Here is a 138,221-nt window from a genome sequence, read left to right on the forward strand (position 1 = left end):
CAATTTACTACCCAGCTGCTACCAATCCAGCACCATCTGCTTGCTAGTCAGATTAATGGTCACCTCTACAGATTGTGACTACCTTCAAAGACTCAACTGGTAACCTTCTTAAAGTATCATCACAACACAACAGATAAAGAGTGATGGCCAGCAGGTTCAGGGACAAACCTTTGAACACAACCTCTCCAGCACAGCCAGAACACGCTCAGTCGGAAAGAACCCTGCACAGACAGAAAGCCAGCATCGTCCAGCAGGTTTATTTAGAGTGCCAGCTAGGCTCTGGCCTACTATTAATGTTCCCGTCATCAGATAACAGCTGTGGGAAGGGGGCCTGTTGCTTGGGAGATAAGAGCGAGAGTGAGTGAGTGCGATTGAGCAGGAGAGAATGGTGGTGAAACCGTTTAATGGTGCCGATGTCCGAGTACCCAGCTGTCTCTCTCTATAGAGTGACTTCGACATCTCCTTTTACTAGAGTATATATATGGCCAACACAATTGTCATGCCTAAATTATGCTGTTTGGGATTCCATGAGGTCAAAGATTCCTGGGGTTTCGAGCATGACTCGGTTTGTAATACTTTTTTATTAAGAAAGGCAAACAGACAAGCCACAGAGACACGATCACTGATTAAGTTTATAAAGATTATTTGTACCCAGGATGTTCATGAGATTCATTTTCATCAATGAAGGAAATTAAAAAAAGAATACAGCACATTTACACCAGCGTTCAAACAAATCTCAAACCAAAATAAACCTGCACTTTCTCTCACACTTGCTCGGCATCAGCAACATGGAAATTTTTAAACTTGACTAAAAATATTTAAATAATCAGCTTGAGTTGAGATGGCAAGCTTCATAATACAATAAATAAAGTGATATTTGAGCAAGTGTTACAGCTGCTAACAACGAAACCCGAGGATTGCCCCAAAGAGATAATAAACTGTGCACTAAACTGCCAGCATGTCCCATCATCCAACACCCCACAATTCCAGGACTGCCTGAGTGACGGGGCCTTTCTAGATTGACAGACTCTTAGTCCTGCTGTATATCCGTCAGAGCCTTGTAAATTGTGTGACCACCTTCCCCCCATTCATTCTGTGAGAATTAATCCAGTGTCTTGGCAGTGTTTCATCACCATCACTTAGTGACAGACACCTTCCTAAATATAAACTGTGCTTTTACCTTCACACTCCCATATGGCTCTGTATGTCCCTACTACTGACATGCAGCTGAAACAAAGAAATGAAAGGTAACAAACAGAAAAAAGTCACTCAAAATGTGAAATCTAAAAATATATACCATTCTACAAAACAATAAAAATAAATACTAGCTACAATAAAAAGGTTTGACTTGAGCCGAAACCTGATCCAGGAAGTCATGGTGTTATGGTGGTACTGCCCTCTACTGTGCATGAAGTCACTTAATAGATATTAACCTAAAGCTGTGTCTGACTGAACAGGCACTGAGTACTTGATATGCAAATATGCATCCACACCATTGGAAATGAAGTGATCTTCTCTTGGGTTGATATGTAAATGTGACTACAATGGGGAAAAAAAAAAAAAAAAAATCACACAAAACATTGGTGTAAATGATTGCAGTGGAAGATCCGTCGTGATCTTGGGATTCATTTCTTGGGAAGATCCATTGCGAGTATTTTTGAAGGAATTCATGCAATATAAGCAGCTGTAAGGTACTTCAGGCGAGATAACGGAGCTAGAAACACACTGTAGATTTACATCCTGACAGTAATGATTATGGTATGGCTGTCTTTCACAGGCTGCAGTCTATTTCTGTGTTCAGAATGCAGACCGGCATAAACAACGCTAGTGTTGTGGTAATAGCAGAAGAGTTATAAGAGGGTCAGAGTATATTACATTCAGTTGATAAATCATCTGTTCACTTACAACTTAAGTACTGCATTTGATTATAGAACTGAAACTGTATCAACTCTCTCTCTCTCTCTCTCTCTCACACACACACACAGGTTTGAACTGACGCACAGTATAAATGTTTACATTTTATTTGCACTAATTCAACTGCTGCTACTGCATTTTTGCACAATTCACACGGTCATCCTGCTATATGTATGTATGTTCACAGACATACAGGTTATTAGACACCTGGTTTTACAGTTTCTTGAGTTTGCACATTCCATTTTGTTTTGTTGCACGTTTTTTTTTCTTTTTTCGGCACTGTGTCCCCTGTCTTGTGTTCTTTTTTGTACTTCCTGTTTCTGTCCTGTCTTATCTTTGTACTGTTTGCACCTGGTTGCATGTGTTGCACTTTATGTAGCCAGGGCAAACGTCTATCCCTAGTTGTCTAGCACCAGGGTAGCACCAGGGTCCTGGAGAAACGTTGTTTCATTTCACTGTGTACTGCATCAGCTATATATGGTTGAAGGTTGAAATGACAAAGCTTCTTGACATGACGGATATAAAGATTTTATATTGCACACGCTTTTCTTTTATATTATTGTTTTAGTATTTTCAATATAGTCTTGAGAGGGTGATAGTCTTGAGAGGTGTACACTGCAACAAGAGCAACAACAAAATACAAGGCGGAAATCACTATCAGACTACAGAGAAAAAGCCTGACTTTGATAAAGAGATCAAAAATAAGGGTTGAAAACTGGTAAAACCTTATTTAAACTGGTACTTGTAAAGTAGTATTTACTGCAGGTTCAAATCAAAGTGTGATTGTTCCCAGGGCCCAAGCAACATTAATCTGTTTTCATTTAAGGCAGTTAAGGCTGTTTTCATTTGGCAGAAACCTTTATCCAGAACAGCTTACATTTATCTCATTTATACAGCTAAACACATGAGGGTTAAGAACCTTGCTTAGCAACCCAGCAGATTGGTGGCCCTGGGATTTGAACACACAACCTTCTGATCAATAGTCCAACACCAGACCACCAAACTACTGACTCACTTGAATTCTAGTGCATTTATGAACATTATCACAAACACACATGTAGACTACAACACAATTTAGCATATATCTTGTATTATTTTGGTGCTGTTATACACTACCGCTCAAAAGTCTGGGATCACTTGCATATTTCAGCTTGATTTCAGCTACAGAGGAAGACTCCATCAGCCAAGCCATCTTGTGGGAGATGCTCCAGGAAGCATGGGGTGAAATCTCATCAGATTATCTTGAAAAATTGACAGCTAGAATGCCCAGGCTGTAATTTCTGCAAAAGGTGGGTTTTTTGATGAAGGCAAAGTTCATATGAAATGATGAAACATTCATCATTTCCATCAAAATCATTATTTCTAACTCTGACATGTCAGCATGTCTTGTTCTTTTGATATATTTTCTGTTCAGACTAATTTCGTGTGTTTCCTTGGAAAACAATACAATTTTTGATTGATCCCAAACTGAAAGAAATGTGATGTCACAGGGTCTTTATACATTTTAACCGAATACCCCTGATGGAAAAATTTCTATATTGAATTCATGTATTTCTGTAAGGCTACTTTATACAAATAAAAATTTAATTGAAATTATTATTGGGGGGAAAAAAAGAGTAAAACAGAGACATGATGTTCCTCTTCATTCAGTTTAATTTCACAAGGCTCTCCCACCTGTATTCCAATTTACACTATTCACATATAGCTGTACCCAGTAGTTACAATTCTCATCACATTAAATAACTAAACATTAAAAACAAACTAGCCGAAGCACTTTTCTTTTTAACTCATGATAAGAAATACAGCCATAAGTCACTTTTTTTTTCATGTTTTTGCTTGCTCTGGTGACCACGGAGACACATGGAACGGTCTGCCCTAAGGTGCGAGGTCAGACTGCTGAGTGGGCTTTTGATAGATAGTGACATAAAGCACCTTGGAGGGTGATGAGGGTTTGTGTAGTTAAGCTTGACAGCAGAGTGGCTTCTTGTAATCACACCCTTTTGCACAGGGCAGGTTCTAACCGTGATGATGCTCTGGACAATCTAAACAGCAGCCAGTGATTGGCTTGGCACAGGTCTGGTCAGGCTGTGCTTCATCACACAATACCCCTCCAGCAGAGAGCTGGGAGTCAGGCAGATGTCTGACATCACCTCCGCTTAACAGCCCTGATGCTCACAGCACTTCTGGAGGAGAAAGAAAAGGATAGCAGTGTGGTTAGTGGAGAAACTGTACTAGAGTATAAATAGCATTTTACAAGTACCAGAAAATACTCTGGACATAGCACTAAAAAAGTGACATAGCCAATTGGGCACACTCACTTCATTCCAAAACAGTGACACTAAATAAAGCATAAAGAAATACAAGAACTCTCATATTATAGTGAGATATGAGATCACTGCTTATGCTACAGCTTTTGGTGTGAAATTAATATCAAGCACCGCAGGCTTAACAAGAACTCATAAAAACCTATATAGCAGTGTACACACCACATATAAATGTTGATTGGTAATGTAGCTTGGAAATGAGCTGGTGTGACCTCTCCGTGTTTGCTTTGGGAATAATTTACGGTCTAGGCCTGTCTGCAGGGTAACAGGTGGAGTTGTGTGATGCAGGGGGCATAGTTATGGCTGTCACTATTGCTGACCATGCCAGTGAGAGGGGGCACACCAGGGGGTGAAGGGTGGGGGTCTTGGGGGTTATACTAAGAGTCAGGCTCCTGTTTCTAACCTCGCCTACAAGAAAGGAAACATTGGGCCTCTTCAGCACCCCTCAGGGAATGCAGCACATAGCTGCTCCTACAGTGAAAGCCTGCCAGGCACTTCACCCCCTCACTCAGGCAAAATGCCAAGCAAGAGAGGATTAAGCCAGCACACGTCCACCTGCTGTGTTAACCCAAGATAGGCAAAGAAACAGGGTGGAGCAAAAAGATGACCCTTCAAAAATGCAGCGCTAAGACAGAGCAAAAAGTGTGCGTGTCCCTGCCTGTGCCTCTACAGTCAGAAGTCAAAAGAGTAAAAAGATTGTCCTAATATGAAATAACTAGGTTATAGTTAATACATTATTTTGATGGGTGGGTTTGACACTTGTCAAAAACATACAGGGTGAAAAACAGCACATAGCAGACAGTTTGGGGAGAATAAGCTGTTAATAACATTTGTAGGAATTCTCTGCAATATATTAGAAGAGAGAGTCCAGATCATAAACTGTCACTATGCATACAGAATTGAGCTGTTGAAGAATCTTAAAGCTAATACATCAAGATTAGTCATCAAACTAAAGCTTTGTCTTTTGCATTAAAGTACACACAGATATTTCAGCATTTAGTTTTTGTTTCCTTTCTTTAGCTCAGTTGCAATACTTCCTCTGTGCTCACCTGCAACATGCTGAGGCTTCATGGGGCCAGCTTTTTTCAGAAAAGCGTTCCCACCATCAAAGGCCGTGATTGGCTCATTAGAGTTATCAGATTCTGACTTCTCCCGCCCACTGCCATTAGCACCTCCGTGATTGGACAGCTGTATGATCTCTTCAAAGCGTGACGCTTCACCACCTGATAATCCATTCTCATGCTTAGGAGCCTGAATACCATTGATCACAAGGACTGAAGAACTGAAAACATAACATAAAATATTGGTAGCATGAGTTTCACAGCTTCTTTATCCAAGCAGTGCTTCATCCTCCTGCATTTTTATTGCTGTTCTGCTCTATAAATGTGTGTGCCAGGAAAACAGGGGTTTATGTCAATACACTTGTCCTAATAGATAATAGTTTCAATAATACCAAATCATTAATAGGGTGGATGTGCCACAAAACCGAAGACTAAAATCTAAGATTAACAATAAACTAATTAAAAAGGTTTTAGTTAACAAAGAAAAATCATTGATTTGGTAAATTTGGTGATGGAGATATTTGTGTCCATACAACATTTAGTACGTTTGCTGCCACAAGACAAGTCTTCAGGATAAAGGAGTTTGCACTACACAGCAACATGAAAAGTTGCAATTTTTTGTTGCATCAAAAGACTGATGAAGTAACGACTGCTTCAACATTAATCATAACACAAAACTTGTGTTGCACACGTTACAGTATAATTAAATATGATTATAAGCTGAAATGTATGACTGCTCTAGTTGCTAAAAAAAAATCATTTGTAATCAATGGCAAACTTCTGTGCTTCAATAGAAATGCAACATGTCAGGACCTGCGGTTATTGGAAAATAATCTTCAGGGCTTACATAAGAAATTGTAAATGAAAAGGAAACCTGTGTTCAAAACATACATATGTTGCATATGTGCTAATTACAGAGATAAAGATCGTGTTCTTCTATGATTATAAGGGATTTAAGATTATTCAGTTCACTTAACATCTTAGGTTAGATTTAATTTGGAAAGTACATAAGTTTTAATCGAAATAATAGGCCGTTATAAACATTGTGCTAATAGTGTACATTAGAACCAGCCGGTGTCATTTGTAACTCTGTACGGAACATCTGAGCAGGGAATCTGAAGCATAACCCATGAGGATTTCATAAATAAGCTATTTGTACGGTTGTTTCACTTTGTCAGTCATGATGAAATCACTTTGCTGTGATGGTATAAAAACACTCGGCTGCAGTATCTTGTTCTATTACCTCACAAACATTTCAAGAAAAAATGTATTCACCTCTCTTTTCTTCCTTGGGACTGGCTATCCTGTTTCAGCTCTGTGCTTGGAATGTAGTCATCAGATGCTGTGAGAGAAAATACCGTATAATTACACTTCCAAAAGCGAACTGCAATACTGTGCCAGATTGTAAGAAGCATTTCCACCATCTGGAATCTTTTATGATATTCTGTGTTTGCTGTAGTTTCTGACTGATGACAGATATTAGTATACAACCGTAATTAGCTGGAACCATTCATTCGTTCTACTCCAAACACATGGATGCAGGTTAGACACAGATACTGGTGCTTGCTTGATAGGTAAAGTCTGTTCTGCTTTGTGGCATCACTCATGGGAAATGTTTGCATATGGATATAGACAAGCATAGAGACAAACTGGAATAAATATGAGCCTGTAATGTAGTATCCGATTCTGCACACATTAACAACTTGGTGACCCTAAACCCATGCTATAACTATAGACGGTGCGCAAAGCTAAAAGGCTCACGTCTAGGCATCTACATGGGTGTGCTAGATTGACAGATGGCAGGTTATTTTCCAAAGGGAAGTGCATCAGTTAATCTTTTTTTTTTTTGTTTGTTTGTTTTTCACCTGGCAGCCATAACCAGTAAACTCAGCTAAGCATGTGCAGGCATCCACACACAGTAGCCTTCACATCAGAAAACTGCTTAAAAATAGCGAAACATGACCATGCATGGTGTATACGTCCTGTCAAAATACTTCACCACACCACAAACAAATCTTAATGATATAAGTAACAGAAAATGAAAATAAAAGAACAGCCTTCATACCAGCATCTGGATTATATTTTTCTGTCCACGGCATTTTGACCAAAGGCTAAAGTAGGTTAGGATATGACTTCACTCCAGTATATGCTACAACTTTTATAAAATGCAGCTGGCATCACATCTGTACAAGGTAACGGTTTCCACCCTGCTGGTATGCCAGTCTGCACCCCTGCCCTGGCAGCGCTTCACAGAAGAAGTGCTAAAATCTTTGCTTTATACTTGCAACACAAGCCAGACAAATCTCTTGAGTAAGTGATACAGAGAAGCACAGTGGTGTGTATATTCTGTGTGTACACCAAGGCCTCTCAAACCAGGCATTAGAACCTCAAGATGGTCCAGATCCCAAGTTACACAATAGAGGCACAAAGCGAAACTGTGGATCATTTGGTGTCCATGAGGTCTGGTTTCTAATCAATTGGTGTATACTTCCAAACATTTGGAAGCAACTATTTGAAATAATCGTCTGACTCTTTTTATAATGGATATAGGATCCGATATACCAGTCACACCAATAACACCATTACACACCACTGGAAACTTTAGAAACTTATTAGGTTAAGCAAGAAGGCTAGAAACATGTGGTGCTGGTTGTTTGCTAATTAAAAATGTGCCTGGTGTGCTTTGCTAAAATGTGAGCTGTGTGCATCATCACACTGACTAAACAACCAATAAACAACTTCTACTGAAAAACATTCATGACTGCAGACACACTCAAAATCCAGCCTTCATGGCCATAGAGGATATGTTTAATGGAGGTTTGGCTTTTCATGGAACACACACCATATGGTCAGTTCCCTCACAATAGCAACTCTTGTTCACAGTAATTTTACGTTGTGTAACAAAGAAAAAAAAAATACTCTCACACACACAAGCCTGCCAAAGAATAGAAAACTGTGCTGAGAGAAAGACGCTTTTCAACTGTATTGAAGGAAAAAGCTTCTAACTTTTATTTTTTTTTATTTAAAAAAAAATATGAATGGCATTTTTGTTAAGCAAACACTTACCTTTATTGCTCTCTGATTCAGGTTTAGAACTTCCACCATTAACTTGGGGAGAAGGAGAAGATTTTATGTCCTTCTGTGTGAAGGGAAAAGGAAGTAGACAGTGAATCATATTTAGATTTTTGGGCTCCACGGTCATCTCGTGCAGAGAAACAGATTTGAATCAGATGTCTACCTTTTCTGGGGTGTCTGTTTTGCGTGTCCTTTTCATGATTTCCTCCAGGCGCTGAAAAGGGGGCGGGGGGGGGAACCACAATTCAACCAAAATCAATAAAAACTGTAATACATATGTTACATGAATTACATTGTTTTACAGGGCAGGGTCAAATTTCTAACAAGAATAATACGAAATCAATATAAATTAAATAAGAAAATCTTGACATGACTTATTACAAAAGTAACAATAATATTTGAGTTTTCTGCCAAATGGCCAAGGCTAGTGAAGAGCAGACACTTATTTAATCTCACCAAAGGCTAAGATGATACAAAAAACATGAGTAGATCTGATTACAGGATCTGTCATATGGTGTGCATTTCTAATGAGGATTAACAGCACTGGAGCCTGTGTGTGCGTGTGTGTGGTGTGGCACACTGGTCTCAAAGGCCTGCTCGTACCCAGCAATTAAGCAAAGCTATTTTTACAAAGGCATGTAAGTGCTTTGTGACCGGTCAGTAGTGGATAAATGTGTCATGAGGCTAAATCACATATTTAAACATTAGTTTATAGTCTAAACACTCTTTGAAATGAGTGGCCTGCCTCATCCTACCTTCTTCCTCTGCAGCCTCTCTTGCTCCTCCTTCTGGAAGTGTTTCTCTCTCTCCAGACGCTGCCTCTCTGCCTCCTCTCGGGCTTTGGCTTCGGCCTCCTCTTTCTGCAAAACACACAGCTGTGACTGATGGAGCAGATGTAAAGCTTCTGCTGACTCACCTCTAAACATATTGACTGTGTCAAGAATTCGTACTTCTGTAAATGGCTTCATGTAATGTCAAGTGTCTTAAGTAGTTAACACTTATTTTTGTTACAGTGTTGGACACAAGATGGTGCAGTGTTGGGGGGAAAAAAAAAAAAATACTGGCACATCTCAGACAATCTGACACAGCCCCACTCAGAGAATAAAGGCTAAAGGAATGCCTTAGTCAGGGGTTTTCTGTGTGCGCGAGTGTGCCTGTGTGTGGTCCTCATGCTACTAAAACTAAAAGGTAGCATGACAAGCCAAACCGAAGATTATGTGAAGTACCAGTGTTTTGACTGAGCAGTTAACAACTATTTAATTCTAGTATGTGGGTGTAACACAGAGAGAGAGAGAGAGAGAGAGAGAGAGAGAGAGAGAGAGAGAGAGAAAAAAAAAGCAACTGTGAATGAATGTTTGATGAGAAAGAAATGAAAGAAATGAATAAATCAGAATAAATATCCATTCATTCATTCATTCAACAGCCATTCATTTCCATTTACTTTGTACACAACACAGATCTGTGATTTGAGCAACCGCAAACATTAAGCCATTTTTAAGGCTTTGAGGCTTCAGCTGCTTGAGTCACAGAGATGAGATGACTAGCCTGTTTTTGGAGACGCTCGTTCTCTTCTTGCTCAGCTCTGGCTTTCTCCTGGGCCTCTTTCTCCTGCTGCAGACGCTCAGCTTCCTCTCTCAGCTTCTGCTGTTCTGCCATGAGCCGTGCCTCCTCCTCCCTGCGCCTCCTTTCCTCTGCCTCCCGCTCCATCCTCTTCACCCTCTCCACCCTGCACATGCATTTGTATCATCAGTATGACCATACTCAGATCATAAGTGAATCTCCTTAAACTAAATCAGAAACTCAAGATAGAATCATACATAGACAAAAATCATTATCAGGTGAAATAACTAAAGGCACACAAGATGCCACTCAGCTGATGGATCTAAAATAACTGGGCAGTTATAAGTGTGCTAGCACTGGCCCTGACTGGCACCATCATTCCTGCCAAAGGTCTTCCTACCTTATAAACACCGTCACGCAGGACGCAGCTGCTTGCTTTTAATGTCGACAACTCCTCACCGAATTTAATTACATTCTAGACATAGAGATCGAGGACAACTTATTTAGCTGCATCGCTGTGTGTGACGTGTGTGTGTGTGTGTGTGCACATGCAGGCCTCTCATGAGTGCTGGAAATGCTACTACATGAAAGGAAACTTCTGATGCAAACCACTTGCAATTACTAAAAAACATTACAAATTTTGGAAGATGTAACTGTAAAAGCTTGACTTTTTTCTCTTATGTCTGTTTCTATCTAATCATTTTTACTTAAACTGTGAAGCTGACCTCTCTCTCTCCTCCTGCTCCCTCCGTTCCTGCTCCTCCCTCTCCCTCTGTTCTCGGGCCTGTCGTCTTTTCTCAGCCAGGATGCGGGCGGCTTCCTCTGGATCAGTTGTTCCAGCCATGGGTTTGGCAGGAGAGGGGGCTGGAGAAGCTAGTGGAATGCTGGAATTAGACGTGGACTGTTCAGGAACAGAGGCGGGACAGACCACTGTAGTTGGTGTACTTGTACGAGGAGGTGTGCTAGGGGTGGACAGCTCGGCAACTGAAGGGACGGGAGACGAGGCTAGTTGACGGACAGAAAAATAAAGACAGAAAGAGAAAACACAAGAAAGAGATGACCATTAATCTTCAAAAGCACAAACAACCAAATCTGATAGGCAGTAAAATCCTTACTGCCTGCTTCACTACTGCACGAATATAACATGAATAAAAAGTAGAAACTTAAATGTCATCATTAGAATGGTAATTGATGTTAAATATTATTATTTTATGTCTGGACCACACTACAAGGTTTATACTCTCCTAACCAAAGTTGAAATTGTTAGAGGCCCCTGATGAAGACTTCAATTTCTGCTTAGCAAACCACCAGGAATAAAACACTACACACCTTCAGATTATGTTCCAACATCTAAATATTGAACTCAACTGTTAGTGTTTAAGAGATAAGATATAATATAATAAGATATAATACTCAAAACTATTTGATTAGCCCAAAATTGGAACACATTCTGCAATCAAAATCAGCCTGATTATCCTTTAGTGTTGCCAAGGCACACTATTATCCCTTTTCTCTTTAGTCTTGGTGGCTGTAGCCTTGATCTTGATAAATGAGATAATAAATTAGGGAGGGTTGTGTGCTTGTAGTGTGTAGATAAATGACTAATTTTCACAAGAATATAATTTACTCATCATATATGATGAAAACAAAACCTGAAAGTCTATAAAGACAATACATTCTAAATAAAGTGTGAGATGTATTCATTAGATCATCTTTCTATCCATCTTCAACCATCTTCCAGCTTTTTACCTTATAGATCCCATCTTGCATGTGTTAAGTACAAAAAAGACTGACCTATTATATAATATTAAACTATTAAAGGGAAGAGAAGCTCTTTGCACAGTGCTGTTATGCTGCTGCTGGAAGCTGGAATGTAAGTAAATGGCGTTGTGGTTAATGTGCAGTGACTCAGTAATTGCCACAATTTCAAGTGGATCTGCAGAAAGCACAGTCATTAAGACTTCCCATATAATTAGCAACAACATAATCCGCTCTCCAGTTAAGCTACTGCAGTGTCTAAGCATTTGTGCACGATAATCTTTCTTCCTCTTTCTACACACTAAAAGAAATGAAGCTGAGAGACTGAATTCTGCAAATAAACGAATGAATGTGAAAATGATGACATTCAGTTCATCTATATGAAATACACACTAAAAGAACCCTGGTGAATTCAGGTGAAAGCAAGCTTTGACAACTAGATGTGGGTATGTCCAGCAATGCAAAAAAAAGTTTATGCAAATTGGATGAAAATGGTGCAGCGACTACCAGTGGGGTTAAACACGGTACAGCGCACACAATCTGTGGCAAAAAGCTCTCCTTCATTTTGTATGACATGATGTGTGTGTGTGTGTGTATGTATATATATATATATATATATATATATATATATATATATATATATATATATATATATATATATATATATATATATATATATATATAGGTGTTAGAAGCAGGAAAAATGGGCAAGCATAAGGATTTGAGCGAGTTTGACAAGGGCCAAACTGTCAAACTGACCACTGCAGACCGAGAACACCCCACAAGAGCTGCAGTTTTGGAGATACTCTGATCTAGTCTTTTAACCATAAAAATTTGGCCCTTGTCAAATCCTTACTCTTGCCCATTATTCCTGCTTCTAACACATCAACTTTGAGGACAAAATGTTCACTTGCTGCCTAATATATCCCACCCACTAACAGGTGCCATGATGAGGAAATAATCAGTGTTATTCACTTCACCTCCCACGATAGACAGATAGACAGATAGATAGATACTTTATTCATCCCAAAGGGAAATTCACAGCTTCCAGCAGTATCCACAAACACAGGTAATAGATAAAATAGGAAGGAAGGAATATAACAAAATACTAAAATACCCAAATTTAGGGGTAATACCCAAAAACATAAAAAATATAGCAGAAAAATATTAAATAGAGATTTAAGGAATAAATATAACAAGATAAGTAATGTGCAAACCAAGTATATATATATATATATATAAAAATAAAATATGTATTTTATATGTATTTTCCTGCTATATTTTTTGTTATGTTTTTGGGTATTACAGTATTTTGTTATATTCCTTCCTTCCTATTTTAAAGTAATTAAATATGTGTGTATATATATATATATATATATATATATATATATATATATATATATATATATATATATATATATATACACATACATATACACATATATATATACACATTATATATATATATATATATATATATATATATATATATATATATATATATATATATATATATATATATATATATATACACACATATATATATATACATATATATACACACACATACATATACACACATATATATATATACACACATATATACACACACACACATATACATACACACTACCCGTCAATAGTTTGGACACATCTTCTAATTCCATGGTCTTTCCTGATGTTTATTTCTTTCTACTGAATAGAAAGCTATAGAAAGAATAGAAATGCTGATGGCGGCCGAAATATACAATAATCTCGTTTGAACAGTTGATATTGAGATATGTCTGATACTGATGCTCTGTAAAGCCTTCATAATGGCTCTAATCTGAGGTGCAGTTAATTGGTGATTTCTGAGGCTGGTAACTCTAAATGAACTTCTCCTGCAGCAGAGGTCAATTTTGGTCTTGCTTTACTGGGATGGTCTTCATGTGAGCCAGTTTCATCATGGTGCTTGATGGGTTTTGCAAATGCACTTGACAATACTGTTCTTGCAAGAACTATTCCAGAACACCTGACCTTCGTGTCTTAAAATAACAACTGACTGTTTTTTGTTGTCATTACATATGGATTACTTAAGTCCATTATTTCATAGTTCTGAAATCTCCAGTATTGTTCTAGAATGTAGAAAATAAATCCCTAAACAAAAAACACTGAATTAAAAGGTGTGTCCAAACTTTTGACTGGTAGTGTATATGATGAATTTTATACACAAATACTCTCTGAAGAAAACGTTTCATTTTAAGAAAACTGATTTGCTGCATCACCCACTGAAAAACATTATAACTTTGGCAACCAGTTATAGGAACACCGGCTGACAACTTCATAGAACAATGACTGGTGACTTGTGATGATAAAATAGCTGCAAGTGTAAATGTAGCTTAACACTCACTGTGGTGCTCTCGAGCTTGTTGTACAGTAGTGGGTGTTTTGGTGTGCGCCTCTACACGAATTGGTGTTCGTGCCCTCTTAGGTCGAGATTTTGGGGTGTTGGAGCTAACAAGGGCTGATGGGGGTCTGGGCGAGGAAGCCCGCTGCTTCAGACTGAACACAAACAAACAAAGACAGAGACCTTGACATGTCAACATCCCATAATAATAGAGGCATTGTTCATCCGAGTTAGAAATCAGTAATGTAATGATCAGGTGTGCTTTACCTGGGCGCACATCTGGCTGGCATTGATGGTAATGACTGTCTCTTCTTCAGCACCTTCTCTTTGGTGATGGCGCTCTTCTCCTTTTCGTTCTCCCGCTCCTTGTCCTTCTTCGCTTTCTTATTTTTATCAATCTGTCAAGAAACCCCAGCAAGTTAAAGAAAAGAAATTAGTATAAAGAAACAGTGTAAACAGGGTATCAAAGAATAAGCTCAGACGTTGGTTTTGAAGCATACAGGAGTGGAGTCCCGTCTGCGTGAGCGCTGGGTGATGTCGGGGGTGCTGGTTGTGACCCTCCAGCGTTCAGAGCATCGATGAGGCCGGTGAGAGCACACTGCGAGTGGACTCGCCGAGGCTGACCGAGGGCACAGTGGTGACTCTGTGGGGTAAGTAGTTTGATGTTTAGTTTTATACAGATGCATATATTTAAACGTTGTGATAACTTTTAAACATGACATGACAGTAATTTTTGAATTATTTCTTCTGTTACTGCTTTTAATTTTATATCTTCAATCTAAATGCTATCAATCTAAAGCTTTAGGTAGGAATGTACTAGTTTCATCATTTTTAATAATTGTATGTTTGTTTGTATTTAAGTTTATTGCCATACCAATGGCTATTTCATGACAAATACAGATATTAATCAATCATGCAATTAAGCTCAGTGTCAGTCAAGGATCTCTGTAGAACATGACGACTAAATTTGTAAAAGCTTTCCTTGGTCCATCTTACAATAATAAACCTTCAAAGTTTGACCTGATAAAAGGCATTGTCTCATGATTATAAATTGAGCACACCAAAAATATATATTTTACATACAAGTATGCATTACATTATTGACCTATTGGTAGATCTTCCCCCTTCAATAAATACCCATGGGTCAGTCTGGTGTGTCATATATGGCACCTTGTGTACACAATTTGGTCATGCATGGATTTACTGTGGTAGATGCATGCTTTTCTTAATTAATTGCAAACCCTGTTTGAAAAGTTTTGCTCTGAACATACTGTCTGAGCAACTTCCAACGATACTTCTCCTTACCAGTGGAGGTCACCGCATCCTGACTGGTAAAGCAAGTACTTCAATCAGACCTATTCCTGTTCTCATCACGCAAATACACATTAAACCATTTGTATTATTGCAAAGCCTTGGAGACTACCTAGTTTTTTTTGTGTCATTTTGGGCAAGTAAACCATGTTGTACTAGAATGATCATGAAATTCTGTGTACTGATCATGTTAAATCTGTGGAAGCTTCTGTGAATAAACCTCACACAGATGGAGCCTATCTATCTCAGGTTTCTTAGAGTTACAAAACTGTTCTTTTTTTTGTTGTTTTTTTAGATCAAAAGGAATTCTCCTTGAAAATTCTAAAAATGTATTTAGAAATTTGTCAATCAACACTGAACACATTAAACTAGAAAAATGTTATATACAGATTTAAAGCTTTAGGGCAATATCACTGAACAGTCAGAAGGTAAACAGTTCATTACTCACGGGAATCTTTGCCACTGCTATGCACACTGACAGCACTGCGACTTCGTGCCAGGAAGGACAGGGTGGGTGTCATGAGCCGGTCCACAATGCTGCTCTCCCAAGGACTTAACTCCAATTTACGGGCTGCAGAAAAGCAGAAATTTATATACATATAGAAATTTATATAATTGAAAATGACAGGTCCTATGTGTTAAATAAAGTTCTCTAAAGAACAGTATAATAAAAAAATAAATTAAATGAATATTATGTGAGACCATCATGCACATTAAGACCACATCAGTTCTCTTGGGTACACTGTGACAGGAGAACTAGCTGATAAGTTTTTGCCCCCAAGAACCTGGAATCTTCTGAAGACTTTCTTTGTGTTTCTGCAGATAATCCCAGACAGCCTCCATTAAGATTTAATCTGAAAAGTGCTCTATTATATAACACTTTCACTTCTTAAACGACATTAAAACATTAATTTTTCATCTTTTTAAAGTAAAATAAATAAATAAATAAATAAATAAATAAATAAATGTTTGGACATTCTCAGAGTACAATTGCTTTCTACCTCCTAGTCAATGGATTTGAAATTAAAACTGTGTGAATGAGCATGCGAATGAAAACGTATCTTTACACTATAGACACCGTATTAGCATAGCATTAGAAAGAAAAAAAAGATATTTAATGCATCCATGCTGAGTACAATCTTAGAAAAAATAAGGTTTGTAAATCCTTAACAAAGAGGTTCTACTCTTGGAAAAGGGAAACTCTCGGTTCTAAAATACTGACAATTTTACAGGAAACTTTTTTTTTTCCCCTAAGAGTGAGATTCACAAAAATGAAGGAGTTCCTTTTCCAATGACCAGTTTATAAGAATGAACAGATTCCTATTCCTGTCATATTGTAAAGATTGACCCAGTAATGCAGGCAAACAAACCATTCTCTCAATAGCATCATTACTGGATGTGGAGCACAAGAACACTGACAGAGGCTCACTTATTAAATCTGGACCAATGATGCATAAAGGAAAGAAAAAGAGACAGAAGCAGCCACCACCAAAAAGGAACCATTAAGAAAATGAAAGCCCAATGTGACTTCCTTGGAAGGAACATGGAGGAACAGAACATGAAGAGTCAGGGTATCAAAATTCATACATTCTTATCGGTGTATGAATGCATGTCAGGATTTATGAAACTGAAAACCCAAATCATGTGCACAGGTTGAGCAGGGAGGATGATTCTGTGATTGCCAGGAAGAGGTAGATGATTGGACATCAAAAAAAAAAAATGAGGAAAATAGAAATCATAAAATGTGAGGGGAGCCAGAAACGATGAGGGGAAGAGACCAAATCCAGGCAGGCGGTTGTCTTACTTCTGCTGGGGGAGTTCCAGAGGGTGGCGGAGGATTTGGAGAGACGCTTGTTTAGAACAGTGTCCACGTGTTTGGGAAGGTTGACTGCAGAAACTGAGCATCGGCCTGTAAAACCCAGAGCATACCGAACACACACATTGATGGACACTGCAGAAGCTGGAAGTGCCGGACGTCAGCTACGGCGTGTCATGGAACAAACATTATCAACAATCATACTCAAATTATAGGAGGTTTAGAAAGTCTGTTACAAGACTTCTAAAAACTTCTCAAATACTGTGTATACACAAACAGAAATGGGAAATACACTACAGAAAGAAAAAATCTGATCTGAGAAAAAAAATAGGATTTGAACAATAAGCCAAATAATGTAAGGAGATTGGGAGGGGAAGTATGTTCAAATACTTTTATTAGTGAAAATTTCCATGGAGTAAACAGTGATGAAGGATATGAGGTGGTTCTGCAGCCTCAGTATGCAATACCAGCCTCAGTATGCAGTGAAGTACCATAATCCCTGATTACGCCGCAGGACATTATTACTGTTCAAACTGAGCAGAGACGACAGCAACTTAAAGCAGGTTCAAGAAAACAGTTTAAAGGAAAAATCTCTGAATGTCTTGCAAATTAACTGAGCATGATCCTCACTGGCTATTATATATAAACTGTCTAAGCTGTTGTAACAAGAATTTCCCTCATGGGATCAACTAACTAACTAACTGGCTATCTATCCATCCATCCATGTTATGAAGCTGAATCTTTTAGCTTTTTTGGTTTATCACCAGTTTGGTTATAGATTACAGAAGCATTACTCACAATTCTATTCAAGTACTCACTAATAGTGGTGTTCTCCTCATACATTCTGCTCAAACAGAAGGGTTTGGGGAGCCTGAAGTCCCAGGCACACTGGACGGGGTGCTAACACATCACATACATCACTCTCACACTACAGACAATTTACAGATGCCAATCAACCTACAACACGTGTTAATGAACTGGGGAAGGGAACAAAATACCCGGAGGAAACCTCCAAAGCATGGGGGCAACAGGCAAACTCCATATGTAGAGGCAAAGGCAGGAATCAAAGCCCCAACCATAGAGGTGTGAGGCAATTGTGCTAACCACTAAGTCAGAGTTCTCAGCACCCTTCTGCTTGAAAACCAAGTGCAACTGATTAAACAGGCAGTGACATGTGGAAACAAATCCAATTCCGTTCTATGTGGTTAAGACACTGCTATGGGGTCTAACCTAAAGAATTTTGATGGATCTTTGTGCTATGCTGGAAGAGTGACTCAGTGGTTAAGTTGCTTGTTAAAATCTAGCACTGCACAGATGACACTGTTGAGCTCGTTAGCAGGACCTTTAACCCTCTCAGCTCAACTGTAGCACTGTTCCTGATGGTCATCAACACTAAAAAAAATAAGTCATATGTGAATTCCCAACAATAGCAGTGTTGGGTATGTGTCCTTGTGGTCAGGCTTGAATCAAATTTATCATACTTTAAAAAAAACTGAGGTGGATTCAGTTTAAGAAACCAGTGTTGTCTAAAAATACAATTTAAGCAATAAGCTTAAATAAGCTTCTCAGACCATGTTTAGATGATGCAGCCCAATTACATAGTATGAGTCTCTGCCATAAAAGACGAAGTCATGAAACAGACCAAATAGCTAATTAAATCAGATGTTCTGGAGCTCATAGCTGTGCCTCAGTCAACATTATAAAAAATAAAACGTCTCCTCCAACAGAAAGGGTTTTACCCAACTGCACTTTTGATTTTTTATTTGTGTATTTTTATTTTTATCTTTCCCCAGGGCTTGATGAAACTCACTTTGACTCTGACTGGAGCTGGCACTCAGACCTCCAGCCCATGACCATCTCTGCTGGCGAATCTCAGCCCACGTCTTCTTTGTGGACCTTTGAATGGCAGCTTCGTAGCGCTCCTATGCACAAACACAAACATTTAAAAACTCACTCTCCTGGCACCTGTAAAATATTGCTGCCCTGGAGATAGATTCGTCAACAGTTATACGTCTGTAAATTATTATTAGTTTGTCTTATTTCTAGGTCCTAATCATCTAGTCCTGGAGATGTTTCAGGATTCCTACTGGATCACACCTTGTTCTTCTCCAACTTCTGTTTCTGTCTTTCCTCTAGAGCAGCTCTGCGCTTCTCAGCTTTCAGCCTCGATTCCTCCAGCTTTCTCCTGCGCTCCTGTAACTGCTGCTCCCGTAACTGCCTCGCTCGCTCCTCCTTCTCCAACCACTCCGACTTCTTAGCAGCTTCACAGGAAGACATGAAAAAGACACAGTGTTTGGCACAGTTAGAAAACACAGACAGTTCTGTTATTGGAAAACTATCTGGGTTTAAACTTTAAGCAGTCAGGGTTTCATGTATTTTATAATGTAATCTCTTCCTCACCATCTAAGCAATATCAAAATCTCTTAACCTAATGTGCTGCATTAGAACATCAGGAGGATCTGCTCATTTAGGTGCTTATTCACTCCCTTGTCATGTCCCAATTGGACAACGCAACTCGCTCCATGCAGGTCTTCCCCTCTATCATCTGATCACCGAATCCCATTGCTGCATTTCTTCCGCTGGCTTTCTGTGGCTGCCTGTGTCAGATTTAACACACTGATACATGGCTACAAACAACCTAGGACTCACCTACCTGAAAGCATTCATCATACCATGCTCCACACCAAGCTCCCTCCTTCTACAAGCCTCAAGGGTGGTTTGAGACTACAAGAAAAACCTGCATCAATGCTCTTCTTTGTCTTGGCAACTATGTGGTGGAATGAACTTCCCCTGGCTGTCTGAACATCTGAGTCACTGTGTTTTCAAATAAATACTAAAGACCTACCTCTTCGCTAAACATTCAAATCGCACCTCCTCTCTAAAAGCTCTCACTGTCCTGTGTCAGATGTAAATGCTGTACCTCTAAATGCAAGCATAAATCATTAGATAAACCAAATACAAATAAAGACCACTAAATACAGAAAATGGCCTAATAAATTAAGGCTAGCTTAATTTCTACAAAACTTTATGTATCAGGCTTTATAACACGTGTTAAACTCAATCCACATGGGACAAATACTTGTAAAAAAAACAATTCTGAAGCGACAGATACTGTGGCGAACCTGAACAGGGAGCAACCAAATGACAACAACAACATCAGACTCATAGCGTAGTGACTGTGGTCTGTACAGCCAGCATGGGCTCGTACCTCACAGCACTGAAACACTAAATCTCAAAGAGATCTACAAATCTACAGGGGAAAAAAAGAACAAAAGAACAAAATCTTTTTTACGGTTATACATTTTCAATATATAGTTTTTATAAACAGATATAGCCTATACTATTTATTTTTACTAGTCAACCAGTAGCATAATTAAAAGTCTAGTAACCCAGTTGTTTTTTCTATAGTTAAAGTAAAAAGAGGGGATTAAAATCCACTTCACATTTCATGCTAACAAAGTGAAAACATTTCATTAAAGTGTAATCTTACACAATGTGCAGACGTCTACAAATAATCTTTTAGTCTGAAATATATCATTTGCCGCTTTTTTAATTATGTGCCTCAATATCCTTACTATCTGCCATGCTAATACACAGAAGAGATCATAAAAAAAAATGGTACTGATGTCATGTGTATGGAATGAACAAGAAGTTATTTAATTTCGCTATTAAGGTAAAATAACCCAAACAAAAATGCAGACCTTTTCCTGCCAAGCCAGTCTGGATACGAGTCTTTTCCAAAACTAAGACTATTCAGTAAATTATAGTGGACTTCACTCTGATGTAATATCAAACCAAACCAAACCTCTTAAATATAATCACATATGCGATTATGTGGCAAAGAACCTAAATATGTTGCACTCATCTACCTCCTGGTTCTGTCCCTAAAATGTTCTTATACTATATATTTGTGTGTATATTTATATCTTTCTGTGTCTCGTACAAGAAGCTATTGGTCATCATCTTAGTTTTTATAAAAAAACACAACCCTCTGTCTTAGCTCAAACTGTTAAATGATATGATCATAAAAAAAAATGTAAGAAATCATAATACTTAAATAAAATAAACAATAAGTCAACTACAAAGAAAAGAAAAGTGTTTCCTTTTAATCCAGGTAAAGGTTGCTCTACCTAGAGATGAATTATTAGTAATGATGGTAAAAGATATTTCCCCACTTCTATTAAGATGAGCTGTAATTTTGGATTCTGCAGAAGAGAAAAGGAACAGAGAAAATGATTGAGTGCCTAGGGATTAAGAGAATGTTAGGCAGAGGACTACTTGAAAGAACCAAAAAAGGGAGAAAGGAGATCAGGCTCCTGATTGTGGACAAAACACTAATGACCACCACCACCACCACTATGGACACTTAGGTAAGTACTTACCTTGAAACTGGCCACGTTGCTCTGGAGAGTGAGAGAGAAGATAAGAGCACCTGTCAATCATGCAAAGCAGTGCAGTGCTGCCATATGAACAGCCATGGGCAACAGTGCAAACACACACACACTGATACATATACACACATACAAATGCAACCACACACACACATACAGTGGAGATCAAAATCAGAAAACAATTTATAAGCACTTGATTTTTCCTGAAAAATTGTTAATCTTTATGGAATATTAGCTGTAGGTATATCATCGCTTTACTAGCATGTTTTACAAAATAACCAAGTATTTCTAAATTGTTCTCTAGTTCTGATCTCCACTGTATACACACACACACAAACACAAACACACACACAGACTTGGATGGTTTCATATAAGAAAGGATTTTTTTGTTATGAAGGATTAGACATTTAAAAACAAAAGTGCATTGCTGATTCAGTCTTATATACTGAGAAAGTACAGTCATTGGGTTTTTTTCTGGACGTGCTGAGAGACACGAGCAAAACCAGCTGAATGTGATTGAGGGGGGACAAAAAAAAAAAGAAGATAAAATTCATTCCCATGACTTTTTAAATGTTGCAGGACTTGGTAGGGTCATCTAGCACAGCCAGCAGGGGGCACCATCCTCTTGAAAACCACAGTTCACTTACCAAGATATTTAGCCTTTTCTTCTCTCCTTTCCTTCGCCAGTTTCTGCCTGTCCTCCAGCTTCACTGCATCTAGAGAAGGCCAGAGAAAGAGACAGAGACAGAAAGGAAGTGAGAGAGCGATGAGAGGAGGTATTGTGCAGACGAGTCCAGATTCACATCTGCAGTGCTATAAAGCATTGAAAATCAGCACAGGAGTTGGCTGCAGAGACGGTCTGTGCTCTCAGGGCTGCGTCATTCACACCACGTTTTCACAGAGGAGCCCAACATAGCATAAGGAAGGAATAAAACACTATGGGGCGTGCTGTTATAGGAAAATAATCAACGACAGAGTGGAATGGTTCTGTTGAAGGCTAGAAGAGTACACGCAAATAGCACTAACTGTTTTTGTGTATTTAGTCCTTGAATGAGAACAGGACTGTGCTTATGATTATTAATTATTAGCAAAAATTCTTCCACACCTCATCCACATGTTAACACATGCTAAGAAAAATATACAACAGGATGGAGTGTGCTGTTAGCAAAAACATTCAACGACAGAGTGGAAAGATTTTGTTGCTCTTATACCTTAAAATTTTACCAATTAATGCTAGATAAAAACAGGACATTGTGGGGATTTGTTCAGTATTACAGCAATACAAGCTTAAAACCTTATAACAGCCATGGCATGAGCTATACAATACCCTTTACTTTCAGATTAAATAAGAATTTTAGGATTTTTCCTATTGAGATGTTTTGGAAGCCATCTAAATACATATTTGCTATGTAAAAGCACCATATAGAATTGTTAGACAGAGCTGGACAGTCCAGTGGTATACGCCATTCAGTCATGCTAGTTTTACAGGATTCACATGTTGGAGATTCTTCAGCATTGAGTAGGAATACATGCGTCAGTCTTGAGTGTCCAATACAGTATCTTGTTCACATGGTCTAAATTCCATGCTATGTGCAAAAAAATAAGAAAGAAGCATATTCTAGATGCCAGGCATGTCTTGATGGATTCGATTCGAGGTCAGAGAAAAATAAGATCCTTTTTGGCTGAAATATTCGTTGAACCACTAATCACTTTGTTTTCGTCTGATTTTGTTCTAGAGCAGTTAGATTAGGCTTGATGTGTCTAACAGAACAACTTGAGCTTGACCCACATACACACCTCATTCAGCTAATCAAAGGCTGGGAATGGTAGGTATTTAGGAGACGGGTCAGATACCTGTCATACTGATGACGTCACATGGAGAAACTTATTTTTGTTTACTCTCTTCAGAAAGAGAAAGACTAGACATTTGTAAAGACTTTTACAATACGACATGACTATAATCTTGTCAAATAGCGACGCTTTTAAAAGAAATCATGAAAGGAACATATTATTGCCTTTTGCTATAATAAATGATTAACACTAGACACTGCAGACAGGTTTCTTAGTGTCTTGCTGTGCTCCACTTTGGCTGTTATTTATAGCACACAAAAAGCTGAAGAGTCCCATGAGCTGCGAGAGTTGATGAGTAGACTGTGTTCATGATGAGTCACTCAGTCCAAGCCAGAATAAGAAGCAGACTGACCCAAAAAAGGCAAATATAAAAGAGCAGCAGAATCAACTGTATCAGCATTAAGGATCCTTTCAAATTGCTTCTGAATTTCTAATTACTCAAAATAGAAATTAATAAAATATTATTTAGACTATCGTTTTAGACTGTCCTGTATAGAATAAACACCACCACCACTATAGCACAACACACATTTTATCACACAAACCACAGAAAGCGAAATAAAGCCAAAGAAATTCCTGGATCTAATACTGAAGTGTCAGTTTTCATTGCTTTTTCAGGTTTCATCTTTTGCGACTTTGAGGTATAACAGAATGGAGATGCATTTGTGTTTTTAGTTACATCCCAAATGAAATGTAATTAGTTTTATGCAAGCTTTACAGAAATTTGGATATATCTTAATCCAAAATAAACAAACCACATGTGACAGTGGCAAAGAAAACCTCCCTGAGATGACATGAGGAAGAAGCCTTGAAGACAGGAAGCCAACTAAAAAAAAAAAAAAATGGACCCCGTTTTCTCGAGTGACACTGGATAGTGGGAGTGTAGAGGAGTTCAGAACACAGTACTAAAGTGTTATATTTAGTATGAGAATCTCTGAATGAGAACAGGGCAGATTTTTAGTTCATTAGTTAGGATTAGGAACAAATGTACAATATGTACATGAGATTATGTGCTTTTAGGCAAACTACAGTCAGTTTTTTAGTTTGTTAATCTTCTCAGCTACAGTATTTTTCTAGGGTTTGGTTCAACCCACTAAAATATTTTGTTTGGTGGCTACACATATGGACCACAACCTTTTCAATTCTACTTAACTAACCAGTTACATTTCCAAGCAGAAATAGATTAGAAATCCTGACAATTTTAGTAGACTTGCAAAGCACTCATTACATATCTGAAAGACCATGGCTCAAATATTAATTTCATTGTTGTTATTAATGTTATTATTTTTGTATTATGGAGTTTATTGTTGTTGCTGCTCTGTAAATAAATTCAATCAAATCCATTGTGTAAATGCCTCAGTTTCATGCCATTAATCATCCTACATTAATGTTCCACCTTAATGAACCTGTGCTGAGAATGGGCTTAAAATATCCCCATCACTTAAATATCACTCTAACACATACCGTGTGTAGTTAATATTTAAGATGAAATGAAAGATTAAGTGAAAAGTAAGTAAGCTTGAAACTACATGCCTTCATTCATACTCCCTTGTCTACGCCAATAAAAGCCAATTCGACTAAAACGACTGAAAGTAGAACACAGTACAGGATCTTAAATATTTTAATACTGTTGGTTTTGGAAGAAAAAATAAAACAGTACTTGAAGAGTGAAATCTGATTTGACAGCTCTGGTCCTTTCTGACTATTTCTCTTCCTCAGCTACAGAACCATATCAGCTCCAGTGAAAGGGCAGTGGTGGCTCAATGGCTAAGCATCTGGGTTTCTGATCAAAGCCTGTAGCATTGTCAAGCTGCCACTGTTGGGCCCTAGAACAAGGCCTTTAAATCTCTCTGCTCCAGGGGCATGCATCATGACTGACTCTGTGCTTGGAATCTTTATAACGTTCTAACAAGCTAGTATATGCAAAGAAAGGAAATTCACTGTGCTGTAACATAGCCTACATGTCACAAAGAAAGGCTTTATCATCCTCCCCTTGGCTGTGTTTCTCAGATCTGTCAGAAATCACTTGAATATTCTCGCTGCTTGCTGGTTTATTGTAGGTGAGATTGAGAAGAGATGACTTTCGGATGAAATAATAAATAACTAGCTGATGCATGGTGTGGTCTGTGTTAAAAATGTATGAGTGTTATCATTCAACACATTGTTCTCTCGCTGTGCTCATTATGTCAAGAAGTGTGTTTTTAACACCTGTGTAAATGCAGCTTTAATGAAGTCCCAGTCTGCCTGTTCATGCTGCCATAATCCTTCTTATTCGTACCTGAGAAAGAGAGTCTCTCTGCAAGGTAACTGTGCATGTGTTACATTAGAGAGGAGATTAGCACTCGCAGCAAATGATGCCAATTATGTGATTATGAATAATTATAGGGTACTTTCCTGAGCCGTCTGGTCGATACCATTAGTAGCGGACTGTTAAACCTGCAGGATGTAAATAACGAGACGAAATGGCAGCCAACGAAGGAACATGGCACTTTAAAAGGAGAAGAAATATTTAATCCATTAACACCGGTATATCCAGGCCACCTAGCACCGGCAAGGAGAACGTCTCCATAGCAACCAGCACTGGCTCCGTGTTGAAGTGAACTTGGCATTAGAGGAGCAGAGCTGCATGTTCTCACTGCTGCTGACTGGACAATCCATAAGGACATGCTGCACACTGTCAGGCATCATCTGCTCTAGCCTGAAGGTCACTCCGTAAACATGTTGCTGTTCTTTTTTCTTCACAAAGTACCCATATACAAACAAATTCAATTATAAATATTTTTTTTTTAAAAACACACCAGAAAATAAGAGAATAGATAATAAGGAAACATTTACTCAGCTATCATGTCACCAGTTTAAACAGATCTGTATGATGAAACTTCAGCTGTGTTCACAAACATGCACCATCGCTAGACCACCAGCATTCAACTAAAATTTGTAAAGTTGCAGATACATAAAACGGCTTACGTCTAAGAATTTACATTTTAGTTAACCACTGGTGATTAATGCGACACATCAAATGAAAAATGTTCCAGTGGCACAGTAGCACTCCTGACTGATGCTAAGCACAGAGGAGACGTATCTGTTTTGACCTTTATGTGAAGCATAAACGCACATTTCTCTGTCCTTTGAAAGTTCTGTTTTAACTTACTTTACAATTTAGACATGAGAGGGTAAATATATGAACGTCTGGGAAAACTCTCCTGCTCAGCGAGCTGTCTTCGGTTAACCAACTTAAAATAAATGCACGTGAAAGGATAAACTGCAATAGAGGAGCTGCTACTGAAGTAGAAATAAACTCTTTCTGTTTGTTAATCTTCTCTGCTGCAGTATTTTTCAAGTCTTTGCCACAACCCACTAAAATTTTTTGCTTGATGCCTACACATGTGGACCACATCTTTTTCAATTATACTTAACTATCCAATTACATTTCGATAAAAATATATTTGTAAATCCTGACAATCTTAGCAGACCTGCAAAGCACGTTTTACACATCTTTACATATTTTACATATCATTACATATCCGAAAGACCAGGTCTAAAATATTTTTTACCATTATTATTATTATTATTATTGTATTGTGGAGATTATTGCTGTTGCTGTGCTGTAAAAATATTCAATCAAATCCTTTTGTATCCTAAATTGTATAAACACCTAAGCTTTGTACAAGTACTGCTATTAATCTTATTTTTCATTCCTACTTTCATCTTAATGAACCTGAGCTCATCAATCAAGAGTGATTTATTTTTGTTCTTGAATAAAGTTAATTTACATGTAAACACTTTAATATCTGCTTAAGAGTACAACTGCAACTAGTTTCACCGAGCAATATTTTTGAAACTCTCATACTTTCACACTAGTATACTGTGTGTAAGAGGGGGTTTTTTTGGATTACTTCATACACATTGACTATAACGTTTTACTATATATGAATTTTAGGCATGAATTTTAACCAGAGTCTAGAATTTTAAGTTTGTTTAAAATTGGCTGCAATAATACTGCTTTATCAGGTATAGATATACATTACATATTTCATTACAGATTTATTACAGTAAATATTTTGATCATATCCGCTACCCTATAATGACTAAATTATTCAAATGTGTCAAAAGGTTTGATGGCCACATTTTTGCTACAGATTAAATTCACATTAGCGCTGATCGTGAAACCTGTCACAAAATCCAATTGCGCATATTCACTTATTTGGGCCCAGGTGCTCAAGCTGTTAGCTTTAATCGATGAATTTCAAGACAAAATGACAAAAGAAAAGAAACCAAGCCCATCATTAACAAGCTCTGAACAAACCAGGCTCTTGTATAAACATGGCAGAAGAACAGAGTTGAGGTAAATCCTTCCGGTTGGCATGGGATAATGAAATGTGAAGCCCAGTCAAGTTTCACTGCATGCCCTTTCCTAAAGACTGAGCTAGCTGGTGCCAGGCTAGGTCGATTAGCATTAGCCTGCCCCATTCACCTCAGTGAAGGGATCAAGTGTCAACATTAATGGAGCAATATCTGTGGAACTCAGTTCTGGCTGCATTTATAGCAGCTAGTGCATGGAAAACGTTTCTGTCTGAAAACCATCTCCTACTAGAAAGCATACTGGCTATCAGTTATAGGTTTAATTCAAATTTCCTTTTTCTTCCTTTGGGATGCTTAAATGGAAACTAAAGACGAAAACTAGTCTGTTAAGGAGAACGGATCTATACAAAGTCTAGACTTATCACACTTCATGTGGAGATGTGTCTTTAGTCATTCATTCACTGATTCATTCATCTTCTGCTTTAGGTTTAATCCAAGAACCAGGATGTTTATTGTATAGTGAGGTAACCGGAGAACCAGGAGGAAACCCATATTGATGTTGTACAGGAAAATGTGTAAAACTCCACACAGGCTCAGAAGAGCTTGGTATTCTGTCTGTGAGCTGCGAGACATCATTGTGTCAAGATATTTAATGTACAATGCACATTTACCTTTTTTATTTTGGGGACTGGGTGCTGCAGGTGACTTTGGAATGACGTCTGGTCTTGTAGAGACAGTCCGACGTTCGGTTTCCTTCTTTGAAAGGGTCTTTGCCTCCTCGCATTTAGCTATACTGGATTTCACGTCTTGAGACTTGAGGGAATCTGACAGAGAGAGAACAAAGAAGGTAAGAAGCTGCCGCAAAGAAGAAAAGCTCCAAAAATGATACAAGCAAAATAGAGCAGGACATGTGATGATCTCATCCTTGTAATGAAGGTGTTTAATCATTAGATGTTACAGGGGCAGACGGTCTGTCTAACACTGAAATAATGTCAGTAAACACACAACCCCTGCAAATATTTAGTCTATTGTTATGGGGACAAATTTGGATTCAAACAAAAATCTGTCTCTCCAGCACCAACATCAAAACATCAACTGAGAGAATATCTTTCATGTTCATCCTTTCATAAAAATTCACCCATTCAGTTTCAGAGATGTGTAGAAACCATGGCAAGACACAAGTGAAGATGTTCAGTATCTCACTATGGCCCAACACCTTACTAACACACTTCATGCTGGTTTTCCTTTTGTCACCTATCACCTTGCTGCACATATTTAATGCAGTGTGTCTTTTTCACTAGTAGTGGGTAAAAAGCAGCAGCTCCATCTTGTACCTGTAATCTATTTGCAAGCTTTTTAAGGTTCCTCTGTTTTCTTCTCCTTAGCTTGCACCAACTTCTTCAAAACGTTTGCACTTATTTTACATTAATCCTGTCAAAAATGTGTTACCCACATTCAGGAAACACCTGAGAGGGACAGCCAGGTATATTACCACCCATTAGTAGGGCTGCATTGAAGAGTCCAGTCCTAGTCCCAGACTAGCTGAGACCAAACCATGATCAGGTCCATACAACACCTCAACTATTTTAGAATAGTGAATTACTCAAATTTTGTATATTTTATATATATATATATATATATATATATATATATATATATATATATATATATATATATATATATATATATATATATATATATAAAAATTCTTTTCCAAGATTAGTTCAGAGAGAGAGAAAGAGAGACTAATTTGTCTTTTTAAATTGCTTCATTCCTGGTTCCTGAAATTTGGAGATAAGCTTTCTGATAGTGTTTAAATCTAGATACAGGTACTAGCAATTTAAAAAATACAGAAAATTAGGCTTGCTTCCACAGATTCTGAGGCAACACAAAGGTTTAGTGGCTGTAAGCTTCGTTTTTAGTTGACAAAATATGTGTAAATGATGTGGACTCTGTTCTGAGAAATTATGTATTAGTCACGATTTAGGCTGACAAGATATTTATGAAGATGAGGTTTTTTTTTTTAAAAAAAAAAAAAGGAAGAAAAGTTTGTGTGGGGGGGGGTATTTTAGAGAGACAGAGAGATGGAGAATATATATATATTATTTCATGATTATAGTGTTAACTATATTAGTACAATATGAGGTTAATGTGCTTGGGCATTAACATAGAAACCTCCTTTATTTTGTTACATTAACGCACACAATTTAGCTATACTGCACCTTCTTACCTTCCTACCTCAAACTGTGAGCATTTGCACTGGTCCACTAATGTAGAGTTAATATTTTCTCTGCACTGCATGTAACATTTGCAATTTAGTGATTGCATTGATCCACATTTGTACATCCTACACTATTTCTTTTTGTTTAAATGAGTGTTGATTCTCATAGTTTACATAGGCTCTTTATATTTATGCTACCTTGCTTCATATTACTACACACCAATGCATGTTGTTCATGTAGAATCCACAGCACTTGGCAATAAAGGTGATTCTGATGTCATTTGTCTCCTTTTCTCAATTAATCCTGCAAAACCTCGTCTCTCATATTCAGTCATCAAAGCCATTAGATCTCAGATATAAAGCACACCAAAGAAACTCCACAAAACCCTCCAACATAAACATGACCCATTTTAGAAAAGCTGTAGAGATATAAAAGCAGGCGATGTCATGTAAGTAAGTAATACTGCTTCACAATGTTTTCCATAAAATTACCCAATAAAACTGTCATTGCTCCTGCAGTGTGATTGTTGCAACCTTCTGTGGCAACGTTACAGTGAACCTTTCATAATAAGACCATGATGTGGTCTGTCCAGAGAGATTATATATCCTCTCTGCACAGTGACACAGTTTTCTTTGTTGAGTTTGAGGTGTGGTTGGAGAAACTGCTGAACACAAGCATGCAGAGAGTTTGACCTGAATGACCTGAAGAGGAGGTCATGATTTTGATTATGTTTCATGGTGGATCTCTTCTGAAACACCCATACACATACATCTTTCAGGTTCAGAGGGAACATCAGCTCATGTCTCAAATGAGATTAGAAAGTCAACTCTTCCACGTTCTCTCACTGAGACTGCAGTAAAACCTGGTGAATATACTCCTCTTGAAAGTGGTGCTACAGCCCCGATTTCAATATTATTGTCATTAAATCGTCAAACTTAACCTTAGTACACGCTTTATTATCTGCAATGAATTAAATCGTCTACTTGAAGTGGCTCTCAGAGACTCAACTATCCCATAATGTCCTGGCAACTGTTCCATTTAAATGAAGTGTAATAATCAGCTAATCCACCCATCAGCACCGTCAGATTAAAACTCTTTAGCCCTAAAATTAAATCAGAATAAACTCCCTTAGGCCAATTCACATGAAATCTCTATCTGATATCATCTATAAGCTGTAATAAGACCTTACTGTTTTTGCTAAGTTGGATGGTGGTGTGTTTGGTGTCTAGTTATTTATATAGACGAACACATTACTGCACAACCATGTGTTCATTCTGTTTGTGTTATAAATTAGAACAAAACAAAGTCGGTGTAAAATCTAAACCAATCCAAACACACAAATATGCATCCATCCATTTTCCGTACAGCTTATCCTACACAGGGTTGCAGCAAACCTGGAGCCTATCCCAGGGGACACAAGATGGGGGACATCCTGGACAGCACAATCACACACACAAACACACTCTCTCAAGCTACAACACATGTCCATGGATTGGGGTGGAAACCAAAGTACCCAGAGTGTACACCACCATGTCTACCTGTATCCATCTATTTCATGAAGAAAAGTAAGAAGGAGCTGAGTCAGAGAAAAGCCTCAGTTTAAGCAAGGAATCAATGGTGGAAAGAGTGCATAATGGGGATGAACTGTGAAATATGCATGTGTGTGTGTGTGTGTGTGTGTGTGTGTGTGTGTGTGTGAGTGAGAGAGAGAGAGAGAGAAAGAGAGAGAGAGAGAGGGAGGGATGGGGTAATTTAGACTAAGTGAAAACACTATCTTGCTGTGCTTCATGGCAAGGTCATAATTCTTGCTTTGTTCAGAGAGAAGTGAACTCATCCACAGGCAGTTCACACGCTCCAGGCTGAATTTTCCCTCTTCCAACTTGTTAAAAGGATGATAATGTAACCTATAATTAAAATCACAGCTCTCTACACAATCACACTAGCACATTTTAAAATCATATTATTTTTTTTATGTTCAATGATTACGTTCCTCATTCAGCCTCGTACATTTGAAGAATGATTGTTAATTAAGTAGAGGAGGACTGATCCACTGGGAAAAACTGCATGGCAAATAAACTGTTAGAATCTGATCAGACAGAGGCACAGAGGCATGAGGCACTTCTGTTTAGAGTGGTTATGTCCAGCCAAGTTAGTCCAAAAACAGGCCTTGCCAAAAATAAATAAATAAATAAGCAAGCCTGTCAAATTGAGATTTCAGAACAGCCCTGCCAAACCAGCCCTGATTCTAAACATCGCAGAGTCCAGTCATGCTCTTTTAAAATGGAAATTAGACAAATAGGGGGTCGGAAACGGTAGCGAGTGCTGTCAGTGAAATCAAAGATAGGAAGCACAGAGAGAGAGAGAGAATGCTGTGTATTAGCAGCACAATATGAGGGACAGTGAGTGATCTGTCTTGCCCTTGTGTTTCTTGTAACTGATATGATTGTCCTTTGTTGCTTTTTTTATTATATTATTATTCTGTAATTTGACTCATTTTGTCTCTCTTTTTTCACTTGTTCTGTATTGCATTTATATTGTATTGTATTGCATCTTTATATTGTCCTTAATTTATGTAAATAATTTATCACTACTTTTATCTATTTTATTTTATTTTCATTAGTTTTTGTCTTTTTAATTTATTTACCCCTGCCCTTCTTTTCACTTGCTTCGGCAATACAAATGTACAATTATTTGTCATGCCAAAAAGACGCAACTGAGAGAGAGAGAGAGAGAGAGAGAGGGATTAGAGAGAGGGAGAGAGAGTAGAGAAGCTGGAAAAGAATAGAGCTGCATCTCATTTAAACAGCACTGAGAGGCTAATGAATGACCTCATCCTCCTCCCCACACCCCTCTCTCTCCCTCACACCGGATGGGTGATGTAAGGAGGAAGGGTGCCCCTCATGCTAGTGTGGGGAAAGAAAAAGGGGGAGGGAGAGAGAGAGAGAGAGAGAGAGAGAGAGAGAGAGAGAGAGAACAGATTACTCTTAAACTTATTTTTACAATGAAAAAATACTGCAAAAATAAATAAAAACACACCAGTGTATGCCTTTGCAGAATTATATTTTAGTTACTCTTGGAAGGAGAGTGTTTAAGCAGCGAGGATGTGTGTGTATGTGTGTGTGTGAATTTAAGTGCACACTGTAAAGGGTGTGTGCGTCAAGAGCAGAGCTGAGCTCAGAGTGAGTGTCTGGCCATGTCATCCGCTTCATAGATGAAAACCATCAAGCTTCAGTACATCAGCTCAGAGCACCCGCTGTGTACACCGGAGGAAAACGCTCTCATCAACACCACTGCATTCCACAGCTCAACCCAGCATGGTTTAATAAGCTGTTAACAAAAGTGCAAAATATCCTAGTACATCTGTTCTGGTTTGTAATGCTGTGCTATTACAGTTCTTCTTCTTCTTGGGTTTAGTTCCTTGCCTTCTGAGTGTGTGGCCACTCTTCAGCTCTGCATGGCAGGGAGAGGAGCAATTCACTGCAAAAACTTTAGAGACATTTGAGATGCAAAACGACAGAGCTAGAGCAAAATTATGACACTTTACCAGAGGACTATGAGAAAGCTAATCTAATCATCCTAAGCACGCTGATTCAATTCCAAAAACTTGAAGTGAAAAATGTACCTGTGTTTGAACAAAGAATTATTATTTTTTATATATATTAATTATATTCAGCCACACTTCAGCTTTTTTCATCGTAGCCTAGAGTGCTATTCTATAGATCAGTCAATGACTCCATTCATTACTGAACGCACTTGTGCCTGGTTTTGTCCAGTGTTAAAGACTCAATTAGGTCAAGAACATGTTCATACACTACTTGTTCAGTGGGTCTGTCGTTCTGGGAGTGTGTAAGGCTGCCCTGAGGACTCAAGACATGAACAATGAGTCAGCCGAGAGAGACTGCTCTGATAATTCCAATCTGCTGCTATGAGCTATTCATCACTTATTTCTCGACTCAGGATATAAGTCATTGAGCAAAAGGAATGAGTGGTGACTGAAATCATCTCCTTCACATCACTAAAGTACATCAAAACTGAGCAAAAATCACCAACATCTAGGACAAACATTTCATTTGTACTGTCTGATAAATGTGTTGACAAATAGAGTCAACAATCTAAAAAAAAAAAAAACCTGCACCTTACTGACTTTAGTAAAGCAAGTTTTCATTTGATATGGAGCTATGTAGAAATATGTTGTTATATACACTATATTGCCAAAAGTATTCGCTCACCTGCCTTGACTCGCATATGAACTTAAGTGACATCCCATTCCTAATCCATAGGGTTCAATATGACGTCGGTCCACCCTTTGCAGCTATAACAGCTTCAACTCTTCTGGGAAGGCTGTCCACAAGGTTTAGGAGTGTGTTTATGGGAATTTTTGACCATTCTTCCAGAAGCGCATTTGTGAGGTCACACACTGATGTTGGACGAGAAGGCCTGGCTCTCAGTCTCCGCTCTAATTCATCCCAAAGGTGTTCTATCGGGTTGAGGTCAGGACTCTGTGCAGGCCAGTCAAGTTCATCCACACCAGACTCTGTCATCCATGTCTTTATGGACCTTGCTTTGTGCACTGGTGCACAGTCATGTTGGAAGAGGAAGGGGCCAGCTCCAAACTGTTCCCACAAAGTTGGGAGCATGGAATTGTCCAAAATGTCTTGGTATGCTGAAGCATTCAGAGTTCCTTTCACTGGAACTAAGGGGCCAAGCCCAGCTCCTGAAAAACAACCCCACACCATAATCCCCCCTCCACCAAACTTTACACTTGGCACAATGCAGTCAGACAAGTACTGTTCTCCTGGCAACCGCCAAACCCAGACTCGTCCATCAGATTGCCAGATGGAGAAGCGCGATTCGTCACTCCAGAGAACGCGTCTCCACTGCTCTAGAGTCCAGTGGCGGCGTGCTTTACACCACTGCATCCGACGCTTTGCATTGCACTTGGTGATGTATGGCTTGGATGCAGCTGCTCGGCCATGGAAACCCATTCCATGAAGCTCTCTGCGCACTGTTCTTGAGCTAATCTGAAGGCCACATGAAGTTTGGAGGTCTGTAGCGACTGACTCTGCAGAAAGTTGGCGACCTCTTCGCACTATGCACCTCAGCATCCGCTGACCCCGCTCCGTCAGTTTACGTGGCCTACCACTTCGTGGCTGAGTTGCTGTCATTCCCAAATACTTCCACGTTCTTATAATACAGCTGACAGTTGACTGTGGAATATTTAGGAGCGAGGAAATTTCACGACTGGATTTGTTGCACAGGTGGCATCCTATCACAGTTCCGTGCTTGATTTTATACACCTGTGGTCATGGAAGTGATTGGAACACCTGATTCTGATTATTTGGATGGGTGAGCGAATACTTTTGGCAATATAGTGTATCTGGGTAAAGGTGTAACGTACCTCTATACCAGCAGTTCTTAACCTTTTTGTGAGAGCGATCTATTTTTAATAAATGGCACTGTTCTGTAACTCCCCGACTCCAAATGTTAGACAATAGGTTAATAACAACTGACTCAGTGAGATGGTTAGGTTTAGATAAAGATGAGGTGGTTCAGTCTTGGCTGAGGAACCACTCATACACTTCTACACATCATACACTCCTACATCAAACTTTATACACTTGTTTAAAATAAAACGTTTTGCTGTGACCCCTCTCCTACTGCTTTGTGATGACTGGGTTAAGAACCGCTGCTCTATACTGTAACTATAACGAGCGCTGCTCAATCTTCTGCACTACACGCATCAGCTGCCGGGTACAATTAGTATTTCTTTTGTGGAAACACAAAAGAAACAAAAGCATAAAACAAAGCATAAAAGAGTCATATAACTCAAAAAGCAGTCTCGAAGCAGTTAAACAAATAGAGAGAAAATGAAGAGAGTAACCAGGTTCCAGACTTGCTTAAAAGTCTGTGACTACCTTGCCAAAAGTTATTACATCATGACGTATGTTATACGTAACCATTTTTAGCCTAGTCAAATCTATTTCCAGAAAAACATACTGCATTCACTTTTCCCATGAGCTACCTAATAAATCTGTCATTTGTACACCATTGATGAGGCATGTCTGCAAAAAAACAATGCATTTTAATGCAGTTTAAGTTAGTTTAGTGTGTAGTTTGAGAAGTGAAAGCAGATCTGTTCCATCCTGAATAACTGAAGCTCCAGGCGGAAACAAATAGAAGCTTGTCTTACCTCAATGGGATGAATGATGTATTTGACACTCTTGTATTCAGTGCTAGATGCCATTCAAGTTTTTCCCACAGAAACATAATGACTTGCAATCACAGGTGTATGAGGCTTTTTTTTGGGGGGGGGGGGGTAAAGCCCATTCCAACTCCTTTACATGAAACTCTGGATCCACTGGAACTCAGGATCCACTGTGAAGCATTAGGTAAGCGATGACAACAAGCATTACGTAAACACTTAACGTATAAATCACAGAGCTGTGCAGAGATTACTTACTTAAACACACTGCTGTGGGTTTGCAGCTCCACCCTGGTGTTGTGAGGGAGCCCCAGAACACAAGACCTAATTAAGGGCTGCAGAGGAACACACCCAACCGCAGAGCTACTTGACATCATCCGGCCTATTCAAGTCAATTCTAAACCAACGGGATCTAATGACTTGATCCTGACCCTCACCCTGAGAATATGAGATCAGAAATTGGATGAGAGAACAAGTTTATAAAGGTAGCTCTAATGAATTGTGGTTGCAGTCTGGCAGCCATTTTAGTACAAGTGATCAGATTTGGCACAATAAGAGGACTGTATGCTATCGATCATTATCAACAATAATCTTGGCCTTACAACATGCTCAGCTTACTACATGCAAAAAAATAGTTTATTAATATTAAAGACTACAGTCACAAGCGCCATATATAAGCCTCATATGTAATATTTTTCACTGAGAAACCTCCGTTTCTGTCTCCATCACTGTGAATAACTTGAGTTATGTACATGTATATTCATACTTATGCGTGTGTGCTTTCTGTACACTTTAAGTCTTGTTCTGCTCGTGTTAAGTCCTCATCCTGCTTCTTGCTCTTGTGTTGTGGCTGTTCAAATTTCCCCTTGGGGATTAATAAAGTGCTCTCTTCTCTCAACTCCACGCTTTCTATCCACTTTTTTGGCTACAACCTTCAGGATCTTTTAAGATGAGATCAAACTGTCTCCTTGAGGGAATCAAACTTTGCAGTAAACACCACAATTACACACAAACTTTTCAATGCAAGATAGTTGACTGGAAAGGTTAACACAGAGTGAGGTGAAAGAGTAAATGGGATGCTCCAGTGTGTTTGCCCCCAGGCTTCAGGAACAAGTCTATAAATTTCTCTTTCAGTGACAGTTCTTGGGCACACTGACAAATTACTGACAAAACGTGATATCCAGGTTTTGAGACTATATATGTATACACGTGTTTATAGACACATCAGTGACCTTTAGATGCACTGGAATGGTTCTAATATTAGGCGTCTGTCTGCTGACTGTCTAAAGTCTGTCTGCCTCGTGGTACTTATAAACCTCTCTTAAAATACACAGTTTGTGAATTCCCCTCTCTCTTTCTAGCCTCAGTATATACAGCCAAGTGTGAACTGAGATGGAGCTGCTCAAACCACACCACAGTCTTATATGCAGAGAGAATATCAGGATCTTAGCCGCTTGATATTTAGCTAAATAACACTTAGCTAGCTAATTAACTTACCAAATCTTATTACATTATGCTAGCTACCACTTTCTTAACTAGTCAGGTCAGTTAGTCTTAATGTCTTGGCTTTTTAGTGTCACTATCACAAATAGTGCCACAAAGCAAGTACAATTATTGCTCGAATTTTGCTTTTTGGTTCAAACCAAGCATAGCAATTCATAACAATTACTAACATGAATTAGAAACTGAAAGGATAAAGTGACTAAAACGGCTCTCCTTTGGACTTTTTTTCATTTGTTATTCCAACATAATTTTGGAGAATGAAGACAACTGTGTTTTAACATATTTTACTTAGATTTTGGTTTGATTCCCCACCAACCTGCATTTGCTTGCATGAAGTTTGCATGTTCTCCCCATGAGGGTTCTCACGGGTTTTATCCGGGTTCTCTGTCCAAACACATGCGTTGTAGTCTGATTAGCATCTATAAATTTTCCATAATGTGTGAATAAATGTGCAAGTGTGTGATTGTGCGCTGGGATGGGTTAGCACATCAATCAGGGTGTCCTCCAACTTGTGTCCCAAGTCCCCTGGTATAATCTACAGGTTCCCTGCCACCCTGTGTAGGATAAGTGCTACAGAAGATGGATGGATGGATAGATCAACATGTAAAAACTATATATTAAAAATGTATGTGTTTTAAATTTAGCCATGTTTTGGGCTTTTAAGTTTGTTCTTTCGGCTGCTCCCTGTTTGGGGTCAACACGGCGGGTCATTTGGTCCGCATGTTTTGATTTGGCACAGGTTCCTTCCTGTCGCATCCCTTCCATTTAAACCGGACTTGGGACCATCACTGAGAGTTAACTCTTCAGTGGCTGGGTTAGCACCCTGCCTGGGAATCGAAACCCGGGCCATGGCAATGAGAGTGAGGGATCCTGCTGCTGGACCACAGGGAGGCAAATAAATAAATAAAAAAGAAAGCCAGCACTATGATAATTCACAAATGCCCTGCTCTGTAAAATTAACAACAAATAACGAAATCCATTATCCGGTAAATGGCCATTATTCATTTTCTCTCTAATGGTATTTTTGTCACTGAGGCTACAAGCATATGATTGATCAAGTCTTCTTCATTTCTGTTAATTTTCTGAAGTCAACTGCAGCTTGAAATCCTAAACTGTAATAGAGAAATATTAAGCATCATGTTAAAAAAAAAAAAAAAAAGCAAAGCTTTGTCTTCTTTAAACTGGCAATGATAAGGGAGTGTCTGACATGTACAAATCACATTATACTCAAATAATCCAGCCTGGCTTCCATGAATGCAGCCCTGAGACCGAATAAAAGAATAAATAGGCATGTGATCAACCCCGAGACACCCCTTAACCGCTCTGCAGAGTCAAAACTATCATCATAGTAGAACAATTGAATTACTGGATACTGGGTGTGTTGTGTTTTGAAAGCCAATGCCTGTAATAGTGAGAGAAGCAAAGTCATAGTCTGGTGTGAGAGTGTGTGTGTGTGTGTGTGTGTGTGTGTGTGTGACAGCTCAGTGTCTGACGGCATGTGATTTAAACCACTTGGGTGCTAAATACTAGCAGCATACTGGTGGTGTGATCGTGTCTAAACACACACCCTAAACCTCTGCAGCTGTACCACTGCGATTGCAGTCCTGCACATACTGACCCTCTTCATCTCGATGAGATGGTTTATATTCTATATGATGATGACGACAGGGCAGGAAAAAAATATTTGCAGTTTCTGAACCAACAAACATGAAGCCAGATGTTCCAATCCTGTTAAAAACTGTTACGACTGGAATTCAGAGAGACGTGACTAATAAGGACTGCAATTTCTGGACTGTGATTGTTATCAGTAATATTTTTTTTTTTTTTTGCATACTGAAAAGAACAAGAATTTGTATCTCTACAAATAGGATCTTTCGAATCCTTTTCATAGTTTTCATGTGAAAAATAAAACAGTTTAATATGGCATGCTGCAAGTTATTTCTTGCAAAACTGGATAACAAACAGTGAAGCCGCTTCTTCCTTAAGCCATAAAAATTATATGACTGCATTTCGTGTGGTTAGAGATTACAGGATGATCAAGGCTTAAGGTTCCATCCAAGTAGCTCCAAGGCAAAATTCTGCCTCTCATTTATTTAAATCTTTATAAGAGATCAGTCTTTTTTTCCCACAGACCTGTAAATACTGGGTGAGCTTTGCTACCATCAACACGAGTCTCTTTCCGAAAGTGGGGTATATGCTGATAGAGGATATAATCCATAACAGGTGTGTGATGTGGCCAGATGTGAAGTAGATTGGATGTTCCCACCACAGTAACAGCAAGTGTATTCTTCCTCTCATAACATAACACCTCATAACACTGCAAAGTACAACTGATTAGGCTACACTTTTAAGACCTTGTACTGTTTATGGCATCATGGGAATTTTCAAGGATACCACTTCTTTTTTTATTTGTTAAGTCTTTGTATCCGATAATATGTTAGAACATGTATATTAATATAAACCTATCATTTGTCAGAGCTGCTGTTGTAGAAAATTCTTTCACACCATCTGACCAATCAGAACTGAGAGTTAGCCAGTGATATTCGACAAACAGTTTAAGCCAGAAAAGGAATGCTAAACAAACTGCACCGAAGTGAGTAAGGACTGCCATGTGTCGTTATTTTATAATAACTTCCACTTCACAAGGCCTGATGGTTGCCTTCATCCAAAAAAGGACTTTGCTGCATGTGTGCTGTTGGCTGAGTAAAGGCTCAGTGTGTTGTCGAGCTGAACCATGCATTTCCTCAAGAGTGACAGAAGGAAGGTGGTAGGAGGCACACAGCATGATACATAACACAACCTGATTCCCATCAGGCTGCATCCTCCACTCAGCATCTTACAATCAGTATGGCCAATCTCTCTCTCTCACAGATACACACACACACTCACACAGACACAGAGTGAGAGAGAGACGGAGAGAGAGACACAGATACGGAGACAGATACGGAGACAGACACGGAGACAGATACGGAGACAGACAGATAGAGACTGAAAGAGATAGAGACACACACACAGACATACACAGAGAGACACAGACAGAGAGAGACACTCATACACAAAGAGAGAGAGACACATACACAATCTGCAGTGAAACAGCATCTTGTACTAATAGTGATGCATCTTCTCAGGTAGAAACCCCTCACTTAATTAAACTGAAGTATCTACACATTTGTGAAGATTAATTGTGAAGTTTAGCTGAAAGCCATTAGGTTAACCCTTGTTAATTACCTCTAATCCAACAACATTAAGCAAAGAGGAATGCAAAGCTCCAGAGGAGAAACCAAAGAGAAATATTTTCAGCTAAAAGCATCCGGACCTGAATCTACAGGACACTCGACCTCCTGATAAAATGGAAATAAAGTTTAACGAGAAGCAAAACCTAAGGCAAATTGTACATCTTTAAAGATGAGCTGATCTAGCAGTAGCTTTTACTTTGTCAGACGTAATTTTGGGGATTTCAGCTCAATTTCAGCCATCAAACACTGTTGCTCCCTGAATGGCAGACCTAATGCCTGATATGCTGCATCCACATTGCAGTCAGAGACCCAGGGTAGCAAAAGTGTTTACAAAGAAAAGCTCCAAACATATGATGGGAGTGTGAGAGGAGCCCTTTCATGTTCCTGCCTAAAACCTAAGATTAGCCTCGAGTCATGATGCTGCAAAATCCCGACATGAAGATCTCCTTAGGGAGGAACACCATAACCTACAAACATGCTGCTGACTCTGGAAGAAAATGGCATGAAATTTCCTTCTCGTTTTACCACTACAGAAACTTTTAGATGAAAATAAAAACATAATGATCACCATATTGAATTTCAGGCAGAATTTGTAGCTAGGATTTAGCTCCAAAATATTCAGTTGTTTTAGCTAATGACATTTGTGAAGTTTAGCCGGATTTAGTCTTCCAAGCTCGATATGTACTGAGCATGAGATAATCACACAACATTCATCAGATGAATTATTTATTTTTATTTTTTTTTTTTATCCCTGGACGTCAGCTGCTTCTGTTGAGGCTAGTTTCACTAGCATGCTATATTTTTCCAGGCTAAACAACTAAAACGCTCGAATATCTTGCTTCACAACACCATCACAAACAAATATCAAACGTTCTCTCATGTCTTGTGTCTCGACAGCAAGACCCGGGTCAGGTCATGTCCTAAAATTTGATATCTGAATCAAGCACTAAAATATTTCAAAGCAACAACAGTGAATATTTTGAAACGGCAGCTCCTGCTGGTTTCTCAGGAATGTAGATATGGGAAGCTTACTTAAATGCAAAACACATAAAGGCCAGAGTGAGAACACTGCTCGAAGCTTTTTCGAGAATGTTGCTCATCATGTTTCAGGTATGTGGGACAAATCCACACTACAGCAGCTCACAGAGAGAAAACACTGGTCACCACTGTTAGACAAATTCACTCGAGGAGTGGGGACAGAGATTTCTTAAAGAGAGAGTTCCTTCTTGCTCCAAATGACCTGTTAAAACAGGAACTCAGCACTCGGTTGACAATCCCAAAGAGAAATCTTGTGGAAAATTTTCTTCCAGATATTTAATAAAAGAGAAAGCAAGAATGATTAGGGTTCATCTGTAGCTGGATTCACATCTCACTACTTAAAATGTGCAAGATATCAAATATTCAACAGCCGTTTAATATTCCACTGTGTTAAAGGATTTGATTTTGTAGTTTACAGAAAAAGCATTCATAACCTCAACTTGTAAACTTTGTAAGCTTGTAATGAGAGGAATTTGGAGACATTTCAAAAGCAAGTCTCGATGTCTAACAAGTATTTTTAGCTTAACAGTGGTGCTGTATGGGATTGTACAATAATGGCTTGGACCTAAAACAGACACAAATAACATTTTTGTGCATGTTTATTGCAAAACCCATTGGCATTTAGACAACAGCTTTATTATTGTCACATATACATTACAGCACAGTGAAATTCTTTCTTCACAAATCCCAACTTTGGGGGTTGGGGTCAGAGCAGCCATGATATAGCAAATCTGGAGCAGAGGGTGTTAAGGGCCTCACTCAGGGGCCAAACAGTGGCACCTTGGTGGCGCTGAGGCTTGAACCCTGATTTTCCGATCAACAACCCAGAGCCTTAACTACTTGAGCTACCACTGCCCCAAAATTACAAATTAAGAGCTACATGTAGCAGAATGGAAAAAGTGTGATCCCACTGACTTTTGACCATGATAAGACATTTCACAAACTCTGGATCTACTTGGTTTTAAAGCCACAGCATTCTCTAGAGCAGGGGTCTTCAGGCTTATCTGCAAAGGGCCAGTGAGGCTACAGACTTTCATTTGAACCAAATAGCAGGAACACTTGATGGTTGATTGCAGACCAAGATGAACAGATTAAACAAGCTGAATCAGGTGTGGCTCCTGTTTGACTGGAATGAAAGCTCTAGACTTTATACACTCTGGTGTGGAAAACATTTTGGGAAGCCTTTCTGTGGGCTGAAAAACCTTCTTGAGCATAGAGGTCAGAGAATGGGCAGATTACTTTGCACTAACAGGAAAGCTACAGTAACTGAAGAACTTTTTACAACTGTGGTGAGCTGAAAAGCAGCTCAGAATGCACACCATACAGATCCATGAGGCATAAAATCACATCAGGTTCCATTCCTGTCAGCCAAGAAAAAGAATCTGAGGCTACAGTGAGCACAGGTTCATGGAAATACATTGCTTGATCTTTTTCCAACATGCCATTTGATTTTATGTGAAGAGACCTAAAGCAGCTGACTTTGCAACTCTTTCTGGGTCTTCCATTGTACTTGATGGAATTGAAATCAGACACCACTGAAAAGAAAATTGATTCTAGGCCATGTTCCAAACCAGTAAATATGGTACAGTACTATGCAATTTATCTAGCTGTGGCATACTTTTTGACAATAACACTTAGTATAGTATTATGCGATTTAGGATACAGCTTTAGTGTTCTTTCAAAGCTGTAGTCGCCTGAATCCAATGTTGTGAACACTGATAAATTTTTCTAGCTCCAATAACCTAATATTTAGTGCTCACAGTACCAAGGCATGGACAAAATTCAGTACATGTATACAGTCAATTGGGGGATGGATTGTTTCCCACAATAATCAAGGGATTGCTGTTACTCTGACTCAAAGCCAAGAGCATCCACCCCACTCAGCATGAGGAAGGAAGCACAGTCTTTTGATATCACCAGAGAAAGCTCATATTTAGGGTGGAGTTTAATACATACCAGAGAGAAAGTACTTGTAAAAGTACTCCTAAAGTACCACTGCAACATATTAACTGACTAACATATTTAACTGACACTAATGTATCAGTTAGAAAACTGGTTAGTTCGTACAACACTGCTCTAACTTTTATTACTACATTGCTGTATTTGATTCTAATGGCTCTCTGTTTATAGATAATTTCATAGCCCTAACCTTCTTCTCTACAATCTTTTATACATCAGGAATCTCCCATTCAACCGTACATGTATTCATGTATTTTGTCAATAAGCACACACCTGCACTTTGTGCTAAAGGTCAACAGGATCAAATAATGGATCATTTCAATGCTATACACATGTAGAATAGTTACATGTAGAAGAGTTTGTCTCAGTCTAACAGCGACATATCCCTTTCAAAGATAAGAATATTGCTGCATGTAATCGCCTACTGAATCGGACTGTGCTGATTCCCCAAAGATGGATTGTGAAAACACACTCTGATCCTTGTGACATGGACAAAACGTCATACTGGTGGCAAGATGTGTAGCAATTCTAGATATTTGAGTTCAGCATATTCCATAAGTCCACTGATTTCCTACATGACTGTAACTGAGGTGTACTATACTCCGACCAAGCATAACATCATGACCACCTGCCGAATATTGTGTCGGTCCCCCTTTTGCTGCTGAAACACAACAAACTGCAATGCACTGTGTTTTCTGACATCTTTCCATCAGAACCAGCATTAACCTCTTCAGCAATTTGAGCAACAGTAGCTCGTCTGTTGGATCGGATCACACGGGCCAGCCTTCGCTCCCCACATGCATCACCACTTTTGATAGATACTGACCACTGCAGACTGGGAACACCCCACAAGAGCTGCAGTTTTGGAGATGCTCTGATCCAGTCATCTAGCCATCACAATTTGCCCTCATCAAACTCGCTCTAATCCTTACACTTGCCCGTTTTTCCTGCTTCTAACATCAACTTTGAGCACAAAATGTTGACTTGCTGCCTAATATATCCCACCCACTAACATGATGAGGAGATAATCAGTGCTATTCACGGCTCCTGTCAGTGGTCATAATGTTATGCCTGATCAATGTAAGTATAAGTAAATAACTTGTACCCAAGTATAAAGAAGTGTCTCAATGTGTGTATGGTGTGCTGCCATGGACCGGCATCACATTAGGTGTGTATTTCTGCCCCATGTTCCAACATGACCCTGACCGGAATAAAGTGGTTTCAGACAATGGGTGGAGGGATGAAAATATCAGTGTGTTTTATACAGATTTCTGCTTGCTGGATCGTATAAATGCCATGATTCATCGAAACACCCACAGACACACTCATCTGGAACATCTGTGGCTGAACACCAGAATGCTGACAACTCGAACAGAAGAACGTGGGCGCTTCTTCTGCACCACCCATAATGCCATAGCCAATATCGCGATAAGGATGGGGAAGCGATATATTTAACCAGCCTCCAGGTCGCGGTGTTGCTGCTGCAGTATACACTAACACATGCCGCATAGATCTTTTTATATGAACAGATCCAGGGCACAGACCACTGGTGTGTAATGAGGGATCGGTTTATCAAAGATCGACATTTGTGTGTGAATAGCAGAGAGTTAAAGACCAGACGAGCTCGACATACCTGTCCTGCTTTCAGTAAGGTTGTGTAATGGCAGTTGTCTATGATGTGTTGTAACGTGTCGCGCTTTAATCACATACTGATGACACATACACAGGACGAACCACAGAGCATACAACTTTGTTTTCTAAATAAGAGGGTAAAGTAACCAAGACCTCAGTAAAGAAATGATGTCTGAAGACGACACTAAGATTAGCACACAGATGCATTTAACGTGATTGCGCGCAGTTGAAACTCATGCATGAAGCTGTAGAGAACTTCCATGCAAATATGATTAACATTAGAGAAAAAATCGCCACGTGGTGAAGCTGAAATACACAATCACTCGGCCGCTTCTTCGGGTGATAACGCGAACTGACGGAAAGATGGATTTCTCGGATAAATACATTAAACTTACGTGTCTGTGTCTGCATTAGTCCACCAAGATCCTCACGATCCATGTTGCTCTGATGATCAGACGGATTGTCGCTAGTGTATTCCTCTGAACTGTACACTCATTCCTCCGAAATAGAAAAAAAGGAAAGAAATCCCAGTCGGCTCTCTCCGTCTATCCAGCCGGCCCCCTGTCCCCACAGCACAGAAAGAGAGGAACACAAAAATCTCAGCTGACGAGCAGGAAATCTGTCGAGATCGCTCTCGACTTCGATAGGTTTTAAAATGGAGTTGAGGACCAAACACACACCGCACGCGCTCACACAACAGCTGATAGTATGCTCGCGCAGAAAAAAGGTCGCCCCAGAGCCGTAGCCGAAATTTGGACTCTACCAATTGTTGTGCAGAGGGAAGCACACTTCGTCGTGTGGATTTCTTGATCTTGTGACACTTGTTTACATGCTACGTTTTACAATTCATACTACACAATGATGGCGTATTTTGTTTTCTGACATGAGGACGATGTTTAATCATGTCTCGACGCCTTGTCATTTTTAAGAAAGATATAACTGCGTTCCCCTTGCGGTGGATCCGACCCCGGAGCCACACTTTCAAACGGTGTGGGCGCTCAGCTGATTTCAACACTGCTGTGTCAGATAGCATCAAGTATTCTTTGTACAAGTTTGGGGTTATAACACTTTTTTTTGGCAGAATATATCATTAAATTAAATAAACATTTGAAATGGAAGCAATATTATTAAATACGAAGCTTTACAATGGAAATACATTTAATATGAAATGAAATGAAATCAGTCTCTGATTCTATGTATGTCAAACTTGTGCCCCCTCCTCCAAATAAATAAATAAAACAATGACTGTACAATTACTCCACATATTATTGTCCAAGACATGTAGGTTGCAATAAAACAAATATTTTCATGCACATATTATTAGTTCTCTTAAAGTAATAAGATCTTAAAAAAACCTAGTAATCAGCATCTCTGAGAGCATTAGTGAATGACTAGATGTAGCCAAGCAGGTCTTATACTTTTAGCTTCCTCTTTTTATGCAAATAGTATCTTTAACTTTTCACATCTCCACAGCCCAAGTTATGTGTTAATATGGAGATTGACTTGAAAACAGGACTTCATTGTTTATTTGCTAGGTGTATGTCCAGCAGCCCTGATACATCAAGGAATGCAATGATGTTCAAACTAATCAAACTGAACCACTCTTTTTCACCTGTAGACTACAACAGAAACAGACATGGATGCGATTTGATGAGGGGGAGGCAAATGGCACACATGAGAGGCGACACACCGTCCCGCCAAAGACCCAGTGGGGCTCCTTTGTGCAGCTGTTGGCCCGTGCTAACACACAAACCCCAAAAGCCACCTGTCACTTCAACTGGACACAGAAGAGGATGTATAAAGGGGGATGGGGACAAGGACACTCAGGACAAGAGAAAGTGGTGCAGCGGAGACATGTAGATAGAACACATTTTGGGTTGTTACTTGGGAATGAAATGAGCAATAAAAGAGTTGTAAGACTAAAGTCTGACTGATTAAATCTTCACAGTCAAATGCAGAGAGCAAGTTCATATAAGGACAGAATTTTTTTTATCTATCAGGGCATCTAACTTTCATTCCATGCATTTATAGTGGAACATAATTATCTAAAAGTCTAAATAATCTTAATCTAATATCTAAATTATGTGAATGCAATTTGCCATTAATGTGATTGCTGTCCAAATACATAAGCTTTGTTTTAATCATATCAGTTGTGCACAAGGATGCACCTGATAGCATATGATGGTATAATATATAAAGGGTGATATACAGTCACAGAATTGGATGTCACAGGATGACATAAAAGTTTAATGAAAAGGCAGCCATCCATTCATCCATTTTCTGTGCCACTTATCCTGCACAGGGTCAACAGAAGCTTGTCTATCCTAGGGGACTCGGACCACAAGACAGGGACACCCTGGACAGGGTGCCGACCCATGACAGGGCACACACACACAAACTTACACACCCATTTACACCCTGTAGACAATTTAGAGATGCCAATCACCCTACAACTTATGTCTTTGGACTGGTGTGGAAACCACCAAAGCATGAGGAGAACATACAAACAGGGGAAAATAAGCAATAAGTGATAATCTTAACTTAACTTAGTACAGACAATTAAATACATTTTATTTAAAGCACTGACTACAATAAGCAAGTAAAAAACAAAGATATAATATACAAAATTGTGAGGTTTGTACAGTTTACAGCAAAAATATAAACAGATTTGAATGTAACTGTAGTCGTTTCCCTGTATCAGTTTTATTTAGACAGATTCAATTGATGAATTCTTTGTAATAGACAGTAAATGTTTTAGTGAACTCCAGCATTCCCTGAACATTAAAACATGTTAAAAGGAATCAAACCAGACTCTCTAATGAGCTGTAAAGGTTAATCATTACTGTGTATTGAAACTCTACCATAATAACAAAATCTCAGAGTTCCATAATCAGATAATAGGTGAAATGAAATATTGTGTTGCTTTTATGATGATGCAAAAATAATACATTCCAGCTGCATCGCATGTTCAAAAAAATGCAGTTCTTTCTGAATTGGTTATCAGGATTAGATTTTCACTGTCACTAAGGTTTAGCTTGAAATTCTGTTAGATTAAAGAAACCTCACACTGATAAGCTTGAGCAAATACTATATGCTTTTCCACTTAGTGCTTCACACAAAAACTGTCATTGAAGGGAAGATCCTCAGCAAGTGGAAAAACTGCAGCACAGAGCTCTAAAGCTACGGATCTAAAGACAGGAGGGAGTTATTATGTTTCCAACCATACATGGGTGCACAGGGAAAGACTCCCCCTTTGTAGGGGCTCATTTGTAAGCAGCATATCTCTCACCATTTCTCTCTTTCTCTCATTCATGTACAGATATGCACACAGTAAACACATGTACATACACACACATGCAGGAAGTATGTGTCCATTCACAAACACAACCCAAATTGATTGTGGCTAATCAGAGTGAACACTGCAGACCTGAAGCTGAATACAGAGCGAGAGAACCGGGCTCGAGGTAAACAGCACACACAATGGAGCATGATGTAATCACATGAGCAGTAGAGCAGCCAGCAGAGATTCAGTGAACGACACACTGTACATAAAAGAGTATCTTGAAAACCTGAAAACACCCCTACTTTCTACTTTCACTGACCATTTTTCAAACAGTACTCAATGTGTCAACATTACACAAAACTAAGCTAGAACGTTTCATTGTAATGTAAATAAAATGAAAAAAGTAACAGAGACTTTGGCATGTCTTTAAAATGTGGAATTTTATCTCACATTCTTTAAAAAAGCTGTGATGGGATTCTTTCAAAGTAAAGATAACACCCAAAGATCAATGCAAAGCCATTGCAAAGTTAAGTACTTTAACAAAAACTGATTAGGGGTCATATGTGATATAAGGATAGCAATTTTAACAGTGAAATGCAGTAAAATAAAGTAGAGATTAAACAGTGATGTGCTAAAGCTCAGGTTTAGCATGGGTTTCGCTGAAGAATCCTACTTATTGTTTCACTGAGTCTAGGGGTCACTTTACTGAGTAACCAGGGTCATCTGTGGCCACTTAATCAAATCACAATGGCCAGGAAAAGTTTTTATTAGAAATGAACTTAGTAGTAAATTTGCAGTAGAGTTAAACAAAACCAAAATTCCTTTGGTCTAATCACATATACAAGAGAGAAGAGAATACTTTTGTGACTGACGTATTTGTTAAGAAGCAGTGTGACAACACAGTTAAACTCTGAGTCAGGCCAAAGTGTAATAATAAATATATATATAATTTTAGCTGTTGAATTGGCTCACACATGCTGAATAGCTACAATCTCTTCTGGATTTAAGTCCCCACATCTACATAGAGGCTTCACAATATTATATAGTAAATCATGCAAAAAGGGCAATAAACAGGTTTACTTATCATTTTGTTTTTGTCCTTCAGGAAATGTCACAATTCTACACATTAAAACTAAACCATTTTGTGCTTCAGTTACAATTCAGTTTCGTACTACTTTGAGGCACACACGCACACACACTTCTGATGTACCATACAAGTTGTATTTGAGGCCCAGCATAGTCCTGAGCACCTCCTTTTACTCCACTGTCGTGCGTACAGGCTCCTTCCCCCCTCCAGCTTACTATCCTCTATCCTCCCCTTCTATTCTCTTTCATTACCATGATAAATGGAGGGCTGAGTGGACAGAGAGGGAAAAGGACTAAATGAACCAGCAACTAACCCCCCCAGCAACCGGTGAATGCTTGCAAACATTCCCCAATCCCTATAAAATGTTCTATTTCAGTTTAGCATGAGGTCCGAGAGGAATTATGACAGCTCGATGAGAGATCAGACATGCTATTTGCAGCAGTTCCTCTTCAGGAATAGTTAAACAGCTTGAACATGAAATGAAGCCTTTCTGTAAAGGAACTTGACCACTTGTATGTGACACAGTCAGGCTGTAGGCTGAAGCTGCACGTGAATAGAGAGCCATGAAGGCCGGCTGTTATTTGACGTTAAATAGATGGATGAGTGGCAGCAGGACACACACAGAAGCTCAGTGGGTTAAGATCACACTGCGTGAAAAAAGGTCAGAGATCAGTTCTGCTTGGCTGCCTTCGAGCGCTCACTTTCTCTTTACTACGAGACAGACTGCTAGTCATGTATATATGCACTTAAAAGCTAGCTTTCTGTTGCATACACAGCAAAAAAAAAACAAAAAAACAATGTTGTGCCTCACACTACAATTCAGTAACATCCAAAATGTAATTGTACATTAGGCTAAATGTTCTACGCAAAACACACAAGCGAATGTGACAAAGCAGGCCAATGTGTGGAATGCTGACAGCAGCACACCACTGCTTGGAACACAGTTCCATTACACACAAATGCTGGGGTCCCACGTGGATGCTGTGAAGTGAAGCATGCTGAAATGTTGAATCTCTCAGGCAGTGACAGGATCTTTAGTTTCATCTCATCATATTCAATTGCCGAATGGCATTCATGTCATCAGATACTGCTTTCCAGAGTTAACGACCATTAATGAGCCATCATATGTCTCATCACTGGTGAAACCCTCACCTAACACTCACCACCAGTTCTATTAGTCACAATAATGAGTACTGACCAAGAAAACTTTCTCTCTCTTTCTCACTCATTCACACACACAGCACAAAATGAGTTATTAGGGTTTTAACTATAAACTACTCATCTACTCGGAGGTATACGCAAGTAAAACAAAATAAAAAAGGATCTTAATTAGTATTAATACAGTAGTAATCTCCACTGAACACTACTTTATTCTGGATAAACATGGAATTACCTAAAGCATCTGATTAGTCTATGAAATTAGAAGAGTAAATTTGCATGCCACAATTAATGTGTTCACAGCAAAAGTTCTAGCACCTCTTACCCACTGTGAATGGTCTTTTTCTTTCCATGCTACATTAGAAAAGGCCTAATCCTCAGGCCCCCAAAGGGAAAATCCTCTTCCTGCAGAACCCTTTTGAGTGAAATGCACACTATTCCTAAACTAAAGAGTTAGATACACCCCCAGCCAAAGCTAGCAAAGAGATGGCTTATAGCATAAGCTGGGTCCAAAGCAAGCAGTCAAAAATGGCACGAGAGAAACAATACTTGCTCAAATTTCCTCACAATATCCAAGCAGATCCATCATGGTAAGCAGAACCAATTAACAACAATTTCCATGCCAAGGCAAAACAAAAATGGGATTTGTACTGTACCACCTAAACCCTTTCAACTCTGCAAACAGTTTTAAATGATTTTTATTGTGGCTAAACTGTGATCTACTCATTTATAAATAGAAAAGATCAATAAAAGATTGTAAACTTCGTAATCAACAAGTCTTTAAGTCTTCATGTTTTACCAATCCAGCCTGTTCAGATAACAGTATTGACTCTCAGAGTTTCAATGCTTTCAACTGAATGCATTTTAATTTCAATGTTCAGTGCTCTCTTATATCAAGCAGAACAAAGCTGCTATCATTATAATGCCTGTTAGACCTGCCATGCCAAACAGACTGCCGGTAAGCAGAGAGCACTGACTCAGCTGCCAAGCCCAGACACCAACACATTCCTACAGGTACAGCTTCATTATGTCTCATCTCTATTCCATCATATGACACTCATAACCCAGCCCATATCATTGCTTCCTGGCATGTGGTAAAAGACCTCCTCATAGACAGTCAGCTGAGTCATAACACTGCTGGTTAAAGTCTAGAGCCAGCACTGAACAGACACTGAGACATAGTCCAAATACATGAAAGCCTTACACTTAAGCCTCTGTAACTGTGTGTGTGTGTGTGTGGAATTAACTCACTATAAACACAATGACAGGGGAAAATTAAGCTGGAACTTAACCATTGTTGAGGCCATATACTGTAAACCAGCAGAAGTCGACTGTGTTGCTTTGCTCCCTCACCTGGTGGATTCATGTAAGTGCAAAATAGAAAATGGTTTTAAGAATCCAGTTTAAAAAACATCAAAAGACAAAAAAGAACAACTTAAGAACACTATCTAATGTCCACAATTCAGACTTCTTCCTGGTGTCTCTCCTCAATTCTTTAGTAAACCAACAGGCATGTGCTCTGTCCCAACATGTCTCCCTTCATGTCGTAACAATACAGTGAGATGAATTAGTAATGGAAATTTCAGCTAGTATACTCCTGTTTAATCCTTACAAATGGATCTGCAGTAACACAAAACACAGGAGATACACACACACTAACACACACATACAGAGGAGGGGTGGTGGTGGCAGCTGGGAACACAGAAAAAAGACACAGCTGTTGCTACGGTGAAGTCAACAACGTGAAAACATGAAGGATGGTCAGAATGTTCAGAGCTGCATCACATCTACCACACAGGCCTGACTGATGTCAAGCTAGGAAATTATCTGAAATATTTGGCCCATCATCATATCACATTATATTTTCACACTGTGTTCAAAAATAAAATGACTTCATAAGCAAATTCATGGTTTTCTTTACCCTGTCTAGTCTACTGCACTGTTATTCTTAGAAATATTATAGTTGTATCAAGACCACAGTGTATCAAGGTCATGCAAAATTCAGTGTAGAAGCTCAACTGCTATCTCAGCTGTTTGTAGAGTTCTGTATAGTTTTATGATCTTATTTTCTGAAAAGGTGGCTTTTAAATGATTACAGATGTATGTTTGTGAACAGTGTTGGAAAGAGTACAAAACACTGACTTTATTTACTTTATCTGAAGTACAGATACTGTAATGTACTATGTACTCTAACGTAGTAGAGTTGTCTTCTGAAATATTGCTCATCATCCAGTAAAAAATCCATCCATCCATCCATCCATCCATCCATCTATCCAATAAAGAACTCTCTATGTGATGAATGCTTCTTTTGAGCAATTATGTTTATTACCCAAGTCAATTATTCTGGGGTGAGCACTTGTTAACAATAATTGTTAACAGTATATAAAGAAATGTAATGTTAGCTGGATAGCTAAATAACACACACACACACACACGAGTATCCTGAGTATTACTTTAATACTGAAGTCACCTGTCCATCACTACCATGTCTGACTTCTCCAAACTGCAGCCACAAAGCTCTAAGCACACAATTGTTTGGAATGAAGCGGTACAATTTCTCTTTGCTAGAACCAAGAGGCCCAAATGTGTTCAACCATGGCAACCTGTGCAAAAAGCAAAGTCCATGAGGGCAAAGTTTGCCATGGTTGGTGTGGAAGATCTTGAGTGTCATGCACAGAGCCCTGACCTCAATTGAACATTGAACACCTCTGGGATGAACTACAACATTGACTACATGCCCCACCTCATTAATGCTTTCGCGGCTGAATAACCAATTCTCTATAGTCACGCTCCACAAAGCCTTCCTGAAAGAGTGCAGGTGCTTATAACAGCAAAGGAGGACAAAATCTGTAATGAGATGCGTGATGGTTAGGTGCTCACAAACATTTGGCCATTTAGAGTATATTTAATATAACAGGCTAACAAAGCTGAACATACAAGTAACATTATTGATTATTCAGAGCTTTCATTGCTTAGCTAGCTAATGGCTTACCTGTATGTTTCCAAAGGTTGGAAATCTCCCTAGGTTTTCAGGTCAAATTACAAATTATTATTTAATCACAAATTTGAGGTTTACTGGAGGTCCAGCAGCAAGATCCAGTGCTCTCACTGCTGTAGCCTGGGTTAAATTCCCAGGCAGGGAACTGACCGAGCCACTGAAGGGTTAAATCACAGTGCTGGTACCAGGTTCAGATAAAATGGAAGGGTTGTGTCAGGAATTTTGGTGTCAACACCTATGTCAGATCAAAATGTGCAGCTGGGATGATCCACTGTAGTGACCCTGAACAGGGAGAAGTCAAAGGACAACAATATGTTTGCTCATACTCCGTTTTTTAAATTAGCTTACAGTATTCTGGCATCTTTTACACAAAATTAAATGTAATGAAGCTTAATCTTCAAAAATAAATAAATAAAACGACTATTATTCAAGAAGCCTCACAAAAGTACCATTACAGTGAGCCATGCATTTGAATACTACAACATAAGTAAATCTAGTTTGTTACTTTTCATCCCAGACTATGACATACAGTATCTTAAATCAAAGCAAATCAAATATAGGTGCTGCAATGGGTTGTGCTGCAGCCTCCCGGCTCCAGGGTCTGAACATGTGCTCAAGTTATAGTCTGTCTGCATTTCAGTGCATGTACTCAGGAAACCTGGAGTACTTTCACGTACGCCTACGAAAACACGTCAGTAGGCAGACGGCCTAAGATAAATTGCCCTAGTGATGTGTGGGTGGGTGTGTGTGTCAGTGTTATGCCAACATGGGTGTATCTGCAGCTCACGCCCAGTGTGCCCGGGAGAGTCTCTGAAAACACTGCAGCCCTGACCATGATAAAAGGATGACTTAAATGAGAGTAAAATCCAAATACACATAAATAATGAGTCGGGATTTGTTGAAACAGTCACAGTTTGTTTTAATGTCCATTATTCTGTAGTGATGCTGTTACTTACAGTTGCAGTAAAAAGTGAGTTAGGTGTAAAGTGGAAGCTTTAAACAAGCACCAGATATAGATGTTCAAGTTCTGACTAACTGAAAAATTCATGAAATAACTGGAGTACAGTTCAATAATTAAAAATAGACATGGTTAAAAAGAAAAAGAAAAATCACAGTATAAGTACACAAAGTTTCCAGAGAAACAGACCTTTTTAAACAGTTCACAATTTATCAGCTGTTTAAGACAAACAAATTGCTTATGAAGATGACGAGGTGAAAACACTTCACATTCAAAATAAATAAAATACCAGGTCCTGTGTATTCCCACAAACACACAGGTAACAAACGAAAGGAAAAACAGCAGCTGCTATGCTGTGGGGACATTTTGCTGAGATACTTGGAAACTACTAGCTAAGGTCACTGGTCTGTTGAGTCTGATGAGATTTATCCTATGATGAAGAATTTCTATATCCTGATAGAAGTCAGTCCAAAATGATAATATCCAGAGGCTGAGGGCACACTGAATGGTTTACTGAATAAGAAAATGATTTGCTATATCCTTCAGTCACTAGATCTCAACCGAACTAAAGAGTTATGGGAGGTTTCGGTACTGGATGTATAAACTGGTGCTCTCCACCATAATCATCAAAATGCAATATCTTTTGGAAGAATCTTGTTTATTCATCCAGAGCATCTCCAGAGACTTACACCAAGACACATTAAAACTGTTCTGGCACCGTGTTTTGTCCCGGCACCTTACTAAGACCAATATGTTGTTTTTTTCCCCTTCATTTGTCACCCTTGTGTACATCTAAATTCTTTTTAACTATATATAATATAGTTCCACATACACATGCTCTTATAAAAAAGGGTTTCTCTGAGTAGTTAAGCTCCCTAAAGGAATCAGGGCACATAGTAGGTTTCTGCATAGAATGTTAAAAGGTTCTCCTAAAGGGACAAACTAAAAACCCTGGCCTAGAATAAACCCCTTTCCCCATTATACATATGTACAAACCCGCTATGCACACATGAAAATACACACAGAAAAGAGAACACAGCGAATGAATAGATCATAATTTCAAAAAAAGGCAGCAATTTCATCATTGCTCATCTTCCCCAGTGAAACAGAATAAATAAATCAGGAACCCGCATGAAAGGCACATGTTGCCAGAGAGAAAAATGTTCAAAGCTCACTGAGCTCATATGATTTTCAAGCCCCAGAGTGGTAAGTTTCTTTAGAGTACGGTTTCTTCACTGTCTTCCATGACCACGCTCAGGTGACTATTCCTCTGTGTAGAAATGGCTCGCCAAAGACGACACACCATCCCACCCCTGTGATCACACACCCAAAGGCGATATCAGAATAAATTCAGTGCATCTTACAGAGCTTTAAGACCTCATACACACAGGGATGGACAAATCTATCCAAGTAGTTTGAAAAAGATTCTACTACTAGGATAGTAGTCGAAATAATTCCTATTTGCTTTCACAAAGCAACCAGTGTGTATAACCTTAGTGTATGCATGTATGCATGGTGTGACGCCTGAGGTTTGCTAGGTAAATCAGTTGACTGGGTATGTGGAAACACTGTTGAAACCAAGCAAAACAATGTCACCTTGTGGTTAAACATACTGAGAGAAAGTAAAGATGCTAGATTTTTTTAAACATGCTATGGCATATTGCATAGTTGAAAGGATGGAACATGTTGCTGACTTACTTGAGAGAGCACATTAGAAATGTAGTTAGTTAGGGCTACATTCAAAATTTAGTTTGTTGCTGCCAGGACTGGGCAGCACAGTAGAGCTTTCACTTGCCCTGTGGACTCTCTAACGAATTTATAAATTCACGATTTGTCCATCCCTTGCACAGTTAATGAAATATAATAATTTGAACAGATGCTTACTTGATGCCACAGTACTTGAGGTCATCTTTGCACGCCATATGGAGCAGGATGTCTAGCGTAAAGCAATGATTCACGAGCTGGACAAGAAAATCTCAGTATTATTCACAAAGTAATGATGGGATGTGTAAGATTCTCTGCATGTCAATTATGGTAAAGTGTAAGACAGACACACTCACTGTGTTTATTGTGTATTCATCCACTGGGACAGCCTTCAGCCAGCGCACCATGGCCAGGGTCTGAGAGCTATGGCAGACAGCCTTATTATCTGCACAGGATAACGACATGTCAGAACATGTTACAGAGACAATCATCTCTTTCACAAATGATTTATGCTGACAGACATTTAGAGAGAGAGAGAGAAAACAGAGAGTAGTGTATGAGAGAGAGAGTGTGTGTGTGTGTGTGTGTGAGGGGCAAGAGAGACAGGGGAGAGAGTAAGAGAGTGAGCAAGAGAGTGAGAGAAAGACAGACAGCGCTTGTCTCAGAAACCACCCACTGAATAGCCGCTGAATTCCAGCTTCCAACTATGGACTTGTGCTGCATTTATGCATTTGCTTTAGATAAATCAACATGCACTCATCGTCAATTTTATTAGGAACACCTGTACATTCGTGCAGTTATCTAATCAGCCAATCATGTAATCTAATAATCATGCAAATGCAGGTCAGGAGATTCAGTTAAATTCACAACAAACATCAGAATGAAGAAAAACTGATCTCGATGGCTGTGGCATGATTATTAGTACCAGATGGGCTAGTCATATAAATGCCGCACAACTTGATTGTTTTGTGAGAAAATTCCAAGAGAGAAGCAGTTTCTGAAATACTCAAAGCAGCCCATCTGGTACTAGCAACCATGTCATGATTAAAGTCACAGATCAGAATTTTTCCTGATTTTGATGTTTAATGTGAATGAAATGATTATTTGAGCTTATGCTCCCACATGATTGGATAACTTCATGAATTAATGTGTTTACAGGTGTTCCTAATAAAGTGACCAGTAAGTGTGTACACAATTTTTTTTTTAAGCCTAGAACACTGACTAAACAGTTCACTGTTCTGGGAAGTTGAATACACATCCCTCCCCATGTAGCTGGCTAGACTGATGCTAAGAAAAGACATGAAGGTATCCATGATAACGTCCCCACTCTGTGGCTCAAACACCAAAATCCAAGGTCTGATAATCTTCATGTTAGTTGACTTGAATGCAGCAGTAAAACCCTATAGAAATGTGTTAATACCTACACACACTGTATACTTTGTACATGGGTATAGTCACAAAGCATTTCTTGTCACATCAACAAATGTGATCTCAAAACCAGATCACTTCAAAGTGTGCCCTTACATTCAATACTACATTTCTAAAGAATCAAAACACATCAGAGATAATCGTACATGATTACTGCAACAGCTTGACAGTTATTTCACTGGCGTAACAAGTCCAAAATCATTATCAGGGTGTGGCTGATGACTAACGTAATATCCCACATTATCCATAGCTATACGTCAGGTTTGCAGACGTGTGTCAGCAAGTGAGCACAATCCAGCTGTGCAATTCTTTGTCACACCTTTCAGAAGGTTCGAACAAGAGCTTTTTGTTACATGCAGACAGACAATTACTTACTCATTGAACCTGAAAGATAGAAAGTAAACAAGTTAATACGCAAGTAAATATATTTACCACTGTTATCTATTGCATTCTTCATCTTTAGGGTGTCGATTGCTCCTTGGACATTCTGCAGCGAGTTTGTTATGAGTTCTTGGTACTCCTTCTCCTTCTCATTTAGTTGATTCAGCAACCTGGGAATTAAAAGTAATTCACAGATGTAAAGTAAAATAACTGTTACACAATAATTACTCAGCACCCTGTCTGGCATTTAGGAACTTGTTCTTGGTCTCTAGCTAAATGCTAATCAGGACAAAGTTGCCAGTTTATATTTATAAATACCATGAGTATATTAGTATATTAGAAGGGAAGAGAAGCTAGACATATCTGTGCAGCCCTCATGAGCGAGTGGTGTACGTGATGTACATCCAGGTAGCCTAAAATTGTATTATCATTTTAAATTTACATTATGGTGGTCAACTACAGTAATCATCGTTATCATATTTATTTCATCATTGTAGTTCTAGTCAAGCAGCCTACTCTCTTGAATTGAACTTTTTCACTGTGTCTCAGAAAATCAATGCACATTTCCAATCTCAACTAAAGGCTTTATTTATGGCAAGCTATCTAAAGACAAAGAAACAAATAAAACAAATGGTAATGGCTCTTGTTTATATATGTTAATTTAGAATACGTTATTGGTTCAATTAGAATAATGTAATGTGTAGTTCAAACCCTGATAGTAATCTTTTTCTCTATTAAAAATGAAATGTGTGACCTCAGATTAAGCAAACAAATCAGCAAGTTGGATACCTCCTGGTCTCCTGGCATAGCAAGATGAATTCCTGGGTGAGGGGGCTACAGCTGGTGGCGAGGCCGTTGGGCAGCCTGGCTCTGATGCTCTCTGCCATGCTTTGCTGAGGTTCCTGAGATGAGCCGTTAGTCTCATTGTGCGATTCTGCACTTGGTTCCTCCGTTTCAGGACAACCCTCCTCCACCTCGAACGATGACTGGAGCTGTAGCTTGAGCTCTGAAAAACATGCAGAACAGGTGTGTGAAAGTTGCTGGACATTATGGATAATGTAGTGATGACTTATAGCCTTTGTTAGGACTGTGAAATTTACCTGGCAGAAGCACAGTAATGGCATCTTGCACAGCCTGTCTGAGCAGGTTATCCAGAGCAAACATCCAGTGAGGTTTCACTTGCTGTTGCCGTAGCACCTTCTTCACCTATATGAAACATGACTGTGTATTTAGCAATACAACTTTTACATTTTGTACAAGTGTAAATAAACAGCTGCTGAGATGCCCACAACACCAATCACTGCATATTGACGGTCACGTACAGCGTCCTGGAAGCTGAAGAGTGCCGCCTGCAGGCTGCAGAGAGGCACTGCATCATCATGCAGGCTAGAGCGCAACTTCAGGAGTCGGTTGGTCAGCTGCTTCCTGTCTGGGGAGCGGATGTTTTCTCGCAGGCAACCGATCAGCTGCTCGATGTGCTCAGAGCTGATGCGTGGCTCTTCAGTCTGCAGAACAAAAGGCAGCAGTTAGAGTTTTCAAAGAAACCCTTCACTTCCCATTCATTTCATTTTGCACAATGGGAGACACCATGCATGCTAACAACAGCTGCACATGTACATATGTATACCTGTGGAAGTGATTCGTTTATATTGTGCAGGACTTGGCTGATATAGTCAGTAAGGACTCGGTGCAGAGTGCTTCTCCGCTCACTGTCTTTCCTGAGCAGGAAGAGACCGAGCTGCTCTCCTGACACAGCAGGACTCATCATGTCCCCCTGTTGTCCCTCTGGCGTCCTGTCTCACACACACACACACACACAACCACTCAGAAATACACACTTGTGCAAAGTCCTACTAAACCTCATTAGGTGATTAAAAAGATGTGGTGGTGCTCTAACTCACAGCAGGAAGTTGTTGGTGCAGGGAGGGCTCTCTGAAATGTCATTTTCCCCATTTTCTCTGAGGCAATGGATCATTTTACTCAGATTTAGAGAACTAGACAGGTCTGTCCTGTCACTGTCCACATCTTCCACATGCACAGCTATGGGTACAGACATGCTCCTCTGGTATTCTCCTGCTGGCAAAAAAGAAAAGCAGAATTTTATTTATTTATTTTATTGCCAAGATTTGATCTTAATCTGTTGTTTACAGGGCTTTGATTTAGATTTTTATAATGGCTATAGGCTTTACTTCCCTTTATTAAAAATTTTACTCAAAACAAATGTGCATATGCATATTGCACCTAACTGAAGTATAACTTTTCTGTCAATATGCAAAACCCTTCTGAAAATGAGACTCAAATTTAAATAGGGCTTCCCTGCTAAACATTAAACTCAAATGAAAAATAAAAAAATAGTATTTATAAAGTTTTTATAGTATTTGACAAACTGCAGTACTTTAACATCAACAGTCACATAAATAACAATCCTAACACTGGCAATACTACAGCAGTATAAATCCAAAAGATGAGATACTGTAAGACACAGGATTATTTATGTTGTGGTAAGAAGGCCTAGTTTATATTTCCTGTGCCACGTGTTTATAAGCACACAAGGTCATCTTGTGCAGGTGGACACAGTGGTGTCTACCATCATAAGCTGTATTTAACACAAACATGTCCTTTAAGGTGCAGGACTAGTGTGAATATCGTACAATGAAAGAAATGGGGTCATCAACCTCAAGTGCAGTCTCTTGTTAGACCTTAGAGAATTAAATTATTATTATTATTATTATTTATCATCCTCATTTCATATGGAATCATGTATGTAGTGCTATATGAAGTAGTGTGATATGCATGTTGTGACGGTTATAGATAGGATATTTGCGTTAAATGCCTACAAGCAGATTATTGCTGAAGGTTATAAGAGGTGGCCTGCATAACATGAGGAATGCACTTTAAAACAAACAATGCTGAAGAGCAAAAACAAAAAAACAATGTGTGGCTGCTTGTTTTTCCACTTCCAGGGTTGGCACTCCCATATTCAGCTCAACAGCTACGCCTGACATGTAGTGCTATAGCTACACACAATGCACTAATGAGATTTTGGAGTCGAAGGCATCAGCCCTTCCATGTGCTTCTGTTCACTATGCTTACCACAAACCTCTTTCTCTGCAACAGACATGGGGAAAACATGCCTCAAAGACGAAGTATGAATCGGTGTTAATGGTTCTAAAGTTGTGCTGGCTTACCAGGTGAGCTGGGCTCTGTCTCGGCTAAGCTGGGAGAAGGCTTGCTCCTCTTCTTAGCACTGCTCTTAAGGAAAGTATCCTTCAGCAGATCAGATGCTATAGCTCTCTTGTCAGGATTGGGTTCAAAGCAGCGCATGATGAAGGATTTAGCCTCCTCAGACATGCACTGTGGTACAGTGGGGTGGATCTTAAACATGCCGACCTGTAATAGAAGTTTGCTTTCGTCATCTGGATCTATTCATCACATCATAACTGTCTAACATAATGCATTTTCCAGAAAAAAAAACCAAGAAAACAAAAACAAGAATTTGTCTTCAGTTGTGGTTGCACCTTGAACATTGCGGCCTGTGGGCTGCCCAGCTCATGGAAAGGGGTTTTCCCAGTGGCCATCTCTATAATGGTACAGCCTAGAGACCAGATATCAGCTGGTTTCCCATAACCCCGTGGGCCCTGGTCTATAATCTCTGGGGCCATGTACTGCAGAGTACCTACACACAAGTTATAAAATAAATAAGGTTTTTAAGAGGTTTGTAATATACACAACACACACACAGTATAAAAAATGAATTAAAACAATCCAATCTGCATATGACGAGTTACTGCTCATAAACAAGCTGTCAAGAGCATGGCATGGGGGAGGGGGGTTGCGTGTGTGTGTGTGAGTGTGTGTGTGTGCGTGCATGCTGGCTCAAATTTAAATTGTCTGCATTAAAAATGATATTAAAGAAGAATAACATTTTTTTTTTTCAAGATGATGCGACTGTTTTCATACAACAAATTACCACCAATTACCCCCTCCTCCAACACACACCTAGACACACACAAAAAAGTGTGAGAAATGTGTGTTAATGCAAAGTCTCTAAAAGACAGGTCACCTGTAAAAGTTTCTGTACACGGGTTGATTCCTGCTAGTCTTTTAGATGTTCCAAAATCAGAGATCTTGAGTACGCCACTGTATGTGTTGATAAGAACATTATCACCCTGGTGGAAAGAGGAAAGCAAAGAAAACATGCTGAAATGTTTGATGTGTTATGTTGATAAAACACGCTCACTTTCAGCATTAAATTAAACGTACCTTGATATCTCTGTGAACTATCTGATTATCATGGAGGTATTTCAGTCCTTCCAGAATCTGCTTGGTGTAGAAGACGATGGTGGGCTCGTTGTCTTTAAGAGGACCCCACTTCGACCTTAGGAGCGAGGACAAACTTCCTGTAGGAAATAATAAAAAGTGTCTCGATTTTTGTGTGCGCTCATGCATGCATGTTGTGTTAATCTAAGACAAACAGTCACTGTATTCCAAAGGACAACATGCCAAAGGCACTTCCTCCCACACATAAAAAACAAACACAGATTCCGGCTCGCCATAAAAGTTTTGCACACGCAATGTTGGGTGACGTTGTTATTAGAGTGAACAGGGTGGAGCAGCTTTACCGCCTGGCACCTCCTCCATGAAAATCTTGATGAAGCCACCCTCACTGACGGAGCCCAGGTACTGCACGATGTTGCGATGCTTCAGTCTCTTGTGCAAGGCGATCTCTTCATGGAGAGGTTGAGAGTAACTGGGAATCAAAGACAGACATAAAAGCATGTGGTAAGAAAAAAAAAACATTATTCTAAGGGCATTTGTCATTTGAAAGTATTAACACATGGAAAAACCCTTAAAAAACTAACACAGGCTTCAACCCCTAATGCAGAAAATGGGAACAAGAGAAAATATTTTTCCAGTTAAACAGAAGTGAGGAAACACTGCTGAAAAAAAACAAACATGCACTGTATCTGGCAAGTTTAGTTTAGTAGGTGACAAAAACAAAACCGAGATCTCCATACGTGCTGTCTTTCTCTGGAATCTCCTTGATAGCGATGCGTACTTGATTGCTCAAGTCTCGTCCAGCATACACCACTCCGTAGGTTCCCTTCCCCAGCACCACTTTCTCTCCATTCTCTCCTTTCTCGTACATGTACTGGGAGAAATACAGCATCAGAGGTTAAATGCAAGCTGCTATTTTTGTCTACAGTCACATGGCATTGAGCAGAGAATGGAAATTTGTCATGTGTGCTGTGACTTGTCAGATAAACTTAATCTTTGGGAGCCTGTTATTTAATATAACAGAATAAATAAATGTTAGCCAACAATTACAGCCAATTATGTTGAATTCATTCATCAAGGGATAATACATGCCAACGACAACTGTTCATTTTAATTTATTAATGGAAGATACATTATGCTTTTTAATTTTTTATTTATTGTTAAATATAACTTTATAGAACATCAAGTTCGTTTCTGTTATTGCTTATGTTACACCAGCTATAAATATTCGTCCCCTGGCCGGCCTCCCTTTTTCCCCTCGTTCTCTCTTTCTTGAAGTTAATAAGACTATACAAGTAGATCTCATTTGCTTATGCTAGCAACAAGTCTTCTCCTGTGTGCTACTAATTTGCATACCTAAAATAGCCTTAAAATATGCTTCAAACAGCCGGGAAACTATTGAGGAAAACCTGCTGTAGACATCTGACCCTGCTGCGAGATCGACCTTGTTTGGATTATAACTAAAATCTGATCAGTCCATCTGCTGGTTACACTGCTTACTCCACATAATTCATACAAACATTAAACCATTTGTTTGTGAAAAAGTAATCGATAATTAGTCAAACTCCAAACATAAAATCTTGTGGAAAAAAAAAAAAGAGACTTCTCTATCCTCCATCCTGCAGACTTTCCTGTGTCAGGAAACTTACTCACTGTTATACAGCATGCACAACCGAGACTCTTCATAGAAACCCAACATCTATTCCTGGAAAACGTCTCCACATCAATAATACCTTTTTTTTTTTAAACAAATCATTTTATTAGTATTATGTACATCACTGACCATTCAAGTCTCTGTATATGAGCTGTTACTATAACAATAATGTATTAGAACGTGCATATTAACATAACCTCCGTAACAGCTAGAACTACAGTCACAATTTTCCAAGTCAGGAAAGTAACCATCTGCCCAATCGGAACTCAACTACACTGTGGCACCATAAGACAAAAACTGGATAATAAAACAGAAATTCAGGGAATCAGATATGCGTTTGTATAAACACACATTCATATTTGTATAAAACGATATATATTTATATATTGCATAATCTACAATAAACTATATTATGAGCTATATTTTTCAGTTGAAGGGAGATAATGAATGTTATGAAGGAAATACTGACCTCCAGCAGTCCCCCACTGTGCAAGGTGGAGTCATCCCCTGCACCTTCTGTCGAACAGATCAGAGAGTTGACCAGCTCACAGAACCTGAGGAAAGAAATGTGCATTTAAATGCTAACATGATATATCATAAAAGCAAGCTTTTCTTTAGCTCGACACAAGCTTGTCTGTTATTCTTTACTAACTAAATTTAACTGTAACTAAATTTTAGATTGTTTAATAGCCTCCCACCCGTATTTCTACACACACACACACACAAAAGGGGGGGGGCAAACAGTTCCACTGAGCTGCATGAGACACTAAAATGAAATGGGCCAAAGAACACTTTCTAAAAAGAAACTCTCTCATCGCTCAGCCAGTAAAGAACAATGCTGGGTGGAATTTTCCTGTTTAATATATTTAGCTCAATCTAAGAAATAAATCCCACTGCATAAGAGTTTGGCTTAAACATATGGGAACATAACAGTCCCACCCTAGAGCTTTCTTTGGCTCTCACCCTTTGCAGTGCAGATCGCTTGGGAAGCACAGCTGGAAGTCATCAGAGTTGTAGAGCACATACAGGAAGCAGCTCCGCTCATCAAATTTAGAGACACTAAAAGCAAGACATGGCAAAACATACAGTATGTGAGACACACTCATACACAGAGCCTGTTTTCCACGAGTTGCTGATCAGATCTGAACCATTATAACAAGCTGACAAACCCAGCAAGTGATTTATGTTGCAAACATGTAGCTGGAAAACAAGCCACCTGTCACTCTGGATGCTGGAATCAATTTGTACGTACACAATGCTTTTAACCTGCAGCCAAAATGACAGTCATGACTCGGTGACAAAAAAGGAAACTGCAGATATAGCAAAGAAAAGAAATCAGGAAATGAGCAGTAACCATCTGGAAGAACTGACATAGAAAGAGAGAGAGAGAGAGAGAGAGAGAGAGACCAAAAATAAGGTATAGAGTACAAGGAGGGGAAGGGGGAAGGCAAAAACAGACAGTGAAAGGGATACACAGAAAATGAGACTAGAGAGATAGACACAGACAGACAAAAAAAATTGAGATATAATTAGATTTAGTAAAAAAGGGAGATGGGGGGAGAGAGAGAGAGGACAAACACATGAGACTCATCTGCACATGAAAAAGTGAGTCAAAAAAGAGAGGCAGTGAGACCGAGTGAGGCAGAGAGAAACACCCGGGTGTCTATACCTCACTCCACGAATTGCTGATGCAGGAAATGTCCACTCATGTAGGCCTTTCTAAATGAGGCAAGACATAGTTGAACATGACTATTCAAGAATGAATGAACACACACAAACACACAAGTGCTTACACATGGTATCTAGTGAGTTAAGCAAAGTGTAAAACACATTCTACAATCAAATAACAAACAGAGGTGAGATGATACAGCTGGCTTATGATTGTTCCTGCATAAGCAACACCTACCAGCATTCAATATTCATGCTCAACAACCTATACACAGTGCCACTCCAGCCTCTTGGGTGTAAGCTTCACACTAATGGGTCACATTACCAACAGTATAACTAAGCCCCAGCTGTGGTAAACAGGTATGCTTTACACACTGAGCTGTAAAAGCCTTCCTCCTTTGATATCTTCAATTATTTAAATCCCCTTTTAATAATTTAGTTTTATCAGCAGGACCATTCAGCTGGAACCCACAAAGGGAAGTGTAGCAGAGCAGACAGGAGCAAACAGCATGGCGTGTACCTGTAGTGGTGTGACGTATCTCAGCTGCACAGTGCGGCTCTTGTCCTCCTCACACACGCTCAATATGCAGGGCTGGAATATTTTAGATGGCTCTAGGATCAGGACCTGCAATGACAGCCATACAGAACTCATTGTTTTTTTGCCCCCCTTAGTCCTGGGGTGAAGAAGAGATCGTGGCAAACTTCTGACACACTTCCAGCCTTACAACTTCGCCTGCTTCATCTCAAGACATGTGACTTACTTACGCAGTTTGTCGTCACACATAGATACACTGAAAAATTGCATTTCCGAAATAACCAAATCTCACCACTAATATAGCAGATAAATCTCTCCAGATACTGGAGACTTGTACCTGCTTCTGCACATGCTGATGTAATTATAAAGACTGTCCTGTGTTCATTCCAGGAGTCCTATTCATAATTTCATCTAGAACATCCTTTGAACACAATGTGGTGCCTCCCAGACGAGGACAGGTTCCCTTTTGATTCTGGTTCCTCTCACCATTTCATTGACTGATGGAGTTTTTGCTTCTAGCATGTTCATTTTAAATAAAAATCTACATCTGGATTTCTGTGTAGCTGCTTTGTAACAATGCCTATCAGTAAAAAGCACTAGACAAAAAAATCTGTAATTTAATGGAAGGGACTGCACTCGTACCGGGCATCGTGCTGTGGAAAGAGTAGGTTTACATGCTTGCACATGAAGCTCCATCCAGAAGTCCACAATTTCCTGTTTGGGGTGCGTCACCTCGGGGGGTTTGGCAAACTGCTTGTATAGAATGTATGTCTCCATGACTGAGCCAAGATACCTGCAATAAAATCCAGAAAGACACAAAATGACAATCCCTGCACAAATGAGTGACAAAGTGTTAAGAGGACATGAGTTGTGGTACTCACCACATTGGTGCTTTGAGGCGGTAGAGTTTCTCTGAGGCTTCTATTACTTTCTTGTGTTCGTTGGCCAGAATTCCAGCCCCAAGGTAGAAACCTACATCCCAGTAATCATGCATCTTCTCCAAACTGCCCTTCCTACCGAGCAAACTGCTGAGAGTGACGCCTTTTCCCCAGAACAAAGAAAAAACACACCATAGTACACAAAGAGAGAGAAATCAGACACCACTTACTCATCAAAACTGTTATAATGCTCAAACCCAATGCAGTTTAGAATGAAAAACAACCTTAAACAAGCTCTCAAACAAGGATCGCAACAACATTAATTCAACCCATTCAACTTATTTAGAGAATTTGTGATATGTTAGAAACATACCAATCTTTCTCAGCTCAACAGAGGAGTCAAATTCATGACCGGCAGCCATGAGAAGCACCACAGTGTTAATGCCCGAGTGCAGTGAGGGCTCCATTTGAAACGCTTTACTATACCTAACCATGTGGATACAGAGAAACAGACAAGACTCAGAACAGAGCAGAGCAAGATTAAGCTTCTAACTCATTATGTGCACCATTATTATCACCAAATAATGGTCATCAATACACAGAGGCTCTCTCTAAACACTTCTACACCTTATCTTGTGCTGTATGAAATATGCAAATAATTTTTACAAAGACAAAGAAAATAAAAGCAGACAAAAATAACTTGCATGCATGTGAACAGTGGCAGAGCCATATTACTGTGTTCATAAGCACACTTGGTAATGCTGTTTTTTACTTTCTATTTATCTGAACTGAAAATTTAATACTGTTTGCCGTCTTGCTTATACAGACGGAGGACTGGCAGACCAGATATGGACCAGAATATTTTGGAGGACTGAATAGCATCATGGAAACAACAACAACAAAAAAAAAAAAACTGTAGTAGAGCTGATAAACATATGAAAAGCTGACTATTATTTAGCACCGCTGGCTTTCTAGCCACCAACTGGCATGGCTTGTGCAGCAGATGCTTCTTTGCAGCCGATCACAGGCATCTATGGAAATTATTTAGCTGGAGGCAGCTCATGTGATCAGACAGTAGCTAAAGGATTAAGGATCAGAAAGGGGAGGCTTTCCATAGAGTTCACATTTTGTTTAATTTGAGCTCTCTGGGATGATCAGCAAAAAAAAAAAAAAAGAAAAAAGGGGACCACATGGCTTGTTTAAAAAGGTTAATGACAAAAACTTTATTTAAACATGAGTGGCCAGGGAAGTCTGTGTTTATTCTCAGTGTCAAATTCACAATAGACATGTCAAATGTCACTAATCAAGTGTTCAAATAAAGCATGATTACAAGTCAAAACATGACCACTTTCATTTGTTTTTATTCAGTCTTAATCCACTTATTAACATACATGCATTAAAAGCACTGTTCAGTCATATTGCTGGTCCAGACCTTTATACACTAAAAAGACCAAATTTTATTTAAAACATCCCTGATGTAGTGAGCAGATGCACAAAGCAGATTGTGTGTAGGATCAGGATGCACATTCTCACCAGTAGCTGGCTTGATCACGGCATTGTACGTCCTTTAAGCCAGAACTGAGGAACATGTCTTTATAAATGCGGCCGCAGAGACAGTAGACGTCTGAAGCCACTGGCTCTCCTGACTGCAGAATGGGCAGAATGACTGATAGGGCTTTCTCACGGTCACCTGGACGATTCCTCCTAGACGGATTAGTCAAAAGTGCACGGTTGATGTAAAAGTAGCCCAGATTAGCCATGATTGTGACTTCTTTGTGTAACGAGTAAATATGAAGGCTTACCTATTCAAAGCAAATATGTACTGAAACTTGATATTTGACTGTGCCACCACTGCACACATGGGCAGATCATTCAGGGTTTCCACCAGATTAATTATGGACTCGTAATCCTGTGAAGGAGTACAGCATTCAATTACAATCTATCAGTTACCCATTTTACAAGCGTCTGTCTCTGCAGTGTTCGGCAGCTAAGGAGCATAATACAATTGAATTTCTTTGCTACATCTCTTCATGCATCAGTGCTCTGAAACTTGGCTTTCAATGTAATAGAATTAATCCACAATAGAAAGCATGCTGACCTAAAGCTACAATGGCTGAAATGACATTTCAATCAGTTTGATGACATCTTATGTTGTGAATGCATGGTTTGTTCACTGACAACACTTGTCTTGCAACTAAACACAGGACTCAGATAATCTTAAAGCAGGCTGCCATTCACACATACTGGCAAAAGTTTGGCAGCAAAAACTGGTTGATACTCAGAACTCGGATATTGGTTTCAGATATTAAACAGGAACCAGTTCATGCAAGATACAGAAATAAAACTAGGAGTAATGCAAAGCAAAAATCAAAACATCACATAATATAACAAGAATGCAGAATTGAAGTGATATTCAGAAGTGAATATAGCAAAAAAGAAAATTAGCACTGGATCTCCACACACACACACACACATTTCATGCTTGCTCATATTGTAAAGCCTGACCTGGATATCACGATATGACAGCAGGAGGTTCATCACTATATCAGGGCTGAGAAGCTCCACAGTGTCCAGGCGTTTCTGGATTCGGTTCAGCTCCTGGCTCAGGGATTCTCCACTGAAACGCTCACGGGCCATCCGGATCTCCCGTCGGATCGATTCATGCACATACTCGCTAGGAAGCAGTTTAAGTGAGCAGCTCGTTGAATTTCCGCAGAATGAAAAGATTGAGAACATGAAAATAGACTGGCAACGTCCTATACTGTAGAGAGTACTATATGGCCTACAGTGTGTGGACATGTGACCTTCACCCCCAAATGTGGGTCTTTCCCAAACTGTTGTGACAAAGTTGGAAGCATATAATTGCATATAATATGCTACAGCATTAAAAGTTCCCTTCGTTAGAACTAAAAGGCCTAAACCTGCACAAGCATGACAATGATGCACAGCGAGGTTTTGCTGAAGTTGGAGTATAAGAACTCAGATGGTCCTGACTTCAGCCCCACTGTTGGGAATCAGACTGTGCCTTGTGTTTCCTCGTCTGACATCAGAGCTCAATGTGGCCGAACGAATCCCCAGAGGAACATTCCACAATCGTGTGCAAAGCCTTCTCAAAAGAGTGGAGGCTGTTATAGAAGCAAAACGGAACCCATATCATATTAAGGGCTATGGTTTTGAAATGGGATGTTCATCAAGCACATGTGGGTGTGAAAGTCAGGTGTCTACATACTTTTGGCCATGTACTATGTATATCCTCATCTACAGGATCCACAGCACCAATTCTACAGAGAATTACTAAGTTGAAGCATTTCAATATAGTGTGATGAGTAAATAGAAAATCCTGCCTTGCTTTGAACAACTGTTGAAGGCTATAACAGTGCTGTGCAGAAGGCATGTGCAATTAAATGCTGCAATGCATAGATGCAATCAAATACAATAAGATTGAACATTTTCAGCATAAGTAAAAAGCACTAAACTAAGTCAATTTGTCGTGACAACCCTTTCTTTAAAATTGCATGAGAAGTCTCAAGTAGATTCTGTGCAGTTCTGTGCATATTTTTTTTGTACTGTTTAACTTATACAGGGTCAGAAGGAAACTAAGTCTCTCTTATCAGACTCTGGGCACAAGATGGGGGTCACCCTGGACAGGGTGCCAGTCCATAACAGGGCACCATTACACACGCAATCTAGACACATTTGTCAGGGTTTTTCTTCTTTTTCTTAGAATCAGCCTTCATCGCATGTCTCTGGACAGGAAGAGGAAAGCATAGTACCCAGATGAAACCTCAAAGCACAGAGTGAACATGCAAACTCCTACACACAGGGCAGAGGCTTGAATCAAACCTACAACCCAGGAGGTGCATGACAAGCACAAGCTAACCACTAAGCCATCTTGACCCAGATTTTATACGGTTTATAAGGAAATTAAAATAGTAACTGAGTCTAAGCATCTTGAAGACTCCATCACAGTTCTTCCTAAAAACTTTGACTGTCACACAGCCAGCCAGTGTAATGTGTTACCTTCTTTACTAACATACAAACATTTATTCTGCAACTTAATTTTGTCTGGAAATATAATGCTTGCATCTAATTTTTTTACTGCTCCAATAATGCAGAGGTCATAAGAAACATCCAGAGCGGACTTTTGCACAGTACTGTACAGGAGTTATAATCGTTGCATTGTCAATTCAATTCAGTGTAACATTACATTCATTGCAATCGTAGTGGAAAATGCGATGTTGTCAGCAGAGCGCATCTCTGGAAGATGTGTTTATTTAGACATAATACATGCAGGAAACATACAGAGGTTTATCCTGAAAAATAATTCTGTGACTTCTAATTCAGTAGGAATTATCTCAAGGATGAAAACATCTACAATACTTGTGACATCACAACATCATTTTTGATTACTACCAACCTTGCGTGGATGTGCACATTCTCAAACAGCCTGACCAGCTGCTCCACTAAAGGGGTCAGAAGCGGCTCGATGGTAAAGCTAGGCTGCAGGATCTCTGTGATTCCCCGCATTAGAGTCGCATCACAGGCAAACACCTTGCCTTGAGGTGACACCATATAAGCAATGAAGGTGTAGCTCCCACATTGCTCCTGTTTAAAGACAGATTCAATCAATCATAATAGGGTTCATCCATATACTTTTTAGCTGGTTTCTAAAGGTCATTGAAATGTTTGTCAACTCAAAGACACTTCAAACTAATCTAATGCAAATGCTAAAACACTTAATATATGTAGGTCAATATATTTTCAATCACTGGGATTACCACATTGGGTATCTAGACTTAGGAGCACTGTTAATAGATTTATTATCGGTCAGCTCCTGTGAGCCCTGTCAATCACTGAAAAGAGACCATCAGTGGACAAGCAATGGCCAGACATTCTCACCACAGCCGTCACCAACCAAATAGTTTCTAAACAAAAATCTCCAGATGAAGGGCAAAAGGACAATTCACACTGATGTGTACATGGAAACACATAAGCTGTTGTTTGCCATTCACCTGCAAGATGACCGACATTGCAAGAGGTGCAGAATTTTTTTCATGACACGATCATATCACTGCTGTGCTAAGAATAATCGCCATCCAAATAATATCTGGCCAGCAGTAGCCTTATGCAGAGACCTTACCATTAAAACATTAATTTTAGGAATAACTTGATTCTGGTTAGGATCTGGTGCAAGATTTGTATGAACAGGAATACATAGCGGAATGAACATCAGTCCATCATGGGGCAGCATACAGTATACACACCCATTCACATACTCATTCACACCAAAGGACAAATTAACAGACAATTTACTTATCTGCATGTATTTGGGAAGTGGAGAGGAAAACCTAGAGGAAATGGGCAACAGACACGGGGAGAGCAAAGAAAACTCTACACACTGGAACAAACCTACATGCTTGGAGCTGTGAGACAGCTGCACAATTGTATCAACACCTTACTACTGATTGATAGAAAACACAACAAGAGTGGTTAACACACTGTGCAAAGACATGTTGTGCAAGCATCACATATTGACTGCAGCCACAATGATTCACTGTATACCTAAGAAAGTGGATCTACAGGGTCTGGACAACAACAAAGAAAATTGCGTCCTTAACTGAATGTGATTTTGCAATCACTTTTCTTGCAGTGGCAAAATTTCCAACTAAGCCCACCTTCAGAAGCTGGAGGTCACTCTCTTGCTTGTTGCAGTACAGTATGATGTTATTGGTCATGCTGAAGCTCTCTCTAACACCCAGGTGATAGAAGAGAGAGGGCTGACTGAGGGAATCATTCATCTCAACTATGGCTATATCTACAGAAAGAAGAAAAACAGTAGAAAGCAACGATTATAGTGAACTTTCTGAACAAGGTCAGTATAGTAAAGGAAACCATTAAACACGTGCAAATCAAAACCAATACAAAACTGTAATGTAAACAAATACAAACCACGTAAGCACACTACGTCATGGAAATCATTTCGTAATGGTTTAATTGGTTTGTAGTGGAAACCATTAGACTTTTTGAGATGGTTTCTATTTTTTTTTCCAGCTAAGCAGGTTGTGTATGTGTTAGAGAGCTTTGTAATAATAATTGCTGGACAGTTTAAAAGGAAGGTAGTGTTATACTTTACACCGATCACTGATCCGAGCACAGTTTAATGGATGCTTCTGGCTTTAGCGTGTCTGCACTTGCCTGCGTTGTAGAAAATATCCAGTGTGTTGGCTGTGGCATGCGCGATGGACTCAAACGGCACGGTTTGGAGCTCGGCTTGGGAATCCGCACAGGCTTCCTTAACACACCTGAGAGAGAGATTTTCCTCAGTTTGCGGCACTGTGGCGTCCTCCACCACAACATAGACCACAGATAAAGCGCGGCTGCGGCTGCGCGGAGAAGTCACGCTCTTGCTAGCGCTCAGCTCCAGTGCCAGAGAGTCCTGCCATAAACTCCCAGCCGAAACTCGAATGGAGTTTCTCCTTTTCACCTCGTGCAGGCTCATGCGCCTGCGCTCGCTCGTGTACATCTTGTGCCGCGGTCTTGCTACGTTAAAACCTCAATCCCATGATTTCCGACGACTTCCCAACTGCATACCTGAACTGCGCGAAACGACACTGTCGTGTAATAATTACGCAGGTGCTGCGGAGTGGGCGTGGTTATCTTCTTCTCAAACGCAGTCGAACACGTCTAGTCCCCGCCCACTTTATCTATCGCGTTCCTCCAGATGTGGGAGCGCCATCTGTAGTCAACATTTCACTGGAAGTGCATGCTGTTGCCAAAAGTACTCGACAACTCACTGGGTTTTGGCAATGTCGCCGCATAACAAGAAGGCACACGGCGGTGGTTGACGAGTTGAAATTGAATTCCAACCTATTGCGAAATGTGATTTGGGGAGAAGATTACATTTACAGCTGTTAACGGTTCTTCAATGGCCTTTCTCATTTATATTCAAATGATGGTTTTATCCAATAGAGAGAGAGAATACAACTGTGGGTTTCAGGTTTTTGCGCAATGACCCAGTTAGGCAATGTTAAGATATGAACTCATCCTTCCAGTTTAGTAGCCCGGATCCTTAACCACCGAGCCAACACTTCCTCGAGCTAACCGCATGGAACTCCGTTCAGGCCTACAATAGAGTATTTTTTTTTTCTGTGGACAAGGGACAAGCTAAAAACACTTACTGGTTTAGGGACTTGGACATTCTGTCAATGCTACTGGAGGAACGGTGACCAGATCCTGTTAACATGACCCTACATAAACTCACATAAACCAGGAGTCAACAATAAAAACACACCCATGGTTATACTGCAGGTTTTATTTTAATGAAAGTCTTATCGTCGACTATTTTAGGGCATTTATGAACATAGACAGACTATGAAATTGTATAATATGAAATAAATAAATGTTGTTATATGCAGTATTTTTCTTACATTCTTAAATACTGGTCAGTGCTATCTTTATGTATCTGTCTTGTAGTTTATTATATTATAGTCTGTTTGCACAAGGTTGCACACATGCACTTAGGTCAGTAGATTAATTCGTATTTTTTATTTATTTTTTTATTATTATTATTTTTTTTTACTCTTTAGCCATAGTTTTGTGTTGTTTAATGTAGCTCTGTGTTTGATGTAGCACAATAGAGGAAAGTTGTTTCACTTTTCACTTTGTACTGCATCAGCTTCACACCATACAGACATACATAACATTATGAGCACTGAGAGGTGAAGTGAATAACACTGATTATTTCCTCATCATGGCACCTTTTAGTGGGTGGGATATATTAGGCAGCAAGTGAGCATTTTGTCCTCAAAGTTGATGTGTTAGAAACAGGAAAAATGGGCAAGTGTAAGGATTTCAGCGAGTTTGACAAGGGCCTAATTGTGATGGCTAGACGACTGGATCAAACTTCAGCTCTTGTGGGGTGTTCCCGGTCTGCAGTGGTCAGTATCTATCAAAAGTGGTTTAGGGAAGGAACAGTGGTGAACCGGCATCAGGGTCATGGGCGGCCCATAGGCTCATTGATGCGAAGGCTGGCCCGTGTGATCCGATCCAACAGACGAGCTATTGTTGTTCAAATTCCTAAAAAAAAGTTAATGCTGGTTCTGATAAAGGTGTCAGAATACACAGGGCATTGCAGTTTGTTGTGTATGGGGCTGTATAGACCAATCAGGGTGCCCATGCTGACCCCTGTGCACTGCTACAAGCATGAACAATGGGTACATGAGCATCAGAACTGGACCATGCTGCAATGGATGAAGGTGATCTGATCTGATGAATCACATGAATGGCCGAGTGCATGTGCTTCGCTTACCAGGGGAACACATGGCACCAGGATGCACTATGGGAAGAAGGCAAGCCGGTGGAGGCAGTGTCATGCTTAGGGAAATGTTCTACTGGGAAGCCTTGTCAAGTCAAGTCAAAGTCAAGTCAAAGAAGCTTTATTGTCACTTCAACCATATATAGCAGATGCAGTACACAGTGAAGTGAAACAACGTTCCTCCTAGACCAGAGGTGCTACACATAACACAGACAAAGTACAGTGACGCAGACAAACGCTAAGCTAGTCAAGAGTAACAATGGAAGGAATGTGGAAGATTTAAAGGTCACAGCAGAGTGCCCTCTCAAGTACCAAAACATGCAATCGTTTAAAAATTGTGAAATCGTGCAGATCATGGACACACCAGAAAAACACATAGCCCGTGAGTCAGTGGAGAATCAAAGTTCACAGCCAGACACTAAAATCTCTTTATCTAATCATTTAACTGATTTCAACTACTGAACTCAGTCACAACAGACTTAAAACAATAAGCTAAGCCTGTTCTGTGCTGATAGTGGTGAGTCCATGATGTTTTTCCTTGAGAGATTCAGATTCACTCACACCTGCCTGCTGCCATTCCTGAGCAAGCTCTGCACTGGTGGTGCCCCGATCCCACAGCTGAATAAACCTTAGGAGACGGTCCTGGCACTTGATGGACTTTCTTGGGTGCTCTGAAGCCTTCTTCACAACAATTGAACCTCTCTCCTTGATGATCTGATAAATGGTAGATTTAGGTGCAATCTTACGAGCAGCAATATCCTTGCCTGTGAATCCCTTTTTGTGCAAACCAATGATGACTGCACATGTGTCCTTGCAGGTAGCCATAGTTAACAGAGGAAGAAGAATGATTTCAAGCACCACGCTCCTTTTAAAGCTTCCAGTCAGTTATACTAAGTCAATCAGCATGACAGAGTGATCTCCAGCCTTGTCCTTGTCAACATTCACATGAGTGTTAATGTGAGAATCACTGACATGATGTTAGCTGGTCCTTTAGTGGCAGGGCTGAAATGCAGTGGAAATGTTTTTTAAGAGATTAAGTTAATTTTCATGGCAAAGAGGGACTTTGCAATTAATTGCAATTCATCTGATCACTCTTCATAACATTCTGGAGTATATGCAAATTGCCATCATCAAAACTGAGGCAGAAGACTTTGTGAAAATTAATATATTTGCCGTAACTTTTGGCCACGGCTGTACAAACATAGAACTGAAGGAGGGGGTACTTTTTTCCCCATTATTGTATATATTTCCCTAAAGGTGAATGTTTCACTTTTGCATATATGTCAGTAAAGTAATATTTTAAAGTGCCAAAAGTTAAGAGGGAAAAACATTTCAGCAGTTCATTCCAACTCGACTGAAAGATGCCCTGCCACCTTTACATTTATATTTTTGCCTAATATACTGCTGAAAAAACATTTCTGGCAAACGTTAAGGAATTCTAACATGACAACGAGTTTGATCTCTGTTTATCCAAGGAAATTATCACTGATTTCTTATTATCAAGGCAGTTTTTGTATAAATATATCTAAGCCACACTAGGCTTAGTACACACTGTTTCCAGAGCTGGAAAATAAGGGACAGATGGCTGGAATTAATTAATTTCAGCCAGCAGAAATTTTCATTGATTTAAAAGATTTTATTTATTTAATCATTCAAGGCACGATCTGCTGTCAGCCAGTCCTGATATGTTCAAGACACTGATATCAAATACCTCTCTGACAGGTTTTACTGGAAACTGATTCAAATAAAATGCTAATAATGTTTGAAATTTCCAGTAAATCTTATTAAACCAGATCGAACTGTCTTTTTCTTCTATGGGAAACTTCCAGTATCTCACAGACTAAATATCCCTTAGCTCAGAGTGCAGCAACAAACAGAAACAGGCAAAATGCCCACTGCTAATTGTTTAATCCTGTTTCTCAGAATAGTTATAAACATCACTATTTTGCAGTTACTGCACAAAAAAATCTGTCATTTGATTACATTAACAGAAATGCCTTCACATCCTGCAGACTCATCTTCTCAGCTACCAGCAGTTCTTTCCACATTTATGACGTCAAATCAAGGTGGCTGTGAACTTCATGAACATTTATTTGTCTCATTTCAAAATCTGTTTGTTTGATATTGGGTTTTTGATCAGTTAATAATACAGACAGTACTTAAACATATACACAGGCTAAACATATAACCCTGACCATACCAGTCGCTGTTTTGAGAATGTAATGATTAACATTACGGATATCACTGTTGCTAGTTGGCTAGCATGTTTGCATGAATAATTAAGGTGCACTTCAGTACAACAGAACCAGCATCCACTCAGGCTGCAAACCGTAAAAGTAGTTTTTTTATCAGCTTTCAAAGCTCTTACAGGACAAACAAAAACAAACACTTTCATGGAGACATGTCTAAGATAGGGTGGGAAATGACATTATTTAACTTGCAAATTACCACTTACAAGGCACAAAGAACGCAGAGTATATTCTCTCCCTCGTTCTGCCACTGTGAATAACTTCTGTTTCTCTGGATTTTTTTGTACCATAACTATAATTAATAAATACTGCATACAAATATAAGAAATGTTTCCCATGTTTAGGATTTTTTTCTTATTTAGAATAGGCTCTGCATCCAATGTGGCCAGAATAAAGTGGCAACTGAAAATGCATGAACAGATGAAAGGATTAATAAATCCAAAAACCAGTAAACAGTGTTTATCTTTTTGAAATCTATATCCATCCATTTTCTGTACTGTTTATCCTACACAAGCTTGTGGGGAGCCTGGAGTCTATCCTAGGGGGACCAATCACAGGGCACAAACACACACACACATTCATGCACTACAGAAAATTTAGAGATGCCAATCAGCATAAAATACATGTTTACAGACCATGGGGAAGCATGGGGGGAAAAAATCAAACTCTAAACACAAGGCAAAGGCAGCAATCAAACAGCCAACTGTAGTGAGGTGAGATATCCCTATCTATCTACATATCCCTGACTAATTAATAATAAGAAATAATAGCAAATGAATCAAAGGAAATCCGACTTGTGCTCTGTGTGTGATTGTCTCTTGTGATGGGATGACACACTGTCCAGTGTCCCCTGCCTCGTGCCCTGAGTCCCATGGGGCAAGCTCCAGGTTCCCTGTGTACCTTGTGTAGGATAAACAGTACAGAAAATGACTGGATGTGAACATGGGAAGAGGTGGCCTCAGGTCATAAACTCTTTATAAGTGAACTTATGCACAGTTCAACCACAGAAAGTGATGCTTTCTCTTTTTTCTTTATTTCTTAATTCAGTGATGTGCAATGCAAAATAAAACAAACAAACAAACAGACAGACAGACAAAAACGCACCCATTTTGCTCTGATACGTTGTAGTGTGTTAAAGCGATCTTACTACAGCTACACGCACAGGGGTCTCTCTCTCTTTCTCTCTCCTCCAGGCGACCCCGCACTCCCCTCCCTTCGCTACAAACACACTGCACGCGCACTAGAAAACATGGCGGATTAACGTCACATTTGAGGTATTAGCCAAGTTCGAACGAGGTAACTTGCCACGTTTGTCTAAACACCTTCATAGCATCACATTATTTAAATTGTGTATCCAAAGCTTTACTACGTTTTCGAGGAAACCGAGTATATCTCTTGTTAACGAGTGGAGTAAGCTAGGGGTGCCGTTGCTTTGCTAAGCTATTGTTGTTAGCCTAGCTAGCCCATAATAGACATCTGTTATTAGCTAGGCTAGCCGATAGACATTGCCGTTGTTGTTAGCTTAGCTAGCCTGCCGTAGCTGGTGGACTTGGTTTTTGTTAGCCTAGCACCAGTGGTGTTAGCCTAGCCAATAGAGACCGCTGTTGTTCGCTTAGCTAGCTCGCTGACACGGCTGTTGTTGTTGTTAGCTTAGCTTTGCTATGCTATGCTATCTACCGAGAATGTCCTCGAGCGTGTGACGTACCAGCATATATTACTGATGCGCACAGATCACTCAACTGGATATTCCTGGGTCACTTAAGGATATTTTATAATCAGTGTCCCAGTGTAGAGAAAATAATATATAGTTAAGATGGAATTATTTAGTTTTTTTTTTAGCCCAGTAACGAGTTTTAAATTAAACTTATGAGACACGTGACGCTAATAACGTTAGCTGTTTATTTGGTGTGTTTGTGTAATTCCCTTGACTATTGCTATATCCACGTTAACGCATGATTTATTTTATTTATGCCTTTACAAATTGTAGGCAATTAATTTGTTAGCAATAATATAATAAAACAAATTCATTAAAAAAAAAAAACCTTTCTATACTAACAGAGCTCCTAGGTGCTCGCCCTTTATTGGTGCCAGTCCTGTTAGGTCGATTCCCAAATTGTTCCCTGCTCCCTATAAAAGTCCACTACCTATGGTATGAAATAATGCCCCCTGAATCCTATGTAGTGCACTGTGTGTTAAGTAGGTGTCGTTTATGATCCAGCCATAAGCTTGCCGCGTTCCAGGAAAATAACGTTGCTGTCTGTCATTTTCTTGGCGCGGACAGAGGCAGAGGGGCGGAAGGAGGGAGGATCTCTGGGCTCCTGCATTTGGACGCCATCCTCGAAAAAGGCGCCCTTCTTTTGAAAGGAAGAGAAAACGGAACTGAAGTGAAGGCACCGTGTTCCTACACACTAATGCAGAACTGAGGTATCGGTGTTCAAGATATAATTGTTTACTACAGGATAAGCACATGTTTCTGAAGGGGGTCTTATTAGCCATATGCGCTTATTAGTTCACGTTCACGGCTGTTTAGATCCTTCAGTATCCTTCACGTGTACTAGCTAGTTATTGCAATGACATCACAGTTGTGTTCATAACAACATATAATAACATAAGTGCGTATATGGTGCTATTAAGGCAATCACTGCACTGTCTGGTTACTTGGCCTTGGCCTGACCCTACGCCTTTTAGTTCGCTTAAATCTAATTCATTAAATGCTTTGTTGTTGTTGTTGTAGACTCACAAAGAACATAAACCTATAAGTAGTCTTGATTTTGCATGTGGTTGATGCAAGATTATTTCACATCTGCTATTGTGTTTTTCTCTGTGCTCATTTAGACAGGGCAGTCCAAATATTACAGAATCATGAAAAAACCAGTGCCAGCAAAAGGTAAGGTGTTATGCTTTTTTTTTTTGCAGAGATTCAGCAATCCCAACCATGGCAGCATACACAGATCAGGAATAACATTATGAGCACCTGCCTATTATTGTGTTGGTCCCCCTTTTGCTGCCAAAAAAGCCCTGACCCTTCATACACTGTGTATTCTGACACCTTTCTATCAGAACCAGCATTAACTTCTTCAGCAGTTTGAGCAACAGTTGGATTGGACCACACGTGTCAGCCTTCACTCCCCACGTGCATCACTGAGCCTTGGCCGCCCATGACCCTGTCGCCGGTTCACCACTGTTCCTTCCTTGGACCACTGTTGATAGATACTGACCACTGCAGACCGGGAACACCCCACAAGAGCTGCAGTTTTGGAGATGCTCTGATCCAGTTGTCTAGCCATCACAATCTGGCCTTTGTCAAACTCGCTCAAATCCTTACGCTTTTCCTGCTTTTCCTGCTTCTGACACATCAACATTGAGGACAAAATGTTCACTTGCTACCTAATATATTCCACCCACTAACAGGTGCCATGATGAGGAGATAATCAGTGTTCTTATGTCAAAGGTTATAATGTTATGGCTGATCGGTGTATGTCCATATTAGATGTCTGGTTTAACCCCATTTATATTTACCCCATGTCCACTCACTCGTGTATTTTTTATTGGTTCATGCTAAAATAATGTGCCACTGCATTTTGAAGTAGAAACAAATTAATAATTGAAACCACTGCAACCCAGAGCAGAATACATCAGTAACTCAAGATGAATGAATGAAACCTTCAACACCACATAAGCACAATATACACTGTCATGTTAATGAACACGGCCTTTCTTTGTCTCATAGTGAGACACCTGTTCTGCAGGAAAAACAAAATCAGCACCCATTCCTGTAACTTTTCTTGTCGGGTCCCACAGGATCTTAGTACCAATGCTTAAGATAATAGATCCTGACAGCATAAAATTTATAAATGGATTGGATTAGATACTGTTTAGAATCTGATCTGATGGAATTGACAAGATACTGATGCACTGTAATATAATCAGTACATCACTAGCCTTTTAGTGTACAGTTAAAGAAATGTTATAACTATGTGTGTTAGTGTTTCAGAGTGAAATAAATCTGATGGAGACTTTTAACTTTTTTCCTTAGTAATCGAGTGGAAAGATGGCAGACGGATCAAGCATTCCCGCAGCGGACGGCCCTCTCGAGTTCCTTCACAGTATCAAGGTATCTCAGTCCTCATAGACTTGCATTTGCATCATAGATTTTAATTTGCTTCAACTCCATGTCTCCATCAGCTTTATTTCTTTTCCATCCAAAATTCTTACTGATAGCTACATTATTGTTCTACCAATCCAAAAGACCAGCCGGCTTCAGAATTTAAGTTCTGCTCAAAAATGATGATTTACTCCCATTTGATTTTCAGTTTTAAATTTTACTACCCATGTCTCAGCAATGTAGATTACTTTCTGCACTTCCAGAGCCTCAGCTGAAAGGTATGAGACAGGACTCAATGCAGTAACATCAAAAACACAAAATTAGGCTTCTAAGGTTGAAATGTTTTCTTTATTGTTCCTCCCTAGGCCACTTTAGTTGGGATAAGTATTTGAAAGAGACAGGCACTATAGCTGCTCCTGCCCACTGTTTCAAACAGGTGAGTGTTTTTGCCTTATTCCCTAAACAGGCTGCAGTATAACAAGCCTAGCATTTTTGTTGATAATTATTTACTAATTATTATTGTGTGAAAGGATGAGGAGTAATGTTGTTGCAGAGAGATTAAGACATTAAGTGCATTAAGATTGTGTGCCATCTCCACAGAGCACTACACCCCCAGTCAATGAGTTCAAGGCAGGAATGAAGCTGGAAGCTCAGGACCCTAGGAACACCACTTCTACCTGCATCGCCACAGTGGTGGGGCTGACCGGCTCACGTCTCCGGCTGCGGCTCGATGGAAGTGACAACAAAAATGACTTCTGGCGTCTGGTGGACTCATCTGAGATCCAGCCCATTGGTAGCTGCGAGAAGAATGGAGGCATGCTGCAGCCACCCCTGGGTAAACAAGACCCCCATATTCTCATATGATTATTAATAGGAATTGAGTTCAGCATGTTCAATGCTTATTCCACCAGCCTGTATCCTGGGTCACTGATACAAATATAGTTCATCTGTTTATTAGTACAGAAGTAGAGATGTCATAAATTATGTGCATCCATTATAACAAATGAAGTGCATTTTAAACCATTGCTTGAAGTCAGAGAAATACCTTTTGACTTTTGGGGTAGAGATTATTATGCAACTCTGGCAAAGTTATTAAGCAGATGTCTCAAGCTCTTCTGCACCAACCCTTGCATGTCAGTGCATGTTCAGGAATAGCAACTGGGCAAGAGCAGGAGGGGAAAAAAAACATCTTACACCAAACCAAATTAGCAGTACATTGCTATTATGCCCCTAGGATATGCTTGTATGTACACAGAATAGAGCCACATTAAGTCTTGGCAGCTGTAGTCAGGTGATAGTTATATTAAGCATTTTGTTATGTGAAGTATTTACTGTCCTCTAGATGTCACTACTAACTAAGTATTAAGATTTTATATTGTTAACGCATGACAATTTGAAAAAAGTTAATCAAAATGTAATTGCTGGTACAGTGTTTACCACTAAGAATGATGTTTAGAGTTAGGAGCAAAAATATATGTCCATCTGTCTATACAGCATTTCCTTTTTTTTTTTCTTCATTAAAAAAATATTTTTATTTATTGGGTTTCAATATTTTAACAGCAACAGATAGAAATAAGACATCATTAGAGCACATTGTACACAATACCCGAAAGGAGCAAGAAAATACACACGTAATAATGCACATACACACACCCACAGAGACGGGGAGACAATAAATGTACAGCTCAGTATGCATCATGGCACTGTGAACTGTAAAATACAAACACTGGTTCTGTCTTTAAGATAGCCAAGTTCTTTTTTGTTCATTTAAACAATGGCATTTTGTTTGTGATTTTTTGTTCTCTTCAGGGTTTCGTCTGAACGCATCGTCCTGGCCCATGTTCTTACTGAAAACACTCAACGGTGCTGAGATGGCACCAGCACGCATCTTTCACAAGGTATCTGTCTGATCCCATACAACACACTTTTCTGCTGGTAGCAGAGCCTCAATCTCGTGCTAATAACAGATTGTAATCGTCTTCATAAACTTGTACTGTACACAAAACATGGAACAGCATTTGAGTCTGATGTGTCAATTGCACAACTGTTGCACTCAGTATAGGAAATGAAGAAAGACAGTTCTTCTTGTTACAAGGTTTGTACAGCTGCTGTAAAGTATTTAGGTTTTCACAAATTGTGTTTTTATAATTTAATTGTAAAATTCACCAAAGAAGCTAGTACTCCGGTTTCCTCCTCCAGTCCAAAGACACATTTTGTAGGCTGATCTCTAAATTATCAGTTATTATAATACAATTATATATAATTATTTGTAAACATCATTATAGTTATGTTTCTTATTATTGGCTAGTTAATTTATTATAAATATCTCACAGTGGCAGTTGCACTTAAACATAAGGATACAACTTACACAGCTTACTAAAGCACACACACTCCAGAGAACATGATGCCGAACCAGTTTGTTTAACATGGCTTAGATTCATTAGACAAGCAGCAGATTAAGCATTTTGGTCTGTTATTATACTGGAAAGCTTCTGATTGAATGTGATGAAACAAAGATCTGCTTTTCACTTCAGAACAGCTGTACAAATGCAGACTTAACTAATCTACATTTTCTTTTAACCCGCAAAATAAATTTCTGTCTCTGTTTCTCTGACCCTCTCAGCAGGAACCTCCTTCTCCAGAGCAGAATCATTTCCAGGTGGGGATGAAGCTGGAGGCAGTGGACAGGAAGAACCCTCATTTTATCTGTCCTGCCACAGTGGGGGCACTGCGAGGTGTGGAGGTGCTGGTCACCTTCGATGGCTGGAGGGGAGCTTTTGACTATTACTGTCGTTATGATTCCAGAGACATCTTTCCTGTAGGCTGGTGCACTCTCACTGGAGACAACCTTCAGCCGCCTGGCACTAAAGGTCTCTCTATTTTTTTTCTCCTATGTTTCTGTGTGAAAGCAGAGTGAGTTATGTTTGCTATGTGATGTTGCAGTCAGCATTTAGTCACAGTTTCTTATTGCTGAAATGGGAAATAGGTTGAAGTGTTAAATATTATGACTGGTGTGTGGGTTGAGCACTGCATGTTCCTGAACTGAACAGATTCATCTGTAATTGATGAATCTGTAGCGTATGTGTAATTACAACAAAGAAGAAATTCAAAATGTTTCCTTGCACACTAGCAACAACCAGAAGCCGTTGTTGCTTGAAAATTACTTTTCAATTGTGATCTAAGGCCAGTTGATGATGTAGTCAGAAACATGCTTATATAACGTGAATTTGAAACTACAGCCATTACACTCAAACATTGTCATAGAATTAGAGGAATGAGAGAATGTTCTTGCTGAAAAATTGTTCTTATGTAATTTATAACTTCTTAGTACAGAGGCAATAAAGAAGTTTGCTATCCAAACCGTTCTGCGGTGTCCATATGTGATCAGATCCACACAAATACAGATGTGCCAGCCTTCTCACTTGTGTGTAGAAGCTCTAAATTTTAACATCAAAGATAGTTATAGCATGTCAAAAATAGGCCAAAAGTTCAGTCACCTCCACTCCCAATCAAACATCCTCTCAGTACGAGCATTAGATGAGCAAGTCTGAAATGACTGAAAATTTAGTAGGTGGTATGAGCTCTGTGATATTAACTGACACCTCTGGAAGCTCCTCCATTCCTTCATTAGTAATCTTTTGGTGCTCTGGTCTCAACTCAGTTTTCCTGCTTGAGGAAGTTTTCCATGTGACACTCTCTTTTCCTGTCAAGGTAAAGGTTTGTTGCGAGAAAGTATAGAATTTTAGGTAGTAAATGTTCGGTTAGGTATGTACTGCAGAAGGAACTGACAGAGTTATGAAAGCTGAATGTAACATACAGGGGAAAAATCTACATATGGAAAGGCTGCAGGAGGTGAAACGTGTAACTGTTTTGCTACTGAACAAAATGACTGAAGCAGCCATGGAGAAGGGTTTTGCAGGCGTTATTGCATTACTAGCTCTTGGCACTTGCCCATCTGGCATTGAAGAACACTGCTTGGCACTCTGTGCCCAGCAGTGGGCCTCAGGTTGGTCCCAGAGCGAAGTGAAAAGAAAGTAGGGAAGAGTGAGAGGTTTACTGTTTCATGTGGGTGTAGTCTGCCTCGTCAAATATGGAAGGAAGAGCGGGAGTGGTCCAGCACTATGGGTGGGACTGTGCATAAGAGGGTGAAAGGCAGGACAGAGGGGGCACCAAGTTCTACCCAGGAGACAGAAACAGACTCATGACAAGCAGTGAAAAAAGGAGTTCAGCTAAATCTGGGACACTAGACCATTTTCTGGTAAGTTCATATGTTTTGTTGGGTGAGAGTGATAGTATATGACAGTGTTTCACTGCTTTTTTTTTTGCTTTTTTTCTTTCATAAAATTAATTTAAGCACCTTGGAATGTTGTGTATTTGTGTGTAATAGATAGACATACACACAGACATGTGCATTCAAAAAATCACATGCCAAGGCAAGCATGGGCCGCTCACAAGGTTATAAATCTGACTGGGATAAGTTTAGAATAAACACTGGTATATGTTGTGTGATCATTGGAAGTGTTTTTTAAATCCCTTTAAGCTTTCAGTCTCATGTAGGTGTGATCATAAAGGTATGAGAGTTGTGCACTTACTGTGGGTAACATATGCAAATGATGTTTTGTGTATATGTGTGAGAGGGAAGGGGCCCATGTTAGAGGTTAGATAGTTGAAAAAGACTGTGAGTGATTGAAAAATGCAGTATTTTGCCAGCATCAGCATGTACTCTGTCCCTGTGGTGGCACACGGTTGGCACATGTATGGTGTGTAAACAAGCGTCTCAGCACGCCTGGATTCCACCACTTGGAAGCTGGGCATCATGTTCTCCTTGCCTTGTTTGCAAGGGCTTTGTAAAGATATTGAAACTGAAGGGCAGGAAGGAAGTGTGGGGCCTGTAACACCCTAATCACACACACGCACACATTCGCACCTACACAGCAGACCATAGCACAGATAGTGTGTGTCTCTTTCAGTCTGGATTGTCTAGGCTGTGTGAGTGTTTGTGTGTGTGTGTGTGTGTGTGTGTGTGTATCTCACGAGTGCTCCTCGGCTTGGTGTGAACTGCAAAACTGGCTGCCTGCACAGGTGTGTACAAATCTAGTTCCATGGAAAATAAAGGATGTATGGGTTTATGTGTTGCATTATTGAGCTGCTGTTTTGCTTTTCAGCACTGGCTAAATTTGATGTGCTTATCATGTAGCATAAATCCTTATTACTTTTCAACCTATTAGTCCTAAGCTTTTCTTCACACTAGATGCTGTTGTCTCTGTTTTTCTATCTCTCTCCCTCTGTCTCTCTCTCTCTCTCTCTCTGTCACACACACACACACTGTTTAAAGGGCCATCAGTAACAGGACTGTATAAGGTAACTCATGTTTTTGTTCAGTGACATGAAGCAAAATGGGTCACCATGGCTCTGAAAACAAAAGGCTTGCCATGTGTGTATTGAACAATGTCTTTTGAACAGCTGCAGCAGTTATTCACTAGTTTTATTTACCAGGCATGCAGATGGTGTGCATGAACACATCTTTAGATTTTGGTCTGATCAGATCACCTAATTTTGATTTGTAGTTAGAAAATATTTCTCTGAACTTTTACTGATCAATCTACTGATACATTTTCTGATTTAAATGTATGTGATCGTGATTGACAGACAGATCTTTCACATGAAAACATGACACAACTTGAAACCTGCTGGTGTTGTGATTTAGTAACATGCAGCTCTGTCAGTATCAGGTTGATTACCCAGAGCTCTGCAGTCACTCCCTTATTGAAAATGGAAAATGTGGAACCCTAACAATTACATCATTTGTGCAGGATAACATCTAACTTTCTCGTTGGTGTTTGCAAAGAGATTTTACACATGCGTGGAACAGGAAATGGTCATAATCAACTGTCAGTTCCTGGAAATAGAGCAAATGCAATTTGTTTGCATTCATCTGAGTGGTTCACTGGAGCTGACTGTAAGGATGTGATTGAATATTAGCAAGTACTTTATATGTCAGATGCTTAAGTGGTATATTAAATGAGGATGTGTTGTGTTGTGTTTTAATTTTCTTCTTTTAAAAGAACTGTGCTTAAACTAATGAAATTCCTAGTTATAAGCACTGATTAAGATTAAATGAATTGTGCCTCTTCACTTGCTGACGCCACATAATTATTCTGGTTATGACATAGTTCTTCTCTTTTCCTCTTCTCTCAGTGGGTTTGCCAAGGCCTCTGGGTGCTTCAGGTGTGCTACCTGACAGCAGTGTGGAGGGCCCAGACATGCCCATGCCCCCAGCGCCCAGCAGGCCTCCTGCCCAGAAGCGCCGTAAGCCTGGACGCAAGAAAAGCAAGCCGTCCAGCTCGTGGGCTCAGAAGGATAGCACCTCTAATGAGGTGCCCCAGACAAATCAGCCTGGAAATGGACCGGAACCTGTGAAAATCCCGAAGAAGAGAGGGCCCAAGCCTGGGAGTAAGGTACACTAAGGAGCTTTTAGGATGGAGCTTTTAGTGCTTTACTGTAACATTTTTCAGTTGTAATGCTCAATATATTCAGGTTGATCTCTTGTGTGGTCATTTCCCAATCATGCCTTATAAATCTTTGTGTGTGTTATAGCTGGGTTGGGTTAAGCATGCTGCATGGTTGGAAGGGGCAATGGCAGGTCCTGGCAGACCCAGAGGCCGAATGTCAGCTAACTGGACTCAGAAACTTCATCAGCAGAATGAGATAGATACCATCAAGATCCCAAAGAAAAGAGGCCCCAAACCTGGCACCAAGGTTTCTGACTCACCACTTTCTTTAATGCAGCACTTTATCATGTTACTTTAGAGAAACTGTCGTATTTAGATGTCTTTGCTGCATGCAAGACAAACTGGAGTTGCAATGAGAACTTCTAAAGGAAAGATTTCTGTTTTCCCATCCCATCTGTAATAAATAATTTGTCAATATTTGGAATTAAAGGTTTTCAAAGGTATCATACAGGTCTATACAATTCATCTTTAATGGATGTTTTTGTTACCCTTTGTGTCTTGTGAGAATAAGGTCAATTTAAATCCGTCAGTAATTGTATTTTGGCGTCATTGTGATCATTTCCATAAACAGAGAAAACAGCGTGTGGCTTCTGACCCAGTTCCCACATCTCCCACCAGTAGCACTCCAGAGCCTGACACCAGCTCTGTACCACTGGATAACGCCACCATCCCCAGCGCTGCCATGCAGGCTCCAACAGGTACTGACTTTGTTTGATCGATGCGCTGTATTAATTTCCATGTTAAAATCAAAAGTGAAAATATTTCATAGATAAATGTTTGTCAGAATTCATTTAATTTCATATTATGCAACATACAGCATCAGGCCATTCAGCTTGTAGCACTACAGTAACAGTGTGCCCTCTGGTGTTGGTTAAAATTTAAACTTTGTGAAAGTTTTCATTTTCACAGAATGTAGGAGCGAAAATCTTCGATTCAGTTAATGAACTTGTCATATACAATGACCATGCATGCTTTTTTATTGATCTGATGGTTAGTACAGATATTTGCAAAGTACATTTACTAAACCAGGTCAACTGAAGCACAGAAATGAATGCTTCACTCCCCATCTATTTGATGTGGTAAGCCATACCTAGTATAAACTGAGAAGCATCACAGAGCAGTTGCTTTTGGTTTAAAATGATCTTTGTATTTAGCTGTATTTAGCACCACATGTGTTATTTGGAATTTTCTGTCTCATGACTCCTCCTCTCATTATGGCTTTGTATGTATGTGTTCCAGTGTGTGTGTATCTAAACAAGCAGGGGAAGGTGGGTCCTCACTTGGACGCACGTCGTATACAGTCTCTGCCAGACCACTTTGGGCCTGGTCGGGCATCTTCAGTGCTGCAGCAGTGTGTTCAGGCCTGTGTGGACTGCGCTCATAATCAGAGGGTTGTCTTCTCCTGTCTCAAACCAGGTCATGGAGGAGAGCTCATCTCAGGTCAGTACACACACAAAATTTGATAACTATCATGACTATTAATGGTCATCTTTTAGATCGTGAAGTTTATTTTATTAGACTTACACAGTCTAAACTTTTCACTGTGTCCTTTCACTCCACTTCTTTAGGTACTAATTAATAGTAACTTGCCTCTGCTCTTTTGCCCTGCAGCCCACTTTGACCAGAAGCAGCACACCCTTACACTGCCAGCAGTGAACAGTGTGACATATGTGCTGCGCTTCCTGGAGAAGCTCTGCCACAACCTGCGCTGTGAGCCACTGTTCGGCAGCCAGCCAGTGCCTCTGGGAGGAGGGCATTATGACAGCCACAACTTCACAGGTCTGCACTAGAGAGCTGAAAGAAAACGAAATTCTGTCTACCACCTGCTTCGTTCATAACAATAAACCCCACCCCACCCCTTCTCTCTTTCCCCAATGCATCCCTGCATAGCCCATCTCTACCCATGTCTCAACTTACATTCACATGCTCATCTGTCAGCTCACACACTGACTCCACAACAAAACTTCATTTCATAAGAGAATATTGTGTAGTGAATGTAACAGTTGCCTCTCTGTGTATTTATGTCTTTTTTTTCTTTTGTATGCAGAGAGGAGGAGCTTTTCAGAGTGTCTCAGTTCAGGACCAGGTCGAGGGACAAAGAGATTTCTGTCAGACTCCTGCAACAACAGTAACTCACTGCCACACAAAATTACTAAAAGCCACTGCATCTCATCTGAAGGTACTACCTTTATTAGGCTGCCTAATCAACTGCGCTAATATGCAAATCTCGATATATAGAGAGATAGCTGTGTATCATGAAAATAGTTATTGTGTAATTGATCGATATCAGTATCACAATAACTAAGTGAAGAATGAACAAAATGTGTGTGTATGTGCGTGTGCATGAATATGTGCAGAGTCTTTTCTGGTGGAGAATGGAGGCTCAGAACACTTGGAGAAAACTCGAATGTCCCCCAGTAAGGCTCTGAGTTTGCACCCTCACTCTCAGAGCACCATATCTCCTAGTCAACTGTGTCGCCTTGGCTCTGCAGGTACACACACACACACACACATTTTGTTCATCCAAAACACAAGTCTTATATAAGATCATAATAATTGTAAAAATGTAGACTTTAGAGTTTCTGATGATTCCCTATTGTGGCTTAAAACAACAGAATCGCTAAGTCACTTCACTGAACTTGTTTAGATGGACTCTTTTTATCTTAGTAATTTAACAAATAAGGCTAACTGATATATTTGTTTTTATGCGTACAGGTTCAGAGCGTTTCCTGAACTCTAGAGAAAGCCCCCGGCCCAGTGGACAGGATCCAAACCTGTGGACAGTGGAGGATGTCATGCACTTCATCAGAGAGCTGGACCCTCAGTTGGGCCCACATGCAGAGCTTTTCCGCAAACATGTATGTATGAAGTTTATGCACCAGTGTGCATGTACATCACTGTGGTTTGAATGTCCTGATTTCGAGTCTCTCTGTTGCCGTTGGCCTGTTTCAGGAGATTGACGGGAAGGCTCTCCTTTTGCTGCGTAGTGACATGATGATGAAGTACATGGGCCTGAAACTTGGTCCCGCCCTTAAACTCACCTTCCACATCGACAAGCTGAAACCGGGTCGCTAAGCACAAAAGGCCGACCCCTCCTCTATTCCACCAAGCACAGAGCATAGTGGAAACCACTGAAGCTTTACTGAAGCATTACTGTCATTGCAGTGGTCATTTCTGAACATGTGTCTCTTTGTCTGTTACCTTTTTGTGTCTCCTTGTTCTCATTTGTTTTGGTGCCCATTACATGTAGCACACTCGCCCCCGTTGTCATGATAGGGACAGTTAACTAACGCACATTTCTTTCCACAACCTTCAGTGTTCCTGTTTTTGCCATGTCTTGAGCTATGCAGGATCAGAGCTGCGTGGACAGTAGGCAGGCCATTTTCAGGCCTCCGTTTTTTTTAATACGTTCGTGTTTTTATCCTCTTTAGCCACAGTCAAAAAGGGCTTGGAATTTTTTCTCCAGTTTTTCTTTTAACAGAGATCACACAAACACTAGATCTGTCCCAACTTTGGGACCGGTTCTAATTCATGTCTCACTGTGAGGCACTTTCATATCTAATATGGTACTTTACACATATCTACACATCTAACCTGCAAGTAATGCCATGATACTGCATTTCTTTTGTATGGTCTTGTTTATTACATGTCTGGGTAATTTGTACTTTTTTTTTTTTTTTTTTTTTTTTTTTACAGTTTTATACTATATTGTTAGAATTCATACGTTGTGATAAGACTGAAATAAAAATATGAAGTTGTTTGACAGATTTTAAAACTGCGTTCTTGCATCTTGTTTGGTGTTTTGCTCAAGAATGCCATTTCATGACCTGCAGGAGGGTTTGCATTAAATTCACCATTTTAAAGATGCTCCAGAGGATGTCACCTATCCATTTAGAGCATCTAGTCAACACAAGGGGGCAGCAAAGCCTTTATAGTTTCTCAGGATTTCTTTGTCTGTCTCGATGCATAAAAGCTCTGACACTTTTTCTGCATTAAAGAGCAGCTTTACCAGCCCTTATACATGCTGACATGCCATGCTTGGTGAACCACAGTAAGACACTTTCCATTTACTTGCTGGCAGAAATCAGGGATGAATTGAATCATTCTGACAGATCAGGTACATGAAGCTGTTTACAGTGTTTTTGTAACTAAACAATACAGTTAACTTAAATCTGAACCTGTACAGTCCTTACAGATATTTACACCGTAAATATCTCAGTAGACGATGTTTGTGTTTCCATTGCAGTAATTGCGTTGCCATAGTAGTAACAATCCACACCATAGTGTGGTTCTTCAGTCATCAAATACACTCTTGTGTAAAGCATAATGTGATTAGGATTACATAAAACCCTTTTCCACTTTATTTATTTATTAGGCAGTAAATACCGTCTAAATGAAATTACTGTGTTTTTATACTTGACTGTTTCCTTTCCATCGTTGCATGTGGATATATTATAGACAACATTGATTCAAATTATTTCCTAGCACTTTAATTTTCCAGGAAATTAGTTCAGTAATGTAACTAATTTGTTTTGCATATCCTTCTGCTGGTTTATTTAACTTTTATCCTGTTAGTTTTGTTGTGATTCAGTGTTTGCTGTGTTTTTTTTCCTTTTCTTAACTGTCTGTAAATACACCCAAAGAACACCTTGTAATAAATGTTGGTTATACTTTGTAATTTACTTTAGAAGTAGCTTTGATTTGTCTGGTCACAAACACTACAATAACGCTGACTATCACAGGGATGACTGACCCATGTAACTAAGGCAGCTCAAAAAAAAAAAAACAATCCCAGAACTCAATATTTGCTCCTTGCACATTCTATACATTGCCACATGAACTGCAAAACATGCTGAAATCTTTTTCATATTAAAAACCCTATAAATAATAATTTCACCGAAGCCTTAAAATGGCCATGTGTAATTACAATTTTGAGCAAAAAATATAAAGTAGAGCTTTCAAGATATTTTGACACACAACACTTATTATTTGGATGGAAATTCACAATTATTTACTGTATTTACATTATACTATTTCTTAGGATTCATCTCATATATTTAATCAGAATCAAGTCAAAATTCAGTTTATCTACATAACCTTGAAGAAGATTTATATAGTTATTCTAATATATGATGAATGCTAAACTGCAGACAAAAAAAAAATGTAAATATGGTGGCAGGTTAAAACACATAAAATATCACTGCTTTGGGATTTTAATTAAATGTCATATCAGCACCTAATAGTAAAAGCATACCTTCCCAAAACTGTTGGACTTGCACATCTCATGAAAAAAAAAAATAATAGGCTATTAATGGCTCACTGTGAGACATTTCAAGCTGTTAAGACATTTCAAGAAATGAAAGTTCATCTGCTACTTTAGAAATGTGAGTAAACTCAACTTGTAGATAACCTTTGTTTCAACTCACAAGTGGTCAAGACGATGGATTACTGTAATTTTTTTTTTTTTTTTGAAAATGTATAAAGAGTTCATTATCCAACGCTTGCCCTGACATTTGGAGTTCAAAAGATGAAACAAGTTCACATGATAGGGCTATCATGTTTTACAGTGTAGATTGCTTCACTGTAAGCATTTATGAAAATACGGAACTAATCACCCACTTACAACATCATAGCGAATGCTTTTCTAGATAATATCTTATTTTGACAAACTGCTCATGAGAACTGTGTAGTTGGTGTTGACAAGATACATGTGTACAGCCCTCAGATGCTGGATTAAAGAGATGCAAAATACTGTAAATCTCACCACATCCTCACAACAAAAAGGAAGAAACAACTGAGTGTAGTTTACTGGCCTAACCCACAGAATATATGTGTGCTCTATAGCACTCTATAGTAAATCATGTGCATATGAGTGGTACATGATTCATTAACGAGTGCTGGACATGCTACAGGGTCCCTCTGATCTGAACTGTACCAGTGTCCCTGCGTCAGAAACTGAGAGACAAGGCTGCAGATTGTTCTGCCAACATAGCTGTCAAATGTGATTAGCAGACGAACAAAAGTGAATAAATTCCGTGCCAGGACTGAGACCTGAAGAGACGGTGAATAATCAAAAGGAATGGGACATCATAAGAAGCATATTATTGCATACAGTATTATGCATCTTATTGTAAAACTTGAACCATTGCAGTGATTAGTAAGTCAGTTTAAACATTTTCTCAGTTTAAACTAACTGAAGTCCAGTCTCAAACTGACCATTACTTTAATATCCATATTTACATCATGTTAAAGACTACTGGGACAATTCTGCTTTTGTAACATACGACATACTCAATTTCTACATAAGATGCCCTTTGTTAACATCAGACGAATGTGTCATGAAGTTGTCACTGTCAGTATGACAGTAACCTCAAGCAAGTGAGACATTAAACCTGCTCAATCTGGACCACATTTGTAGTTTGGCCAGAGTCTGCTGATCTGGAAATCTGCTGATCTGCTTTTTCCTAACTGTATAAAAAAAGTAAAGGTGGAGCGTCTAGTAGTTGAGGAGTTCACTCTTTCTAACCATGACTGTGTCAGTCAAATTAAGCCACATAGGAGTTTAAAGCCAGCTCCATGGAGACACAGCAGGGTGACACACACACACACACACACAAATACACAAGCAACAACAAACAGTGCCACTCCTGTCTCAACCTGTTCTAGCTGGCCAGGCAGAGGTCTGCACTTCACACAGGCAACTGAATAATTTACACATTGCCCTTAACATGAAAGGCAGGCAGCAATAAATGCACAAGACGTAGGGGGGCTAAAATTCAGGCCACAGCACGGGGAGGGTGTGTGAAGACCAGAAATTTAGCCCCTCTACCATCCTGCACATTTATTGCTGCCATATGCACTACGGACCACACATAGATGGCATGTAAACATAAAAGTTTGCACTGCAAAGCTAGTCATGGGCTTACCCTGGCTTGTATTGATTATGTGACATGTCTTATCATTTAGAAAGAGTTGCTGGAACATAATGGACGGAGTTTTTTTTCCAACAGGATTTGAACACGATGAGTGTCAGCGATCCGTATAACCGATGACGCACAAACGAGATCAGGATGTCTGGATCTTTCTTACCTCAAGACACAAATGATAAAAGGGGGCAAAGAAATCCCAGTGTGTTGCCAGTGCTGAGCACATTTTCACAGAGAAAACGAAGAGCATGTCGATACACGTAGCTAAACCATGCCTAAACATGTATTGTAACAGCAGACACTTTTTCTTATGGGAACGTCAGAGTCTTTAGCTGCACTACTAGTACTTAAACTTGCTTCATATGGCTATGTTAAGATACTGACAATTTTAAAAATAAACATTGAACACCACAATGACCTTTTCGGTGTGGACAACATGGAAAAAATATCACATTCATGTATTTTTATGATACCAACAACCTACAATGTGTATGTGTTGTATAGTGTAGGTTGTGTATTGTAAATATAGGGTTGCTAAAAGTGGCAGCAAGACAATAAAAGTGTGTAAAAAGCAAGCTGTGTAAAATAAACCCGTAAGCAATGATATTTATATTTAACATCTACAAAAATAAAAGAAAAAAAAAGTGATTTTAGGAATCCACTGAAGTGATTAATCATGATAAGGGTATTATATCATCATATTTCCTGGGTCAATCAACTTAAATTGACAACACTGATGAGATAAAAGCTCTAAATGATATATGTATACAAGACTTTTCTATAATTGAATAAATTAGCAGTCAGTCACGTGGAACCGAACAAAAAATTACATTTAAATGCTCTAAAGGATTTGTTCATTTATTGATTGTGAAGGCTTGTGCTACTGACAGGCTGAATCAATGGAAAACATCATATAGCTGATGTGAACAGCAGTGGTTTTATCATTCATTGATTATGCAGTTAGGACCATCATTGATGCTATTACAGTAGTTTTATTCAGCAGTTATTTAAATTCAGTGACAACATTGTGGAGTCTTTGGAAATAGTGTTTTGATATGTGTGTTTAAAGAACACTAGTACTTATCTCTTTTCACTTATTGAGAAGAGTGGGTGGATGGGGACACCAGGTGACTCAGATAAGATTTAGTGTGTTGCCTGGAAATCAAGCCCTGTACGACTGCCGGAAACACCAAATTGCCATTTCAGGGGTCCCCTATCTGGGATCGTATAAAACTTTGGGGTAAACCCCATGGAGAAATCCCCAGACCATGACCAAAACAAGTTTGTCATTTATGATTACACTTTTTTACTGGTTGTTCTGTAACTCTGTTAATACCTCCATGTTTTACTATGGTGGGTTTTTAGCTGTTGATTTAGACTGAAAATGTTCTAAGCACTCACAGGAAGCGTGTATAGCGGTTGTTGTGGGTGGCTCAAGACAGGCAGGAGAAAGAGAAAAACAGTCACCAGTTAACTGTAAATATCTGCCGTCACACCCTGCACAGTCAGTGTCTACTCAAGCTCCAATGTCGAAAACTGACACATGCAAAAGTGAACACAAACTATTTCAAGGATAACGATCATCATGATGCACAATAATTATAGCCATTGCAAGCATAGCTGTCTAACCAATATTACTCAAGCTTTACGCTGAGCTAAGACAACTATGGTGTGTAATAAAACGTTCACGCCCATTTCCTATCCAGCAGACAATTCATGGGTTGGGTGGGAAATGGTCATCTTAGATTCTGGGTCAACTTAGAACAGAAAGGCAAGAGCCGTTACATTGCCGAGCCCTGCCTTCTTCTAATTCTCACACAATCTTGTCTGCAAGTTTCAAATTGCAGTGAGAAGCAAGAACAGCAGCTGAATTCCCCAGAGGTGCAGAAACTGGTGATGCAGCTTGGTGCAGAAAACCCCTACCATTCACTTCAAAAGCCTCGAAAAAAAACTCTGGATCTTAATTTGTAAACCTCACACCTTGATTTTAAGTGCTTGACATGAAAGCAATTAACATTGATATATATATCAATCATGAAAACTCTCAATCTGATGAATAACCACACAATAGCCAAAAGAGATTTTGTTCCATAAATAAAATAGTTTATTATTGCTTAAAATAAATACATTTTCTTCAGACAAAAGCAAGAGAAAAGGCAAAGGACCAATTGTATCCACCCTGATATCTAGGCAGCCATGAGCCGGGGTCAGCTTAGCTTCCAAATGCCATCCCAAGGAATAAAATGTCAAGCCAGGAAAAGTCAATTATACATAGTAAGCCTACTGTAAATTTACATTGTGACAGCATTACAGTTCACCCCTCAAGCACAACACAAATTGGCTGACCTAGGCAGAATAAACAAGCTCTAGGGTTCTAGATCCAGAAACTGAAAGTCTTCAATTAAACCATCTTCAACTTGCTTGCATGTTCTCCTTAGAGAAGTATGTTCATTATTGGCATCTACATAACCTCTGCCCTGTTGTTCCCCATCTACCCCCCCCCCCTTTTTTTGAGAAGCAGGAAATGACAAAGGAGCGTTAACAGCTTGCCATTGCAACCCCCTCCGGAAGGTCGAGAAGGACATGGCCATAAATGAAATCCATGCTCTTTGTTCTCAGATACAAAATCTGCAGGCCTGAAGAGCCTGTGGTGTCAAGGTAAGCACAGATTAACCTGGACTGTTCTCGCTGACCACCCCTACCCCCCCACCAACCAAACACACACACATACACCATTTGTTTAAAAGTAAAAACATACATTATGTGGTAATCTGCTTGGCTATGGGTCACAAAGTCAAAATATACACCTAATAGATCACGTTTGATCAATAGATCAGATAAGTGGGCAGAACAAACAAGAATTAAACCTTAAACCATCTTTAAAGATGCCTAGCATGCGAGAGGATCAGTGCACACTAGTGGCTACCATTTGGTGTCAAGTAGAAGCAGAATAAGACAGACAATATGGCTTTTGCCTACTTTTTTTTGTATATGCATCACTCTTGAAATCATGCCTGGACTAAAAATAAGGAGAATAATCACTGTTAAAGCCTCTACCACAAAGGATGAAAGATGGCAACTCATGGCCTATTTATTGATTTCAGCAGCATTCTCTGTTATTCCAGTAAATTCAGAGAAGAACATAAAAAGGTAAAACTTGGCCATCTTTATTAACAAAAGGAGCAAAGCCAAAATGTTTAACCCCCTTAACCTCAAAGGTCAATGAAACAAATAAATTAAAACTATGTGATTTAAGGCAGTTCTACATTTATGATGGCAAAATCCACAGTAGATACTGGAATATATCCATATGGGTTTGCTTGGTACATGTAATGGAGCACATACATAGCTGATTAATCCAGTTAATACTGTTGGTGACCAGTTCATTACAAATGGGAATCTCCCAGTTTAACACCAAACCATAAGACTACAGAGCCTCAAGTTACACATTTTAGAAGCCCAACCCCCATCCCCCAATCAAAACTGCAACACAACATCCTGCACAGAACTTCCTCAGCAAAGCTTTGCAATCTATGTTGGTACTGAGTGAATATAAATAAGTTACATGTGAATGCAAAACTGACATGAGAACTAAGAGCACGTTACATTGCACCAAGCTCATAGTTCGGCAATGTTGTTACATTCATGTCTGGAAGGGCGGGAGTATTATTTTTACTACCCTATCCCAACAGGGATACAGCTCTGACTGGAGCTTCGCCACTCTTTCCAGTAGTGAACCAGAGAAACATCTGCCCGTTCTTCTCTACTTTGCAGAGACAGTTCTCTCCAAGACTATGAACAGGGTAATTATCACCTTTTTACTGCATCGTTCACCCTTTCAGTGTCTTATTCTACACACCTCAGCAGCTGACTGTGCTGGGCTGCTGTTTGCTGACAAAGTCTGGTAAGAAATCAAACTCGTTCTGTCCCAGAAACAGTTCTGGCAGCTCCTGCACTCTGTCCAGTCCCAGCTCCATGACTAACGCTGTGAGAACCTCCTCGTCAATCAGGTCAGCATCCATGCCATTCAGACCCAGTGCAGGACCACCCATGTGCTGCACGTTGGCCAGCTGAGCTGGACCCATACGAAACTGAGCTCCGTTTGGCACGTGGTGCCCATTCATGGCACCGAGCGGGTGCCCATGGTACTGGGTGTTCAGTTTCTGCAGGTGCATGCTAGCCATGAGCTGCTGGGAGTTGAGGCCTCCAGACATGTACTGCTGCTGCTGCTGCTGTTGGCCTTGATGGTGCTGCTGGTGCATATGATGCTGTTGATGCTGCTGACCCTGGTTGTTGTACATCATGTTGGCTGACTGCATTTGGTGATGACCCATCGCTCCTCCATTCATTTGCCCATTCATCACCATGTTAGGCCGTTGCATGGCTCCCTGTGGCCCATAATGCATCATCTGTCCATTGGGCATGGCTCTTAGGCCGGGCTGGGGAGCGTGTTGCTGGCCGTTCATGCCCATTCGGTAACCATGCAGGTTGCCATTCGCCTGGCCGTGGCTCACGGGCATCATCATGTGCTCTGCCATGGCTTCTCCCTTCCCTGAAACAGAACACAAGATCACATTTTAGAAGTGGAATTTTGTCAAAGACCATTTTTTTAAACAGAAAAAGGAATAGTTGAGGATTGATTGATACAATGAACAACAATTACTAAATGACCGATCAAACCCCCCAAACAAACCAAGAACATACTAGTGCTTCCATTGGTGCATACCTATTAAGACTTAGTCATAAAACAACAATCACGACTTAAACCTAACCAGGCTTGTGCAAGGACAAAGCAAAACTATAGTATACAGGAGGATAAGCCTGAGCTGTCTTAATAGTCAGAGCATTGGTTAACCAAACGTAATCCTCTGAGACAGTTGATTATAACAACGCACACATCCTGCTAGAATGGCTCCTTACTGTGAGCACCTTTCCCACTGCAGAATAACCAAGGTGTCTCTCTCCTTTTCCAGCTGGCTACCCACGACTGCCTCTCAAAAAACACCCCTCAAAACATCAGTGATGCAAATCCAAACCACTCACTCTTGGACTGATTTCTACAGTAACAACACTCTTATGGACACGTCTCCATAAGTGGACTGGCTGGTAAATTTAGAATACATAAAGGAACAAGGCAACAAAAGAGAGCAGTTATCTCACTTGACTCGAGTCCCAGACAAATAAATGCTTATCTCTCTAAGATATGCATGATCGTATGAACTCAATAATAACATTATACAGTAAAAACGTAAAAAAAAAAAGAAAGAAAGAAAAAAAAACCCGTGCGACCCCGTAGTGTGCAGAGAAGAAAGTGAGCACTGGAGCGAACAATAGAGCTGCGTGCTCGTGTCCTGAATCAGCTCCATGTTGCACAGCCATCAGAAATGTGCTTACCTTTTAAAATACAATAATTTCCCAGTCGCACAACAAACGAGCCCTGGTTGAAAAGCCTGGCCGAGCTCCTTGAGATTAGCGTTTATATTCCGAAAAGATTGAGCGTCATAGTAGTCCTCTCTGCACGAAGTGATCGAGTGTGTGAGTGTGTTTAGTGGGTCAGCTCGGGAATTATATGCTCGTGAGCAGCTCGGAGGCAGGCTGAAGCGAAGGGAGGCGGAGTCTTTGTGTGTCCTTCGTTCCCATTGGCTGAGTTTCAGTGTTATTGTGCAAAGAGGGTTTCAGTGTTTCTTATGAGAAAGCGAATGATTTAGTACTCTAGTACAGACATGTCAGCACTGATGTTTTTATGGGAAGGTGCGTATATCACGAGTCAATTAAAAAAAAAACTTTAAAAATATTTTACAATTATAGTTTAAGCACGCATTACTTGCTCATTGTTGATACATTTGTGAAATCTGATACACTTAAATATATATTGGTGTATATTAAATGCATTGCTCCATTTTGTCCTCAGGAAACTAGACAGACAGACAGGCATATAGATAGATAGATAGATAGATAGATAGATAGATAGATAGATAGACAGACAGGCAGGGATATAGATAGATAGATAGATAGATAGATAGATAGATAGATAGATAGATAGATAGATAGATCTGTCTTCAATCTTCAATAGTTCCAGTCAAGTGTCCCTCTAGGATTAACCCCTTATATGAAGAATCCCCAAACTGATGCTTTTGTTTACTGAATAACAAAATATATTTCAAAATATATAACAAAATCACTTTTTATGAAAAGTTGCATTTTCACAAGAAATGTTATTAGGATGAAAGAAATGCTCTGCAATTAGAGACAGACACATCTCTGCCAGTGGTAGGTAATGCGCTGCAGTGGCTGAGCTGCATTATTGGATTTTGGAGGTTTGAAGTATTTCTACTGAAAATTTCTACTGAAAGTTTAGTAAAATTGCCTCCAAACTCTCAACTAAAATGACATCTCTGAAAAGTTTATTACACCTGCATTTCTAAACTGCAGTTCACTGATAAGGAAACATGTTTCGCTCATGCTGACTGAAATGCTTGTTCGTGGGAGAAATATGTGGGAATTTTAACCAAGTTGCATGAGAAACAACAAGGCAATACGAAATTGTGTGGCTTATTATCTGCATTAAAAACAAATGAGATACTCTGCGAGCACAACCTTGTCCAATACATAACAAGGTGATACCACATGCCAAAAACCAGGACGTGCCACTGTGTAAATCAGTAACCAATTACAATAAGATAACACAAGAGAAAACAGCATGGATATATTGCTTTCTTAGCGTTGCTAAGCTGACTTTCTAATTTGTTCCAAGCTATGTATGTAGATCAGCTGCTACATTCAGCACCATATGCTTCTTTTTGCTTACCTTTTCATTTAGCGAGAGAGAGAGAGAGAGAGAGAGAGAGAGAGAGAGAGAATTTAGCAGCTCAGTGGAAGTCAATGTGACCTACTGGTTTGTGCAGTGTTTGTGATGTGGGAAAGAGATGGAGTGTGTGTGTGTGTGTGTTTAGGGGGTGTTGGTGCTATTCTGAGCCAATGACTGCAGGAGCAGGACTGACCGCTCAGACAGTTACCTCTTCCAGCCATCATAAGACATAATAAGACATGTGAACAAAAAAAGTTGCTAGCATTGTTTTAAGGAATGCAGATCACTGAATAAAGTGAGTAGCTGCTGCTTATCTTATCTGATGTCAATTTTATCACAACAGACTTTTAAAAAATTGTTAGAGCTTGTCTGTTTGGTAGATCTTTGAATCAACATCCTGGTGTGAGCTTGAAGGCTCTCTGTTTACCCAAAGCTCAGCACTGGTGAAAGGAGTGCCACCAACCTCTAAGGTGCAGTATCTCTCACACACATTAGCATCTGCATTGTGTAGACTTGTGCCTTAATTTGCATGGCAATCTGTTCAGCCTCTGGTGAAAACCCGGTCATACAGCAGGGTGTCAAAACATGTTCCAACCTATTAAGATTCCAGCATATGTAATCTCGTCATATCACGTATTGGTCTTTTAAACAGAGATCACAGGCTTATTATCAACTAGATCAAGCTAACTAGCCCCTATGCAGAGTCAAGCTAAAGCATGCTAAATGGAAACCTTGGTTGTTATAAAGGTTGCTGCAATCAATAAATCAATAAAGCTACTACAGTTGAATAAAAGTAAAGAGGTTTGATGTGATGTGTTTGGCCTTTTTCACAAAGAGAATTAGTAAACTGTGTTGAGTAGCTAGCTCCAAATAGAAAAGCTACGAGCTTAGAGTGGCAGAAACAAATTTCATCGGGTACAACAAAGCTAGTTAGCTATATTTTGAAGGATATAACTAGAACCAAGAGCCGTGAAGAGAGTCCTCTCTGTATCTTTGTTTTGATGGTGTACAGTTATACATGTTAACTGCTTCCCACCAAGAGACAAAAGGAAAAATGTTTGTGTAGTAATTTAGATGCACATTAACAGCCAGATGATTTTCATCAGTTTGTCTGCAGTAGCTTCAGTGTAATTAGCTTTTCCAAGCTTAGTCCCTTAGTTGTAGTGTAATTAGCTACTATGGAAAATAAAATTTAGCTGTAGCTGTTTTCAATCATGAGCAGCTTGTAGCTTGACAAGTTTCAATTGCAAACTAGTTTCCCACAAAACTGCTAGCGGGTTTTGACTCCTGCTTAGAAACAATGTGTTTATGCAGTGAACCTACCTGTTTCTAAGATCTGGTCCATGGGAAAATACACAATAGGAGTTCTTTATTTACCTAGTATTGCAGACCCCCCCAGGGATATGAACATAGGCTTACTGTCTATTGACATATAAATAATATCAACATATGATTATCTAATCAAACAGGCACTTTTTTTGTCTACCACTATTATACCTTTCCATTGTATCATGTTAGTTAGACGGCAAGCATGTGTTTGTATTGTGCTTGTTGCGCCATTGACTCTTCTTTAACCCTTTCGAGATGCAGTTAGACAGAGCAGTACTTGCTCTTTCCCAAGGCTCTCTTTTTTCCTCCCCCACACCTGATTAACAAAGATACCAGAGCGTGGAGGAGGGGCAGACCAACTGCCAACAGGAGCTGCTCAGCCCTGCAGACAGGGATAGAACGCTCTCTCTCTCTCTCTCTCTCTCTCTCTCTCTCTCTCTCTCTCTCTCTGTGTGTCTCTTTCTGAGTATGTGAAAGGCATTTTCATTCTCTGTTTCTTTGTGCCACGTTTAATGAAACCTCACTCTCATCTCCACAAACAATAACCCCCATGTATTAGATTTAGTGCTCGTGAATGTCCTTGTCTCACATTTGCATGGGTTTAGCTTGTCCTTGACCTACACATCTGTTCTCAGAATCATCCGTTTGCTACAGTAAATTAAAGTGCAGCCTTGTCACTCTGTGCTTTAATTCAGTTGAGGAGAAGCACTTCTTTCCCATCCCCCATTTACTGATCTCATTACCCCGGGTTTGTCCACGTAGTTACCTCAAACATGACCTCATGGACTTTCTCAGTTGTCCCCCGCTCTAGCATGTTATTGTGAAACGGGGTAGCTCAGCAGAATAGTGCTGGAATGCTGTCGGTTCATGCAGCCATGTTTATGGAAGAGCTAGGAGTAATGGTCCGTATTTGTGTTCCTTTCCCTGTTTGGAATGCAGGCATTTCTTTGGCATGCGTCACTAAAAGCTGGCCAATAGCATGGAAAGAAAGGAGCAGCAGCACAGGTCACATTGGATTAGGATGATTCGGTCTGTGGCAATTCTGTCTTTGAATTCCAACTGTATCTTTGTTTAGTATTTGCTTTCCATTTGTGTAAATTTGACTTGCATCAATTGCATGTATTTGTTTGTTTGAGATAACCAGTGTATTTATATCAACTTATAATGACATTTATGTTTAGCACTGATTGCATCATTGGTCAACTCATCATGTCCTGATACCTCAACATGTCATATTATAGAACTTGGGAATGTGACATCATGACGTCTTATGGGTTATCTACCATTTTGGATGGGTTTGACAGTCATCTGGCCAGATGACTAGCCTAATTATATAGATGATAAGTGTTTGAACAAATTGAGTGCATGCAGTGTTTAGATTATGGTGGAAAGCTTTTTCTATGTAATAAACGGGACACTATAATGAACTGTCATATTACAGATATCTTGAGTGGACTTAAATCTATGGAATCGAGAGGTGATTTATGTTTATTTAAGGCTTAAATGTAGGCTTATTTACTTAACCATATATGTTTGTTTAACTGTCAGTGACTGTCAATAGACACTCAAGATGTCAAGAAATGTAAAAGGAGGTACTATATCCAAATCATTACACCACACCACACTTTTTGCTTGTTTGCAAAGATCCACACAATCACTAAGACAAATTTTGTCGTTCTATTGTTGTTTGACATTCCTCTGGAAATTGCTGTGACACAACCCTTTGTTTAGCTTTAAAGCAAGACCTAAAAGACATGTCTAAAACTCCAGAATAAAACATCAATCTCTTTAAGCTCGCATAGTGTGCATCAACATGTTTTTGGCCTGTAAACAAAGGGGATCAAAAAATGATCCCCTAATGCAGCTCAACATGATGTCAATTCCCAAGTGCATGTTTGAGGAACAAGGTACTTTTGCCAAGTAGAAACCACCTTGGTCATTCCACCCTTCTGTCCTCCTCTGTAAAACTCTTTCCTTTCTGTTATGCAAACATACACTGGCATAACCATGTTTAGATTGTTGTCTACTCCCACACCATGACTCATTAGAAATCCAGTAGCTTCAAGGAAAACCCCTCAAAGTTTGTAAAAAAAGTGTCATCATCTTTCTGAAAACATATGTAGTTGAAACTATTCTGTAATCTATTAACCAGGATCCACTTGAATTACCATGTCATATAGATATTGAACAAAGATGTTGACCTGATTGTAGGAATAAAATTTTCTCCTGAAACAACAGCACACCTGCTGAATGTCAGTGAAGTTTCACTCCCCCATCTCCAATCAGGTGAAACTTTACAGAGACTGATGCCTTGTGCTGTAGTTTTGTCTCCAGTGATAAAGCTCACATAGCCTCTTTATTACAAAATATAGTAAAGTATGGAACACAAAATGAATTCGGGCAAATGCCTTAGTACTGAGAACTTAAGTCAAAGTTTCACTCTTATTTCCAGGATACTGTCATTTTGCATAGCTTGCATTTTCACTTCTTATAAATATAGTGCAGTTACTTTTTGAAAATGTACATTTACTTCACCATAACTACATGACAGCAAACAAGTGAGCCTGATGACGTTAAAGCATTAACCTGATGCCTCAGCTGGAGCTTAACTGCATAATGACTGATGTTGTGGTAGTTTGCGGATTAGGTTTAAAATTGGTTGTGGTACAATGCTTTTTGGAATTCAAGCCCATTCCTACTCCATTATATTATTATTATCATTATGGTTTGGCCTTGATAAATACCCATTTTTCTGATGATCAGAGAATGATTTAAGACTTCCAGAGGTAGACTGGAGACATGTGTCATAAGGCAGATACTGTAGGGGACCTGCTGGGTGGGGTGGGTTTAGGGGACTCAAAACTACCCAACAACAGTATTATTTCACACTGTGTCCTTTTTGTGATCTATGACAACAAAACTGGACCAAAAAAATCATATAGCATAAAGCCAGCTTTTAGACTGATAAAGATTTTTAGTTCTAAAGACTTTTCCATAAAGAAATAATTTCTGTTATTTCTCATTTAACTAAACATTGTGTGAATGTTGCATTTCAGACAATTTAAAATGAGCTCATTTAAATAAAAATACCAAAAATAATCGATATTCAGAAACTTAGTAGCAGTGTGTATAAATCCCTTTTGCTTGTGGTGTATCCTGCATTTGGCATTAAATTCATAAAGTCACATTGCTTTATAAATAAACACATTTCAGTGTGTTTTCCACACCACCTGTGCCTCATGTTCTTATTCTGTGTTTCATCTCCAACAAATTGCACCACTTCTGCATGATCTTTGCCCTCCTATAGTGCAGATGACAACTACAGCTGTGCAGCCGACATGAAGTGGGCTGATCCTATGTAGCCGATGCTCATCTGATATTTACAGTGAAAGTAGATTAACCAGGATGCCTGCTGGGTGACTATGAACCTCTCTTATTCATCTAGGGCAAAGCGCCAACAATACTTGAGGTGTGGGATGGGAAAATTTGCTCACAGCACTCTATAGAAATGTGTCATAGTATATTGGTGTGAAGTCATAAGCAGTGAGAATGTAAACAGTACATCACTCTGGTTGGGTTAGATTTATGTGCAGCAATAATGGTTGTCCAAATAAGACAGCAAGTTTAGACTTAAAACACACTGTTAAGACACAATGAGTTTTAACATTACTGGGACCCCAAGGGCACTGACGTACCAAGAGAACACACCCAGTGTGTACCTTCTCTGACAAATTGCGATATGTGAAAGGTATGTACAGTACAATCATTGTCTTCAAGAAAGTAAATAACTCCCATCCCAGTAGGAGGCAGTAGCCTGTATTAGTAATCTTAAAAAGAAAACAGGAATAACTGTGAACTGTGAAAAGACAAAGCTTAATATCCGAATCTGAATATCCCAAATACCAAAGGAGTGGTATATCCAAATTCTCAGTAATCATAAAACAGTAGGTGAGAAATACCCAGATGACCTACTGCTTCCACCGAGATTCTGTATTATGGAACCAGTTCACACTGCGCTATCCCATGATGCCAGGAGACTGTATAAGCATAAGTCCTAGTTAATTGCAAGTTAATTGTTAACCTGTGAAGGTTTAAACAAGAAAAATCTTTTGCAGTTTTTCAAAAAGAAAAGTCTTTATATCCTGGTTATTATGATGCCATAGGTCACATGACAATGCCAAAATGGCAGATGTAATATATCCAGATTGTATTCACACTACACACATATACTGAACAGTGAGTACTTTATCAACGGCTATGCAATAGGCACTGAATCGAATGCAGTGGGTACTTTCACTCTACAGATTTAAGATGCAAGCAAAGCCTATATCCCAAATGACATATAAAACTAAAATAAACAAAACAGCACACCGCCTATGGTTTAGCAGTATCAGCACCTATGATGTAATGATGTACTATGTTGAGATACTTGTTAGTTATGCAATTTGGGACACAGCAAGATAAATTATCTTAGCTATTATTTAGGTACTCTGCTACCATTTTTTAATCTATTTTTTGAACACTGTGTGGCAAAAATGCAGCTGGCTACAGGAGCTGAGCAGAACAAATGGCTTGGAAAACATGGAAAACCAAGATACTCGTGTGCGTGCTCCCGCATGTGAAGGCTGCACACTTTTAGTGCTTTTTCCACAATGCTTATCTCAGTTTTAGTGCTTTTCCACTGGACAATGTGACTTGACCTAACCTGAATCCAGAACTAATCATCCGCTGGTGGAGTACATGTATTTGTAAACACTACCCAAGAAAGTAGGTGTTATTTGGAGGTTGTTGGACAACAGGGATGGTAATGGACTAGAGTAATAAAAGACAAAAAAAATCACTAATATATTTTACTTGACACTAAATCAACAACAGCAATATCAACAACAAAAACTGGCTTGCAGTGTATTTTATGTCATTGGTGCCATTGGTTAAAGGATCAGCCGTTCAGAATGATACACATCCAGTTTGTTTTCATGACTATGTTAGTGTACTCTACAGTGGCATTATATAATACAGAAAGGAGTGAGCATACATGGACAGGTAAGAAATGTAAAAATGAAAGAAATGTCAGCAAAATTTCAAATTGTAGATTTGCCAGATAAAGTGAAGATATCAAGCTAATTTTAATCCACTTATGTGTTTTTCATATCACTAGCAGGGCAGTAAAGGTAACCAAATTCAGATATTCTGAATTCAAATTCAAGGATCACGGTTAAAACACCATGTGATGGGAAAGTGCCTTACTTCAGAACAGGCTTCCTAAGAAGAAAGCCAACCAGAGAAGTTTCCTTTTGGCTTCACGAAACAGAGATCATCTGAAATACCAGTATCGTTCTGTTTTCCCCATATAAATGTCAGAGAGAAATTACCCAATTCCATATTAGTTGTTGAAACCACACTGCAGCTTGATTCTGTAATGCTGTAATCTTATGTACATTCCATTGAGTTTTACTGAAACTAGAGTATGACTTACATGTTTTCATTTTTTTTTGGAGGTGGGTGTCGGTGTATTGTTCAGGCAAAGAGAGTTTCTATAAATAATCTGAGGACTTCCTCTTAGACCAGTGACAGGGAAGTGGAGGCTGCTGGATGTTCACGTCAGGGGCAGGGGTAGAATGAGTAGGAGGAAGAGAGAGACTTCAGTCTTCATATGGGGATTTTGCAGTACATTGAGAAGAGCATTTGCTCTTGAAAGTAATCAGTAATCATTCTCTCTGTTTTTGTTCCTTTTTCTTTTTTAATTTGACTAAGATGGTCACCAAGTCTTTGTGTCATTGAGAAGTCTACTAATGTGGTATGACCAATGAGGAAAATGTAATGTGATGAGAGTGACATAGATTATGAAAAATCAAATTCATTTAAGTGTCACAATTTCCACAGGTGATATATATACCCCACACCTGGCTTTTGTTCCATTCCAAACTGCTGAAAGTTTCATTGAAAGGTCACTTTGTACTATCAAGGAATGGTCAAAGTGGTTATTACCTCAAATTGTCCGATTATATCAACAGCTATCTCAGGACACAGTGACTTTCACTTACAGTTTATAGCTTAGGTTTCCCAGTTACTAAACCATACCATGCTTGTATCAAGTTGAGCACTATGTTTCCCTGCACTCCACGCTGAGGTGATGGAGGTCCCCTTTATTTATGGATTTTGGAGACAGGGCCATCAATCATGCTCTCTCAGTGGCTGCAGGGCATGAGCCAGTGGATCAATACCCCACCCCCTTGCTGTCACAAAAGATTTAGTCTTTATCCCAAACTGGCCTAGAATACTGAAACTAAACAAACAAAAACTAAAATTCAAAGAGCTGTAAAACATTGGAGTGGCAAACTTTAGCAATCAATCACTTCAGTAAAATATAGAGTGTGATGTTGTGGGGAAACAACTGACATCATCCTCTGATTTAGAGATGACCAACAATTTTGGAATTGTTAGTGATACAACTGGGGAAAATGGGGAATTAGCAGTACTGAGGAAACCACTAGAGTCAGTTATAAGAATGAAAGTTTATCTTGCTTTCCAGCTTAGAATAGAAGTACAAACAACTGCTCAGTCCCTCTACAGCATGTGACATTATGAGGATTTTGCTGTTTCGATGAGACATAGTGGTTTTTCAGCCACTAATATAGAGTATATTTGCTTATGGATTGCTTAATACAGTTATTTTACCGCAAGCTGTATAAATGCTGACATTTGGAAACATGTAAAAAAAAAGAAAGAAGTAGCTTTGCCTAAGATTTATTCATGCCAAAGTTTGAAGTATTGCTGAACTGAAACCTGCTGGTTTTGTTCATCTCTGGCATGCGGGTTTTTTGTGTGATGTGTGCCATCATACAGTTTAATGGCTCAGTGTTCTTCTCTCTGCATATTTTCCCACTTACGTGAATTTGTTGACATTAGCTGTAAAGAGCTGGAGGTTGGAAGGGTTGGGTGAGAGTGGAGCTGTGCATGAATCTTTTATCGTCTCAACCCAGTTAATAATGAGGTGGCTGCTATTACATAATTGGTACTGAGACTGAAGCATAGTCTACAGCATATGGAAGAGAGAAAATGAGAGACACACTGTGAGAGGGTTTGTGAAAAAAAGAGTGCTAGGAAGAAAACAAAAGATTGTAATGGACACTGTAATTTGTATGTAATCTTCAATCCTGATTTGCTGTGTATTTACTGCAGAATTGTTCATGGTGCAGTCATTCTATACGTGAAACAAGACCATAGTGAGAAAATATGGAATAAGGGATATTCACGTTAATGGAGGTAAACAATTCAATCATTCATTCATTCATTCATTTTTCAGTCAGTCAGTCAGTCAAGGATGGAAAACACTCTTAAATCTTTTTATACATTGCAGGCACCATGTGCACATATTTACACACTTATTCATCATGCACACACACACACACACACACAATCATTCAAATTTAGCATTTGTTTTGGACAGTTGCAGGAAACCCGTACAGAAAAGTAGTGAACTTTGCTAGCTCCACACAGACAGTAACCCAAGCTCAGTATCAAACTAAGGCCCCTGGAGCTACAACACCACATACCGCACCACCATGACATGTACAGAATCTTTGAGAATATTTGATCAGTACCTTCATACACTCTAAGATGTAAAGATAACAATCTGTACTTGTCCTTGTTGCTGGGATGGAACCATCAAGAGTACTCAAAGAGTTCCATTATGTACATTTAATTTGTATCTATCTTTCACAAAAAATAATTTATTTTACAAAGTTGGGTCTTATATAAATATAGGTAATAGATATTTATATGTTTCAAAATGACTGCAATGAAACTAACAGGTGAAAGTCCTGGATATGTTGATCCAAGAAAGTCTTGACATCATTTAATCCTGGGAGTTTTAGCCATGCCGTAATATCCATCACATTAAGCTAGCTAGCAAAATAATGTTTTATTGCCGACTCTTTGGACCAGACGCAGGATTATGGTGTCAAATGACATTATTCTGTACAGAAACCCATCTCTTTTTAAATTAGTCATTAGCCTATTAAGCCTATAATAGAGATTTAGCTTGGTGTGAATCCACCATGCCAGAAAAATCTGTCTTTAATATTTCAAATACAAGAGCACAAAAAACCCACCATGTAAAATGCTCTTTTATTTAATGAAGCATTTTAAACTGGCATGGCTGGGATATTAGATCCAGCCCTGACCTGAAAAGTTGCTGTCTGTTTATGAGTTGTGACTCAATAGTGACCCTAAATCAACATGGAGCTGCCTTACACACCTGACAGGCTTCTGTCACATAAACAGCACACAAAAGAACAAACCTAGAGCTACATTCTTAACACCCCTCCCCCTTCCCTCCTCCCCGAAGAACAAACACTGGCCTGCTCTCACGTAAACACACGTAGCGTGGTGGATTGCCTGTGCCACGTGCTCACCCTCATCCATTGTTTGTGTGTGTGTGTGTTTGTGTGTGTGTGTGCGTGCGTGCGTGCGTGCGTGTGTGTGTCTGCATGTGTATCTGTGTCTTGTAGGGTTAGAAGGCATGCTAGTGGGTGCTCTGCTTCCCTTGGCTCCTCCTGACATCTGTGAGTCAATTAGCTGACTAGAAAGAAAACATCCATCCCCCACATCAAACTCTCTCTCTCTCTCTCTTTCGGCTCTTTCAGAGCTAGCTTTTTCGGTAAAATTAATGTATACCATTAGGCCATTAGTATATTACGTAGAGTTTTATTCAGTGGCCTCACACACAAACACATACACACTTTCAGTAAGTGACTACACTTCATGCTCTGTATTATCTCAGTCATATTTACTCAGCCTGTATCAAGTCAAACATCCTCATAACTGATTATCAGCAACAACATTGGCTTTGGGTGCCAATTTTTAGTTCATGAAAGCAAACAAAATGGGCCACGGACTGTGTTTCCCACAGAGACGCACTATCCTAATTAGGATGGTTAATTAACTGACGCATGGACAACAGCATGAATAAAAACCAGAACCTGCTGTCTGTTCGGTTGCTTCAGGGCTGGCTCTCTATGTTAAGTCCATATTCATCTTTCTCATTTGATAACATGGCAGCAGCCTTTTATAGATCTCTCTGGGGTGGTTTGAAGTGCAAATGTTACTAATGAGTCAGACCTATGGGACAAACATAGACACACATAAACACACGTGTGTGTGTGTGGCCTTAAAGGGATACTACAGCATTTTTCCCTCCCATGTTTTTTTAACCACTGCATCTATAGTGTATGTGTAATTACCATGGAGAGGAATGTCTGTGTAGTGAGAAAAGAACAGGAAAAAAAACAACTTAAAACTGACGAATACAGAAAGTCTACGGGGTAATTCACATATGGGATGTGTTTCTGAAGCATTTATTTTTCCGACCCAAGTGAGAGGCACAGAATACGCATGACGATATAATGCATGACTTTTAAACTACAACATCTACCAGAAAGGGTCAAAATGTCTTAGAAATCCTGTCCTTCTAGTTTTAATTTGTCTAGTACTTTTATGGAATATACTAAGATTTAGAGTTAAATTTAATATCAATGAAGAATTCACAAAAACATTCTACATAAACATGCTTATGAAAGGTCACACAAAGATATCATGAGCATTGCTGCAGCATGAGGATCACACTTTCTTTGTGTGTGTGTGTGTGTGAGAGTGACCACATGCGCTATATTGAGTAACGCTCCCCCACTGCAGAGTAGCAGCTCAGGGTGAACACACAGCAGGACCAGGCCACTGCCCACCAGAACACAGGCTGCATCCTGTTTTTTTGCTCCCCCACACCCTGTTGTCATCCTCACTAGGAAACTGTGGGGGAGACTCAATGCAGACAACATGCTGTGACTGCCAAAAGAGTGAGAGGAGGATGCAGAGCAGATTAACAAAATGAAACTCATTTTAATACACCATATTACAGCAGCCATCCACATCACCAGCCATCCACACATCACCATGTCCCAGTTTTTTTTTTTTTTCAATTTCATGATGTCATAACATTTTGGTCAATAGATGACAGATAAGAAGCAAAAGTTACAAAGACTCAGCTTTTGTGCTTGATTCTAATCCTGATTCCAGAGAAGGGATGAAGTATGAGGTACTTAAGATGTTGTTATGTCTATTTTCTCTTTCACTTTAACATCCTCTTTCAGTTCCTCATCTCTTCTGCTTTTCACTAGTGAGGGTTGAGGGTGTGTTTATTTACACAGGAAAAGTATATGGCAGAAGGCCAACGTGGAGAGAATGGACAGGAAGAAGAGCAAAGTCATCATCATTTGACTACCATGTTGCACTATCAGGGACACTTCATTAACATTCATTCCTGTTAAACAATAATGACATTATCACCAGAATGGGCCTCTGCTGCTGATGGCCTTTTCTGGAGCTTCAGGGAACAGCTTGATGTTGATAACTCTTGTGCAACGCAACTGAATCAACAGAGAAATTTCCAGGTCAATGTGTTTTTTTGTAAGCACTTCATGCACTTGTTGCTTCCTGCGATGTTGGCACATTAGTCATTCGAGTACAAGAGCTAAATGAACATTTTGAGGTCAAAATGAGTTGCACTTGTTGGTGCACTTGTTTGTGGGATGAATTGCAGAGGTTTCAAAATTCACAAACACTGACAGGAACCGACCAGCAAGCAGCAAAACATTTAGCAGTTACACTACTGTGATCTCAAGAATTTCTAAAACGAGAGTAGACAGAGAACGGTTCCTTGTCTGGGTATTCATGCCCAGAAATAGTTCTAATGGCACTTCATACATGAAAGATCTCAATTTTATAAAAAAAAGTAAAAAAAGTTAAGGTACAAAAAAGAAAATCGATTTTCATAATTTTATTTCACTATGGCAGGTTTTTTAGCTGTTATATTTTTTATTGACACAGTTTGGTGCAAAAGTTTGTATCCCCAGGGTTTTGTGGATGAAAAGTGGAAACACTATGACGCACTTTTCAAATGTAGACGTTGCACGTAAATGTGGATTTATTCTGCAATAAGACAACAATCCACAATTTATAGCAAAATAAATAACAAAATAGACACTTTGTACTGACTCCATCACTGACTTGAATAGGAAAGTGTATTGTATCAGACCCATATACACCAATCAGGCATAACATTATGACCAGCTGCCTAATGTTGTGTTGGTCCCCCTTTTGCTTCCAAAACAGTCCTGACCCATCGAGGCATGGACTCCACTAGATCCCTGAAGGTGTGCTGTCGTATCTGGCACCAGGATGTTGGCAGCAGATCCATAAAGTCCTGTATGTTGCCAGGTGGGGCCTCTATGGGGTCTCCATGGGCCCCACCACACAACTTACTTTTGATAGATACTGACCACTGCAGACTGGGAACACCTCCCAAGAGCTGCAGTTTTGGAGATGCTCTGATCCAGTCATCTATCCATCACAATTTGGCCCTTGTCAAACTCACTCAAATCCTTGTGCTTACCCATTTTTCCTGCTTCTAACACATCAACTTTGAGGACAAAATGTTCACTTGCTGCTTAATATATCCCACCCACTAACAGGTGCCATGATTAGGAGATAATCATTGTTATTCACTTCACCTCCCAGTGCTCATAATGTTATGCCTGATCTGTGTAACTTATATGTGATGACACATGCTATCATTTATGTGTCACAATTATCTCTAGGGCAAAGCTTTAAAGTGATATAATACCTTTATTTATTATTTTTTGTCTTAACACACACTATGTGAAACCTAATGCAGTCAGTGTCTTATTGCTGCAGTCTTATTTATTTTTCTTATGGATTTGCATGCTTTTCTATGCAACTGTATCTATTTATCGTACTGACAAGATAAAATTCAGAGAGATCTGTAGGTTAAAGAGTCTCAGACATTCACTTGTTAGAGATGTCACTCCTGTCTTCTCCTTACTTACAAATTCTGGATAGTGGAATGAATAATAGTGAGTGGCACATGTTTTTCTCTAGGTTACGTTTGTGTTGGACAGTGTGGAGTATTAGCTTTGTGCAGGCTGCAGCCCACACTGACTTTCCTCTTCCTCTACATTACAAACACTTTGTTTGTTCATATTTACAAATGCTTAACTCTGACCTTCACTGTCTCTGTAAACCCAGTGGCATTTAGGCAGGTTAAATCAATACTGTATGGGGTTAAACAGCATTGTTATGTCTCTTTGGATCTGTTCCTGCTTTGCAATATAGTACGAACACCAGCATAGTAATCTACTGTCTCAAGACCAGAGAATACAATGTTTTTTGCACAACAGAACAGAAAATGAATGATTTGATCACATTTACACCTCTGAACTTTGAGAGTAATGTGCTAAAGACAAAGCCTGGAAGATATGTGTGAAATAAGAACTATAGGAAATGGAAGTGCACTCTATCTATATGATGGCTGTCACTTGTCTGGACAGTGATTTTCATATCAATATTTGAGTAGAGGTGAATAATTTATAGACTCAGTGATGAAAGTGAAAGATGCCTGTAGTCTGCCATTCTGCCACTCTCAGCCCTCCAGGGTGTGTGTGTATGTATGTGTGTGTGTGTCAGAGAAAGAGAGAGATTGTTCGTCGGTCAGTGTTCATTGTTGATGGGTCAGTCTTCTCTCAGAGCACTCTCTATCAGACGTGTCTGGGACGTGAGAGTTGTATAGAAAGAGACATCTGCTGTTTGAGAGAAAGCCCTAATTATTCATGACCATTAAAGCATTGAGGATTTACTCCGTGTGACGTGTGTGTGTGTGTAGGACATATCACACTCATTCACTGCTTTATACCTCTGGAAGTGTGTAAAGTATTTATACAGGGAATGTCATTTCTTCTTTCTTTCTTTCTTTTGTATTTATTATTATCTAAGCAGGGTTGTCTGAGAGGCAGCACACATACCACATAAAGCCTGTACATACACATATTTATCATCGTCATCATTATCATCATCATCATTATCATTATCAACATCATCACACAGATATATAGAGAATGCTAAGGTTCTAGCTGAATTACAAAGCCTAGGAAATGTAATAAAAAAATCAATATAAATTTCCTCTTACAGTATTTGTGAGATGTCCTTATTCAGAACATGTAGAAAGGTATAAAAAGATGTATAAAATGTCAGTTTGAACCATTTCGGTTGGGATTGAGTATTTATTATTGACACACCCAGTACACCATTGTTTGGCCACACAGAGATGTCTAGAGCACCAATACATCATACATAAGCATGATAACTATGCTAATGTTTTAATTATGCTAATATGAATTAATACACAGGTTTAATCTGTCCTGTAATAGCACTGCGAGGGCCATAAATGCTGACTGACACTGTCAGAGTTGTCTGTGGTAAGTGTACTATTAAGGATCCATTTATTTTTTTTTCCCTCTATTTATTTATTCCCCTTTAATCTGCTTCATTTTATATTTTCTTTGAACACCTTTAAAGTGTTGCCTTTCTCCCATTCTTTACAAATTAACCTGGTCCAGGGATCAATAACACATTAGCAAATTGGTCAGTAAGATGCGTGTAATGGCTTGGTGTCAATCAAGACTGTTTAGCCAACAGAGTAACAGCTTCCTGCCCCACTGGCCTTTGAGTCATATACCACATAATTCTCTCCTCATTCTTTCAACTCTCTCCCTCCCTCCTCCTTTCCCCTTCTCCTCTCCCTCCTCCTCTTTTTTTCATCTGATTATCTACCCAGTATTCCCTAGAACAGCTTTGTGTCAGAAACACTGCTCATGGTTATCTTCTTACACACATTTACACATTCTAAACAATACAAAACAATGGAATAGCCTCCACAAACCCAAACAGAGCTGCTGCATCAAATAAATTCCACAAGGCATTAAACCAGGCTTTCAGAAAAGACAACTAATAGCAGCTTATAATGTTATATACTGTAATTTGGGCACTGAATTCTGCAGATTCTGCAACACACACACACACACACACACACACACCAATGTATATCTATATCCAGTTGATTTATAGAAAGGTTGCTGTTTATAAACAACGGGGAGCATGCTATTACATTTACAATTATCTAAATATTGGTATAATGTTCTATCTATCTATCTATCTATCTATCTATCTATCTATCTATCTATCTATCTATCTATCTATCTATCTATCTATCTTTCTAGACTTTCTTGCTGGTTCTGACAATGTAGGGTATGTCTGTTTTTTGTTCTTAAAAGGACAGGATATTTTTTCCCTTTGCAATTTACACAGACACACACACACACACACACATGCACCATGCACGTGCACACACATACACACACATACACACACACTTTCCTTTGTTTTTCCACATTTGTTTTCTGTTTATTCTTCAAACAAGAGGAGAAAGAGCGGGGAGAACTGCTGTTAACCTCACATTTCCCCCGAGCTGCAGCCAGTCTCACTTTCAGTTCCACCTGCTGTGGCAAAAACACTGAACTCAAGAGAAAGCCTCAAAGCAAAAACACTGCAGAAAAGGCTGAAAGCAGTTGTCCTTTTAAAACTCTTTCAGTGAAGACAAGGGTCAGCTCTCTCTGTCTACAGAAACTTAGATAAAAGCTGGTGTCCATCTGCTGCTCGACTCTGCCTTTTTCTGCAAGGTTATTATCTGTCACACAGGAACACCTGTATACCTGCTCATTCATGCAGTTATCCAATCATTCAATCATGTAGCAGCAGCACAATGCATAAACCCATGCAGACGCAGGCCAAGAGCTTCATTTAATGATCACATCAAAAATCAGAACTGGGAAAGGGTGTGATCTCTACACCATTCTGTGTAAAATTTTGAAACGGTTGTGTGTGAAACTCCCAGGAAATCAGCAGTTTCTGAAATATTCAAACCAACCCAGCCCAAAAAGCATGCCATAGTTACAAAGTCACAGAGATCACATTCTAATATCACCATTTTGATATATATATATATATATATATATATATATATATATATATATATATATAAATATATACAGCTCTGGAAAAAAGTAAGAGACAAAATAATCAATTTCTTATGTTTTTTTCTTACAGGTTCATGTATTGGTGAGCTGAACTGTTTCGTTTCATTTTTTGTGAACTGCTGACAATATGTCTCCTAAATTCAAAATATAACTATTGTTATTTAGAGAGTATATTTAAAGGAAATGACAACACATCAAAATAACACAAGATCATGCAGTATTTGCAGAACTCAAATAAAACAAAATGCAAATAATCTGTAAACAAATTGTGTTAATGTTTTGGCTAAATAACATTAAGAAATCAGTATTTGGTGGAATAACCCTGATTTGCATGCGTTTTGGCACATTGGCAAATTTTCACATTGCTGTTGGGGAACTTTATACCACTCTTTTTGCAAAAAAGTAAACAGCTCAGCTTTGCTTGATGGTTTGTGACCATCCATCCTCCTCTTGATGACATTCCATAGGTTTTCAATAGGGTTCAAATCTGGAGATTGGTCTCTTATTTTTTTCCAGAGCTGTATATATATATATATATATATATATATATATATATATATATATATATATATATATATATATATATATAGAGAGAGAGAGAGAGAGAGAGAGAGAGAGAGAGAGGGCCTGTCAAAGTTAATGTTGTACTAACATTTTTTTTTTCTAATGATTACATTTTCCATGCTTGGTCTAGGTTTGTTGCTTGCACACAGCAGCATGTTATAATTACACGATTAAACCTGGAGAAAGCTAAACATTGGTGATTAACTTTAATTGCCTCAGGGTTATAATGCATTATATGGATGAACGTTGATGAAAGTGCCACAGTAAATGCAATTAATTCTTTGTGTAACAGCCCAAAAGTACCGACAGGTGACATATTAAAGGAAAAAATAGTTGCTGTTATGCTATGGATGGAATTTTGCTGGAATGATTTGGGGCCACTTGTCCCCTTAGTGGGAAGAGTTATTACAAAACAATACAAATTTCTTCTGACTGATTACCTTTACCCTGTAATGGAATATTTCTATCCTGTTGGGAGTGGTCAAACATGGCACAGGGCACAGGGGCTCAATGAATGATTCAATGAATCGTACACATGTAGGGTCTCTGCCATGGTGCATTGATGCTGTTCTGAAGATTTGTTTATGTTGCTTTTTACTTTAACTTGTCATTAGTCTGTCTATATGAGTATGTCTGAGATCCCTGATTAGGTCCTGATTAAATCCATGGAAATGTAATTACTCTCACTTGCACTCTGGGTTTCTTCTTGTGTTCTTTTTTTTTTTTTTACTTCACTGCCTCACAGTCATTATCTAAATCATATAAATCACTATCAGGCTTTCTTGAATAAGGTCCTTTATAAGTGCTTTTTCAGTTCAGGTAACTCAGTGAATAATGTAGCAATCACATTAAAATGTACATTTCATTTTTTTTTGTGTACTAAAATCTCTGCAGTAATGCATTTAGGCTTCCAGATATTTGGAAATGTTATATAGAATGGTATAAAGAGTACAAAACTATATGACATGGCTAGAATGAACACAGCTTAGCATGTTAAATTCATTCATCACAGCTCACATCACAATAGAAAAGGATATAGTTATGCAAAATGGAAAAAAGAATTGTTGACCTATTACTTCACATAAATAGTCTAGGAAATATTCTTTAAAAGGACAGTGAGTAGTTTCATAGCTGTTCATTTCAGTTAAGCATGTCAAAGCAATTTCCTCAATCTGTTTATGTGACCCTTCAGTTCTCTGTTGCCAAACGGCCTGTTGCACTTTGAACCGTAAACCTTGCACAAACACTGTCTGATGTTTGTTTGCTGTCCATTCAAAACAGAGGCGCAGCACAGCACAGGCGCACTGAAAGTGCAGCTGAATGAGGGCTAACATTATCGTCTGGAACAGTGAATCTCCACTCTGTCTTTGCTCCTGCTACACATCTCTCTGATAAGACACGAGAGAGACCAAACTTGATTAGAGGCCTGGTTGTTCCTCTGTTAGGGACGGAGGAGAATAGTGTGTCTGTGTGTGTGTATTGGAGCCAATGTTGCTCTTTGTTTTCATAATTCATTTAGGCAAGGAGGTGCAATTTGCCTATGCACACTGTCCAGTCACAGTGATATAGCACATCTGTTTTTCTACCCTACTAGACCTATCATGGATTATAGAAATAGACAATATGTTCAGAGGTGTTGTATTAGAAATGATAAAATTCCAATCTTTACAATAATTATACAGTAATATTTTCCACATCATTGGTGATTGTCAGAGATTATGATTAACATTCATAATCATTCCTTCCTTACAATGTTTCTGATTTTGCAAATGCATGAACAATAAAACAAATACATTTCTTGTTTTTTTTTTCTTTTGTACAGTTACAGATGGGTGAGTAATTAAAGAACAATTAACATAAAATGTCTTATGGTGTTGGACGCTAATCTCCCATAAATTGTATTTAATCCCTTTTACCAGTACACTTGCATTTCGCTGGTGGAAATGAAATTGACTTATTGGACATTTTCAATCAGTATAAACAAACAAATTATTTTATCATCGCAAGTCTGCTATATAATTAGTCAGGACAACGTTGACTTTCAGTGTGAGATGTTTAGATGTTTTTAACTCTGCTTTGATAACTTTAAACAGAATTGAAGATAATGCTTTCACATTTTAGATGCTTATGAGCAAGCGCTTGGGGAATCTCAGAGAGCTGAAACTGGTTCCATATCACCATTTACTTTGAAGATATACACATTTGTATGAAATATACAGAACGATATATATACTTTTCTATGATATATTGCTCCTAGTAGGCAATACATTCTAAAAGAGCTGAGTGTTTACTTTCATAACTATCATATGCATCTTTAACCACCACTGTGCAGTGTGATATGACAAAGAAATTCAATGCTGAACCTGGGCACCACCAAAACAGAGAAAATTCCATGTTTTTGGCCTGTGGGGAAAAAAATAAAATACAGGAAAAATGTTGATTTTTTTTTATACCTCAGTATATTCTTGTGTTATTGAACTTTTTAGAAATAAGTTTTATTTTAATACTAAATAGTCTTGTAATGCTGTATTACAGTTCAAGCTTATATGGGTTTTTTTTTAAATACTGTATTATTCTCTCTGCTGTCACTATGATAAATGATGTCCTAAACATTAAAACTGCTATTATCATTAATCATCACAGGATAACCCAACATAATGTAAACGCAGGAATTCTGATTGTACATCTGTCCAACACAATATCTTAATGCAAATTATATCAGTGCAAAATGTCATATATACTGAGTTTAGTCATTTACAAGAAGCTAGAAAAAAGCTGAATGCATATAAAATGACAAAATGTCAACACATGACAAAATGATGGCTATTTATGGTGAACAAAACGAATGGACTCAATATGGACCCTTTGTATTTAACACACTACCAGGCTTGAGTGGGGATGACTACTTCATATAAGAGGCTGCTTCTCAGAGAACAGAGACATTGCTTTCCTTGTGTGCAGGCATAACAGCATGACCTGTAGTTGTCAGCTCTGAACTCTCACAAAAAAAAAAAAAAAAAAAAAAAAAAAAAAAAATCCAGCATGGAGGTCATTTGACCGCCTTCTTCTCAGAAGCATGGGTATAAACACGGTCTTTGTTCGCAAAACTGATCTGATGGTCATGTGATGGTAGCTTGAGAAGCCAAGAGCAGGCCAGAGAGACAGAGGAGCTATATTTCCACATCCTCTGGAGCTTATTGTGATAGCTCAACACCTGGCTATGCAAACAGCATTAGTAGAAAGAGCTGCCGGGACAGATGACATCATGATGAGCTACAATGCAGCACACAGTCAAAAGAGGTCATCCAGGTGTGATGTCACATAAACAGCAGCATGGTACTTTCCCCCTTTGTTATACAGCAACCAGGATACATCACTGCTGTAAAAAAAAAAAAAGAAGAAGAAGAAGTTTAGGATCAGCATGGATTTCTTATAATATTCCTTATTTAAGCTGGTTTATGGTGCATAGTGTCGGTCTGGCTATGATGGTCTTGCTAGATGACTAGCAAAACCTAGCTAACCTAACTAGTAAAACTGGTCTTGTTGATTATTTGCATTATTCCTGTCAGACTGGTGGTCGGATGATATAAGCTATTTTTTCTAGCAGTGAACGGTGAAAGTAAATTTGTTTTACACAGTTCAAACTCAGCACTTATTTAAGATGCTACTTTTCACTGGATAACATATGGTGACATGCATTAAAATATCATATTATATACAGAAGGTCGTCTACCAGTAGATCTGTGATTAAATACAATTATGGTTTGCTTTTGTCATCAATAAGTATGATCTGGTCTCATGCAGAAAATGGAGCAAAAAACAGGAACATTGTTCAAAATGAGCTTTAGGTAATAAGGATATTTTTTGTCCATTAGCATGGTTTTTTTTTTATGTCTCACTATTGCCCCTACTGTATTTGTAGCTCCGCTATGAGTTGTGTGACATACATAGAAGTGTCATAACAGCAGTCACACCCTGAGATTTTACTAAAACAAAATTTCTGACACTACCCGGTGTTTTTGATTGACCACATTAAATCAGTCACCTTTCAGCACACCACATGTAAAAAACAACACGTTCTTTTACAATGTGTGATTTTTGTCTGCCACACCATTTCATTACAGATGACATATTCCACATCATTGTTTACACTGAACCAGCAGATTGAAGTCAAAGGGTAATATTGATTCTCTTGGAAAATGTTTCAAGCAGCATGATTAGTTACTGAGATACTTAAGATACAGCAGCTAAGTATGTTTCTAGACAGTTCACTTCTTTTTCTTTTGCAGAAGTGTTACTCTAGATAACACTTCAATTTTGAAAAAAACAAAAAAAAACAAAACATAAATAAATAGGTCCCCTTGGTTCTTAGCATGATCCCTGAGCTCTAGATTCTCTTATAGAATAAAACATTTTGCCCAACTGTTTTTGACATGTTTGACACAACACATCCTTTTAAAAACCTGACTAATCAAATTCAGTCCCATTTGCAGTAGCACAGCTCTGCTGTAAGTGACTAATCAGTTCAGTCTCACTTCAAGGAAACCTTGCATAATATTCAGAGGCACAGTAATGACTCGTGATGGCTGTCACGTTTTCTCACCTGCACAGCAACACTAAGGAGAGAAGGTGTGAACACTGTATTTAGCCACATCCACTGTTCACTGTAAATGAGACCATACAGGTTTTTTCAGGTACATGTTCTAACTGATTTATCAAATGGGAGATGATGGATATATAAAACGAATAGTACACGGGCTCGTGGCCCACATCCCGGCTTTCAGAGGCCCATGTCGTTTAATCGCTTCCTGACATTGTGTGCCAGAGGAAACGGATGGGAAGTGATCCTTTCACATTTCAAAAACAGCCTGTTTGTTTATGTCACCACATGGCTCCCATGGACATGTAGGTTTGTCTTTGTGTTGGGTTTGTTGTTGTGTTTCATGTTTTTGAAGGATGTGGTGTGCTAGGTGGTGCAGGTTGGGGAATTGATGTGCTGTGGTCAACAAGCTACTGATGTGTCACAAAATTACAGTGTGTTCTTATTGATTCTTTTTTCGAGGGTTGTGAGACATAGTTTATATTCACAATCCGTTTGTATGCAGTCACTTAAAGAATAACTGGAACAGGGAATCCTCGGAGAAAGAGGTGTAAGTAATAGGATGTGTAGGATTATTGATCGCTGCCGTTGATTGTGAGAGCTGAATCCAGTAGAAGCAATTTGCCAAGACAGAAACAAAGAGATTTGTATTGGAAGGAAATCTAAGTCATTACATGAACTTTGCATAAATATTGTGTCTGGGTGGGACTCTTTGCTCAGTGCTTAATTAGGTGAAAGGTGACAGTAATTGTTTTGACTCTGAAGGCCTTTTCCAGCTGTAATACATCCATCAAATCTTATCCTGTATTTTGGTCATGAGAGAGAGAGAGAGAGAGAGATCAAATGCCTTTCAATTTTCTGCTTGTTTTCTCTATTTGGTTGAATGAGTGAATGAAAGGTTTTAGTTTTAGGAGTTGATCCACAAGACCTTTCTTGAATTAACAGGTGCATATACTCAATAGTCATGTTGTTTATCAAATAATTATATGTAACTCTGTTACTTTAAGATAGATAGATAGATAGATAGATAGATAGATAGATAGATAGATAGATAGATAGATAGATAGATAGAGAATTAATAAATGTAAGTATAATACTAATACTCCTCAATCATCCTCAAGACACTGCAGCCTTATTGTTAATCATTACCTATTCACTGGCCACAAATGACAGAATGAGAAAGAAAACAGGTGTGTGTGTGTGTGTGTGTGTGTTTGTTATGAGCTTTGTGTATGTCTGTGTGGTGTATGTGTGGTGTGCTGGGGGTGGTCAAAGTCTGCCTCCTCATCATATCCTATTTCTACCCAAACAAAGGGTTTGTTCAGCTGACAGAGGGGGTGAGGTGCCTCTGTGGAAGAGCCATAGTGAGAGAGAGAGAGAGGCCTATGTTTTTTGTAATTTATTTTTCTGTAAATAGTCAACTTAGAATTTTGTTTGCATGTCAGTGCCCTAAATGACTTCATATAAAAATATGTATAAACATGTATATGCATGATATTGCTCATTTCATACCCCCTGTTGCCCTGCTTGACCTTGTTATTACATTTGTAAGTCTGTGTTACTTGCGGAAATTACTCAAGGTGTTATGCACATCTGAAATGTAAAAACATGCAGATCAGCCAGGGAAAGAGGTCAGAGGTAGAGACTACTGAATAAAAATAGCAGGCAGGCAAACAGAAACATACTAAACAGAGATAAGCGATGCTCCTGCCCTGTGTCCTAATCCCCAGTAAGAGTGCTTCTGAAACACTTAGAATGTGAAAATGTCAGCATTAAAATGAAAAGGATATATTCTTTAATTAAAGTAATGAATCAATTTAACCCTGAATTATTAATGTCAAGCAGGCCAGATGAAATTACCTTCTGAAAAGGAAAAGGAAAAGCTGTCGAATCTCATTTACTGTGATGTGTTATTAAAGGCAGACATTTTTTTTATGTAATACGTATCACTAAAGGGGGAGATTGTAGTATAAGTGAGATCTAATGAGATGTTAACATTTGCAGGGCAGCACTGGGTAAACACAGGAAGAGCTTCATTGTAGAGGGAAAGAAAGAGTGGCTAAGAAGAAAGGGAGAGAAGGTCGAGGTGTCTGGGACGGGGGCAGGGCAAGGCTGTTACTACTCTACTTGACAGAAGAGAAGTGCTTCAGGCAGGACACAGCCGTGTGTCTATTGTATCGGAGACACTGTCCCTGGAGATGCTCCAGACACAAAAACACAAAACCATATCAGAGCATAGGGCAAGCTGGACCTATAAGGAGAGTCACAAAACAAAACAAAACAAAACAAAACAAAACAAAACAAAACAAAACAAAACAAAACAAAACAAAACAAAACAAAACAAAACAAAACAAAACAAAACAAAACAAAACAAAACAAAACAACACAACAGTATACCTTATAGCACAAATGTCTACATCTTTTTGTTGTTGATGACCCAGAAGATCTCAGACAAGTGTTATTCAACTAAAATTTGAGGTCTAATTACAAAAAATTCCTTGCTAAAATTCCTACAAAGGTCTGGACATGATTATATGGTGGCACTAGTCACCTTTAAATCTTAAATCATTCCTGATTAGTTTATGGCTACTGTGGTTATGTTTTGTTCCATAGTGGTGCTTCACGTAACCACTTTGTTCTAGTGCCACAGACTCTAAAATGTTGAGACACATCTGTTTAGAATTTCCACAGTGAGAATAAATGCACACTTCTTTGTCCATTTGTCTTTAAACACTTTGTTTTTCTTGTCGACTTTTTCTTGCACAAGCCATGTCAGCAGTTTGCTAATCAGGCCAGAAAGGGGAAAGAGAAAGGGAAAAAACTGTCTGCGAATCCTCTCCCCTTTCTGAACTAATGTCTCTGACCCAGTAAGCTGCCTTTTGCTAAATAATTAATATTTATTTTTTTAGCATTTTTAATAATTAAAGATTTGATACAAGCTACAAAAGAGGACCAGCTACAGGAGCTGAACAATAATTAGTTGTTTTCATCTATCAGCTCTCTTCTCAAGCACTTGGTCCAGTCCTTTGACATATTTTGCTGGGTTAGCATCCAGACCGTAGTTCACCAGCTAATGATCCCTGTTCTATATCCTCACCCATACTTGACATGTCTTTTGTTGTTGATGTGCCCTTCAAACATCTTCAACACTTTCCAATGATTGGATCTGAGTAGGACAGTAATGGTAGGATGTACTTCTGTCCTTCTCCCCTTCAGCTATCAGGACCATGTTGAGACCTTAGTGCTTTTAGGGAGGACAGCCCTGTGTGTTCAGGTGACGAGCATGTAATTACGGCAGCTAGAGGCGAACTCAGCAGGAAGTTTCCCCAGAACCCCAGCTCTGATGATGCCTAATGACTAAACACACAAAGAGAGATAAAAGAAACACCGTCTCTGTGAACAATGGGTGTTTCCCACTACACATTCAAAGACAAGAACTTGCCCAAACAGGAACCAACAAAAGGTTCTGGAGTTCTAGTTCTCGCTGTTATAATTGCAGTGTGCAGTGATGTCATTGTTTAGTCCAAAATGGAAGAATTGCTTTGATTAATATTGTCTGCTGGTTAACTGTTTAGATTAACGCCAACAAAATTTCAGTTAGGCTAATTGACAAAGACTTATTTGATTGCTAACAATAACCAGACTCTATGATGAAGTGAAAATAACCAAATTTAACAAATTGTTGACAAAACTGTGATAAGATAATATCACAAGAACAATGAAGCTCAATCTATCCAACTAAATAAGAATTAATTTGTAGGTAAATTGTTTGCTGGATCATTTACAATGGTGATATGGCCTTCACGGTCATTTGGTTAGTTGGGGAAAAAACATTTGCATGAGAACTTCTAATATGATGCATGATTGATAGATTTCAAGATGTTTAATGGATATGAGTTACAGTAGTTTAGTAGTGATAGAGAAACTGTTGTAAATCTGGAAGAAATGTTTAGTTCAGTTTAACCTAGGGAAACATTTACACATAACTTTAATAAATGATAAATGAGGCCTATTTTGAGTTTTGTGTTTCTGTTGTGAAATTTTGTGAAACTCATGCTGTTTTTGTGCATGTTATGAAATAAAAACAAGAGAAACAAAATTGCTTTAATGAGACAAACAGAACCAATATACCCCCCCCCCCCAGTGCTTGTCTGAGTTTGCTAGGGGCCTATTAGTTCCTATTGAAATCAGTCATGAACAGATACTAAAAACTATACATGACCAATGGAAAAAACACAGTTCCAAAAGTGCAAACAAATTTACATGATCTATGTCATGAAGAAACCCCAAAATAATAACTATAAGTTGATCTTGTGTGTACATGTGTCTCATAGTGTCTCATAGTGTTTTGGCAGAACATAAGTGCTGAGTAGGTGTGGATCATATTTGACATGGCAGTTAGACCAGTGGTGATGCAACCCTAGTTGCCATCTTTTTTCCAAACACAATGCCCAGCACCTCCCCCACCAGTGTCTGGCTTTCCTGTGTGCCAGCATTGTCAGCTGGGTGTGTGCATCGATGCCGGATTGGTGAACCAGGTCTGAATGAGGATCGTTGAGCTGCTCCATTGTAAGAGACAGCTGCTTCTCTTGTTGCCGCCCTTCTCTCTGGGGGAGCAAAGGGCACCGACTGCCAGGAGATTAGGTTTCCTTTGCATTCAGCCACACTGACATGCTCTCTCCTTCTGGCTGTTGTGTTTCTCAGAATGACATGCTGTTAGAGCAGATGACAAGACATTAGACTTTGGATTATGAAATTCATAGCCGATTTTTGACTGCTAGGCTCAAACTCCAGTGTGTTGGACGTATTCTGAGTGTCGATTGGTGCAGAGTTTGTGGCATTAGTGCTGGTTTTTGGAGTGACCTTCAAAAAATAATCCTCTAGGCCTTGTGTTTTTTTTTTTTTTGCTATGACAGCTTGGGTCTCCTCAGTCAGAACTAGATGAAGTGGAATAGCACAAGTGGCCAAATTGGGGTATTAGAGCTATTTTAAGACGTGTGTGTCTCTCAGCTCAGATACCAAATATAGACCACCTACATCACTGTGGCAAAACGAGCACCAATTCTCTGGCCTCAAAATCCACTTATATACATTTATCCAACATTAGCATGAACAACCCTGTCTGCTTCTTTCACAAAGGAATTGTTCTGTCGTGATATAAGCATAGTTTTATACCACTGTAATTGTTCCTTGATAGAATTGTCTATATTAAGAGTGTTTTGGGAACCGAATGAGTAGAAAACTAGTTTATAGGTGGAGTAAAATTCTGTGGAAAACAAGCTGGGTTCTGCTCTAAAGTTTTTCCCTGCATCCTGTCATTTTAGCACAATGGACCTAGAGGAAGTGGGAAGGCTCACTGGAGCTTTTCTATCAGTGATGTTTTAGTGGATCAACAGTTCCACCCGAATAACACTGAAAGATTTAAAGAAGACAATGAAGTTCCTGGATGGTCTGATCTAGAATTGTCAACATTAACAGCATATTATTTGCTTTTGTTGCATTTAACATCTGAATTCAACTATTAAACTATCATGGAGTTATAAACACTGTTACTTAGAAAATGGAAACACTTAAAAACCTAAATACCTTAAAATCTTTTTCATTTTATACAAGTGTTCAACATAGATTCTTAGACATCCCTGTTTGAAGCATTTCTTCTGGTATTTGTTTCCTCGTGCAATATACAGCTGGTATTTGCTCTATAATGAATATCTACCTTGTTCTGACTATGGAAGCTATTCACAATCTCACTGCATTGTGCATTCCTGCTACTGTAATGCATGATTGGATTTGAGGCACAATCAGTTGTTGATGGCCAGGTGCGAATGCTTCAAAACACATTTAAATGTAGCCATTAGCAGGTCTGAGAAATCATCTCTTAACATTGAGAAATGTGCCTCATTCCTGTGTTGTGGTGTTGATGGCTGTAACTGTCAACCCTTTCTTAGGCAGAAAAAAAACATCTGATTACATTGGAAACATCTGGGGTGCCAGCTGTAAAGGCAGAAGAATTAGCTGGAATTATCTCAATACTGCTGCTAAATACATGTATCTACCTTTTTGTTCTTGGGAAATGGGTATAAGATCAATCTTAAGACAATTACATTAAACATTAAATACCGCTAGGAGTACAAATTTATTCAATCAAAGGGAAGGCAGTCAGGTGTAAGTGTATCAGTCCCTCCAATGTTTTAAGAACATAAACTTCGGTCTTCACCACACAGGTTTATAGAAGTGTGCCCTGCCTTGATCAAATGATGAAAAAAAAGAGAAAACCATTTCTAAAGAGTTTTATTTTATTTTTATTTATTTATTTATTTCAGTTTACTCTTAGGCAGATGATATACAATTGGAGGAAATTCAGCACCACTCTTACTCACACAAGATGTGGTAATCTAGCAAATATCACTTCAAAGTCTTGGTGAATAATACTGCAGGAAATCCCAAAGAACTCAAAGGTAACATCTAAAGACCTGCAGGTAACTCTTGGATTGAGTAATATCAAAGTTCATGAGTCTACCTTCAGAAAAACACTAAACAAAACACTGAACTTCAAAAAGAAGTTTCTGTCTGAAGATTGCTCAAGACCATGTGGACAGCCCAGAGTATTGGAAGACAGTTCTGTGGACAGATGAATCCAAAATAGAACTTTTTGGTTTAAATGAAAATCATTATGCTTGGAGACAACCAAACACTGCATTCCAACATAAGAACCTCATCCCAGCCATGACACATCGGGGGTGGCAGTATTATGGTTTGGGGCTGCTTTGCTGCCTTGGGGTCCAGGACGGATTGGCATTATTAATGGAGAATGTAAGGGTATTTGTCCGTGAACTGAAGCTTGACCATAACTGGGTTATACAGCAAGACAATGACCCTAAGCACACAAGTACGTCTACAAAGAAATGGTTAAAGCAGAACAAATGTAACCTTTTGGAATGGCCAGATCTTAAGCCAGTAAAGGCTTTCTGTTGTGGAGGGACCTAAAATAAGCAGTTCATGCAAGCAAGCCTACAAACATCACTGAATTGATACAGTTTTGTAAGGATGAATGAATATATATATATAGCATTAAGCCTTAGTCCTCTTAGTCTTTGTCCTCTTAAAGCAGAGAATGTGTGTGTGTTTCAGACATATGGTTAGTCTGGAATGGTGCTCATCAATGTCGCCTCCGCATTGTGATGCAGCAGTTCTGAGGAGCAGCTGGACTCAGAGAGGAAGAGTGCTTAAACAGGCACCTTTTGTGGATCAGCTGTCTCTGTTGTGGCTTTGTCGTTTTATTCGCTCCTCCCAACTCTCAATGAGGACCACAGACCGGTTTTGACATGCTAATACCAGGTCTGTTCCACTCAGCCCAGCTGAAGAGCTACACGCTTTACATGTGGTGGTGCAGGATGGGGAGGGGAGTGGACCGGAGAGAACAAAGTGGACAGACAGCAGTCTGAAGTGTGCCAAACTGCCAGAGATTATAAAAAAAGATCCAGTGTGTTTTAAACTCATCTCCTTCAGTCCAACATCACAGGAATGATTGGTTTCAACCTTTTCATGTGCAGGATTTTTAACACAGGCAGCCTTCCATGAAGCAAATGTCTATTCTGTTAAATGTCACAGTAGGTTTTAAGCATAAATCTAATTCATTAAATTTGACTAGGGCACATTTATGAGTCAAACACATAAAGTTCAGTAACCTATTAGTCTTTATCCACCCTTGGCTTCATTCATGAGGGGAACAGTAACACTATAGGATCAGATATTATTTTGGTAGGTGATAATTTTCACTACAGCGTAATTGAGGTGATAGTGTGTGTGGTTCTAGCATGAATGTGTCAGGTACAAAAGTCTTGTATTGCCTCAATATCACTGCTTGGTTGAGAATAGACCAGCAATGATGTACATATCTCATAAGCTGTGGTCTTACTGTGGTCCATTTTTCCATTGATAGACAGAGAGTCAGTAATTGTATACCTACAAAGTGGTTTAAAATACAGTTGGGTGTGTTGTTATAGGAAAATAATCCATGACAGTATAATGGTATAATTATAAGGTTAAGGTGTTAGGCTTCTGCTCAGAAGGTTGTGTGTTCAAATCTTAGGACTACTAAGCTGCCACTGCTGCACCCTTGAGCAGGACCTTTAACCTACATTTGCTCAGTTGTATAAGTGAGATAAATGTAAGTGTCATTGGATAATGGTGTCTCTAAAATGTCTTAAATGAAAACATTTTATTCCAAAATGATTTAAGGGCATTGCAATTTGGCATTCTATTAATGTTAAATAAATGTTTCTAATTATATACTTTGCTTAGTTACAAGGGTTTTAACACATTATTAGATTTAGATTATGTGGCTCGTCCATCATACACATTCCTGTGAAGCTGTTAATGAAAACATATTAGAATGTGCACATAAAAAATCCTATATCCCGGCACTACTATCAGAGATGATGTTATAGAAAATTAATCAACAAGTCTGACCAATCAGACTCAAGAACTCTTTGAGCACTTTGGGAATATAATAAGGGATGTTTAATATGTCCTGACATCACCTGCTTTTTCACCTGCCGGCAGACGTCGTGTTAACCGACACTGTTAAATTGCTGTTCAGATGTCTGTCTAACCCAGGGGTAGGTAATTAAGATATTGTAGGAAAATGATGGAAATCAAGCTTGATAGTGCCGGATCACTCTCTGTGGTATGTTTCTAATATGCATTAATTCACAGTAGGGTCTTATTCTTCACAGAAATAAAATACATCACAGTAATTTTTTGAAGCACTTTGTAATATTACAGTTATCTTGAACAATGCAGAGCTTAATCAAGCACTCCTGTCTTCTGCTTCGAGCTGATAGTGCTTTCATAAAGCTGCTCTCTGTATGAATTTAGGTCAAAGCTAGCCTTACAAAGTGCTGTTACTGTGTGAACCTTTTTTTTTTATCTTCTTTATTTTGTTTTGTCGTTTTTGGCAGCAGTGAGGTGCTCACAAACACAGATCACACTATCTGCCATGTATAGATCTAATAAAGCAGAATCCCCAATGCTGAATGAACACCTATGGTGTTTATATAAGTCAAGCTGGACATAGCTCAACACTGTGCTACAGCTCCTTCTCACTATTCCTCCCTCGTGCTGGTGGCATCTGCTTCTGGGTTACTGCAGGATTAGAGCTTGACAAGAAGGGCGGATGAAACACTGACAGCATGCCGACTTCTCCAGGCCCAGATGGTCGGTCCAGTCATTCTGCGGTTCAAATATCCACCCACACACCCACACACACATACAATAGCACAGACACACGTGTATGCTTTGAAAATAACACACCATGGACTTTATCAGAGTGAATGTGGTATTAGTTAGTTGTTCCCACTTGTCCCTTTATAGATGGATTTGTGAATCACTCACTCCTACTGAGTACCTGATGGAAAGAAATAATGGCGCCCAGAAGCTGCTGGTGATTGATACAAATGAATAGATGAAATGATTTTTCATTCTAACAGTAGGTGTACATTGATGTACTGCTGTAAAATGATGTAGTACGCTCACTGTCAGAAGAGACGTGCTGAGATGCTTGTGAGTGAGAGAAATGTGGGTTGTTTTCTCTGACTGTGATGACTCCTACCCGAGCTGAACCGGTCACTTGGACTTGCACCTGGGCGACAGGTGGTGAGTCAGCAGTGATCCACGGCTCATACTGTTTACAATGTAACTCTGTGTGTGGTGTGTGTGTGTGTGTGTGTGTCAGAGAGAGAGAGAGAGAGAGAGAGAGAATGAATAAGAGAATGAATATATGCATTGTGTTGCTTTGAATAAGCAACATAATACATATATAATGATTAAATAATAATAATATATAATATATAATAATTATATATATATATATATATATATATATTTAAGACATGTTTTTGTCTGTAAATGTAGTCCTAATAATGGTTTAATGGTTAAATTAACAGTGAGTAGTCAGGATGTTTTTGTCACTGTTGTCTATGCAGTATTCAGATTTGTAAACAGGATAACAATGTTTAGACAAAAATAACATAAGCCCTTTTAACTTGGCAGCACCCTCCACATTCTGGACTATCATAACTCTTTATTATCCACTGAACAATTCACAGTTTTTTGCATAGAAAAAAAGCTTTATAACTGATATAAACCAAAATAATATTTTGAAAGTTTAATGAGTTTTCCCCCTAGATTTCGTAAGACTATATACCGTTGAAAACGGTCTGTTAGCTGCTGGTAGAAGTGGAAATGAGTTGTGAAATTTCCAGGATATCCTCACACTAACCGTATCACAACATCTGTTTGTTTGAAAAAAAAAAAAAAGATGGTACACTTTGTTCAGAGCATGAAACATTGTGATTAAATAACAGTGACAGTGACAAAGAGCCTCTTGTCCAGTAGCTCACCACCTGATTTGAGAATGTTATGTATTCTAGGCATTTTCAGGCTTAGCATCACATGACAGGACTGCAGTATATTCACCCGCATAAAACAAGTTCTCATTAGGATCAGATCACCAAGCCAAGGCACACCAGACTAGAACAATCCCCACTGGACTGATTGCTGATAGTAAATTTTATTTACAAGGCCTCAAATACCCCAATTAACCAATCTCTCTCTCTCTCTCTCTCTCTCTCTCTCACACACACACACACAGCAGGACTCCCTTCTACCTATTGAGGCACATGAAAGCCTGGCTTTGCTCACCATCATAATGAACGCCGAGTTTTGTGAGGGTACACAGTGCAAACGAGCACCCACATGTTTTCATTTAATTACACAGTTAAATTTGCACAATATTTCCTTTCAATAGACCCTCCACAGCTTTCATAAAGGGGTCTAAGTCAGCAAAAAAAAAAAGAGCATTCTTTTGATAATTAATTAAATAAGGTGGAAGACCAGCTGCACTGCTGAACAGCTCAGGAAGCAAAAAACAAAACTGTATTAGCTGCTAAATTAATATTGATATTAATATCATGTAGGAGATTGAGCTTGTGAGGCTATAAATGGACAGATGAAGCTCTCAGCATGATCCAGTGCTCTCTCTCTCTCTCTCTCTCTCTCTCGTTACCCGCCCCCATAATCAAATTAGGCTTATCCAGGCACAGGGAGGATGCTGGCTGTGCATGGACACACAGTAGACTACACCCTCCAACTGCTGTATTGTTTTCCTAGAAAAGGATGTTGTGGGTGGCGTCTGAGTGTATGGCACTGTACCACTGAATATTTTCCTTGACAGGTCATTTTTATTCTTATTATTATATACTGCATATATCTTTTCATACCATACTCAAAGCTAAACTACACATGTTATTATGAGGGATGATGCATAAGAATTAAACAGCCTATGATAGCATTTTACCTATAATCATTAGTTCCTTGTGGTTATATAATTCCCATGCAACACAAACTATACTCAGGAGCCATAAGGTCTGAGCACAATGAACCAACAGGAAGTGGGAAGATCAGTGTAATGCTTGGTTAAACATCCAGCTAAATCTGAAATTTTGACTCATGGAGCAAGCTCTGTTGATTTATATTAAGTGATTTTTTTTAGCAATATAAGCAAATTCTTCTATGTTACTATCAAATTTTGAAATGCTTAAAGCGCATTGAAGAACAATTAGCAAACAAACATACAGTAAGTCTTCTAAGCCATTTGTATCCCACAGCTGTTTGTTTGAGCATGTAACAGATGGAATGATACGATTTTTTTACCAAGACAATCTGGTTTCAGGAAAGGATTGATCATTTAAAAAGTAATGTTTAAAAGCACTCACTAGGAAACGTCAAAGAAAAGAATAGTACATTGTGCACTTTTGAGGTTTATGAAGGAAACCTGGATTACACCATACAAGATCATTCAGAATTTTTAGATCCAAAAATATCTAAGGCACATTTTATAAAATAATCCAGGTTAAGAAATGTGATTAAGGAGTATGTTAGTAGATTATTACTAGTAAAAGTTATTTTAAACAAGCTCTAAACAGCATGTACATATTGTCAGGACCAGTGTTGTACTTGTATGGAGTTAAAGCGCCATCTAGCGGACAGACACGGAACATTCATGTTAAATATTACTGCTGTACTTCAGGAACGACTATTTTCAATACTATAACTTTATTGTAATTGTATTATTGACTTGCAATGCATATGTATTTTATGTTAATTGGTTACATGGGTAACAGTGTACAAGCTAAAAATGTATACACAGTGGTAGGTTATAACAACATTATTATTATTATTATTATTATTATTATTATTATGTAATATATAATATAATAATAATGTGACATATTTGTCAAAATTTTCACCAAATATTTATAATTTCATAAAACAGAAGTAGAAAGACTTATTTGTTCCCACTTCTTAGTAAGTGCAGTCACGGGTGTTACATCATATTGAACCTGTCTTCCATCCAGTCACCTGTTTTCTGTATTGTTCACACTGCATAATATCGCTGGAGTCTTTTTCAGTGAACTCAGGGCAAAGGCAGGTGGATACCAGTCCGTCACACTGGGGTGCCAGTCCATCACACAACACACCCATTTACACACTACAGACAAGTTAGAGATGCCAATCAGCCTACGGCGCATGTTATTTCGGACTGGAAGTACCCAGAGGAAGCCTACAAATCACGGGTAGAACAGGCAAAACCATCAGCACTAGAGGGGTGATACAAATGTACTTAACCACTAAGCTCATCTTAAAGTGTTAAAGTATTAATACAAATTTTACATTTTAGTTCAGCAATTATTGCTAAATATCATATCATTATATCATATAATCTATTTTATTTTATTTACAGGAGATCATTCGTACCATTCGCAATAACATTGTCCAGCAGTTCACCTGTGTGTGACAGATGATAACACTCTCACACTGCACTATTACAACTATTAACACTTTTTTCTAGACTCACAAGGCTCTTCATATTTATTATCTACTGCCTACATTTACTGTACTATAATGTAAATACTGATCTAAATATTTTTAAATCCACAACTGTGTTTCATATCTGCACTGCTACATTTAATTTAACTTATTGTACTCTATAGTTAAGGTTTCTCAGTGCACAAAGCAAGGTCCCTAAAGATATGGATCAGGGAGTTTGGTGTGGAGGAACTTCACAAAGTCCTGACCTCAACCTGACAGCATCTTTGAGATGAATTAGAGTGAAATGCTTAAATATTCCCATAAACACACTCCTAAATCTTGTGGAAAGCCTTCACAGAAGAGTCTAAACTGTTATAGCTACAAAGGGCGGCCCAACTCCATATGAAATTCATGTCTATGTAAAGGCAGATGTCCCAGTTTTGGTCTGGCTCAGAGTCTCCGCTCTAATTCATCCCAAAGGTGTTCTATCAGGTTGAGGTCAGGACTCTGTGAAGTTCCTCCACACCACACTTCCTCATCCATGTCTTTATGGACCTTGCTTTGTGCACTGATGTGCAGTCATGTTGGAACAGGAAGGGGTCATCCCCAAACTGTTCCCACAAAGTTGGGAGCATGAAATTGTCCAAAATGTCTTGGTATGCAGAAACATTAAGAGTTCCTTTCACTATATATATATATATATATATATACTACCAGTCAAAAGTTTGGACACACCTTTTAATTTAATGTTTTTTGTTTAGGGATTTATTTTCTACATTCTAGAACAATACTGGAGATTTCAAAACTATGAAATAACACACATGGACTTAAGTAATCCACATTTAATGATAAGAAACAACAGTCAGTTGTTATTTTAAGACATGAAGGTCAGGCGTTCGGGAATAGTTCTTGCAAGAACAGTATTGTCAAGTGCATTTGCAAAACCCATCAAGCACCATGATGAAACTGGCTCACATGAAGACCATCCCAGTAAAGCAAGACCAAAACTTACCTCTGCTGCAGGAGAAGTTCATTTAGAGTTACCAGCCTCAGAAATCACCAATTAACAGCACCTCAGATTAGAGCCTTTATGAAGGCTTTACAGAGTATCAGTAGCAGACATATCTCAATATCAACTGTTAAAAGGATATTATTGTGTATTTCGGCCGCCTTCAGCATTGTTTTACAATGTAGAAAGAAATAAACATCAGGAAAGACCATGGAATTAGAAGGTATGTACAAACTTTTGACTGGTAGTGTATGTATATATATATATATATATATATATATATATATATATATATATATATATATATATATATATATAGTGAAAGGAACTCTTAATATATATGTATGAATGTTAATTTTGTGTGTGTTGTATCTTTGTAACTGCCTAAGCTACTGTAACACAAGAATTTCTCTCACGGGATCAATAAATATCTATC

General features: G+C 39.0%; 4 protein-coding genes across 13 annotated transcripts; 1 reads left to right on the top strand and 3 right to left on the bottom strand.

Moving 5' to 3' along the window:
- Window positions 1-3,532: 3,532 nt before the first annotated feature.
- map7d1a (MAP7 domain containing 1a) lies at window positions 3,533-46,268 on the bottom strand. 5 transcript variants are annotated; one of them, XM_058390209.1, is made up of 20 exons: window positions 45,937-46,268; window positions 28,421-28,573; window positions 22,244-22,312; window positions 21,588-21,608; window positions 21,336-21,410; window positions 19,303-19,466; window positions 19,016-19,127; window positions 17,194-17,298; window positions 15,838-15,960; window positions 14,579-14,721; window positions 14,346-14,476; window positions 14,082-14,233; window positions 10,660-10,939; window positions 9,920-10,100; window positions 9,130-9,234; window positions 8,538-8,588; window positions 8,366-8,438; window positions 6,575-6,641; window positions 5,288-5,520; window positions 3,534-4,097 (listed from the first exon to the last, which is right to left on the bottom strand). In XM_058390209.1, the coding sequence occupies exons 1-20, from the start codon at window positions 45,977-45,979 to the stop codon at window positions 4,087-4,089; spliced, it is 2,292 nt and encodes a 763-aa protein (XP_058246192.1). In that variant the 5' UTR covers window positions 45,980-46,268; the 3' UTR covers window positions 3,534-4,086. The 5 variants fall into 5 exon arrangements, with proteins under 5 accessions (XP_058246217.1, XP_058246192.1, XP_058246202.1 ...); XM_058390234.1 differs by lacking the exon at window positions 17,194-17,298 and having other exon boundaries at window positions 3,533-4,097; XM_058390219.1 differs by lacking the exon at window positions 21,336-21,410.
- Window positions 46,269-54,970: 8,702 nt separating this feature from the next.
- Window positions 54,971-74,202, bottom strand: si:ch211-1i11.3 (mitogen-activated protein kinase kinase kinase 5). 2 transcript variants are annotated; one of them, XM_058394852.1, is made up of 28 exons: window positions 73,747-74,202; window positions 73,227-73,366; window positions 71,969-72,156; window positions 70,057-70,225; window positions 69,354-69,460; window positions 69,085-69,255; window positions 67,925-68,037; window positions 67,555-67,714; window positions 67,316-67,466; window positions 66,659-66,763; window positions 66,140-66,189; window positions 65,434-65,529; window positions 64,940-65,024; window positions 63,557-63,690; window positions 63,161-63,288; window positions 62,802-62,938; window positions 62,602-62,707; window positions 62,057-62,214; window positions 61,727-61,928; window positions 60,440-60,611; window positions 60,166-60,331; window positions 59,861-60,043; window positions 59,639-59,744; window positions 59,328-59,544; window positions 58,590-58,708; window positions 57,086-57,174; window positions 56,910-56,986; window positions 54,971-56,338 (listed from the first exon to the last, which is right to left on the bottom strand). In XM_058394852.1, the coding sequence occupies exons 1-28, from the start codon at window positions 74,072-74,074 to the stop codon at window positions 56,242-56,244; spliced, it is 3,954 nt and encodes a 1,317-aa protein (XP_058250835.1). In that variant the 5' UTR covers window positions 74,075-74,202; the 3' UTR covers window positions 54,971-56,241. The 2 variants fall into 2 exon arrangements, with proteins under 2 accessions (XP_058250835.1, XP_058250825.1); XM_058394842.1 differs by having other exon boundaries at window positions 60,440-60,614.
- Window positions 74,203-79,266: 5,064 nt separating this feature from the next.
- LOC131351290 (polycomb protein SCMH1-like) lies at window positions 79,267-93,413 on the top strand. Of its 5 annotated transcripts, none has more exons than XM_058386668.1 (18): window positions 79,267-79,410; window positions 80,396-80,538; window positions 80,950-81,001; window positions 82,151-82,228; window positions 82,455-82,497; window positions 82,585-82,655; window positions 82,820-83,054; window positions 84,029-84,117; window positions 84,843-85,089; window positions 88,418-88,677; window positions 88,817-88,978; window positions 89,303-89,429; window positions 89,971-90,171; window positions 90,343-90,510; window positions 90,779-90,910; window positions 91,089-91,223; window positions 91,447-91,589; window positions 91,684-93,413. In XM_058386668.1, exons 4-18 carry the CDS (start codon window positions 82,166-82,168, stop codon window positions 91,804-91,806), a joined length of 2,199 nt encoding a protein of 732 aa, XP_058242651.1. In that variant the 5' UTR covers window positions 79,267-79,410; window positions 80,396-80,538; window positions 80,950-81,001; window positions 82,151-82,165; the 3' UTR covers window positions 91,807-93,413. The 5 variants fall into 5 exon arrangements, with proteins under 5 accessions (XP_058242651.1, XP_058242685.1, XP_058242665.1 ...); XM_058386676.1 differs by having other exon boundaries at window positions 79,314-79,388; XM_058386702.1 differs by lacking the exon at window positions 91,089-91,223.
- Window positions 93,414-96,553: 3,140 nt separating this feature from the next.
- Window positions 96,554-101,212, bottom strand: cited4b (Cbp/p300-interacting transactivator, with Glu/Asp-rich carboxy-terminal domain, 4b). Its single transcript, XM_058386711.1, has 2 exons — window positions 101,052-101,212; window positions 96,554-100,209 (listed from the first exon to the last, which is right to left on the bottom strand). Exon 2 carries the CDS (start codon window positions 100,193-100,195, stop codon window positions 99,518-99,520), a length of 678 nt encoding a protein of 225 aa, XP_058242694.1. The 5' UTR covers window positions 100,196-100,209; window positions 101,052-101,212; the 3' UTR covers window positions 96,554-99,517.
- Window positions 101,213-138,221: the final 37,009 nt, after the last annotated feature.

The sequence above is a fragment of the Hemibagrus wyckioides genome, linkage group LG01 (genome assembly GCF_019097595.1).
Source record: "Hemibagrus wyckioides isolate EC202008001 linkage group LG01, SWU_Hwy_1.0, whole genome shotgun sequence".
Taxonomy (NCBI): Eukaryota; Metazoa; Chordata; class Actinopteri; order Siluriformes; family Bagridae; genus Hemibagrus; species Hemibagrus wyckioides.

Bases quoted from the DNA above. Each gene is read 5' to 3' on its own strand.
- map7d1a (XM_058390209.1), bottom strand. From the start codon at position 45,979: ATGGATCGTGAGGATCTTGGTGGACTAATGCAGACACAGACAC. The intron at 9,235-9,919 runs GCTAGTCATCTC...TGTGTTTTGCAG, and splicing joins ACGAGCGTCTCCAAAAACAG to AAAGAGGAGGCCGAAGCCAA. The intron at 8,439-8,537 runs GTAGACATCTGA...CCCTTCACACAG, and splicing joins AAACAGACACCCCAGAAAAG to AAGGACATAAAATCTTCTCC.
- si:ch211-1i11.3 (XM_058394842.1), bottom strand. From the start codon at position 74,074: ATGTACACGAGCGAGCGCAGGCGCATGAGCCTGCACGAGGTGAAAAGG. The intron at 61,929-62,056 runs GTGCAACCACAA...CTTCTATTACAG, and splicing joins CACAGGCCGCAATGTTCAAG to GTCGGCATGTTTAAGATCCA. The intron at 59,545-59,638 runs GTAAATTTCACA...CATGTTTTTCAG, and splicing joins CATTACTGTGCTTCTGCCAG to AGCTCAAGCTACAGCTCCAG.
- LOC131351290 (XM_058386668.1), top strand. From the start codon at position 82,166: ATGGCAGACGGATCAAGCATTCCCGCAGCGGACGGCCCTCTCGAGTTC. The intron at 84,118-84,842 runs GTATCTGTCTGA...TGACCCTCTCAG, and splicing joins CAGCACGCATCTTTCACAAG to CAGGAACCTCCTTCTCCAGA. The intron at 90,511-90,778 runs GTCTGCACTAGA...TTTTGTATGCAG, and splicing joins TGACAGCCACAACTTCACAG to AGAGGAGGAGCTTTTCAGAG.
- cited4b (XM_058386711.1), bottom strand. From the start codon at position 100,195: ATGGCAGAGCACATGATGATGCCCGTGAGCCACGGCCAGGCGAATGGC.